We start from the raw sequence: 107,250 nt of genomic DNA on the forward strand, positions 1-107,250 counted from the left end.
CGATTCCCTAACCGCTTGTAACATATTTTTCCAAGTAATTTATTTGTTGTATCGCCTATTGCTTTTATTTCCTCATTGTAGATATTTGGTATAACTTATTTGTCATTTGTTATTTCAATGGTCGAATTTGGAAAATATTAAAGTGATTGACACTCAAATAGGTACAGTATAACTCACAAACACGCGTTTTAAGCTCAATTTCTTTAATAACAGAAGCACAACGAAGTGATACTATTGCTCCGTCTTCACATTTTGAGGTACGGAACTTAACAAATAACATACAATAGACCATTTAACTAGAGGTAATGTCATTATTACCAATTCATGGTAGAGTCAGATTTGAGGCCATTAACCAAAACATCTATCATCATTTAGACTCATTTAAAACTTAAGCGTCTGTCAACTAAAGAAAGAACCTTTTACGTATCAACTTTTTCCACACGGTTCACCATTTTTAATGGCTGACCTCAGGGTGAACTCGTGACTTGCCATTTTCAAAAGGTTTTAATAATGTTTTAATGTATTGAAAAACTGATTTCATTCTTACACCTACTACGCCATATAGTCACAAATATAATAATATAATATAAATGAAATAACCAAAAGTTTTGAAAATAATAATGGGATAAAAACAGATCAGTTTTTTTATCATTAAATCTTTAATAAATTGGGCGCTTCTTACAAAATGAACAGAACATTATGTAATCTATTCAAAATATTTACTGTTAAGACTTTGAATATTTTAATTAAATGTAAATATGCAGGATGCTTCTCCCCCAAATTCCCTCATTTAACGGTCGTCACGTCCGCTCCTGTCACAGCGTCCCAATAAACATGGCTACCGTCGTTTATCTAACTAGAATAAATAAAGCTTTCAAGGAGAAGTCAAGGTCGCAGAGGTCATTGGTCTCTGAAAAGGCAATTTTTAACAAAATGCCCTTTTTCATAATTAATAGTAATTAGTTTATTTAAAATAACTCTTATCATAGTCGGAAACCTCAAAAATATTAATATGCATCTAAATCTGACGTGAAGTTCAACCCTAATCCGTCTATGTCATACTAGCGACTTAAGTAATTCGCATGTAAAATCACAGCCTTTATCTTCAAAATTATAGGGTTTAATTTTATACTAACCGAATACAACTATTAACTACTTAAGTTATTCTGTAGAGTAAGCCAGCATAAGCATCCAGATTATATACCTAGGTAGGGAAAATTGTTTTGTTATATGAGTCCACCTAAATTACCTCTTCCACCATGACAAAAGGTGGACGGAGTCTTTCACTTGACGGACTTTCCCAAAATGCAGGTTAGACCTTGTGTATCTTATTTGTTGCCGCAGCAGCTGATTAATTTTTATTTATCAGTACATATAATAAAACAGTAGATACATACATATATTAAAACAGTAGAAAATAAATTCCTGTACATTGAATATCATAGTAACAGAGAAAGAATTGATGAGAAGAAAGTCGATCTATATATTTAAAATCTAAAAAAATAATAATATTGATATGATAATAACTTGCGTAATAACTTAAGACAGAAGGTCCCTTAAGTAGGGACTAAATAAATTAATCAACTTGGTAACATGGATCTCACAACTTTTTACGGTAGAAAAACTGAGCTGCGAGACATGGGTTTTTCAATGGGCTGAACAAGGTACAATGATTCATTAACTGCAAATGTAACTTTGTAATTTCCCATATTTATAAGGGTTTACAAAGTTATTAATGCAGTTGGTGTATCTAGAAAACTGGACCGAATTTCCAAAATTTTCAGATTTTCCTTTGATTTAGATACTAAACACTAATTGTATTCTAAATTTGAAGCTTCTATATCTGCTAGAAGTACCTTAGACTTTTGATGATCGGTCAGTCAGTGAGTGAGTTAGTGACAAAATCAAGAAACAAGTTAAAATTCTTAAATTACTGGTTCAAATTGAATAAAATTTGAAATTTACAGTGTTTATACAATACCTGCTTAATTACTGAAAATGGAGGCTTCCTGTTTTATCCACAACGAAGCTATTGGGGTTCGAAGTTGGCCTGAATTGCTTCGAGAAAAGGATGGTACGGCGGTGCCTTTTTTTTGCTCGACTTGCAGGGGCACTGCCGTGCCCCCAGATTTCAGTCGTATGAGCATCTTCTGTATAGGTATCATTACGCTTTGTCTGTACAGTTAAATTTCTCTAGTAATTTTGACTCCTTACCAAAAATTGTTCGGTCACGCGAACGAAGTCGCGGGCATCAGCTAGTTTATTGAATAAAAGACATGCATCTTCTGCAGTTCTATAGTCAATTCATCTTATAAAGTCACTTCACTGATATTAATTTATCAATTTATTTAAACTCAGACTTTCAGACAGACAACAATTGTTCATTTCTATCCACTTGTCAAGTTTATTTTTAAACTAGTTTACTGATGGTGCAGAAACAACTTCATCAGGTAATCTATTCCAATAACGGACCACCAGATTGCTGAGGAAGTGGTGCGATGTGTTGGTTTTAGATAAAGTGCATGACGTCGCATCATGCAATAGTGCCGCCTCTTTGATGTTTTTTTTCTGGACGGCCCGTCCCGGCTTCGCTCAGGTCAAACATAAATATATAGGTGAAAACCGTACAAAAATGCGCCCGGTAGTTTTTGAGTTTCTCGCGAGAAGACAGACACATGCAGCAGTGTACAGTGACTTATATATATATATATATATATATATATATATATATATATATATATATATATATATATATATATATATATATATATATATATATATATATATATATATAATTTTAATTTGTTATAGGTTGTAAGGTTATTTCTGTAAGCTACACTATCGAATTGGGTTAGCCTGTAATGATAGATGTAAGTTGTAAACAAATAAATAAATAATGTGTATTTCCTCATATCATCTAAATGTCCCTAGTTAGGAACTATTGGCTCGCCGGTTGTGTGGTCGACTGGCTCTGAATGCAAGTCCATGAATCACGGGCCACTTCCTTTGATGTGTACAGAAACGCTTTTCTGTTTTCTTTGCCTCAGGTTCATTGGCCTAATTTTGTAGATATATACTTAGTATATGCGTACAACACTATCTTACCCACATGGGTATTGTCCTACTATTTATCATTGTTACATAGGTAATACAAAAAAATCATGTAATAGTTATTTTGTATTATGTAATAATGATTTGTATTTTGTAGTAATACTTATTTTAAAAAATTAGGAATCTTACCATCAGTAAGTCTATTGGTAAATAATTTTCAAGTAGTTAAAATGATCAGACTACTCAATTGGACCACTGAGAACAGAGAACGTTTCTCTTAACACATAATCCGCCAGTCTGCATGACCCACGTGATTACACTAGTATGAATGTCGTCCAAATCCGACCCTTAATGGCGAATGGAAACGACCAAGAAAACACTCAGATGTGATCCAATCACCTTGTTAAAAAACATATTTTCATATAGCCTCAGCAATCGAATTGAACCACTATCAAAAATTAAGAACGAAGCGTATACCCCGATCGAAAGGTCCCAAGTGTGGTAAAATCTGACACCAGTTTTAGCAATTACACAATCGATAAATAATAATAAGTATAAAAATAAAAAAGTTCAAAGGTTTCATGATCTCGAAATTTGTTTTGCCTGAAGGAAGGTCTATATTAGACTATTTTGGGTTATCTTTTACATAACAGAGCATTCACCTTCGGACGCCCTGAGCCTGAGCGGAGATAATCTAAAAACGATTAACCTTACAAACTCCTAGGATACGTTACACCCACAAACAATCAGGTACTTTTGTTACGAAAAGAGAAATTAATCATTTTGTCACCTTTATAAACAAAAATGCTTATTGATAAGCTAAATATTTTACAAAATTACATGTAGGTAATATTTGATTTGTTTTCTTGATGATCTGATGAAAACTAGCAACTACTACCTGTTCCAAATATCCAAGGAAAGAAGATTGAATAAGTACCTATATGAAAAAGTATCATATAACAACATACGATTTTGGATACTCATTGATGTCGTATAATTATTTGTAAATTTTGAGTTTAATGATAATTATATCTCATCTGGTGGGTGTTGTAATGTATGCAATACTTACTTTGTATAATATAATTAGTACTTATACAAAGTAATGTAGGTACATACCTATGTTCCGGTTGATAAGCATGTAAGTATTTTATTTGTTTAAGTGTTCAAACGCTACTTGTCACTTAGCCATAAATAACTCTATAAATACAAAGGTTTACTTAAATCGCACGACTTCTTCCTTTCCTCGAACCTGTACAGAATATTAGATAAGAAACGATCAATGACATTGGGACAAATATTGTTATTTCCAGTGATATCAAAGTATTTATATTAAACCGCAATCTTCAAAAGATGCTGACGAGTGTTATTGGTTAAACTTGTCACAGGGGGATTTTTCTTATATCTCACAATACAATCAGAATACAATAATGTAGGAAATGAAAGTGTAATAACCTCTATTTGGGACGTCGATACATAACTAAACAGTTTTTATTTGCTTGTTTGCTTTAGAACTAAGTACTTGAAAAATCTGGAAGAATACGTACAGTCGACAAGTCAGGTGCCCCCCTTGGATGTATAAGTAAAGCGGCGTATTGACTGTATGTTTGTTGTGTGAATTTGTTGTCTAAATATTTATTACTGATTTATTAAATATTTACACAACAAAAAATGTCAGATATTTCTGTTAATATGAGCATGAAAGAACGTCATCATATTATCTGTATCGCATTTCCTATTTCCTCCTCTGTCATAGAACGTTGTCGAAAACCAGGCCCATGTATAGAAAGGAATATTTCCACACAAGTTTTAGTATTTTACATTTAGTATTAATACTAAAAATGTGAAAGAAATATTGTTTTGTATGTAAAACATTTATTTGCAAAAAACATGAGTACAAATATACAAATTGATGTCAAAATTTGTGTTGTTCATGTTTTACCGAATATAGGCATGCAAATATAAAGAAATAAAGAGGAGCATGCCATACACTACAAATCCAAAACAAAAAAAGAATTATAATATATACTAGCACTAAATTAAGTGAAAGTGTATTTGTAGTTGAATGTTTGAAAAGCGACATAGGCTACTTTAACAATAACAACTACAGATAGTTCTTTTTTCATACTCGGATGTTAGTGTATGTTTGATCCGCTGCATAAAATTTGACGAGTGCCTTCAAAACAGTGCAAATTCCCACACATACTACGGTCGGAAAAAATCAAAATTACTCGAAGATAATTTTAAAAATAGAATTCCTTGGTTAGGCGACCTGCAACGACAACTCGCGTGTTCCGTATTTAAAATTTTGTTCATTTTTAAATTTGCTAGATACGAAATTATACAACACTCGTGTGATTGGTTAAACTTGTCAAAGAGGGATTTTTCTTATATCTCTAAAATATAAATTTTATAACAATAAAAGGCAATTGTTTTTTAACTTATTCGAAATTAAAAGTAATTAATTCCAACTCGCATGGGAATTTATTCTTGCGAACCTTGGCTAGCGGAAATATTTAAATAGTATTAAATATTTATTCCATATCCTTAATATGAAAGCATAATATTTACCACGGCTAGGGAATGACAAAAAGCTATAATGAAATAGCGTTTTTATAATTAACCAAGTGGGTGATTCGGCTATTCACCTGCTTTCAAATCGTTTAGTCGTAAATGGGAAAACTTTCGAATCCCAGGACATTCGCACAGGTAGATTTGCGGTCTATGATCCATACCAGGTATGCACAAAATAACAAAAGCAGAGAGATAAATCCGGCAGCTAGGTAGATGGGTCGACGATGTAAAGGAAATTTGGCGTAGAGGACGGGATACAGGTATAGGATTCCTTCCGTCTACGCCGTGTAGCAATGAGTCACGTATGAAAGATAGTAGATGATTATAATAAAGACAAAAAGACCTTGCTTAACGTATCCGGCTGAATAAGGAGACACGTCGCCTTTCCAAAATTCCGCTTGTTCTAATAAGATTCCGGTAGAATGAGTCACACACTACTTCCTGAGCAACGTTAACGGACTGAGTTGCCATTGCCTTCTCCATTTCATACACTTGCTGATAAATCGTCATTTAGAGGTAGGTTTCTTCAAGATTTTTCTGGACCTTGAGACCTTTTGGTTCACAGGCAAGCGTCCTAATCACACACACCACTGCTAAGTCCCCTTCGCCCTCAATTTTCATTGCTCAAAATCATCCGAATCTTTAGAGTAAATAAAAAAGGTTTGAGAATGTTAAATCTATATTATCTTTATTCTATGCTCGATGCCAACAACCGCTGAATAATATCCTGGCGATTATTTTACAATTTAACTTTTCCCATCAGCATCCGGCACTACGCCGCAATTCTACTTGTGTAGTATTCACATCATTTGATTTGTTTACATCTGTAGCCGATAAAATGTTTATGAAATCTCTAAATATTCAGGGACAGAATACTCAAACGAATATTCAGCGAACGTGTAGGCTTTCTTACTTCAAGAATTGTGTTGAGATCGCTACGCGAACGTCTTAGCTAGTCGTTTCTAGCTACCACCGTAGCACCGCTACGATGATATCTCGCGCTACAACTTTCGTACCAACCTGAAATAATTTCTTTTTCAACTATAGATTTAGAAGCGGGCATATTATTTGCTTGAATGTGCATTATTTTCATTATTATCAATGCACTAACATGTAATTTAATTATGAGAATATATATAATGACAAATAAAATTAACAATAGTAAAATTTTAACAAAAATTTATTCTTAATGATGACGAATAAAAACGAATCAGTAAACACTATCGAGTTTCTACTACACTTTTCAAAATATCATGCAATTTGTGGACAATTTGTACGTCGTATTGCGGCTTTTAGAAGCTTTCAATTCAATTGTATTTTCCCGGAACTTTTCCGAAGCACGTGCAACCTCTCCATGTCGATTTGAAAACCAAATTGTAGTAAAATAATAACTATGGAGTAGGTAAAAGATTTATGATTATATAGTGAAGTTTTTTGTGAAATAAACGTATTTAATAAATTGTTCACAGGTCATTTCTGAATACAAATATAAGTATAACCTTGCTTTAATTTAGCCCTATGTAAATAGATAAGGATGTATCCTTATGATTATATAGGACACGTGATACGTATAGGATTAGTAGGTGCACAATTTAAAGGGCTAAATGGCGTTCCATAATGAAGGCTTAAAATAGATAAATTTACGAAAACTTGGATGGATGAGGGTTCCGCCGTCTTACTGTTAACTGAATTTACATCGAAGAATTTGCGTTCAATTTCAACTGTACTTTCGACGAGTGCTAACATTTTTTTTCATTTAGACAATATTACGTTCTTTGCGTTTATCTACGCATCTTAAAATAAATTTCTAAATTAACTGCCGCGGTACTATATTTCCATGTCCTTCCCTGTATGTCCCATTTTCTAGACTATTCTCGATATCGGCATCTCGCGAGAAAAAAATTTTCGCCGAAAGCTAGTAATTTCAATTGTCGAAACCAAATCTAACATCACAAAACACCTCGAATATTTTATAAATAAAAAAAGCACTGCGCAAAAATTCTCGGGTACATATTACAGTGGGCTGTTTAATTCAGACCGGGCGAACCGCGCGGCGTCCCGCTGGCACTCAGAGCTGTCTCAGAGGCATTCAAACCCAGCCACTGACCCGGTTATTACTGGATATTTCCCGTGAATCATTTTCTATATCGGTCCAATTAACTAATATCGGTAAGTTAACTAATATCGCCATTCTCTCGGTTGAATTTTGTTTGATACATATTTATTCTCAGCATATGCAAAAAATCAATTGTGAACAAAACTTAATTAAAAGGGAACTTAATAAAAATACACGCACTACTATCCGTAAGTTTCCATAACCTCTCTTTTACTAGGAACTCTACTTAGCAGGACAATGCAAACCATTTCTTTACCACTAATAGGAAAAAAAGTCGGAGAAATATCTTTTTATGACTTCCAGAAGAACGTATTAAGAAAAAACACATTAGTTTACGTAATAGTATACTATAAATAGTAAACTATTAGCTTATATTTCCACAACTTATGCTGTGGTTCCTCTCGGTTCGAATAAGTAACACTGATGATACGCGCTTCCTAATACTCCGGTGAATTTGGGCTCGTAATTGTAGATGACATAGTCGTTTTCCTCGGCGGCGCTCACGAAGGAATGCGTATTTTTCCTGCACTCCCTCACAAAGAAATCCATGAAATATCTGTTCGACTTGACTGCGTTTATCGAGCTCGGATAGTTCTTAGAAAGTTTCCACTCGTATGCGCTCTTTTCTGGATGGAATTGCACGCCATAGAATGGATATCTGTAAATTTAAACGATTCGTTATATATCGAATACTCCTAAGCCTTATAAAACCCTTTAGCTGGCATTTAAAAAAGAAATACTTAGGTATTAAATTACATTTTACAATATTCAAATGATGATTATTATATTCTGTATAATATTATCAATATTGTAATATTCCGTCTTCAAATATTGAAAACCACTTTAGATTGAATATACAAATTACTTAAGTTTGTAACAAAATTAATAACACGAATAGTTAATTGATAACAAAATGTGAAACCTTAGATACTAGACAACTATAACATGAGATAGATCACAGATCGAATATCATAAATGCATGAAAAGATAGTCTGAAAACGTCCGAGCCACAAACCTTGTGTGTTCAATAGAAGCAATAAACTTCACACCGTTGTCATCATCAGAGTAGGATGTTACACGCCAGTTCTCAGTCAAACCATGGGAGATCAAGTTCTATAACAAAGGGTTACTTTAATTACCAATTTGAACACATGAATGCCCAAAATGAGTGCTATAATTTCAGGGTTCATATTCAAAAAATGTATGTGAACGTTGAACGTTGCTTTTTATTTTAATGAATTTTCTCCGTTAGAAACTTTACTTATCTAAGACTTATCAACTATGTCGAAAGTGCAGTCAGCCAATAAATCAAGTTTATATTCAATAAAAAAAGTTAATCCCAGACGTATTCTTGTGTCTTTTTAGTAAAAGAGTTCGTAAAATATAACTTGTTTTAGGGGTCAGTGGACTAAAATAGGTTGAGAAATACTTATCTAATACAATAAAATCATACGAACGTCGTCTACAATGCAGAACTGATGAGCGTTCACTGTGACATGTTCTGTGGCCAGCAGCTTGATTATCTCCACCGGAGCGTCCTTAAACATCTTACTGGTACGGAAGTCTAAAGGAAAAATTCATCATATTTTTAGGGTTCCGTACAAAAATGAAAAATCGGATTCGTGCAACTGTCTGTATGTACGTCCGTCTTTCACAGACAATTTACTCCGAAACTATGGTACTAAATCAGGTGAAATTTAGTAAGATGGTGTAATCCTAGAGCCCAAATACGGATGTGTAGAGTAAATAAATATTTTTATCAAAAAGGGGTAATTCTCGAGGGGTAAATTAGATTACATTGCGAATTTTATTGTGTAATATATAAAATGAAAAGGCTCGTTATGAGAATCACAATTATAATTTTTGTTATTACTGTTATAACATATATAGTTTCAGGGTGGTTCTCAGAGCGATTCAATCGCTGCAGCCGCGCTGTTATTACAATTTTTAAAATTTAACAAAGATTAGTTATATTACAAGATTTTAAAATTTATGAATGATATGATTTTGGAAATGATTCCTTCTTCGAGAATCGCACTATGATTTTATTCAAGTATATAAACTCTAAATTATACGAAACCCCCCTCACACGAATTCAACTCGAGCTTGACCTGTATTATTTAAAGAAAGCATAATCAAATTTTATTATTATACTGAAAATCATTCCTCAATTTAATTGAGGCTTTTATTTCAAGTATAAAAATATATTATTTTCTTACCATCAGTGAAATCCAAAGGAATATTGCTGTAGGAGTAGCAACGGATCCTGTTCTCCTCCTCCCCTCGCCCAGAATCTATGATGATGAGGAGCTCGAAGCCAAGACACGTGCCAAAAATCGGAAAGTAGTCGCCATTGTCATTCAGCTCCTGGGCTATCTCGTAAATGTGCTGGCCCGCGTCGGCGTAACCATCTGATTGGTTGAAGTACGTCGCTCCTCCAGGGAATAACACGCTAGGGCATAGATATACTTATCATGCATGACTTGTCCTACATGCAAATATTTGTGACAAAATATGAATGTACATAAAATTTGCAACTTGTACAACATCAAATAGGAAAAATGTCCGAAAATTATGACGGACCAGAGATTGGAAAGTTACACAGTATATCCCCGGGCAGAAAACTAGTTCAGTATCGTTCTTTGATAGTTTGGATATGCTTCGCTATACTAACTATGAACAATAAATTTGTTTTTTATTTTCTACCCAACTAAGCCATTCGCAGCCAAGTAAGCCAATACTTTACTTACCCATTTATTTTGCTTAAGATGTCTTCATAATAAGCACGGTCTTTCCCAATCCTGAAATTTAGAACAAAATCTGGTTCACACCAATAATTCAAAAATAAATAAAATCGAGTCATAAATATGAATATTAGTTTTTATTTTTTCGTCAATCGGCAATATTATTTCCTAGAATATTAGTAGCCCAGTAACTCAAAACTTTTCGTTTTTATGATTGAGTTAGCGATAAGTAGGTATATTTTTATCTAAGCACTCCATTCAAAACTGAAGTGATTGTATAATCTCTGAATGATACCTATCTAAGATAAGAAATCGTCATAATTATTTTTTTAAACTTTACTTACATTATAGGCACCACCCTCGCTCCGGCCGCCTCTACATCTTTCACGTAAGACGCAGCAATGTAGCTTGTGTAATTCTCGTCAGGGTATTTCCCGTGTAAGTAATATGATTGCTCCTGTGATAGTACCCCAATGATCGGCCGGTTATTCACTAACGGCAGATCTTCAGAAAGTATAACGGCAGCATAGTTGCCATGGAAAATACAAAGAACGGAAAATATTGGCAAGAGCATCGTGACCCGGCCTAACTCGCTAATGCCCAATTTTTTCATTATCCCGCCAATATGTATCCGATATTATCATTGCAATTAAAATGATATACATCTGAGCAATTAGTTTCGGTTAGATTTAAAGAAAATTAATCATGTTTTTTTACTTTGCCGACGTTTTATCACAAGCGGAATCTTTTAGCTTTTTTTTTTCTATTAGCTTTATAAAATATATTATGTAAAGCAGGAAAAAGAAAATATGTTGCAAGAGTTATGTTAGTAAGTAGGTACATGAAATGAAAAAAAAAGGTTTTGTAAAAGAAAAATAACATAACAATTGTTCTGTTTTATGGATTTTTGCTATCAAAGAACGATCCTTAGTCATGCGTCTCGCATTCGAGTCTATAGATATACAAAAAAATATGTCTAGTGAATATACCTAATATCACATATGCCTAGTGAATATACGTAAATTCTAAAGGTTTCTCAATGGTGTTGGTTTTTGGCGAGTAGCGAAATGTAAAAACAAAAAGGTTCTAAACTGTTGCTAACATATTCTCATATATATTAATAGTAACAAAGTGTTATGAAAAAGAAAAATTTGGCCATTTTTCACCTTGATCTGGTAATTCCACTAATATCCCATATCCCACTTCCTACTAATATTATAAAGGCGGTTTGTTTGTTACTTCTGCCCACTCAAACGGCTGGGCCAATTTTATGAAATTTGGTTTTGGTGTAGCGCATAGTTAACTAGTAGAACTAGTAGTAATATTACTTTTTATTACTAAAGTACGCTATTCCCATAGGAATTGTTTAAAAAGTCTGACAGTCAATGGCGCTTTATAAAGTAGATGAATAAAAAGTTTTATTCCATAAAAACGTAAGTATTTTTTTAATAATTACACGGATAATACTGCGGTGTGCAACTAGTAATTGATATATTCATTTAGGAGCAAACATGCTGATATATGAAAGCAGAAACGTACTCATAACACGAGCTCACACAATAAAAAATTATCACTAGATCACCGTAAATGTTCGTAAAGACCCTTGGATCTTCCCCTATTCGGAGTAGTGATGCTCAAATTTTACAAAAATTATTCTACTATACTACAAATTGCAGGCATGAATAGTCTATTAAATTTAAACAGTTTTAGTAAAAAAACACGTCAGAAATCTCCATTCCAAGAGAAAAAGAAAAGTATTTTTTTAAAAACATTTATTGTACTAAGTATAAATAAAGATTTTCGAATTCATTAGACATATTCGAGTGTTTAAAACTAAAATTAAAGTTACAATTAAAGTTAAAGATATATTTTATTTAGGCAAATTTCCTATACACTACACGTACAAGTTGAATTTGTTTGTATATCACAGTCGAAAATTCTTCAACCGTCAGCCGACCTTGGTTCGAAGAAGTAGCATTGTTCATAAGAGCTGACCAACCCTGTGAATCTGGGTTGGTAGTTATAGATCAAATGTTGGTTTTCTTCAGTTTTAGTAGCAAAGGCATGAAGATTCTTTCGGCATTCTGATACGAAGAAATCCATGAAGTGGCGATTCGCCTTCAACGCTTTGTAGGAGTGAGGATACTGGTTATTCCACTCGAACGGAATTTTCTCAGGATGGAACTGGACTCCGTAAATTGGATACCTGAAATTAATAAGCAGATACCTAGTTCATACTTTATTTTTTTATAATATACGTTTATTTTCATATATATAGTCTATATATATGAAAATAAACGTATATTTATTTGCATAGAACACTTGCATAGAACTAGAAACCTCGCAGGTATAGGTAGCTGGCATCATAAGCAACAACGTTTGTTCTACGACTTTTGATAATTCGTTAGATTTTAATTTCATACAGAAAATATATTAATTTCATTTTGCGATAGCGACTCTTCCTTCGCGCATCGTAAAAAATAGGTAAACAAACTAGCGTATTACAGGGTTGGGGGCGGGGCTAGCGGCGGCGGGGCGCTAGCGCCTTTGAACTCTCTTTGACCTGCCGCCCGGCGCATCGCTTCGCCAGTCGGTACGAGCCTGCGCGCGCGTCATGTGTTGTTGTTATTATTGCGTAGTTACGCAAATGTTTTCGTTGCCGCGTACTTATCATGTCGATTTGTTTTCACCATGCCTTATGCGTATTCCAATGTGGAATACACGGAAATGGTGAGGATGGTCGCAAGGTGTAATGATAATGTGTCGGAAGCTTGCCGCCAATGTGCATTAACGTTCCTGGATGTACGTACACCGAGTTGGGCAAATGTGGATAATAACTACCATGGACCAAAATAATACCTAACTGCCAATGGAACAATGACGTTATTGTAGTCGTTATTTCGATATTAGAAACCTATCTAAAGCACGTAGGTAGGTATTTGTTAATATGCTATTTTATTTGTAATGTAGCCAGTTCTAAGCCTGGTAAAGTACGAAAGGATTGTAGAGCTAGTGCAAATACCTAGCAATACATCAAATAATTATCTAGTGAAGAAATTTAGTATACCTACTAGAGTGCGCGTCGCGTCGTCGGCCTGCTTTTATAAATGAAACGTAAACATAGACTTATAAATGTCGCGATAGAACGATGAAAGCTAAAAAAATCATTATTAATTAAAATATTGATTTTTATCAAAAGTCGTAGAACAAACGTTGTTGCTTATGATGCAGCTATACCTGCGAGGTTTCTAGTTAATTACAAATAACCCTGTAGATATGGCTATGAGAAAAATATACTATATATAATTAGCTACGTTTCTAAGAACACGCTACATCACACTTCACTTTAACATAATATCAAAATAGAGAAAAAAGTCATTGTTTGATACAGAGAGATTAATAAATTCTAATTCTGTGAAATAAAAAAGCAAAATCCAGCGTGGGCCGTTTTTTATGATTTTGGTACAGTCAATGCCCCGGGCTCAAGCATACATATACTAGATACCCCGGGAGGAGCTGTACAGGCATATAATATTGTTTGTGATTGAATCTTCTTACCTCCTGTGCTCAACGGAGGCGATAAATTCCAGGCCATTATCATCATCCGAATGAGAAGTAATGCGCCAGTCTTTAGTCAGGTTGTACGCCTCCATATTCTGAAACATAATTATAATGGATGACATAATACATACATGAATCAATCTATTACGTTATGATATCCTAGGACAGTAAACGAGAGATATCACGTATGAAAAATCATTCAAATAAGTTTTCTGTGGGTATACTCAGTTGGGTTTCCTAAATGTTGGAGGTTGCTTAGTAACTACTTAACATTAGACAATTGTTGCTAGATTTAATTGTTTTTCGGTTGGAATTATAATCATATCTATACCATCCATTTTATTATTAATCATCATCAACCTACCCATCATACTACTACTACCATGGGTAAAATATTGTAATTAAATATAAAATATATATTATATGGACAACACTCAATTAAGCTGAAATTTTGCATGTACTTATACTTATTATAAATTTATTATTTTGTTATATTGTTATTAAACAAAATATTTAAGTTGCGAATACATTATATGCCAAAAAATATTATGAATAAAGAAATGGTAAAGTCAATTGTTCAATGTCAGTCAACGTTTACATCTTTCTACAAAATTTTAAAGTAAACCGGTTTTTATAGTAATCGTGGATTGTTATTTTAATTTAAATCCTACAGTACCCTCTTCATTTTCCAGGATGAAATGTCTATAAGATGTAAACCCGGGATTCGAAGACATTTTTGATTCATAGTTTTTCAATTATCATACGGGAACCTGACCATTTACCGGGATGAAATGTATCTAAGATGTTAACCCGGTATATAAGGTACCTACATACCAAATTTCAAGCAAATCGGTCCAGTAGATTTCGAGTGATGCGCTTTCATACAGACAGACAAAAATTTCCAAAACTATATTTTCGTCATCTATATCAGTAACTAAGTATATTCCATGAAGAACTTTTTTAAATATAAAAAAAAAACAAATTTGGCCTCTCTTCAATTTTATTATATGTATTGATGACAAGCAAATATACCTACTACTTTTCATTCCAACTCTGGTATAGCCGGCTACGGCTCTGAAAACGTTAACGTTAAGCGTCTAAATACCTAGTATTAGGTATGGTTTTGCTAATTCACGTGAAATAGTAGACTGTTTGCCAATGTTCGAAAGAATCAATATTAACTAAATTATAATAACAATATTTCGCACTAATGTACTTAATAGAAAGAATATGTGATCTGAGAATCGAACTTGAGATTGAACCTGAGGCCTCCAAATAGAGGACTGACGTGGTGAATAACGCTAAGAAAAACCACGTGAAACGCTACGCGAAAACATTTTAATACGAACCTTGTCCAATATACAAAATTGATGATAGTTAACTGTAATGTTCTCGTTGGCCAACCACGTGATCACGTCTTCCTCTGCCTTCCTATACATTTTGCTGTCGCGGAAATCTGAAAAATTAAAAGTTATCAAAGTCACAGGTTTGTACGAATACTTCTAACCACGCAGTTTTATGCGTTTAATTCCACATAATATCCACGATCTTTAGCCATTAGGCATAAGACTAAGATTATTGTTATATCATATTCATACGAGACTGGCGGAGATTAGCGTTGAAATAAGCGGTCAAGTGCATAGATAAGAAATGATGGTCAAGTGCATGTGTCTGCTAGTATTTTCCGAAACTGATCCGATAAAGTTGGAATTGAATAACTCACGTAGGTATAAGTAAGTCTGTAACTAAAAACGGACAAGTAACTTAATAAATGTTTTTTTTTTTGATACTTTTAGAGGTAGATTAGAAAATTAAAATTATATCTTGTGAAATCAACTGAAAAGGCTTGTTAAGGATCCCACATTGACATTATGGTACCCACACACATATAGTCAATGTTAATTAATTTTCATATCAATTCATATTCGTATTCATAGCGTCTGTATATATCCGACATTGGGTTCATTTTTTCATTATGCGAAAAATTCCAGATCCAACAAACTAACCCGCAAGGTAAATTGATATTTCTGAACTTTTCCTTTTTTTCAAGAAAGATTCTTAACTAAAATAAGTGGGTAGTCCTTAGCGTTCGACCTCGTTAAAAAGGCGAGATACTATTTATTTACATAGTTTCTAATATATTATACTGCTACGCTAGGTACAGTATTTTACAATGCTTACCAAACATTCATCTTACCATGCGTAAAATGCAGAGGCATATTCCTTTTGGAACTGCAATTCGCCCTGTTCTCCACCTCGCTTCTGCCAGAAGCGAGGATCATAAGCAGCTCGTACCCAAGACACGTGCCGAACACTGGGAAGTAGTCGCCATTGTCATTCAGCTCCTGGGCTATCTCGTAAATGTGCTGGCCCGCGTCGGCGTAACCATCTGATTGGTTGAAGTACGTCGCTCCTCCAGGGAATAACACTCTATTGAAAAAAAAACAGGTGGAAATAAGGGTTTTCGCCAGTATTCGAATTTCGAATCTATAGGGAACTTCACATTTATCCCGCCACAGTTCAGAACTGTATGTTAGGTAGGTACACAAAAGTTTTGCCGCCTTTTGCTATGTCTATTAAAACGTTTATTTTAGAGTACTTTATTAATCCTTTCATTATGTAAGTAACAATGTAGCATATTCACGTGCCAAAAATTGGGTTATAAAATTGTGTTCCATAAGATAAAAAAACATCGAAAACTATGGGATACGCCTCACGCTGTAAAATTTTCGAGCCAGTAAACGGTCGAAAGAAGCTCGGAACACTTCACACGTGAAGACTTATTAAAATATGGACTTCATACAGGTAAGATCTTCAGTCAAAATTAAGTTCATATCAGTTTATGACCCCAATTGACCAAATAATGCAGAACATAACCTAAATAGTGTTATTATTTTCAGGATAATCCAGTTGAAAAGAAGGAAATATTGCTATATTACTGATAAAATTTAAACAAATTGCGTATTCTTTTTAAAGCTATGTACTTACCCATTGATTTTACTCATCAGCTCAGCATAGTAACTTCTATCTTTTCCGATCCTGCAAGTATATTATTACGCAAATACATAAACATAACATTAAATAATGCAATAATTGAGAAATACAATAAAAATAAAATAAAACTTAAGAATTAATTATATAAGTACAATAAAAATTAAAAAACTTAATAAAATGAAATATTTGAAATTTTAATTATTTAAATAATAACAAAGAATTCAAACGATATAAACTTACATTATTGGCACCACCCTTGCTCCCGACGCCTCTACATCTTTCACATACGAAGCAGCAATGTAACTCGTAAAATTCTCAGGATATTTATCCTTCAGTTGATAAGACTGTTCCTGAGCTAGTATACCAACGATAGGACGACTGTTGAGCTCCATCTGTTGCTCAGTTTGGACCAGCGAAGTTGCATGGCAGTGTAAAAAGCACATCACTGTGAACACCAACAGAATCTTCATGGTCACTAATATTAACCAACTTCCCACCAGTCCACCCGATAGCCTACAACAACAATAACTTCAGATATATACACAACTAGTTAGATGTTATCACCGATATTGTCTTATAGATATGCCTGATCTACATTTTTATCTAGTACAGAGACGTTACCCCACTCATAGATAATGATGATAGAGATAAGTATTATGCAAAAAGATGTAGGTATCTAATTTAAAAATGATATTCACTTTTTATACACTGACCAAAGAAGCAGCATATTCACAACATCGTTCACGACAATACAACAGGCCACAAATACTATTTTTGATATTTTAAAAATAGAACTCGCTTTCATGGCAGTGCGATTACGCTAAAACACCTAGAGTGTTCAAAAATAACTAAAAAGAAATATTATTTTTAAAGCCAAACAATTTTGAACTTTATTTTAGTTTATTTTTGAAATGTATTGAGTTTTGTGTTGCATTGATACTTAACTGTTCTAAAAATTCAATTCAGTTTTAAGATAAGATTAAGGCTAAGATAGATGAGTTCGCTTACTTTCATGATCCTACCTATGTATGATCTCAAATGTTTGTATAACTCTCTTAAAATCTTGTATTCAGATATTTTTGTTTGTTATTTGCTACAGGTATACACGGTATCACAACATAACTGCAACTGCAATGAATCACACGCATAACTTATTTTAAAAAAGATTTATCATATTTAGTGCGTAATTAATTTAGTTTAATAAGTACTTGGTAATCATTAGTAAATAGGGCTGATATGGCCTAATAATATAATTGCTAGTTAGTTATAGTTAATACTGGCTAAATAATATAACAAATAAAGCAGGGGGAGGGTTTTGGGGTTTAAAAAAAGTTAAGATACAATTTTAGACATTCGTAAATCTATTATTCGTAAATTCGTACGGCACATCTCATTCATTATTATTTCTACACCAAAAAATTTGGTTTGGATTACCTCACCCCGCATACCCCACGCCGCCGCCGTACTGTCTTTTACACCCCGTAATTAACAGAAAGTTACTTTAACCCTTCCAAAGGTGGGGGGGGAATGTTGTATGGGACTTAATACAATTTTCAAGATAAAAAGCTGAAAATTGGTAAACATGCTCTTCATCATTTTTCTTAAATGACCGAGATTTTACAAAGAAATTCAGGCGGGCAAAAGCTAGTATGTAATATACTTAAATAAAATAACATGCTCTTGCCAGACGTATTCGAAGATTACTTTTATAAAGAAAGAAATTGATTATATAATAATGATGTATAACTTAGTTTATTTATTAAGTTATTAGTAGTTAGGTACATTAAACTTACAATCATCCAAGTAAGACTAAGAAAAAGGTTTTTATTTACAGTCACTACCGGTCGGATTTTATTTAGAACTAACTGCTGTTTCCAGGTTGACCGCGATTTCTAGGTTGACCCTATGTCCTTCTCCATACTTCAAACTACATATAGGTATGCAAGATTTCAAGAAGATTTGTTAAGTAGATAGACCTCTTGGTAAAAATGAAACAAACTTACTTTCGCATTTCTAAAATTAGGTAGGATTAGGATAGTTAGGATAAGTAAGTAGTAAAACAGTGACATTGCGCTCGTGATGTTTGATAATGCAGTGACTAGTAAGTACCTACCTACCTATCTGTCATTGTCCCAGGACCAAGACCAAGACCAAAATTGTAGGTACCTATGTACCTGACTGTAGACATATAATTAAAATTTAGAAGATAAACTTACCACGTGTCTTCTTATTTAACATAGTCAACAATATTTTATAACTTAATACAATGAAAATAGGCAAATTCAAGATAAACATATTCACTTTTGAAAAAAATCGACTAAATGGTTATTGCAGATTGTATCTACATAATGCAGTCAATTGACATACTTGAATAGCGCATGCGCTTTTCGTACAAAATTTGACTTGACGTTGCTAGTTTCAAGATGAAGTTTCAGTAAACAAACGCAAAGACCTAATATAATACCACCACAAACATCGATATAGAATAAAAATACCTATACAAAGTTTTTATTCTTTATATTTGTATTCCATACAAATAATACATACATAATATGAGCCGCGACCCGTTCAACCACTGCATAATGGCGGGAAAATGTAGATATCAATTCAAATATCGAAGTAGTTAGGTAACCATGAAAGAATAAAATGGGGGTATTATTTATCTGCGATGTAATCAAGGTTATCCCTTGAAAAAGCTACTAAATGCACCTATTATATCTGGGCAACCAAGGTGTACCTACTTGTCTTCCGGGAGGTGGCTTAACTGTACGATTCTATGTTTACCCAGAGACGGTCCCATAAGTACCTATAACAAAATTTGTGACATGTAAATATAAGTAACAAAATTTATAATTATTTTTCTTGAATCACATATATTATATATAGATATATATATATATATATATATATGAGTCAAAAAATGCTTATCAAGCTAAACAACTATATATATATATATATATATATATATATATATATACGCCGTATACTCATACAGATGAGTCAAAAAATGCTTATCAAGCTAAACAACTTATGCTAAATGCGTCATTTTCTCATGTCTTAGCCAGCTTCACTAAGTCGCCGAACTCAGACTCATGACGACGCGAATACGTGAACATTGCGTAGTCAATATGAGTGCTTTTATTTACCGCAATGAAATCCATCAATGTATACCGAACCGCCAAAGTTTGGCAAACTGTTCGACGCGACGACGCTGGCACTCAAAAAGCTGAACAACGCGGCGGCGGCATGCAGGACAACCATTCACTCACCCGGTCGATTCGGTCTAGCTAAGAATCCGAGCAGACCTTCAATGTACCTAATGTAATATCTGTGGAGCAGACCTAATCCTAGCTATGGCCCTATGGCATAGGTTTAGAAAAGGCCCCGCGCAGATCCATCCATGCATCCATGGAAGAATAAAGAGTGGTCCTATTTTCTATGGCATGATAATATCTAATACACACAGATTTTTGACTGGCTCATATCTGTGCTAATACCATAATATACCCATGACCTGAAATACGTACCTACCGTAATCCATTTGGTGCGTTTTTTTTACACATTATTTTTTTAGAGAAAGCTTTTATATCCATATTTTTTTTTTGCTAACAAAAAGCCAAAAAAGGTTTAGCTCGTGCTCGTGGCTCATCCGCCATATAGTTAGCGAGCCCAACTGTGTTCGGATTAAAAATAAGCAACCATGACCAGCCGCCGCGAACCGAGTTCGCTGTTCAAAAAGATAGCGGGCTTTGCAATGATAATATACTGGCGAACTTTGTCAAACGAACAACAAAGCTCACCCATAGCCTATTAGGCTCATCAGAGGAATGGACTGTACCTAAGTAGTAGAAATTCTTGTTTATCAAATAACACCAAGCTTGACCATTCTATTTAGTACAGCTACTGCAGTGGCAAATAAATGTAATAGGGAGTATTACTGCACATTTATCCCGCCAGAGTACAACACTGTATGTTAGGTACACATACAAAAGCTTTGCCGCCTTTTTCTATGTCGATTAAAACGTTTATTTTAGAGTACTTTATTAATCCTTTCATTATGTAAGCATTTGTTTATGAAAATATACAACAATGTTGCATATTATTCATAAAATCAGTAGATACTCCGTCAACGAAGTATAAGTACTTCGTTGTACGGAGTACCTACCTAAATCCATGGCACCATTATATTTTTTTTATCTATGGTAGCATGGTAGGTAGGTACACAGATATAAGAACTTCAATGTATTTGGGGGTTACTAATTTATCTTTGTTGTATGAGTGAAACAAAGATAATGATGTAAGTAATAGATCAAAGTTTATATTTTGAAACACTAAAATATGTTTTGTCTCTTACTGTCAATTTCAAATAAGGTGCGATAACCGGTTAAATACCGGTTAAAGGAATAACAAGGTTTATGATGATTGAACCCGGAAAAAATAGCTAAAGATAAGTTTATAAAAATATGTATACTTAGTTTCAAAAAGCGATGAGTAAAAAATTATAATTTATATTTTTTATTATTCCCTCTTAATATACTGTATTTTTTAATACGTACTATATTATAAAATTTTTTTAAAATGTTGGCAACCCTAATACAATATAAAGTTTTGTTTGACTTGTTGAAAGTTTACATATTTTAGCATTATCGCCAAAATATAATTAAAATTTAAATAGGTAGTAAACTATATAGTACATTACATACATACATAAAATAATATTTTATTGGACTTGAAGGTACATGGTAATATTGAATAGATAGAAAATTACTGAAAAATAAAACGCAAAGCCTTAAAAATTTGCTTCCTTTCCCAGTAAAAGAAAAGACATGTAATAAAAAAAAAACTCGTCAAAAGAAAAATGCCGCTGCCAAAAAGAAACGTAGTGATAAAGGTATTTTCTTATTAAATAGTGCTTTTACTCCCATCGAATCATTTATTTTAAATGTGTGAGTGTATATTAAAGTTCAAGAAATTGTAAGATTGAAATAGTTCCTTGGAAGGTATAGATAATGATTTACTTTGTTTTAGGTTGGTTTCTTGCGTTGACAGTGGATTTCGCATATTCTCGTTTTTAAGTCAAATAAACGGTGTAAAATGTTCGAAATGGTGAGTATTTTAATATGTTCTTTTGCCTTTAAATTAACAATGATAGGTATTACAGTATAAGTATATAAGTAATAAGAGAACAATGTCAAAAGTCGTGTCATTGTTTTTCAGAATACAGCAGAACCCATGCAGGTGGACGTTCCATTGGAGGATAATGAGAACAATGAGACAGAATGCTACGTCGTTGAGAATCCTACATTGGATTTGGAGACATACGCGGCGTCATATACTGGCTTTGCCAAACTGTACAGGCTAATGTTTGTGGCAGACCACTGCCCTCCATTAAGGTTGGAAGCTTTGAAAATGGCTATCTCATACGTCATGACAACATACAATGTAAGCCTGTACCAAAGCCTTCATAAGAAACTAGCAGAAGCTGTAGCATCTTCGGGTTTGCCTGATGTAGCAGTTCAAATGGGATCACAAGATATCCCTGTGCTTGACACCATGTGGGTAGAATCTAAAACTAAGAAGGCTGCCATTAAGTTGGAAAAGTTAGATACAGACCTTAAAAATTACAAAACAAATTCAATAAAGGAGAGCATTAGAAGAGGTCATGATGACTTAGGAGATCATTACCTGGATTGTGGAGATCTTACAAGCGCTCTCAAATGCTACTCTCGGGCCAGAGATTACTGCACAAGTGGTAAACATATTATCATGATGTGCCTCAATGTAGTTAAGGTGTCAGTGTATTTGCAAAATTGGGCACATGTTCTTAATTATGTGTCTAAGGCAGAAGGCACACCAGACTTTAATGAAGTACCTGGTAAGGACTCAAACCAGTCAATCTTAACCCGCTTAAAATGTGCTGCGGGTTTGGCTGAACTAGCCACAAAGAAGTATAAATCTGCTGCCAAGCACTTCCTAGCGGCAAGTATTGATCATTGTGATTATTCAGAGCTATTGAGCAGCAACAATGTTGCTATCTATGGTGGCCTCTGTGCACTGGCAACTTTTGACCGTTCAGAATTACAAAAACAAGTCATAGTTAGCAGTTCTTTTAAATTATTTCTAGAACTAGAGCCACAGTTACGTGACATAATTTTTAAGTTCTATGAATCTAAGTATGCTTCCTGCCTAAGGTTACTGGATGAAATAAGGGATAATCTCCTATTAGATATGTATTTAGCACCTCATTTAAATTCTCTTTATATGCAAATTCGCAACAGAGCATTGATTCAGTACTTCAGTCCATATCTATCAGCCGACATGCGTCTGATGGCTGCGGCATTTAATCGCACTGTAAATGCTCTAGAAGATGAGCTGATGCAATTAATACTTGATGGTCAGATTCAAGCACGGATTGATTCCCACAACAAAATATTGTATGCTAAAGATGTGGATCAGAGAAGCACCACATTCGAAAGAAGCCTTGCCATGGGCAAGGAATACCAGCGACGAACATCCATGCTGATCTTGCGTGCTGCAATGCTCAAAAATCAAATTCATGTTAAGGTAGGTTCTACAATATAAAAATACTATCTATCCATGCTATCTATAAATAGTCATAACAAAACTCAAAGTTTTTTTTATATATACACTATTACTAATACATTGTAAACATTTACAATATATATGTGAAACTATTCTAAGTAGTTATAATGCCAATTTTATAAAATTCCTTTTTTTATTTCATATTAAACTCTAATGAGTCCACAATATCTTCATCAAGAAAATGAAATAATAGAACAAGTTTACCAATTTTTTCAGAATGCCGGTGGGCGCGATACTGGCCCTCAGAGTGGCGAAGCCCCTGGATCCAGCACCAGCCTAACCCCTCGAACCTTCGATAATTTACCTTTGTGATGACTTTACATTTTAAGATAGCCCATACTCTTTTGCATGACAATTTAATGTATTTGACTGTCACCATATTTAATATGCACACATGAAATTATCACAATTTTGAAAACGACTAGCAATAAAATAGCATATTGCTTATCCACTGTATATTAGTATGGTGTCAGTTGTTTGTATTCCGTGGTTGATGCTTAGTAAATACATAAAATCTGAATGTCGAACAACTTTATCTATTATTTAACTTTATCGATTATTTTGTAATTAGCTCTGTTAAATCAAATTTATCAATTTGATGGTATATACCTAAATTGTCATGTGAAATTGCTGTCAGGTTTGAAGACACTGTGTACCAATCTACCCGCTTTTCTTTTTTGTTTTGAGAGAATGCTGAAAGTAATCCCAATTCCCAAGTGGGTTGAATGTTAGGTATTCAATTGTCAATGTACACTGGTGACATTGTTTAAGAGAAATGTTTAACAGCAATCACAGACATTTGAACAGCTGGTGCAAGCATTACTTCTTAAAATTGTTTATACTGAATTATTCTATGTAACCACAAAATATTATGTCTACGTAATTTTTAATTAAAAAGTAAAGGCATAATTATTTGTTTTTATTATTACCTTTGAATTTATTATGGCCATTTTTAATTCTAAATGAGCGCCTAAATAAGACAGAAATCTATATTTATATATTACAGCTAAACGTCGAAGTGCGGCTAAACCTAGGTTTAGCTTTTATCATTTCGGGTGCAGCTGTATCTGTACTTCGAGGTTTAGCCGTAACATATACATCTAATATAGTCAAGTATATAGTCAAGAATAAATTGACGGGGTATAAAAACAAAATGTATTGTGTCTATTCTAATAAACACAACGGTCACTTGTCTATTTCATTGCATTGTATGACTGTATTTTTAATTATCTAATGTTTATATTTGGATCGGGTTTTTACTCCAAAGAAATGAGAAATGTGCCTTCACCTGTTTCTCATCATTACTGTACATACAAAGTATCTAACCTCTTCTCTAGTAAGTCCTTGTATGTATATGTTAATGTGTTAGCTAACACAAAAACATTGTATACTAACAGAATAGGGCGTGGCCAAAAGTGATTAATTATAAAATTGTTAATAATGCTCGGACATTTTGAATATGGACAAGCTATTCCGGGCCAAATAAATGATTACAGATATATCAATTACAAATATACAACCTACGAATTGTCGTGTTAGGCAATAATTTGAGATATTTGTTATAATAAGAAGTACCTATGTTAATTTGGGTTTTTAGGGTTTGTTTTGTTTTTAATAACACGTTTTTATGATATAGTAATAAAGACCTAGGTAAGTAACAGGCAAAGCTTATGTTACGGCTCCGATGCAGCGGGGCTCTGGCGGCGGCCCAACGCAAGCTTATTCGTGGTAGTTGCGATTGCGACAAGACTACGTGGAGTCGGTTTTACAGCAATACGTTTCTGTCACCTAAAAGTAATTAGATAAGTTCCCGAATATGGGACATTGTTTTATCATAAAACAATGTCTCATATTCTGCCCAACAGATGACGAGCATAATCATAATACCCAGTCAATTTGATTATTATTTGTCAATTTGTTTTTAGTTACATGGATAAATGTCTTGGTGCAAAATGTCCTTTTCTCGTAATGTCCTTTCTCGAAATGTCCTTTTTCGAAATGTCCTTTCTCAAAATGTCCTTTCTCAAAATGTCCTTTATACGACGATAGCTTTTGCCCGCGGGTTCACCCGCGTAGATTTCCCTCCTTTAATTCACAAAAACATTATTTAGGTACTGGAAACAGGTTTAAATAACACTAATGCAGTTATTTTAATTTTATTTATTTGTATAAAATTTTATAAATTCATTATTCATTAATTTATAACATTCTTAAACTTAATAAATAACTTGCCTGTGTTTTTGATGATAATTTAGATAAGCGACAGACTAAAATAGTTTTTTTTTTAAAAGGACATTTCGAGAAAAACACATGAGAAAGGACATTGTGAGGAAAGGACATTTTGCGCCATGACGCTAAGGAGAAGACTTGTATTTTTGTCGGTAATTAATCTCGAAAACTACTAGGCCGATTTTGATGAAATTTGGCACATTTGTAGACAAAACCTTCAGGAGTAACATACTTTTTTATTACGGTTTTACCCGAGCGAAGCCGAAGAAAGGGCCGTATTAAGTAGACATACCACTCCAAGATGTATGGCCGGTTTCATGGCCCATGTTCATGAGATATTGAAATAGTTGAAAACAAATTCACAAAATAATATAAATATAAAAAAAGATAAAACTTTAGAAAGTTTTATTTTTCACTACAGGAGATAGAATGAAGACAACTCGGGCAGCTACCAGTAACCACACCAAATGCTGGAGCTCGACCACCAGAAGAAGCCACCAACCACTGAAATTAAAATATAATAATTTATATATGTATATAATATTTTATAATATTAATAAAACTCAAATGTGTCCTCTTTTGTTCTAGACACTGATGGGGGCTTTGGCTTCATTCCAAAAGGATGGATAATCTAATCAAAAACTGTTCAGAAGATCCATTTGTCCATGTAAAACATTAGTAAGAATATACAAATTTAACATAAAAAAGAATATAATACCTGAAATAAACAATTTCTATGAAAGTATATACCACATAGGATATTTTGGCAGAGAGGCTGTGGTATTCCTGACATGTCAGGTAGTTCCACACAGAGGCATATATTGCAAACTTTGATATCTGCAACAGGTTCATCTGCCTTTTTGGGTACTACTGGTGTTATGCTAACAATTTTGTTTAGAGTTGAGGCAGGAAAGTTCATTATATCTGAAAAATACAACAAGAACAATTACAATCGCAATTCTTTTTTTATCATTGGAGTAAGTTTGAGCTCAATCTATACTAATGGGAAGTGAGGAAGATGAAGACTTAGGACTATGGTAGTACAAAATAATTTCTATTCACAATTCAAAGTTTTCTTGTCAGGTAATTATTAATTTGCGAGTTGTACTATTGGTCAATTTAGTTCAACTCAGAAATTCATTTGGTGTAAATTATTCAATACACTCAATGGACAGAAGAATATGTCCGCTTGTTCATGCACCATATTAATGTGACTAACGTTTTTCCTAGAGATCTTAGTAGGTACATAATGATATGAAATATACATTACCAAAAACAGCCATAATATTATCTACTATATCCTTGTCATGATCCCAAGCCAACAATCCTTGTTGTAACTTCTCATTCCACTGCTTGCCTTGTCCAACAAGATGAATATTGGTTCCAAGGCCTTCAGGTGTCACCTCTATATGCAGCCAGGTTCTCTCATCTACAAAAAAAAGTATACTTTTTAGATGGGTTTAATACATGACCTTCTCTAGATGAAATAGAAATTTTAAGGGCTTGCATTAGAGGCACATACTTTAGTTTTCATTGTATAAAGTTTGTAACACTAACTTTGTGTAGGTCACCAACCATGTGATCCTAAAACACCTGACCTACCAACAGGTTAGCTTTTGATTAAAGCAGGCAAGGATTCTGTTTTCTGAAACCAACCCAAATTAAATTACACTAGCAAAACATTAACATAGGTACCTACCAAGTAATATTCTCCTATGGTCATGTTTGAAACTCAATTCTTTAGGTTCCATTATAGTACAAAATCGATCTATGCGATCTAATTGATAAAAATAGTTGAGCAAAGTATTCAAATGTTTCTTAAATGTGACAATAATGTCTTTTATGGAACTAAATACTTGGTCTTGAAGTGGCGAATAAGGAATTGATATCTTACTAACTGATAACTTTTTAGGTCCATTATAACGAAAATAAAGTTCATGTTCTCGGAAGGTATCATCTTGAATAATGCACTTTAAATCCCTTATGGTTTTACCAAAATACAACGGCAGTAAATCATTCAGGTTATTTCTGACCTCATCCAAAAAATCAGTGTCAACGACGCCTAACAACACAGATTCCATGTTGTCGACTTTATATTGTAACAATGCATTTATATCTTTTAATAATGCTGGTAAAGATACCTCTGCGGGTAGAGATTTATATTTCTCACTTTCAAATATTTCTTGGATCATTTTTTCTTGATCCATGATAGGTAGATATTAATTGCACTTATTGCACGTATTGTGATGAATGTGACTGAATGTTTTTGTTTCTTTTTTGTGTTCGTGATTTGTATAAAAATAAACAAGGGTAGGTACTAGTAGGTACTATCTTTTCTCAAAAAAATATTTCTACTTTCCCGCCAGCCCGCCACTAGGTACATCGCAAGCAATCGCAAGTCACTTCACTTTAGTTTCAGATATTTATGTTGCCTGCCTGCCACTCCTGCCAACCAGACAGCCGAGTTCCGTACTTATGTCATGGAATTAGTAGGTTGTACCTACCTACGTAGTACCTACTAATTCCATGACCTAGGTACCTACCACAGACTGATATAAAAAATGAGGCGCACGGGACTCTTAAAAATCTATGTGAAAAGTAGTACTTCGTCTCCCACGACGGAGTATACCTACTAATTCCATGTTGTACCTAAAAATGTAATAAAAGTAATATTTTTGTGGAAACAGAGGTCTGTAATTTATACGTAGTTCTAATATTAATTTAATGGAACGTTTAAATAGTTACATAAATGTTGGTTAAAATAAATAAATAAACATACACAGTATGCATATGTAGAAAATCTTACCCGGTTATTCATTAAAAAGTTAAAACATACTAAGCTAAAATTTAATTTTGGCTCTTGTCAATACCAAATATAAGTGTTGTTGCTTTTTATAAATAAATGTTGACTGTTTATTAATATTTGCTTGTTTTTAATATCAAAACAGGCGCGCGCGATCACTGTCCTACTCTGCACGACTTACGACTGCACTGCACTGCTCTTGCTAGTGTTGCCGCTCTGTAGTCCACTATCTATCGATAATTGTGTAAAAGCAATAGTGTCGATAGATTTATCGATAGTATCAATAGTGTCGATAGTATTGATCGTATCGATAGCATCGTTTCCGTAAATAATGTCGACACGCAATAATACAATCGATACTATTGTAGTATATTGTACCAAACTAAGCTATTGATACTATCAATATAGGCATATCGATATTATAGATGATTTCCGAGGTCAACTATCGATAGTCAAACTAACCCTTGCGTTCACGGGTGAATTTCACGAGCGTACAATTCATTTTAATTATCCTATTTTATAAATAAGTAAAGTACTAGTACAATGTTAATTTTATAAATGTTTAATTTAAAAAATATATTTTTTATTCAAAAAAATATGCGATGAAACGCTACACGTTCAAACAGTCGAAATTCACCCTCACACGAGTCCAACCACAATACAGACGAACAAAGGTGGTGGGGGAATCAAACAGCACCGAAAAAATAGACGGGGTATTAACACACAGTACTGTTCTATAATTTACGTTCAAATAGAAGCAGACTGTACTGCCCCTGTGTGAAATAGGCATTCCTTCTGGTTAAGAATAAATTGACGTCGTCTTTGTCATCAAAGTTGCCAATAGGTAGGTAGGTACCTAGTAGTATCTAGGTAGGTACCTACCTATTTCTTTGGTTATTGTTCCTATCTATGTACTTCGTAAAGTACATGTATTTCCGTGCTACCTACCTACCTATTGTCATTTGTTGTATTTGCCTGCGATGCGAAATAGTCATGCCAAAAATCGATAGTCTATCGATAGTTGACCTAGATATTCAGCTATTCATATGCGTGTGGTAACATTCTGAAAATCTGTTATATAAATAAAACCATTTTTTTTTCATTTACGCATTTATTCGCCATTGGGGCATACTTTGATTGAGCTCTTGACCTTATACTATTTATGTCAGTATGTTTTATTACTGGTCGATATTCCACTACGTACACAAACAATGGTGCAATGTATAAAATATGCACATCACAAAATGAACCTAATTCTCAAACATTTTATTACAATCACATCAGATAACTAATAACAATTTTAAGTCAAACAATAAATAAAAATACGTCTTTTGTACAAAATTCATCATTTTTAAAATATTGAAAACATATTTTTATTACAGTAAAGTTAATTATAAAATATATAAGTATAAATTACAACAATTATGTATAACATTATGTTTTCAATATTGTAAAAAATCGTCACTAAAATGCTCCTTTGTTGCTTAATGTAAAGAAACAAATCAATTCATTGAATATTGTATGAGTAAATTACTATGTCATTATGACCAATAACAACAAAAATAGTGTCCTATTAAAATTGTCTACAAAATCTATTCATACAATCTGGCAAGTAAATGCAAGGAACAAATCCTATTACAATTAAAACAAATTTTCACTCAATTACCTTACATAGCTTAAAAGAACACAAAACATAATATTATGCTTCATTCTATGTAGATTTGTTAAATGCAAGATTTATATACATTCATGTCACGTCGAGAATGGGCCTACCAAATATAAACTTCAGTATAAAAATAGCATGCATGAAATTAGTTTTATTGAGGCCGGACAAGTTTGATTTCTACTTTAACCATGTCATCATCTCTATATAATTCAACATGTAAAATAGAAAATACTTCTATGAGCTGTTTTATTTCAGGTGAACTTTCTGTAGCTTTCCATGTCAGTTGCATTTTTGACAATTTTGACCCAGCATCGTTTTTAATACACTCATAAACACCAGGGAAATCCTGAAATATAAAAAATAATGTAAATCTATATCTATTTCTTTATGGTCGAATATAGAATCAAGTTTATTTTAGAAAATTTTATTCTATAATACTTTACATTGTCACAGTTGAATTAATGGATTTTGGTAGCCACCATTTTCGATTTAATCAACTATGACTATAATATTTTATAATAAAGCTTTTTTAGTAGCAAAATCTTTTTTATATTTCCTTAAGAAATAAAAATAAATAAATAAAAATGTGACGGCGGCGCTAATGTGCAGAGAGATTTTATTAAGTGAGTGATACTTACATTATTAAAGAAAAGTCTTCTGTTCAAACCCATTGCGACAATAATAACATCAATATATTTATCCCTAATCTCCACTACCACAGCCTCAGTCGTATAAGGGGAATTCATTTCAATATACTTCAAAGTGTACAACTCTGTAGACATTTCACCAGCTTTTTTGGCATTATATTTTTGCTTGTTACATTGTGCTGCCACCATGCGCACTTTATCCACTTCCCACGCAGGCACTGCCCTATAGTTCAAACTAGCTGCCAATAATCTGAAACATTAATTATATATGTAATCAAATCAAATAAATTATTGCTTCCTTATCAATACATATATATGAATTGTACATATGTACATTATCTGTACATTGAATATATTTACATAAAAACAAAATTAGGCGATAGAGACATAATAATAGAGTAAGAATTTTAAAAAAAAATGTAAATAAAATTTTCTACTGAAAAACAAAACAATAAAGTTATAACAGACCTAATATTTTTTTGAAAAGAAAATATTATACTCATATTCTGATTTAGGCATAGCAAGGATGTGTAATTATGTTCTGAATGACATGATAGTATGTCGAGTAGGTATACAAAGAAAAACACATAGATTACCTGTGAACCATTATATCAGCATATCTTCTTATAGGACTTGTGAAATGAGTATACAATGGAACATTGAGGGCATAATGATGAAAATCATCATCGTCACAGCCATGTGCACAAAAATACTTTGCTCTTGTCATAGGCTTTGCACACAACATATTCAAAACCATGGCCCTGCCTTTATCTGAGCTATCTGGGCCAACATATGGCAACAATGATCTATGTAGGTCTCCAGCTGAAGTGATATCCAAATTAATTCCCATAGGTTTCAGAGCTTTAGCCAACTGTTTCATCATGTAAAGGCTAGGTGGTGGATGACATCTCAGGAAAGCTAAGTCAGGATGATCATCCTTTATTCGTTTAGCAACAGTCATATTTGCAAGCAACATGAATTCTTCTATAAGCTGATGACTTTCTTTACTGTCATAAATCCAAAAGTTCTCTGGCAGTCCATTAACAGCATTTAGATGAAATGTAACCTTTGGCTGATCAATCCTTAAAGCTCCACTATTAAATCTATTTCTTCGCAAAATTGAAGAAATTTTACCTAAAATCTTGATTGATTTATAGATATCATCATATTTATATCCATTATATGTTTCAGGAAATGTATCCTCTGAATCTTGTCTATCTTCCAAAATAGCTTGTGCATGATCATATGCCAACTGACAGCATGAATGAATGACTGTCTTAGAAAATCTATGCCTTAAGACTTCAGCATTTTCAGTTATCTCCCAAAACACAGAAAATGCTAACTTGTCAACACCAGGAAACAGAGAACACAACATGCATAGCTCATCTGGCAACATGTGGTAAGCCTTTTCTACCAAGTAAATTGTTGTAGCTTTCATGGCCACTTTTTCATCTAAAATCGTATTTTCTGTTAAAAAATGGGCTACATCAGAAATGTGGACCCCTATCTCATAATTACCATTTTCAAGTTTGCAACATGAAACTGCATCATCAATGTCACGACAGTTTGATGGATCGATGCTAAATATACAAAGAGATCGGCAATCTTCTCTGATCTTTAATTCTTCTTCTGGAATCACATAGTCAAGGCGAGGAAATAAGTGTCTAATTTCCGGCCCAAAAGGTGTTATATCTAAATCATTTTGAGCAAGTATTGCTTTTGTTTCAGATACCATATCACCTGATTGTCCAATGTTACATATAATTTTTCCTAAAGCAAATCTAGTGTCTGACCAATCAATAATTTTGGCTAAAAAAAGTGTATTTTCATAACTTCTATGTTCTTTATAAAAGTTGTCAGGCCAGCTGGTAAATGGTATATTGAGCCTGGGCATCCGATGATCTCGAGGCACAAACAAAGCTTTTTGCCTATTTCGATCTGCCATTAATTTCAAATGACCTATACAAGTCCTTCTGTGTACTTTTTCCTTGATGTAAACAACTTTCCCCCTTTTCTGCATATCCTGCCCATTGTTAGAAGGTACATCATCTAGTATCTGAACCACAACAAGGTCACCCTCCAATGCACGATTACGATGCTTTAATCCATCTATTAGGACATCTTGTTCACTGCGGTCAGTACTGGAAACATATGCATGTTGGAACTGCTTTGGATTAATTCTTATAAACCCTTCCACAAAACTTGCCTTTTTTAAACCAAATTCAACTTCATTAATAGATAAATAAGAGTCAAACTTTTTATCTTCCTCCTTAGATTGTTCCTTCTTCTTGTTCTTATGTTTTGGAGATTTTTTGGTTCCTCCTTCTGTTTGTATATTTTTCAGATTAACATTTTGCATTGGTAATACATTTCTTAAAACATTCTGCTTTGCTAAGTCATACTGGAAAGAATTATCACGACTTTCAGAAAAAGACTGACTCAACAAAGGATGTTGTAAAGCATTTTGGATGTACCTAGGTGTAATAGGTTCTCTTGCAACATATGGAGAATTTGGAACACTCCCAGATGCTGATATCTGGGCCCAATGAGACAATGGTGTAGTAGGCACACTTCCTGCTAACTGTACTGGACTATTTGTGTACTTATATTGAGGGTGATGACACATATTTTCTAAATAACGACTACAGGTAGGAGCATATAATGGAGAAACTTGGCTCTTAAAAAATTCTTGAACAGCACTTGTCAGGAACTCAACCTGTTGATGTTGTGTATTCTGTGTAGGAGGCATTTGTAACTGTTTCAATTTTTCTTTTTTCTTTGCATTTTTCTTTTTTGGTCCGGGAATTTTACCTGGACTGTTCGATTCATTAACTTCGTTTAAGCTTAATCTTTTACACTGCGCTGAGATATCAGTTGCTGTGGAATTTGTAAGTCCTTGAGTAGGTGTATGGTTATTCGTAACATCGTCCACCTCGTGCGAAGATAACTCTGAGCTCGAAAGGTGTTTAGATGCATTAGTAACTGCTTGTTGGTTGTCGTTAAACACAGAACTCGTTAATGGCAAAACTTGCGACGTGGATGTAGAAGGTCCTGTGACTGCAACATTACTATCCGATAAAACTTCGGGCACAGTAGACATGGTAGCAATTCATTTATAAAATAATTAATAACTGAAAATTTAGAGACTGGGAATGTAATTAATTATAACTTGAGTTAATCCATGGGGTTAAGAAGGGACAGCACAGTCAGTCAAAATATGCAGTCAAATCAAAATGAATTGAATCCTGCAAAAAATATTCTCCCAGCTGTCAATATGCCATGCCACATCCCCTCAGTGCGAAATATGCCAATACCTAATTCATGCAAATGTGTTCTGGCTGTATGGGCGAGTACCCTTTGCCTCCTAAATGAAACGAGGGAATAAACCAAAAAAAGTCATGCAAAAGTCAATGTCGTATCGTATAAATTGAAATGTCAATAAAATAAAAGTAGGTAGGTAAAGAAAGAAAGGTATAAGTATGCCTAGGTAGGTAAGTGTGCCTAACGTCGAATCTCTCCACCAGGGGGGTGACACTTCTTCGTGGGCGCCTGTCATTCGACATAGAAACAGACGCATTCTGTATTTCCTAACTTGAAGACTTCTATGCATTGCCAGCTATTTACCAAAAAATATATCTGTTGGAATAAATAATATAATACAAATTAATACGTAGAAAAAATCCCAAATTATAATAAATAGGGTCTCGTTTTTTTTATTAATAAATATAGATGTTTTACGTCTATATTAAGACACTGTACCGTTATTCGAGGCCTAACAATAAAATAATTGAGATGTGTTTGTTATCGCGCCAATTACCCTTGGATAATATAGCATCAATAGGTAAATTATCTAACCAGTTTCGAGAAGCCATAGCTGGTCTGAGGCTGCCAGGGCTGGCATCGATATCAGCATCTTTAAGTACAGACTTGATCCAAGTACCAATAATTGTACGAGAAGCGCCTTTTATTTGTCCACGTAACGTTACAAATAAATTGTTACACAAATCACTGCGCCTTTGTTTATCCTCCATCCTTATTGTCGGTAATTTGCCGAATCGGTTTTAGAACCAAATTCCGGCCAAAGGTCGACATGATCATGTTGAATTAGGCAATGATCATGGTCTATGCGGAGCAATGTTAAGTCATGAACTCTCCTCCCTGAATAAAGTAACAATAGTGTGGCAGTGTGTCGAAACATATCGTACACACTGTTTTGATTGAGTTCTTTGACTGCTAAAAAATTAATCAAAATATTTACATCCCAAATGGGTATTTTATTGCTTTTTGGGTTAGCCAAAGAAATAGCCTTAAGCACTTGTCTGACCAAACTGTGTCAGCTTAGAGCACCTGATATATCTGGGTCACATAAGGTTGAAATAGCAGACTTGTGTACCAAAATTGTACTATATGCTAAACCTTCTTTTAGGTGAAGATCCGACAAAAACTTAGCTAAATCCGAGCCAGTAGGTTGATTAAATGGGCTACTGAACATAATGTATGGGACATTATGTTCAGTAGCTCATTTACACCAACGGATCCAGGCTGGTTTATAGTGTTTCTTAGTAGATTCTCTCCAACTTGAACTTAAAAGTTGCCTTTGATCCATGATGTCAGGGAGTCTGTCCAGCCCCACATTTCCAGATCTCGAATACCATCTCGGACACTTTCGGTAGCCTGTAGTCATATCTATTAGCACTTCTGCTAAGTTTCGTATTTGAATTGGATACTGCCCGTTGAGTCGAGCACCTCAACCTAGGTTCGAAGCATCTGTTGTTAGGTAGAGCGTCGGTTGAGGTTGGTGGATGACAGAAGAGGTTTGGTAATTGTCAACCAACCACCATCTCAGCTCGTTTAGGGCGTTCTCGGGTAGTTGAAATGATCTGATGTGGGGCTTTCAGTGCTAAATTCGTGGTTTCTTGTACGTACCGATAATGCAACTTCCTCCTTGAGACTGCGAAGCTCGCAAAAGTTTAGGAGTCCTAACAGACTTTGGAGTTCTTTCAAACTCGCTTTCCTGCGGTGAAGCAGTGAGGTCAGTTTATTGCTTACTGCTTGGCATTTGGGTTCCGGAAGCATTTTGCAGTTTTGCCAGGGGTTCCATAGAATACCCCTGGGTATTCTACTCGATTTCTTTCTGGGGGATCAGGATCGATTTCTTGAAATTGATTTACCATCCCAAATATTGCAACAGATCTACCACCTTCGGAATATCTGCTATTAACATTCTGGGGTTCTGATTGACGATTAGAAAGTCGTCCAAGTAAACTAGGAGTCTCACTCCTTGTTCCCTCAGGATTTGGGCAATCCAGTTGGTTATTGTCGCAAAAATTTGGGGTGCAGAGCTCAGTCCGAAAGGCAGGCAAGTCATCTGATAGATTTGACCTTTGTGTATTAGCCGGAGGAAGCATCTGTGAGTCTTGGCTATGGATATGTGAAAATAGGCCTGGGATAAGTCTATTTTCACCAGCCAGTCGTTTTCTTGTAGAAAATCGCAAATATGGAACATGTTGATCAGGTGAAATTTGCTTACACACACGTACTGACTTAGTCCCTTCAGATTGAAAATCGGTCTGAGAGAGCCGTCTCCTTTTGGTGTCAGAAACATGGACGATACGAAACCCGGAGTCATTTCGGTTCTAGAACTCCTTCGTTTTTCATTTGAATTATCGCTTGGGTCATGTCTGGTGAGGTCTGATTTGGGTCGCCTCTCAACCGAATAGGCACTAACGGTGGTTTGGTTATGAAAGGTATGCGATACCCTAAAATTATTTTTAAAATATGCTCTGGTGCATTTAATTTCTTCCAACGCCAATAATAATGCCTTAGTTGACCGGCATGGAATTGTCTGTGCGAGTCAGAAACGTCGCCGCTTATTTCCAGATCCTCTGCCTCGTGCTGGTGATGCAGATCGTTTATTTGAGGTTCTTGTTGACTTACCCTCGTAGCGAGGCATGGGACTCTCTTTATTTCTTCGAAAGGGACGATAGCGGGTATGCGGGAGCTCGTCTTTGTAAGAGGTGTCCCATTTATTGTGTTCTTGCGTAGAACAACAAGGGGCAGTATAAGAATGATCCGTAAACAAATGGCAACAGCCTTGCGCAGGCTTGTTCGCTTTACGGCTTGACGGTACACCTTGCGCAGGTGTCCTTGCACTACCCCGTCCCTGCGCGGGACGGTTGGATGATTTACTAGATCCTGCTTGCGCAGCAGATTCATTTCCCCGTTTTGCGTTTGGCCAAAAGGACTTTTTGACACCACCAGCTTTTTCTAAAGTTGCGTTAAACGACACTGGTTCAAATAAATTCTGGCATTTGGGAGGTACTTTCCTTAAGGCACTTTTCGTTAAGGGTTCTTTAACCGATGACAATATTGACTCACAACGTTGTTGAACAATGTCTGCCCTATGGCCGCAGACCATTTATAAAATATCATTCGAAATGGTGTGAAATTCGCCGTTGATAAACATGTTGTTTATTTTGTCATTTATTTCGTCACAATTTGGGCTAGCTGTGCTGTGACCATGCCAGAAATTTCCGTAATTCGTCTTGCAAAATCTCTCGCTGCTTAAGAACTGCAAAGGTCAGAGCTGAAAAGGCTTTTTCGACATAGGGTAACATGCCATTATTATCGTTGGACATAATTTCTTCGTTGGTTTCAAGTTCAACGAAGCCAGGTGAAAGATTATATTTCTTCTGTACTTCAGCAAAGCGTACATTTGACCATTCTGTACTATTAAATCGTTGCAAATTATTTAACATTTCAATGTACTCTGAAGGAGCCTTTGGAATAGAGGGTTCCTTCAGGTTAGTCACTAAATCAATATTAAATTCAGGATTTTGGGGGATGTCACTACTTGGTTCTGTATCGAGATATAGCTCTCTGTTAACATTATCATTAATTTCGTTATCTGATACAGGTCCGTGGGAACTATAAATATGGGTGTTATCACGTACAATATTACGTAATTCTCTCACCTGCTTGGTTAATTTCTCCAGCAGACGACCCGTTCGACGGCGTTTGTTTTTCTTGCGTCGGTTGCGTTTGCGCCCATCTGAACTACTGGAGGACGAACTGGAACTGGAAGAACTATCCGAAGGATCACTTTTATTTGCCCTTCGTATATTATTTTCGTTTTCCTGCTGGTTATCCAACACTATTTGCTCTTCCATTATTTGTAGCCGTTATATAAAATTAATAATTTCTAAACCGGAAGGTGACTTGGAAATTGACGTTCTAGTTCGACTAGGACGCCCGCGCGTGTCGGGAAATAAGACGCCAATGACGAATATTTCGTTCAAATTCACAAACGAAACCTACCTGTTATGGTGGTGGGAATGTGCGAAAGAGACAGATATATGGCCGTTTTAGCACCGGAAGTAGGGAAATAGACAAGCCACTCTCAATTATTTTATTGTTAGGCCTCGAATAATGGTACAGTGCCTTAATTTTTTATTCTTTCAAACGTCTGACAAGTTGCAACATTACATGCAAATCCCCCTACCTTTAAAAACTTGTTTGCCACACGAAAATCTACCGCTGGCATCTATTTTAGATATTTTCACTTCAAAATTCGAGTTGAGGAATCTATACCTACGTTTTTGTATTAATTATCTAGAATTCTGGCGTGTTTGTGCGATAAAGACGCTTTTTATTGGTATTTTGCTGTGCTGTTGTGTGAATTTTCGAAATTATTTCGAATTTGCACCAACTATGCCTCATCGATGTGCATTAGGGTGCAAAAATATTATAATAAACATAAAATTTATAAAAACAGAAAATAAATGAAATATTATAATCAGTTTTTTTATTTTAATAAGGAGGTCACTGAAGAAGGCTGATAATGATGAAAACCCTAAAAGAAAGAATCGTGTTTGTAGTAGATAGAATAGATAAGATAGAATTATCTCTCTTCTCGAAAATACAGATGGCGTTGGCGCCATCTGTATGCCACGCATCAAAACTGTCATGCTTATATCTCGCAACATGTCTCTCTTTCCCCCTTATATTAATTTACTCTTTGCGGTCCACAATCGGTCGATTCTAGGACCAAGTATCAATACTTGTGTGAAAGGTACTTCGATTTGCTGCCCAGGCCACCGTACCGTTGTTGGTACCGTGATCCACCGTATTGTCTTGGTCAAGTTTGGTTGGGTTGGGTAGGTACAAACATATACATATGTGAGTCTAGCCAAGGTCTTGCCGGTTATTAAAACAATATGTGATGTCATTTAAACGTCAAAGATACCTACAAGTTAAAGTGTTATTTTCCCTTTTACAAGAAAGAAGCATGAATTAAATGTTTTAATCGAAAGTTCAATCAATCTACGTTCTTTTTTCCGTGGTTATAATTTAATTTCCATTTTAGAATATTATCAGTAGTACCTACCTATTAAATTATATCTCTGTTATAAGATTTATACTTTTACTTTATTGCAGATATAATACCGTGCTGACAACATTCAGCTCAACCATGTTATAATCACTTCCGATTTTGTGGTTATCGAAATAAGTTTATCAATAATGAAGCTTATAACTCATAATATGCTAACTTCTAAATGTCTGAAAGGGGTTATGACTGGTTATCCTCTTTCTATTAACGCCACTAATGTAAAAGTAACTGAAGTCGATTTTAATCCAGAGTTTATAACCAGAATTATACCCAAGTTAGACTGGAATGTTGTGTGGGGTGCTGCAAATAGTATAGGTCACAGTGAAGGCCTCCCTAAAACAATAGAACCTAAATATGAAGAAGATGAAGACTTTTTGAAGAAAGCTCACAGAGTCCTTTTAGAACTTGAAATAGAAGAAGGCTACCTTACTTGCCCAGAATCAGGACGACAGTTCCCTATTTCAAAAGGAATCCCGAACATGTTATTAACAGAAGCTGAAGTTCAATAAATTGTTATAGAACATATTTTTTCTTTACATTTTGTATTATTTACATCATCCAGGTAGTTGAATATTCTTGTTGAAAAGTTTAAGATTAAGAACCCATATTTCAATTGATGAGATAAACTTGCATCTATGCAAGATAGGTATAATATTGTAGTCATGATTTGAGTTCTAAAAATAAATTGTTCCACCTCAACCTCCACATCAGTTGTTATAGACCTTTGATATTTGTCACACAGAAAACGCTTCTTTTCACAGAAAACAGCTTGATAATGAGGCTGGTCAACTGCAATATCATTTTCTATGTTTTAGTTTAGCTGTCTTAGAATATGAACCAATAGAATTGCTTCATTTACCTAGCCTCTCTTAGCACATCCTCATTTGCGGCACTCCGCTAGGTAAATGAAGCGATTCTATTGGTTCTTTAAAACACATCCCTCACTATGCATCCTCACACATCTCTGGTGGAAACACAGCCTTATCTTTATGGTGTATCACATCAATAAAAGAAATGTGGATCAGGTGTTCCAGTTATCAAAATGGATTTTATCCTTTTGCCGCCTGGGCTTAATAGCTACGCAATAAAAAAAGCATTATCAAACTCTGTCTAGTAGTTCTTTTCTACGCCACCCTCAAGACATTTCTCAATAAAAAAAACAGTACTCCATCCAGTTAGTTGGGGCAGTTAGTTATTTTGAAATTTTTCAAGTTTTTTCAACCTTGGGGAATGAATGGGATAGAATTAAGTGACATGAATATTAAAACAAAGAATGACCTTTTATTTGATTACAACAATAAATAAAAATCTGCATAATGTTAACTACATTACAGCAGCTGATTTCTAAGTGATAAAATTATTCTAAAAGTAACTCAATGATTTAAATTTCGTCTGCGTATGGTACAAATGCAAGGTTACCGGCGGCGCCCATGGACAGCTTGGTTTGTGCTGCTGAGGCCATCACCTGAAAATACGAATATATGCATTGTTACGATATTTTCATTTTAAACATTCGCATCAAACGATACAAAAATTATGCGAATCTGTGCAAGTCAGTGGATGCTGTGGGCGGGGTCTCAAATTACTTATTATTAAATATAATTTGCCACTATTAAAATTTGAATACTAAACTTGAGTACTATATTGCAATAGGGCATATTACGCAAAGCTCACCACAGATGGCGCTACAGGTACAACTAAGGTACACAAACATTGCCAACATTCGCATTCGCGAATGTCGAAAATATGACATTCGTAACATCCTTGATCTAGACAAGTGTTACTGTAAGCTGCCGAATGGAGCTAGATTTATATAGCAATTTTATTTGTCAGATTACAATATACGTTTTTTATATACTTTTTACCATGTACTTTGTTATTTTATTAGAAAAAAAAATATGTAAAAAAACAACAATAGTAAGCCCTAATTCTAGAAAAAAATATGTAATAACCTCCTCCTTTTTTGGAAGTCGGTTAAAAAACTTCTGGAATGACAGGGACGAACGCTGTTTAAATGAGTTTCTTTCGGCATTTCTTCTTAGTAGTGGTCGTTCTGAAATGCCAGTTTCTAGTAGCATTTTAAAAATACTATATAGTTAAAAATTAGACACGATAAATTGGCTTTGATCTGAGTTAATTAGGAAGTGTTGAAACAGGCACATAGGCTGCGGTTTGTACATAATGAGCCGACCTTGTTGACGGTGGCGTCGTCGATGGTGTCGATTTGCGCGGCGAGCACTGCAGGCGGCAGCACCGTGCCGGTGTAGAGCGCCTGCGCGGCGAAGCCCTCGGCCAGCGAGGCGCCGGCCTCGGCCTCGCTCAGCAGCTGCAGCTTGAGCTGGTTGCGGCCCGCGCGCACCGCCTCCGACGGCAGGCAGCCCTTCTTCAGCACGTTCGCTACTGCTTTCACGGCCTGTAGCATACCAAGATGTTTGATACAATCAATTAAAGTGTTTTAAAATAATCATTTAATCCAAAAACCCGATAATTTAATGTTACTTTCAAATCAAATTGGGCAATCAGATTGTATCGTGTGGAAGGGGTTTTACTCCTTCACTTCCATGGCCTTCGACATCACTAGTTATCAACACATCCCTGACGACAAAAACGCCAAAACACAACGCAGAGAATACCTGGCCGTTCACTGCGTTGTGTTTTGGCGTTTTTCTAATACTATGTGTCATAGTTGGATAGATGGAAAAGATCAGAGACAGGGATACATGGAGAGTGGGGAGGCTTTTGCCCAGCAGTGAGACACTTGTAGCTATTTAAGAAAATGTGTCATAGAAACCTAATAACTTACACAGTTGGCTTCATCCTTGGGCACGGTGAGCACAGCGCCGAAGAGGCCGGTGTCGCTGTACGACACGTTGAAGCCGGCGGCGGCGAACGGGCCGATGTTGCCGATACATTTCGCCAATGCAGAGTTGTCTGCCCCCCACTTCGTCACCGGACCATTGCCGAGAGCTGGGAAACAAAAAAAAAAAATAGAAAGTGAATTTTTTGCGGATGTGGTTTAGTTAGACAGTTAATAGTTAGACGCCGCAGAAACGCGAATATCGCGGGCAGAGCTGCGAGCAACAACTAGTTATTCAATAGTAACCTTTAGCTGCAACCGCCAAAGCCAGCGACTGCGGCGAACCGGCCGGCGCCCCCTGTAGCGCTATCGCAACGTGAGCCAGGTCGCCCCCCATCTCCTTCCTAAAATTATCATATCAATATTATGATTGTAACTGTTTATGAGAAAATATATTTTTTACTTTTGACTTAGGCAGCTGAAAAGATTTTAATATACTAGTTTGGGATTGAAAGAAAGAGTTCAGAAATGGGAAACTTCTTCTCCCTCCTGCCTACATTGTTAAAGTCTTATTTTTCTTAAGTCTTCTTCTTTTTTTATTATATAAGGATAATATTTGGGCAACTATATGACAAAAAAAAACAGACCTCAATTCCCCACCATAGTACTTGCTGGGCTCTTTAGGCGCCTCTTCTCCAGAGCCAGTGAGTTGAAGGCATTGAGCAATCAAAGATGCTCTATCCTGAAAAAAAGAAAATGCCAATTATGCCAGATGCACTTCTCATGGTTTCTAAAATAAAAAATCTGTTATTTTTATGGTTAAGAATGAATATAATAAGGAACTTGATAATTATTAGTTTTCTAAATTTGCACCATACAACTTATTTGTTTATAAATTATCACCAAATTATACACAATCGTTTATTATCATAAAATATTTTCCAGTATATTAATTTTTGTTTTTCAGTAAATGCCATGACATTTACCTGATTATCTCCGACAACAACCACAGCACAACGGGTGGGGGTCAGATTAGATCCGGCATAGTGAAGGAGAGACTCTGATGATATCTTGCCAATCCTGTTTGGTGATATGAACAAGGAGTTTCCAAGTCCATGGCGATAGGCAGCTTTGTGTAGGAGGTCAACTGCACGAACCTGTGAAATAAATTAAATGTTTGTTGCAAATAGAATCAAATGTTTTTAATTTACATAATATTGTGTTAGTTCATCAATAACCACCACACTCACAGTTGGTATAATAGCAAATTGATATAGAAAAAGAGTTGTATTAATAATATAAGAGTTATTTCCAGTTGTTATTTGTTGGTCAGCTCAATGATAAAATCATTTATTGAAGTTAATGCTTATTTTGTATTTAAAACCTAACTTTAGAAGACTTGTCAAAAAATACATAGGCTTCCAAAGTCCTCCAACATTTAAGTAATAAGGATTACATGTATAGAAAATACATACTTGAGGGTACAGTGCAGCCAGTTCATATTTAAGGCGAGGTACATTGTCACTTAGCTCCCAGGGCCTGAACTCCTGCAGGGAGACCAGATTAGCAAGAACCTCCACTGCTTCCTGAAGGTTGTCTTGTGTTGCCTGAAACATTAGAAGAATGTTAACAAAATATGTTTAAATCAAAGGGTCTCTTTACAGCAGGGTCTGTAGTTTTTTATATCATGTTTTCATATAGATTGCAGCCTTGATGACTTTCAAGTTAATGATGTTGCTAATTTTCTATTTATTATTAAATTGTACACAATTAAAATTTTTGTGATAATTAAATTCTAACTAGTAAGTAATAATTACACATTTATATTTTTTAACTAGCAGCCCATCCCAGCTTCGCTCAGGTAAAACGAGTCACACCATACAAATTTGTTATATTGTATTTTTATGTAAGAATAAGCTTTAAATGCTTACTAACCTCAAGGGTATAGTAAATAAATTCACGGTCTCCTGATGCATTGACCGAGGCGCCAATTTGTGCTAGTTTGCGAGCAATAATGAAGCTGCTTGCACATCCAGTAGTGAGACCGGCAGCCGAGCGGAGGACATGGGAAATTCCCAAATCTGTTTGTGGCTCATAACGTGAACCAGCCCTGAAAAAATTTGTTGTTTTTATTAATATACCATTTAGGCTGTTCACAACGATGACGGCGGCAAGCCTAATAGGAAATGATGAAATTAATTTATGCTACAAAAAAGAAAAAGAATAACTTACTTGAATGCTATAGTGACTCTGGCCACAGGAGAGTTGGTGTCAACTGCCGCTATATACGTCTTGTTCGGCAAAACACTGGTTTGAATAGTATCGCTCTTTGCTGAAGGCGCTGCCTGAGCGTAACTCCTTCTCTAAAAACATATTAAGCATTTGAAATATGAAAATATTAAAGTTTTACATAACAGGGGTTTGACAGAAAAAAAGGTTAGGTTTATCTACGACTTTGCCTTAGTTTAACAGGTTGCTGTAATAGTTATGACTAAATTATTTACCACAACATGTCGAATAAAGGAATTTGTAAGTGATTTCGTTGCCATTTTTTTAATTTTCAATATTTTTCTCAAAATTCTTCGGAAATCCAATAAACATAGACTAGACAAGACAGGAGCCCGAGCATAGACAAACTAAATCTTTCATTCCACCTACTAAGTACCTCTACTCTATCACAGGCTTTTTTTTTGTTCAGTTTATACGTATGTAATGGCAAAGGGATCTAAGCTCATACAGCCATCGTCTGGAGTTTCATCTTTTACATTGATGATGTAATAAAAAGCACATAATCTAAGTTTTTTGTATCTTTTAGTTATGGAATTAGTAGGTACTCGGAGTACCAACTAATTTCATGCTTTTAGTCCATACCACGGACTTCTTCTTCTTCTTCTTGACATTATCCCACTCATGTGGGGTCGGCACAGTATGTAAGTTCCTTCCATTTTGTTCTGTCATTTGCCATATCCATTAATACTCCTTTCCTGTTCATACTATCCTTGACACACTCCATTCATTTCTTCTTAGGTCTTCCTCTTTTCCTGGAACCCTTTACTTCCATCTTTAATGCCCTTTGAGTGACGTGATTTTCATCTCTTCTTAAAATATGTCCGTACCAGCCTAACCATAACTATGTAATTTCTCTTTAACTGGTGCTACTTTCATACTTCCTATTACATACTCATTCCTTATTTTGTCTAATCTAGTTACCCCGCACTTCCATCTCAGCATTCGCATCTCTGTCGCATGAAGTTTCCTTTCGTCCGTCACTTTCGTCGCCCAACATTCAGATCCATACATTATGACATGTTTGATAACTGCCTTTTTCCTCTCAATTTAAAGGGAATATAAAAAAAAACAAACTTTTTAATGTTGGTGTTCCAACAATACCTGTTTTCCTACCATGTACTATGCTACCCATGGAATTAGTAGGTATTGAAGTACTTATTAAATCCATGAAGCTACCGGTACCATGGAATTAGTAGGTACTCTACGCCGTAAGTACTTACCAAATCCATGACCGGTACCTAAAGCGCGGATATATTTTTTTTTACATTCGTTTCTGTCAATGTCATAAACTGGCATGACATTGACAACACACATTGTATGGCTGGTCGAATTAGTTTAGAGAAAATGCCGCCAATTTATATTTTCATGGTTTTAACGCTATTTATTACAATATCGTAGATCATGTTTTAAAACCATTAATATCATAGAAATACTTTTTACTTAGATGGGTTATTTCTTGTGATGCTTAATTAATAAGTAGTAAATTTGGAAAGAAGTCATAAAGTATTTGTGCTGTGACTGTGAGGCTCTCTGTTTACAGACATTGATTGGTATTGGTTGGTACTGGTTTCATTTTGAAATAAGAATTTACCCCTAGTTTCCAGCTCAGCTGCCAATCGGACATAGGTAAGGTACCTTCATAATAAACTATGCCTAAGTAACAATATTGTAATCAATCATCACAACAATACTGGGTATTTTTTCTTTAGTTTAGTACTACATGGTTTCTGTAAGTCTTCATTTCTTTTAACGGTGCAGATTATACTACCCATGATTATACTTTATTTGTCCAATGCTCTTTCACTTAATATATATTTTATATTACTTCTCTGAGTGTGTACCTACATGTAAAAATTACATTTTCTTGATGATGCAGTGCCCTTGTTATTCTTCAAACATCTAAATAAATCATTCTTATTGAAACAGCCATAATGCATACTTGATTTTTTAATTACATTTTATTTTTACATATATTTTTTTAATAGGACATCCTTTGCTTAAGTCTATCAAGCAAAAAACAAGTAGGAACATGGAACTAAGTTTTATGACTAGGAATTTCTAACAAATTTCCTATAAAATATGTTTTCAGCCAGTTAAAATCATAGACTATACCTGTAAATCTAATACACAGAAATCCAGTTTCTATAAGTAGATTGAATGTAATATTTAGTCACTCTTGTAATATTTTGAGGAAAAACTTTGTCTTTGAACTAATACTTAAATAGAGACTCAACCTGGAAAAGATATCAATAGATCTGATAATAAAGAAGTCATTGACTGTTAGTGCTTCCTTCACTGCCTGAAGTGGAGCTCTGATTTAAAAGAAAAATACTCCCATACTCTTTATAACTGCCATTGAAATATATTTTATACATATCCTAGCCTAAATATAAGATTAGATGTAGAAATAATGGATATTTCTACATCTAATCTTATATTTATATTTTTAACTATGTCTATTTTATTACAGGTGATGTCCTTACTGCTATCACCAGTAACTAATCAGAAGGATTTTTCTATATCAAGTTTAAATGTTATAAGTAATAAAAAACACCATAGGAATATTCTTAAAGCTAAAGAAAATACATATAAACATAGGTGCGTTAGAGCACTGAAAGAAAAATTAAAAAAATATAAACTGAGGCATAATGGAAATGAGGATCGAGAAGTATTGGATGTGTCTCAAAAATTGACTAATTTCCTCAATATTAAATCACCTAAAAGCCGAATCATTCAAAATAACAATTGTATAATAGATGAAAATTATCCTAAAAATTATCTATTTAAGATGGGTAGAAAAAAACAACTCATTAAAAGTAAAGAAAGTTCAGATTTAAATGGTCCATTTACAAATCAAACTGATGACAAAAACACGGTAACATTTACTGAAGACAAAGAAAAACAACAAACCAATGCATTTAAATTACTAATGGATTCAAGGAATAAAAGTATCGGAAGCAATTCTCCAGGGAAGGAGAGACCTATAGACAAACATGAAGTACAAGAAATTGCAGAGAAAAAGAATCTTAAAGCCAGAAGAAGTTTAGCTCTCCAAAAACTGGCAGAAGATAAGGGTTCATTAAAGAAGAAAGAAATGGAAGAGTATCAAGAGTACTGTATTAAGAAAAAAATGGAAAATAGGGCTGAGAGGTTGAAGAATATGGTAACAAGTAATAAAGTTAACAAAACAGAAAAGCTAACTAACAAGGTCCTTAAAACAAAACCATCCAAAGAAATTGCATCTGATTTGTTGGTAAATAAAGAAGTACCAAAACAAAAAACATTGACGCTAATAAGCCTATTCAATGATTCTGTAATTCAAACCGATATGAGCCCAACAAAAAAGTTGTCAAAGGCTGATAGCGAATTTTTAGAAAAGTTATCCCCATCTTTAAAAAAGAAAGAAAACATGTTGTGCTACTTTAAAAAGGTAGATAAAGTAATTCCTTTATCTACTGACATGGATAATGATAGTTGTAGCAGTAATGAAGATGTTGTTATCAAAGTAAAACTGTCATCCAAGTTAAAGAAAAAGGCCAAGAAAAACAAATTGTCTGTCTCGAATGTTAACAGAGAAAACTTAGAATCTAAGGGTGTATCAGTTGATTGTATTGAAATTAGTTCTGAAGTAGCAGTTGACAATCAGCAATCAGAGTCAAACAAAAGTAAAGACAGACGGAAGAGAAAAAGAAATTATTACTTAGATAACATTTTAATTAATAGTAATAGCAAATATATTGAATCACCAGCTAAAGAATGTAGACCTAAGCGAAATATAAAAAAACCCATTAAATATAATGACGATGTTGATTTATTTAGTTCTGATGATGATTTGCATATTTTTACACCAAAAAAGAAAAGAAATGGTGATCATGTAACTTCTGCCAAAATAACAACTAAAATAGAAGATAAAAGTAAATCAACTTCAGATGTAGACAAATCTGATATTCCTCTTAAAAGTAAGTCTGCTAACAAAACAAATAAGATACTCCATGCTGCATCTACAGTCTCAGTTCAGAAAAAGAATGTGAAATTAGCACCAATATTTGCTGTCAAACCACAACTTGATCCTGCAGCTATTGAAGCTAAACAAAAATTTCTGCACAGTGGAGTTCCTGATAAATTAAAAAAATATATATCTGATCAAAAAAATAAAACTAAAGATCAACATATATTTCCGATTACTGTCCACATACAGCAACATAAAAATAATAAATGTGTCATTCCTACAAAAAGATTATGTGATCAACTGAAAGATGTGTCTGATAGTGAGCTTAATTTGCCATTAGAACACAGTTTATTTTCAAGGTTTTTTGATACCTTATTATACAATAATGAGACAGAGAATAGTATCATATCAAAATGTGACAAGTCTACAGTTTTACAACTTATTAAGAAAACTTATCCTAAATTTCCCACATATAGGACTTATCACTTATTGAAAGATAAAAAAAGTGGAGAAATTAAAGACTGTAGCTATCAAGATTTGGACAATTGTCTAGAAGTTATACAGGATTCTACTGATTGCATCAATGAAAGCCCTGATACATTAAATTGGTGTGATAAATATAAAGCAACATCTTCAAAACACATAATTGGTAATTTTGAAAGTATTCGAGAGCTGAGGAAATGGTTAGTCACATGGACTGAAAATGAAGTAAAATCGAAAAATAAAGTGAACTTTGAGTCTGATTCTTCAGACTTCTGTCATTCTGATTCAGATAGTAAAAATAGTACTAAAACAACTAATAATTTACTTTTGATTACTGGTCCCGTTGGAAGTGGTAAAACATCAAGTGTATATGCTGTGGCAGCAGAATTAGCTATCAAAGTTATTGAAGTTAATGCAAGCAGTAAAAGAACTGGAAAAATAATGCTTCAAGACTTACAAGAGGCTACACAATCTCACAAAGTTAATAGAGGAAAAAGTAGCACAGAAAATTCCCAAAAATCACAAGAAATCTTTGAAACTAATAAAAAATTACTCAATAAGCGAGGTAGACCAAAGAAAAATATAGAAAAATCATCTAATAAGGATATATTGCCTGCTTCTAAAAATGTAAATTTGAGTCAAACTGCAAGCAGTCAAGAATGTGTTAGGACAGGAATGTCCCTTATTCTTATAGATGATGCAGATATTGTTTTTGAACAAGATGATGGATTTTGCTCTGCTATTGTGCAGTTAGTTCAAAGCTCAAAACGACCAGTCATTTTAATATCATCCACTACATCTTGTTTACATCTACAAAGATTTTCACAGATTGCAAAGAATATTGACATGCATCCTTTTCAGCCCAGGATTCTTGGTACTTGGTTAGACATCATGTGTTTGGTAGATTGTGGAATTTGTGTGCCTGGTACAGGAGCAACAATTTTAGATTTTTGCAATGGTGATATAAGAAAAGCAATAAATTCTTTACAATTTTATGTTTCTTCTCAAATGCAATCAGAATGTGAAAATGAAAATAATACACCATATTCGGATATTGTGCCTATTATGGATGATGAAAATTCTGGTATGTCTTGGACAGAGAATTTTAATACTGATGGTAAAAAGCTTTCTTCAGTTAATAGTTTCGATAACAGATTATGTAAATATATAATTGGCAAGCAACTTACATTATCTCCAGGTCTTCCACTGGACTTGTTCAATATATGGTGGAGTATACCGAAACTACTTATTAGTACAAGTAATTTTCAGCATTTGAAACAGCAAAATATCGATATTTTAGATTCAGAAAATATCCATAAAACAGTTGTTAAAATGGAGGCTGTAGCAAATGCTTTGGATTCTATATCAATAGCTGAATATTTTAGACCTAATTCTGCCATATGGAATGATATCACAAATAACCCTTGGTTTTCTGAAGAAAGTGACAGTGTATCAGAGAATGAAGTTTTGTATGGCTATAATAGCAATCAAGAATTAACTGAAGAAATTACACATAAACTGGTTGTAGGCTCAATTTTTGAAGCCCAACATGTACTGAAAATAAAGAAAAACACTGATGTGCAATTTCCTAGCATGGATTCTCGAAGGTTAGTATATCATAATTCATGAAAACTTACAAAATTAAGAAAATATTTAGAATTTCAAGTATATCTGTCACTGAAAGTGCATTCGGTATTGGTAAATTTAAGATACCTTAATCTCATGTTGGTGACATCTACTTTCTTGTTGTTTTCTTGAGTTTGAGGCCAACTCTTGCATTGACTTTTAGACGATTGTGCGCTGTCAAATAGTAATAAATAAAAAGCCACAGTTTATTTTAATACTTTATTGAACAAATATACAAAAATTATGTATAGAAGATGGACTGAACGCCATACGGTATTTTTTACTAGTCAACCATTACAACAAGCAGAGAAAGCAAGGTGGTGCCATAAAGTACATCTAAAATAAAAAAAATTTGTTAAGTCGTAATTTCTATATTTCCTATAGTTTAGCTGCACCATTATAGGTGCACAATTATCAGGTGTTCCAGTTTTCAAAATCATTTGTATCTTATATATTGCTCAGGCTTAATAGCTCTATAACAAAAAAAGTTTCATTCAAATCGTCCAGTAGATCCGGAGATTAGCGTGTACAAACAGACATACAGACTTTTTTTTTCAAAATTATTATTATATTACTTATTCTACTACTTTTCTACATCGCCCTAAATTATTTATTTGGAATTATATTAAATGTACAGACACAACTTTTTTACTGTTTTATTTTATATATTAATATATGTTGCTTATTTTTCAGGGAAAGAGATCGAGTCGTGACGCGGCATCACAGCTTGAGCAACAGTTTTAACCCATCTGCCGTTCTGGACAGGAGAGCTCTGGCATTGGACTATTGGCCATACTGTCGAACAATTTGCAGGGTAGAGAAATCCAAAACTGACAATAATTTGAAGAGAAACAACCGCTTCTGTCACTATCTCAAATCTTTGAATGTCATGTGTAAAACTGATTACTTTGACAAGTTAGCAGATAGTCTTCATCCATATGGGCCTAAAGAGGAAGGACCTCTTGAAATTGAATAAAGTTAGTATAATATTATAATTTATTTTCATCTATTATTATTAACCAACTATTTTCTTTAAATCGACTGATATTGATTACTTGAAAAGTTACTTATTAATTTGTGAAAATATAAGGAATTTTATTATTTCTTCTTCCTTTAATCTTTTTGTCTCTCATATTTTCTAAGCAGATATTCTATATATTTCTGAATTATTCATAAGTAGGCATTATTGTAAATATTTTTAAATAGTATGTAGTTTTATGATTCACATCATATTTAAGGGATAGTGACGTATATTAGGAATGTTTTCTTAAGAATTTATTAAACATAATTAATCATATATATATTTTATTGTCGAAATTGCCTCAAATGTGCCTTTTAATGTCGGATGTTTTTTAGTCTTTTTTGTTGATCTATGGTGTCCTCACTTCTTTTTATACCTCTAAAGTATTGTTATTTTAGGAATAATAAATATTAGAATTACGTAATAAACGTATTTTTAAAGGCTTGAGCGCACATAGAAATAGTAAATCAATTAAAATTTTTGGTGATATTTCATTATTCGTACACGATATTAAAAATAATTCAAAATTCTTTATTTAATTTAGGATGATATACATTACTTATTGACAAAAAAAACCGCCGATATCCAAAGCGCGGGTGAAGGATTGGCTAAACAAAATGTATTTAATTTATATCGGGAATTAAAGTACTTTCTTCTGTACTTTCCTGAATTAAATTGAATATGGCGTTTATATTTATTTTCCAGGAATTAAAGACAAAAACAAAAATATTCCACGTTGATGACGACAATGAATGACTTTCCGTATATTATATAACTTGATATCTCATAGTAACAAGCTTCCCCAGTTTGACTACCATGAAGTTACAAAAATAAGCGCGAACTTCTGTTATCTAAATGATAATAGAAGTTAAAAGTATCCAATTAATTTTCAAGTCAACAAAAATGCTATTTTTAAGTTTGTGATTAATTGCCCAGCAACAGACGTCATTCTTGGTTACTTTTTGCTGATTATATGAAGTAGACAGTCAGTTGTTTGGGTTTCATGGTAATTAGATTATTTTGAGACCATGCGTTACGTGAATATTAAAAAATACAATAAAACCGAAACGCACCGAACGCCGGGCAAACCAAAGAAATGCTGGCCATTTTTATCCTAAACAGGTAAGTACTTTATTATAAAGTAAAATTTGAGAACCTCCTCTTTTTTGTAGTCGGCAAAAAAACAGACAGTAAAGGAGTCGAAAACTATTCCAAATATAGTGAGAAGTAATTACCTATATAAATAGTAAATACGTACATATATAACAATTAAAGTGTGACCTATAAATAGTAATCATGATATTAAAACCATAAAAAAATATTTTGTGTATTAACTTATTAAGTTATAGAAGTGTTCTTTTTGCGTACCATCGATTTGGTGTCCTTTCGATTTGGATACCAGCGATACGGAGAACTGACGACGCAGCCACCTTCGATTTGGTGCACTGTCAGTGGTACATACCTACGATATGGTGCCTATCGATGCACTATACCATCGATATGGAGACATGATCGACATGGCGCGCTATCGGTACAGGTACCTGTCGATGTAACGACATTCGATGTACTGATTGGCGATATTATGAACTAGACCGGTTCAAGGATTGTTGTATGAATGATTTAATAACATGGGATGATGACCGTGCGAAGTGGAAAATGAAAAAGTAGAAAAGAACCCTGGGCACCGACTGTCAACAGCTCAGGAACGAACCAGGAAAACGCTCAGATTATCATCATCATATCGAGTATGTTATTGCTAACACTGGTGTCAGATTTTATTCAAGTCGCCTAAAGGCATCTGACATGACTTTTACGACTACTTATCGCCATTTAGTGGCAGGTAGTCGCATACGCACTAGTGAACTAAATTGTCCACTAGTGTGCAGGTTTCCTCACGATGTTTTCCTTCACCGGAAGCAAGTGATGGTCTACAAAAACTACTATTATATGAGTCAGATTGGTGTACAAACTCATATGGCACGAGTAGGATACGAACCTGAGACCTTTCGATCCACAGGCAGGTCTTAATCATTACACCACCACCGCTTCGCTCAAGAGAGAAGGCCGAAGATGCCAAAACCGCGTAAGTGAGAGCACGAAGATCCGGGAATATGGAAATACTTTCCATAAAGATTTGAAACGACATTCACGGGATGAAGCTGCAGGAAATATCTGTTGTGTGTATGTATAGTATTTCTGTTATTCATAAAATAGTTAAAACATATTTTAGCTTAAAACTTTTTACTACACACAATAGATATTTCCTGGTGTACCTTCTAATAAAGCACGATCACTACGCACTATTTTCTCCAAAAAAGTGTGTAACTATATACCTATAATTCTCCTTGACCTATACTATTACGCAGTCGTTATATGTGGCACTACCATAGTTTCACGCACCACGGTTGAATTGAAATTAGTTGTAGTAGTAGAAAGTACTTATGTACTCATTACAATGCTCATTTATGGCAGTAGTGTCACGGATAATAATATGATTAGTGCTAAATTAATGGGTTAGTGTTTGTGTACGGACTAACGATAACGACTGCGTAGTTATTTTATCCAATCAGGTAAATTTCTCTTCAAGGTAGGTACCTACCTATACCAAGTCCAATGGAGCGGTATTTGGTTTTTATAAAATTCGAATAGGATTCCTGGGTAGCTACATCATCGGTCCAAGTTTGTAAACTAACTATATGATTTTATTTACTAAATACTCGTACCTATTTGTTTCTAAATATAAACAAAACACGCACTGGGTCGTCTGGTGAACTGAGCAGCAAGATATCCTTTTCAAAATAAACGATAGGCCTGGATAGATAAGTTATTTGTATCTTGATATTAATAGCCTGCTTGTTTACACCATGTCTGTTTTGTGATAAGAGCGAGCTTCCTCAAGTTCGATTTTCTTCGAGAAAATACGCTACGAAGCCCTTGATTTCTAAGTACAATCAGGGCCAAGTATAAATTGTATAAACCTATTTGTATGAGACTACAGATTACTTAACCGAATGGGATGAAATGTATTACTTGATCAACTAAAGAAGTTGCCATTTTCGAACAGTAAAACTTTGTAACATGTGGACAAATCTTCTGCACCGCTGTTTTCTACCTATTTTAATTGGGGTCGGGTCGATTTACCTAGTACCTATGTACCTCTTATAATAAATCGACCCGACCCCAAGTAAGTGTGAGTGAGAGTACCTACTTAGTCTGGGATGGTATGTGCTTACAATTAAGTATCACACTATAATAATAATGACTTTGTTTACATGCGTCTACTACTAGATGCAATTACAAATGAGGTTGTTGAGCTGGTAATAACTGGTTTCGATTTGGAGCAGTCCGGTCCGGTGGACCTTATCTAGAAATTACCAGAATTATCTGAAACTACGCATACTTAATCAGTTTTTGATAAATTTTATACGCTTTAGTGAATGCCATGAAGGAAGGCTTAAAACCTACGTAAACCCATGTATAAATTAAAATACTGATATAAACTATAGGATGAATTCAAATATAGGTAGCTCTAAAACCTAAACCTGCAACTCAGCCGGTCTGGGTTATAAAGCGACCGAGATGCAAAGATTACTAGGTAGGTATAGTTATGTACTTATATAAAATTATGATAAATAAATTAACAGCAGCGTCTCGGTTGCGGACCTAGACCGGCTGTTACATTTCAGGATTTGCTCAACACAGACCATTTAGCCGATTTTAGCCATATGGTCTGTGTTGCTCAAGCGCTGACCTCATAAATAAAAGGTACCTAGAGGTATTAACCTTTAGGTACCTTTTATTTATTCTCATTTGCTAGGTATACCTGTGCAAACATTAGTAGCTACACGATACACCTATTATATAACGTAACTTTCGAGTAGGTACTTAATATGACTTTCAATAATGAACGAGAATAATCGTCCAACTTTCCTGCTGATAACACGATCGTGTGCGTGATGTTTGACCTTTGGTATTCCGTACTGAGAGCTCGAGTTATAGTAACAAGACAAAACAAGACGATCTATTTTTTGCTCAGCTTAAACAGGCGGTGGGTAACTGTACTGGCGCCGGACCTGAGGTTATCAGGAGGCGCGTGCGCGACGCCAACTTTGTGTGACCATAAATAACGCGGGCGGACATCAACCGCGTTTATTGCTCATAAAATTGCCGACCGATACAGACAGTTTCATAAAACAATACAAAATGGTTAAGAGTATTCTTCGTGGTGAAACCTGCGGGTATTGCAACGCTTGTTTGCGCATACGACTGTGCGCGGCTAGAGGAAGGAACCCTGAAGCTTTAGAGTGCGCGTATAAACATATCTTGAAGTCCTACGGGGAAGGTGTTCCGGAGAATCCAGCGAAGGTTCTTGATTCGCCGAGGTCCATATGTGCTTCATGTCGGTGGACATCCGACGCGCAGTTCCCCGAGACGCCAACCTCTGTCAGCGATCTCAGTTTGGAGTGGAGTTCCCGCTCTTCGGAGCGCTCTCGGCGCAAACGCAAGAGATAGAAATTTGCCTTTTTGCACTGAGGAATCCTGAACTCGAAACGCGATCGCCATATCGATGCCACAGAAAAAGTGAAGAAAGTGTCGATGGGAATATGTGGAATATTCATCAATCCTGCAATAAACAGCCTAGGATTGTCAAACAATGTCAAAGGTGTTACTTTTGTAAATATGTATAGGTTAATAAATGTAGTACTTAATTAGTATTAAATAATTGTCTTTAATTTTAATATCTAACTATCTACAGTCATAATTGGCTTGTTCTAAATTTAATTAAGTAGGGGTACTCTATTTCAAATAATTTTGGATGACGAAACACTAACACAGATTTCTCATTCACGAAAATGGCCGATGCACAGCCGCCGCGCGCCGCCGCTGCGGTGACTTGATTGAGCTTTCAATAGTGATGTGCTATTTAACACAGGTTGTTATAAAATTATCTATTTACTCCGATAATGTTAGCTAGTTTTGTAACAAAGCATAACTATTTAGGTATTTTTAAAACTAAGTATACATTTTTCACAACGTTCACTGTCTTTCGTGGTGTGATAACCGTACAGACAGAGCGTTGCGTTGCACGTGAGTGAGTAAAACAAATTCACTTTGGCGTTTATTAGACAGAGAACGAAATAGGTGACACAGACCAATAAGTACGTAAATATATTGCATAATAATTTCTTTTGACAATCCTAATCCTGTAAAAACTGCGAAGATTTCATTGTAGGTAAAATAATTATTATTAGTATAACGAAAAATTAATGTAGCTTTGGTAATTATACGAAAATAGCTCTAAATCCTATGGAATAAGAGATTAACGTAATAGAAATAGATCGTTTTTATAAATATAAAGTTTTTACAACGCGAAAGCAAAAAGCGGCTACGAATCGTTATTTGAAAAACCCATAACGACACGTAACTTTTACTTACTCTTTGTAGGTCTGACCCTTTACGAATATGCAGTGAGAAACTTAGGGGCAACGATACTTTCAGATAGAGAAAAATGTAAGTATATGTTACAAAAATACAAAATATAAAACCTTTTTCTTTTTATATGATTAGTTATTTGTAAAGCTGGGATGCGCCACTAGTTATTGATATAAGTATCGTTTTTCAGAGTTTGATAAATTAAAAAAAAACCTTAGCCAAAAAATATCGATTGCACGTACGTACTTAATTAAAATTTATCATTGAATGAATAATAACACATACCATACCTGCCAGTGTAGGTTCATGAAAATAGTTTAAAACATAAGTAATTATTTTTTTATGTGAAATATAAATCAGACAACAGAGAGGAGATTGCATGTGTCACCAATTGGAACTTTAAATCAATTTTTCAAAATATTCTAAATCATGGATTAAGGTGGACATAAATTTTTGTGGACGTAGGGGCATTATTTCACAAAGTGGTGATTTACCGACAAAACAAACAAAATCTTCTAGGTACAGACATAGCCTTACTTACTGTTTTATTATATGTATCTAACAATCTATATGTATAATATTAATATTAATGTTGATAATATACCTATTATCAACATTAATATGCCAAAGTTCATTGGCCAGAATTTTCAATATTGTGTAGCGTCATTGTTCAGTATTGGGATGCCTCGGCAATAGACAATGAGAGATTAGTAATTCAATTCAATATTTTTATTCTATATTCATTTTAAGTAAGTACTGTAAATGTACAGATTTGATACAGACACATTGTGCTAAATTGTAAAACTATGCGGAGAATGCTAGGCGTAAATGTAACATACTTTATATATTATAATATGATGAACTACACATATATTAAAATGTATAAATGTAGTAAATATACGTTGACGCGACAAAGGTTGAAATAAATTTTAGGAAAGTTACATTTTTGTATTGAAAAACAAGTTGAAGTCATGAAATGTTGTTTATATAAGTTATATGTTAATTAGTTATTTGTTTTGGATCTAAAATTCAAGTTAAAATAGGTATTCAAGTTACCGCAGTTCAAAGCCTTACATATATTTGTAACATTGTAATTTTTCCACTGATTAATAAAAATCGATATGTTTAAGGAATGAATATTTACATTGAATTATGTACAAAATATTACAAAACGTATCTACCACAATTTGTCAGCGATTAAATAAATTATTCCCCAATGGGCCACTGGCAGTCTCTTAACATATGTGATACCTAATTAGTGAAGAACTTTTGCCTTCAAGAATTTTGCTACCTTGCAAACACGGCCGCGCAAATAATGAATTTTGTGAGGTGAGCGTTCAACGAGTTCCGCTGAGTATAAACTCAATAAATAAATAAATATGTTTTTCGAGTAATTTAGCAGTCAGTAGCAACATTCTTGTTTTATAGATGGACAACTATCAAATACGTGTACCACATAATATAACATCACATTCATCGTATTTTCTAACTTTCAGTCTCCCTATCACGATTCAACTGTCTTTTTAATTTCCACTGGTTCGAGTTGTCCAAAGGCGTTTTCGACGTTTTCTTACAAACGACATAACATATTATTAATTTTATTAGTAAAACCGTCGAACCCAAAATACTTTAGTAGGAACAAAATTAGTATTTTCATAAAAAATACGAGACAACATTGGAGTACGTATGGAATTATTTGTTGCTCCCTGTAAGCTCAGATATCATGCAAATCCTAATTGTAAATTTTTTACTTGCCTAAATATTGATATCATAAATTAGGTACGTTTAGTACGTCTATTATAGCTGAATTAATTATATACGATTTTACGTTAGGATAATGTTAAATAAATAAGTTCTTTTAAAGTTAAAATATGTTAAGCTATTCTTTATACTTACAAATAAAAATTAAGTGGCATAAAGGAACAGGCAAACACCAAACACGATAGGACAGGATAGATAAATATGATAGGACAAAATTATGTATAGATTCAACAGAACAAGAACACTATCATGAAATGGGGGAGCTATAAAAGACTAATGGTCACCAGCCCCGGTAGGTATCGGATTTGGCTTATGGCCTGTATACATGCACCAAGTATATATAATACATATCCCTCGATTCGTGTATTTTTTTGGAAGGAGGGAGACGGAGGAACCGGAGCAGCGATCAGACAGCTGCCCTACCAGCAACAATCTACAAGGTGTGCGGAGCGCGGGAGAGACCGGCGGGACACAGCACGGCCGCGCGCGGGCCCAGCATGCTCAGCAGCAGGTACGACACCAGCGACCCCGACAGCAGTCCGCCGTTGTACGACAGCGTCATCATGTTTCCTGCAACCAAACAAACAAACATATATACATGACTACTCAGCTAATCCATTACTAATTAATATTATAAAAAGCGACAGTAAAAGTTTGTTACCTCTTCCATCTTTATCTACTCTACGAAAAAATAAATATAATTCACAATGAAATAAAAATCATATAATCGATCAATCAGTTAGAGACGAAAAGAAATGATATCCACTCCGAAAATATAGAAGATAAATATTATTAATTTTATTTTTCTTTTAAATGTTCTTCGTACAAATATCATATCGATAATTATTTCTGACATAGAAAAGTATCCATTTGAAAATATATTATTATTTTATTGTTATAAGTTAAAACTGAAAAATAAATACCTGCTATTTCTCGATTTTCTCTCCCAACGCGCGATGGCGCCATAATCATAGGAACTGAACCAAACAATCCATTTGTGAATCCCATCACAATGACGAACATGATAGGATACATCTGGAATGAAAAAACATCATTGGAAAAAACAGAAATTAAACGCTTATTGGTACGCGCTTGGTGTCGCCAACTATGCAGACATGTCGGACACTCCTTTGGACCTCAGTGCCCAGCGTCATGTCTCGACGAACACAGTGGAAGGTCTTCTTCATATCCAAAAACAAGAAATGGAGACGCGTATTCTTCCTCCTGTACTTCTTCATGACAATCCTAAGGGGAAAATAGGGTCCGCTGTGCCAAATCCTGGGCGAAACACATAATCATACTCCGAGACAATGCTCTCCTGTCAGATCGGAGAAAGAGCCATGGTGTGAGAAAACCTTTAAACCGCGATAGTTGCTATATTCTTGCACCGATCCCTTCCCCTTGAAGACTGGCGTTATAATGCTCAATCTCCACAAGGCTTAAAGCAGGCAGCGGCTGCTGTAATAACAAAAACATAATAAAGTATATATCTAAACCTGCATGAAAATCCATGCATCAGTTTTTGAGACGCGACAGTGGACTTTGTTATGTAGTACGTAAGGACAGTGTAACATATAGTGTGTACTGACGTCGGGCACGATGTGCGGCTGGTGGCGAGGCGCGCAGCACAGCAACATGAGCGGCACCAGCAGCAGCCGCACGCCGCTCGCCATCAGCAGCTGGCTGCGGCTCCACTCGTACGGCCACGCCGCTGCTATCTGAAAAGAAAAACATAATTTTAATGAAAATGCAGATCACTCACGTGTGATTATCGATTTTCAACTTTAGACTGAAATTGTAGTCGACTTTGTGTCGACCGTGAATATTCACACGTGAGTGATCCGTATTTTCAATAAAAATGTCTATTACTCCTGTTAGTTTTAGTCAAAATTTTAACAGTTTATAAAATACTAAAGGCGCTACATGCTATAAAAGTCATTAATCCACTCCATAAGGAATATCATTAAATAACTAAAATCCCAGTGAGTACTCGAATACGTAAAACGATGTCGGAAGGTGAAAAAATACGCTTAAAAATAAAATAAAATTCATTCAATTCAGACACTCGATGCATAACTTAACACACGTTCGAATTGGGTTAGTGATAATGCAATAGAAAGGGTGTAGTAAAAACAGAATAATAGAAAAGGAAACACTGACCTTCCCGAACAAGTCGAACAAGTTGAAGGCGCACATGAGCACGATGGGCATCCAGTCGCGCAGACGACATGAGGGCACCTCGGCTGCGATGCCGGGGTACAGGCTCAGCGTGGTGAAGTACACCAGTCCTATGCTCACCATGTACGGGTAGATGGCGCGCGCCACCGCCCAGCGCGCCACCACTCCGCCTTCAATTGTACACAAGTTACTTTAGGCATTTCTCCTCAGCTGTGGTTGTTCCGACATGCTAGTAGTTTGTAGGTTTTTTGTAATACTATATAATTTAATGATCTGTGAAGTTCTAATTTCGGAATAAATTCAGTTTGGCCATACGTCTTAATAGTATACAGAGGCAAGAGTTACGAAACTCGAAGACCAAATTTAGCTGTACAGCCTTAATTGATGGTGACCTAGGTATTTGAATAACCAAATACAATAGGTAACTAAATGTCTGTTAAATTGATCAGTTTTATTCATTACGTGAATCACATTTTTTTTGTTCTCAGTTTATATATTTATAAATATATTCATATTGAACAAAAGAATAAGCAAAAAAAAACATATATTTACGCTTAAACGCCCGCCAAGACGTGGGTCTCTCTGGAGACTCGAATACCACATCCTCCACCTTATAGGAAGGTCTGGGAGTCCGCAGCGCCGCCGAGGCCGCGGGGGACTCCGAGGCGCTGGGCGGGGACGCGAGCGGAGCCGCGGCCTCAGGCGAGTACACTGGGTTCGCGAAACTGAATGCAGTTGATTCAGTCTCCGCTAAAAATTTTTAAATGAAATTTTCATGATATTCAATACAATAATTCCTTATTTCACATTTGAGTTACATATAGTACAAAATGTATCCCACATAGGTAGCATAAAATGTGACGTTCCACGAGAAAAGGTATCTCATGGAGAGAAGGTTCGTTTTTAATATCAATGCGCATAATACGTCGTATGTGTAACTTCAGTAAAGTACTTTTTCTCGCGGAACGTCACAATAAAAATAATGAATGAAATTGGCCGAAATGCGGCGTTGTTGCTGTCGCTAATATAATAATTCCTATTATATTGTGTTCTAATAATCCATGGGAGAGATTTTACTATAAAGAAAGGAAGTGTGTGACAGAAAACCCGATGTGCTAGTTATTTAATTGACCAGTAAGAGCATGCCGTGATGTTTCACATGACATCCATATAAGATGTTTCTCATTACAAAATGTCTCGTTAATTTTTAATTAGACAGTACATTTAAAAAAATATTAGTGGGTGTTAACAAAAACATGTGAGTTACTTAGTATTAGGTACTGGATATAGCATGTACATAGCTGAAGCTTTTGCTTCGTGTTGTATGATAATACATTGATTATAGCATAAAGATGTAGTGTTAGCAAGGTGCTTGAATAAACTGACTACATATTTGATTTGTTATAGTACTCACAATCGAAAATAGTCATTACGGAAATAAAATAGATGGTGCAAATTACCTTGGCTAGTGGATAAAGCTGGGCTTTGCAATTTCAACACGCCGAAATTGCCCTCACCTGTTTCACTCTCCATCTGGAATCGAAAAGTTTTTACATTATCATTTTGAAACAACAGTTGTATATAAATTTAAATAAACTATATGTATGTCAAGCGGTGCTCCGATAAATGTAAAATATATAATGTATCAATCTACGCGAATAAAGTTGATGAATTTTGTTTGAACGCGCTGATTTTTTGAACTACCAGTGAGATTTGAAAAATATTAACGAGTACGTGAACCACATTAACGAAAAAGGTTATAAGGCTCACCAGACCCTAAAATTTGCATGTCGCAGGGCGCCGTTCGCCATTTTCACCGACAACTTGCTTTCTGTGAAGAAACTCTGACAATCATTTTAGAAGAGAGAACTCACTCACCAATGTCACATCGTCATTAGGATTCAAATGGAGCTGAATCCGTCGCCTATGCCGCGACTCAATAGTCAGTCTCAAGTAATGTAGCACTAACGGGTGCTTCATCATCACGTGGTGAAGAACGGAGTGCAGCAGCAGGATCACGATGCAGACGATGAAGAACATGAACGTGCTGCGTTGTGGCTGCGGGAACTCGTACTTCGTGATGATGCGGTCTAGGGATACCCAGAAACCGGCGGCGCCTGGAAAATAAGTGAGCGGTTTTTTTTGAGACTAATCAATTTCAACTTCTACTTTCCAAATTCATAAAAAAAATCTTTAAAAAATTAAATTATTTGTTTTTAAAAATTACAATTAATTCCAACGAATACAATATTTTTCGCAGTTATGTGTTCTATTTGAATAAATACGGCCACTTTCAAGGTTCAATTACCAGCCCTGAATGGATTGCGAAAGCGCAAGGAGAGAGAGAGAGACAGAGATAGTGAAAATGAAGTAAATAAAACAGAGACAAGACTCACTTTCCCCAGCCATAACAGCTTGCGTGTACCGCGGCGGCAGGCAGCCAGCGAAGCCGTAGTACGAGGCTTGTTGTACAGTGCACCCAAAAGCGACCACAGCGATCGCCACTAAGTTCACGCTATATGACACCTTGTTCGAGAACTGGTCCCAGCCGATGTTGCACACCGTCACGAATAGCATCGTCCCGAGCGATAACAAGATACCTGCATTTATTAATTGCAATAATTAAAAATTGCCTTTATTAATTATTAAAATAATAGGTAAAGACGTTAACGTCTTTGGACAAAACGCTGATTCTATCGTAGCTTTTTCTCTAGGACGACGACAACTTTTGACAAAGTTTGTAAGACATAAAATTTTGGATATTGCCTTAATCAATATCAATCAATCAAATATATGTTGACTTGGTTTCGAATATTCTAGGCATTTTAAGAATATTTGCTGCAAACACACTATTTTAGTAGGAAATGAAACTACAGTTAGTTAGTAGTTGCCTTCTCCTTTATCAGATCAATGTGCTCTTAACAAGACATAGCAAAACATACCGAAGGTGATCCTGGCGTTGTAAGTGAAGAAGTCGAGAAGCATGTTGTTGATGACCACAGCGACGCACGCTGAGGCAATGTACACCGTCGACATGTCGAACATTATTGTGGAGTTGGGGTAGTGTGCCTGGAAGTAGTCCACGGCACACACGAAACTGGAATTCATAATTTATCTACTAAGAAGTGACGCCTCCTAGTTCTTCACTCAGTACTTCTTTAGTGCCTACATTAGCGTTTAGGACGTGCGAGGGGATTAAACATGTAAATGCCATTAATTCATAGCACAAAATAAATAACTATACAGTTGTTCCATAATTTAAACATACCAAGCCATACTGCAGGAATTTAATGAAATTTAGTCCACGTAAACTGAAGTAACGTGGAGGTATGTCATACTTTTTATTTTAAAATGGGAACAGGAGCCCCGAAGCGTAGCAAGTAATAAGTGTTATAAATGATTGGCAGGATTGACAGATCTTGAATTGATGTTTGTTACACTTGTACGTAAAAATTACTGGATGGATTTTGATGAAATTTAGCAAGAATGGAATATTCTCTCTCTCACATCTGGCGCTGTCCTGTTTCTTCCTTATCTGTTGAGAGAGCCTAGGGAACGCTTTGCTACTTTTTCGTGTACACTTTGCATGGTCGTCGGCACCACTTGTCAAACCACTGGCACGCATATCATCCTTAATCACCAGCCAGCACTTTTTGGGTTTGCCCCGTCTGCCAAGGCCAGATGGAACATCGTCCTTTTTATCCCAAAATTCCAACGGAAGCCTCGGGAACCAACTAATAAAACAGTAATTGCCTACCAAGATACTTTTAAAAATAACGGAATGATTACCTGTTATACGGGAGGAGGAACGCCGCACCGGCAATAAAAAGGGTCATGTAGACATAGTCATATTTGTCAGCTGGCGGCATCGGCGGCGGCGGATGCTCAGGAACTGTAGGCAGCGGCTCCCCGCGCGCCGCACGGATCGCCTCGATGCGGGCGTAACCTCGCCCCAACGTCTCGTTCATTATGATGATGTATTTACCACATTTCAATTACGTTTAAAGAAAAACTCGTCTAATCTCCGCCTCATGATGCTTTCAGTTCGATGATCATAAGAGTACGATTACTTAACAATATCAATTACTTTGTTTTGTGAAGTTATTTTATGTTTTAGCCTACTTACTAAGCTGTTACAAAACTTAATTAAAAATAAAAGTTTGAGTTGATATTTAAGGTACCGAATGTCTTTGTTTTCGATTTAATAACAAATTTTGGCCGGCCGACTTGACAGCGAGACGTGCCAGTAGGTCGCGCATGCGTGGTTTCGCATTGATTTTCAGTGACGTTCTTCGCTTATTCGAAGAAATAATTATACTTTTATAAGTTACAATAAATTATATAACTACCTAAATGTGGTTAAGTTTTATTGAATCGCTTAACATTGATTAATCAATTTACGTTTAATTGTCTATGAATGACTTGTTTTATATTGATACTAGCAGCCCGCCCCAGCTTCGTTTGGGTAAAACCTTAATAAAAGTTTCACAGTAATCACCCTATAGATCAGGTTTAATTCAAAATAATTGAATTCAGGTTTCGAACCATCAATGGTGTTGTCTACAGCTGAGTTGTCTACTCATATCTTTAGTTGACGAAATTTTGAATGGGTTATATTTCTTTTCACCCTCATTTAACTACCATCAAGATCAAATTTTTAAAAATCCTGAAACACGAGTTTTATTATTTTTGTTGCATAGCATTTGTGCCAAGTTTCAAGTAAACAGTAAAGATTTTCGTTATTTTTCATACAAATTTTACCCACAATTTTTACCTCTTTTTGTGGTCGAATTTTGAAAATTCCTTTCTTATCTGAGCACTACGTAATAACCTAAAGCTACTGCCCAAATTTCGCGTTTGTAGCTTCTATGGTTTAGGCTGGACGTTGATTAGTAAAAAACGCTTGTTCTTTTATATATATATATATATATATATAGATTAGTTAAATATCGTTTACAATCGGAATCACAGTCGGTCGATCCATATGTGTAGTTGTTTTCAAATTGTAGTTACAAATAATAACGTAAATAATTTTTTGTTTGTATATTTTTCTTTAAAAAACAATTCCTTCTTTTATGTAGATACGTATATCGTAATTACACATATGGCAATACAAGATAAGACTTTTTGAGCTAATTGTGAAGCGAAGATTCAGGCTCATGGGATATTAGATAGTTTATTAAATATATTTGGATAGATTTTAATCATAAACCTATATACTTATTTTATTATATTTTAAATGAAAGAAAAAGTATATTAATAATAATAAAAAATCTAATCTAGCAAGTTTAACAAAGTTAAACATCTATGAAGATCTTTGTTCAAAAATAACACTAAAAGGATTAGCAGAAAGGGTGAGTCCATCAACGGGCTCTAAAGATGGCAGTGAGTCTCCATGGGGAATTCGAAGATTAAATTTCTGCAGGATGTGAGTCAAGAACATAAAGAGTTCCGATTTGGCCAGTCCTTCCCCAATACATCGTCTACGACCTACAACAATAGATTCAAAGATTCACATGTTTATTTGCCAACTACATATGTGGCATTACCCACTATATATTATTGGATATTAAATAGGATTTATAGCTTTTGAGATTTTTTGTTAGATTTCAACGGCCATATCTTATGGACTAATAACAATAGTACACAGTACACCAAAAAAGACATATTCCAACGAGGGTGTATGTTAGGCCCGAAATGTAGTTCTGGGGCTTTAAACATGGGAGTTGTGAATCGTGCTTTCATAAGTGATAGATAGTGCTTTAACGACACATGCTTATGTGCTTTCCATGCTTTATATATTTAACCATAGTTAGGACGTAAAAGGAGATAAGCTTCATCCCGGAAAATAGGTTTCCTACATAATATATAAATCTACATAAAATATAGTTCATTATAAATCAAAAATTACCTAAGCCAAACGGAATGAGTCGTTCGTCTTGAACCAGTTTTCCTTCATTCAAAAACCGTTCTGGTTTGAAAGTGTCTGCTTCTTCCCAGAGGTCGCCGTTGTGCAGATCGTGTATTGCCATCAAGAGGAAAGTGCCCTAAAGGAAAAGTTAATTAAAAAATATGTTACCAAATTAAATGTTTCTAGCAATAAATTATGTATTTTCACAAAGTGTTGTGAAAATACATAATTTATATAGTGATATATAATTATTTATTATTTCCTAATCGTCACACTATGTAAAATGGGTCCCCCATAACATTTTTTGACTTTCACACTAGTGTGAAGACCAAGAAATTTATTTCCCCACCTGTGGAGGAGACTAAGTCGTGGATTTTGCAAGTGTTTTACCTTTGGAATGAGGTATTCCCCCAGATGAGCATCTTCAAGGGCCATATGAGGAATCCCCATTGCAGCAACACTTGACAATCTCAGTGTTTCCAGTAAAACTGCTTCAGTGTAGACCATTCTAGGAAAAAATAAGTCCTATATAAAAATATGATATGTTTCTAACTGATAAAAAGTGTTTAAATGAGTTATTCCAGATTAATAGTTTAAAGATCATCAGCTCTTTTTCTTATTTTAATACCAGACAATGTTGGAAAATATTAAATACTAGGTGATGTTAATATTACGTGATTCATTATGCTATTACCACGTCCCTCACCTAGAAGCGGGACTGCGTATACAACCCTTGGTAGAATAAATCATAGATAAATATCGTATTGTGTAACTGTTCTATTTCTAGACAGTGGGTTAGGTTGGGATCAAGTTCACGGATATAGAAGTATGTATAGTATCTTTTATTATTTATGTATGCAACGGTCTATGCTATTGCAAAGACGGTCATAACTTAAACAATAATATGATGGTAAATCGTCGCATAAACACAATGAAGCTTCCTCTTTTCTGGTGACTTGGAGGATATAATACATATGTCTTCGAAAGGTCCCAGGTTCGAATTCTATTCATGTATTAGGCTCAAACCAATTCCAATCTGACATTTATGTATCAGTTTTCATAGTTCCCGTAAAAGATAAACTTTACAGTTTTGAAGATTCTGTGATTTTACAAGCGGAAACTTAAGAGTAACACAGAAGACCGTAAAAATTAAAAATTGCTATTTTAATTGCGTGCAAATCTCTTGCCACCCACTTTTAACATACCTGGATCTGTCGCTTAAAGAAGGCTGTCTGATACCAATGACATCGTCAATCTCCTTTTGCACTTTCCTTTGAATATTTTCATCTCGCACTAAGTAAAGGAGCATGAAAACCGCTGTGTTGGCCACGGTTTCCATGCCGGCTTCAAGCATATCTAAGCTCACGACATATAGCTCTTCTTCTGTGACTATAATATAAAGAAGAGTATAGTACACCCAAATATATTTAACAAAGATTTGTATTTTTATTAGTAAGGTAATAAGTAAAAAAGCGGTGCGAGGCGTTCAATGTTTAAGACCTATCACGTGGGTTTGTATAAAATTTTACTCATGTATAGTAATTTTCATAGACCACCACTTGTTTCCAGTGAAAGAAAAATATCGTGAGGAAACCTGCACACTGGTTGACAGTTTAGTTCACTAATGCGTTATGCGACTACTTACTACTAGTCATTTAGGCGACTTGAATAAAATCTGACGCCAGTATTAGCAAAAACATATGTACAACATAAGAAGAATTAAAAAATATGTACTGGATAAAATATAATACAGACTATTCGTTAATGGCTTTTTTTGAAAGTAACTATTTGTTACTGATATATTACGTACAAGCATTTTCCTTGTTCGACAGCATTTCAATGAGAAAGGCGTCGATAACATCGCGGGGATTTTCAATGTCGATGCTGGCTTTGTGCTCTTCTATAGTTTCCTATGTAAGACGCATACAAATTTAAAGCATGGTAATATAATGACAGACACTGGTATATAGTAATGATATGGAACTTTGTCAAAAACTATATAAATATTTCGTTCCTTAAAAACGTATTCCAAAACTTTTCAATTAGGCATATGTTGTTAAACAATTGTATTTAAAGAATGAAAAATGAAAGAATCTACAATTGAATTTTTTGGAACAAAAAAGCAATATCTAAAGATAATATTATAAACTAGTGAGTATGACGGAAGTATTTCCTACTTTAACAAAAGTTTGCAGACTGGCGTGTATAGCCTTCATCTCAGTGAACCCGATTAGTTTCGGGACCAGGTGCCTGAGGAACGGCATGAAGCTGATGATGCCTCCGCTCATGTCGACCAACCGGAATAGCCGCATCACAAGGCCACAGAGGTGCTTCACTCGGTCATCATTTAAATCGTATCTATATGAATAAATGGACAACACTCAACAGCCAATACTAAGCGATGGATACTCAACAGAAATGAGCACAACAGACCCAGAATTGCAGACAAATATTATGTGATTATAGGTACAAATATTTTTCCGCGCTGGGAATCGAACCCAGGACCTTCAGATAGCGGGCGGGCCTTACATTAGTTTGATTGATGAGCTTAAGGGGGCGGTTTTCTTAATAAATGACACAACTATATGAAACATACTGAAAGTAATTTCATGAATGATGATTTGTAAATCGATTTATATTTCTGGACATAAATTTATAGGATGATGATAGCCTATTTGCTTTTTTGACACGTTTATTGAAATTTAAATGAATAGGTAATTAAAAAGTAAATAAGGCAACGAATGCATGGCGTGTAAATAGAATGGGATTTCAAAATATTTTGAATCGGACAATAAAATTAAATTTCAAGAAAATCTATTCTCACCTACGTCCTGCTACGACGCGCCACAGTATATTGATAACGGAAATATTAAACATTTGGTTTACAAGTACTGGCTGGCCAGAGTCACTGGCGCGCAATTTTACTAGTTCCGAGCATTCCTCCGCAATGATAACTTCCATGGATCGAGTACCATATCCAAAACTTCGAAGGTACTTCAAAGCAACTCGCCTAGTGTTGCTCCAAGGGCGGCCATCACCAAACACAATTCCTATAAGTAATAATAATATATTATGTAGATAATTCTGACGTGTGTGTAAAATGATGATATCTCAGCCATAATTACAGCTTGTTATCGCCTTATTTAATAACATAAGTATTGGTAGAACTCAAATTACATAATTATTGAATTATCATCAATTGTTTGTGGTTTTTCTTGAAATTTGTAATCATTCTTTTTGGTAGGTTTTTCTTTCTTTCTAGTTATCATGATAATAGTATTACTTATACTAATATTATTATCATGATAACTAGAAAGAAAGAAAAACCTGTTAATTTGTGCGACAGTGAAATTACAAATGCAATATTATAGCATAAAAACTTACCAAGTTTCTTTCCAAAGGACCTCATGGTATACATGAATCCATCAGGCCGGCCCTCAAACACCTCTCTAGATGAAACTTCTTTAATCATATCTCTCCCGGAAACGACCACAACGTTTATCAAGCCCAGCCTCAAACCAAGAATGTTACCATAAATCTTCGACCACGATTGCCACAACTTATGGTGGTATTTGTGATTCTTCAATCCCATCCATACTGATAAAAGATTTCCTATGATGGGTAAAGAGTAAGGACCTGTAATTGAAATCTTTTCTTTGAAAATTTTTGGATAAGAATGTATTTATTCCACAGATATAAAAACATTACATTGAAAAGTTCTTATATCTGTGATTTATTCAAATACTTATTGAATTATTATAAAGAAAATATATAATTTTACAAGAAATAAAACAATAAAGCTTCACCTGGCGGATATAATAAATATTTGGAATTTCTCCTATTAATTAAATAATAAATCAACAACAAAAAAACAGCAAAGTGCCACATTTCACTGCAGTGAATGAAAATGAACTAAACATTTTTCCTCATGAGTTATTCTAAATCTAAATATTCATATTGTAAGTCGCAACATAATTTAAATAAGAATAAAAGAAACTAATAATACTTACAGACTTAAAAGTTCGGATACAATAGGAACTGTTCGTAAATTATATTTAGATATATTTGTACTTAAGCTATGGGTCCCTAACTATTACCGAAGAATTAGAAAGATAAGAAAATTATATCAGAATGTTAGAAAAAAGTTTGGACGTTCCTGTATATTTTTATTATGCGAAAAATTAGCTGCTATTAAAAAAAATACAAAAAACTTACTTACAGGTATGGTATGTGTTGTTGAATGTAAAACTGCACGTTTTAAACTCTGCTTTAAACTCTGAACTACTAACCTCACTACTAACTAGTAAATTGATTTATATACCTAATATCCTTATAAGTAGGTAACAACTTACTTATCATAATATACAGATTACAAATTAATTCACAGGACACTAGCCGAATGTGTGAACAGGCAGGTTTTTTTCAATAAAATTGCGGTTTCCTTAAAATTAAAATTTTGTTTATAATTGAATGTTTTTTGCTAAATGATTTTTGCAGTCATTAATTAGAAAGTAAGCTGGTAATGAAAGTATTTGAACTGTAACATTTATAATTGAATTATTTCTTTAAATTTTAAATTACGATTTCAATTTGTGATAAAAGTAACATACAATTTATTGGTGGAATTAAATCATACTACGATAAGGCGCGAATAAAAGAAAAACAATGTTAATAAACGGCAAAAACATTACAGATAAATCATGAGAATTATTTACGTCGTCCGAGTACGCTTATAAAGTCGGCGGAGCAGTGGGGCCGAGGCATTGCATGATTGAGTACCGGACTCTATACACACTGTTCGATTTATCTTAACTATTTACTGACTAGAGAAGTGATGGCGCCAATTAACGTGACTAACATGGCAGTGGGCAAAGCTTTCGTGCCCGCTAAGAAAACGCTGCCCGAAGTCGAGGACACAAATGGAAATGGAAACTCTGCTACGGGGTATGTGAATATTCTGTGCATGTGTGTAGATTGACTACTAGCGAAAGGTTTACAATTTTGAGGATACTTTAGAGTCCTATTAAGTATTTAATATAATAAAATGATCAACCATATTTTTTCTATCGTTTATATAATATTTCGTTTAGAACAAACACTTAAAATATTTACAATGTGTATTTATTATAAAATATACGTAAATATAATGCACCAATTTATTATTTTTTACTTTACTGCAGTCGAACAAAAGTTGTCTTCTTTATTGTTAATACATAGTCTTGTTGAAAAAAATATATAAGCAGGGCAATTTCTTACAGCAAAATTACATACATGATAGAATCTCTACTTGTTTATAAAAACAAGCCCAGTTTTAGTGATATAATAAAATTGAGCTCAAGAAATATCTCGATATAATGCACGATAGAGACTGCACATCGCACAATAACAGATACCCTTGAATTCTGAACTCCATCTGTTAACGACGAACATCTCAATCAATTTATAATACACGACAAATTTTATTGAAGAGACGATTACGCTTCGATATTATCATACTTCTTTTGATATTATCAAGTATCTTCTTTATGAATTACATATGTTGTACATGGGAAGGACGCCACTTTTTATCTCTATAGCAAGCTAAATTATAATTCTTGAAATAGTTTTGTATCATTAAGATGACATGCACAGCACAGCAATGTGTAAGCTTATTTTTTTCACAAAATATTTTGTGATTGTAAAGTGCAGGTGCAAATGGTGACATAAACATGCTGCATGCTACAATGCTCCACCATTACCTATACTTTCAGTTTTCTCAGAGAATTTTCTGTATTTTGAGGTCGTATTAAATGAATCATGTAAATAGGTAGGTATATTAGTCATTGGGCAAATGGAAAACTTTAGTTCAAATGAGCCTTAAATATGATGTACTAATGGGTGGAAAGTTGTAAACTTAATGAGTTCACCCCAATTGTTGTTATTGACGCTTGTCGTTGCGTCAGCCATGTCCCCTTGCACCTGACGTCAATGTCCTAGGACCGGCCTTCTAACTGCATTCTTCTGCACCTCAAACCGGTCAAGTTCCTTTCTGGAAATTGATTTATTTATAAACAATACATTATCATGATCTTCCGACACGTGGTAATGTAACCGATTCTTGGTTTTTGATACATGTATATGTGTCAAATACTTATTTTATATTAATATTCAGTATTAGTCTTTTAAGTATATTATATTATGTTGTGACTAGAGGATTGAAGCATAAAAGTAGGCATTTTTAGAAATATGAGAATTGACATGTGGTCGTTACATAGACCTGTTACACAATGTTCATTAGCAAACTTAACTTAGTGGTATTAGTAAGTAATTGGTCTCTTATACCATGAATATACATCGATTATACATTCGCAATGAAATGTCGGTAAAACAATTTGTATGTACCTTTAAATATTTTATAATTTTTTCTTTATAGATAGGTAGTAGTTACCTGTTTAAACATTTTAACGATAATTTCTTTTATGTTTTTTAATATAAATAGTATTGCTTTCAGATATTCGTACGAAACACTATTGGAGACAGCTAACTTCTTGCTATCACGCACCAGCATACGGCCACGAGTGGGCGTGATTTGCGGCTCTGGGATGGGTTCGTATTGGAAAGAGGGTACTTATTACTTCACTATGTTCATGTATATTAAATAAATATTGTGTACGCGTCCTTGTTCAAGTATCAAAATGTATTATATGTCCCACTGCTGGGCAAATGGGAGGCCTCCTTTTGTCTTCCAAAGTTGTCAAAAAAGTATGTATCTTGAGCCATTGTTGCCAACCACGCCGAAATCTACACATCATTACTACAAGACATAAACTAGCAGTATAATATTCGTATTCGTATCGTTAATTTTAATTAGGCACTCGGATTTTATATCATTTAACATTGACATTTAAATAAACATAAAAAAATTGTTGATAAACAATTTCATATGTAGTTGGATAAGTATTTTTTCTACATTCGTCATATACATATGAAATATTTTTTTTCTTGTAGGTTCCTTAGCGGAGAATATTACTGACGCCGAAAAGATACCCTACGAGGATATCCCAAATTTCCCAGTGAGCACGGTAGAAGGCCACCATGGTCAGCTGGTGTTCGGGAGGCTTGACGGAGTACCAGTCGTCGCCATGCAAGGACGATTCCACTACTACGAGGGCTATCCACTTTGGAAGGTAGTTTTACATAATTATTCTCCATGACTAATCTATTATTTTCAAATAAGGTTTACACCAAATACAATAGAAAAACATTATTTACATTTAACTTCACTAACACTACATAGTATATAACAAAGTCGCTTCCCGCTGTATGCCTCTATGTATGTTTTTTAATAGAGTGTGATTTCTGAGGAAGGTTTAAAGTGTATTGCCCGAGCGATCAAATTGGTTATCCATACTAATAACGTTTGTAAGTTTGTGTGGAGGTGGTAAACACAGAAGTAGTTCTGTGGGGGTGATCTTCAGAACTACGTTCCCAACCGGTTCCCAAAATTCTTTCCCAAGTAGAAAGTTATTATTATTCCGAGTAAAGAGACTGACATGTAGGGACCTATATGGTATTTTTTATTGCGATATTCCCAAGCAATTCCCGGGCGCAGTAATATAAAGATATTGCGATCGGGTTGATTTAATGTATAGGCAAGTGAATTCTTGTTCGCACGTTGTCTTATAAGCGACTGTTGGGCATCGGTTTCAAGTTCTTTTGGTTAAATAACAAAAATGGAACTATCAAACAGTAACCGAATTATGAATATTCAGAATTATGAGTATACAGAAAACGAATTCATCACATCACATCATCATAATTAAATCAAAACGATATCCATTATTGCAATTAATTTATCATTATTGTAAATAAGATTATCTGACGAAAATGCATGATGCAACATTTCTTTAGTTCTCCATATTTTCGGAACGCATATTGTAAATATTATTTCTTGTTATCTCGCGTTATCGTCGTCTGTTCATGGACCAAGAACCAGGAATTATCATAGATAATGGTATGGAAACTTGGAAGTTGACAGAAATATCTCGATTCGACAATCGGCTCTCGCCCCCAACGGAGAGGTTATCGTTGTGTTGATACAAGTACGAGTGTGAGGGAAAACCTGAGGTCGATTCATTAAAGCTAAGTCACAGCGCATTGTTAGAGTTTTTTTTCATCTATTGTGAAAACTGATGTACAAGTAATGCCAAAATGCACTTTCTGGCATATATTTTTTAATTATATCAATTACATCAAATATAAAAAGTATTTTTTATTTATTTTGACCAACAGTCGTGCCCACGTGTGAAATAAAAAAATTGAAAGAAAGAAAGCTATAATAACATTTATCAGTTTATAAACACTTTTGTTGTCCATTTTCGGTGCCAAACATATTACCAAGTATTTAAATCAGTTTTTGATGAGTGCATACATAATCTATAAATATCTCGATGATTCCTCACTACAACATCAGCTAGACGAGGGAATAAATGAGCTTTGGTTTTCACAAATGTTGCTACCTCAACTATGTAAAGTGACGGAAGTGTAAGAATTTTGTGTTATTTAAAAAGCTGCTGACAACTAGTATACATTACGCGCCAAATCCACTAATCAAAGCAAATAAAATAAATATGACGAAGCAGCATGATTGCGTAGGTTAATATACACATTATGTCTGTATATTGTCTTTCTATTTATCAAATCTTAACTTAGTGATATGACTTGTGTAAGAAATATAATTAAGTCACAAATTTATTTAAATAAGGTTTTCTGAAATTCGCCATCAATTCAAAGCGCAATAAGCCATTTAATAAATTCCGATTTTTGATAGACAGATGAAATGAATCCAAGATAAATCTATTGAAGATTATTTCATCAAATAAAACATAAATTTTGTACTTTCAGTGCTGTCTGCCGGTTCGTGTAATGAAGCTGCTTGGAGTAAAGACCCTCATAGCCACAAATGCTGCAGGAGGCCTGAACTCCAACTTTAGAATTGGAGATTTAATGGTTGTAAAGGACCACATCAACATGATGGGATTCGCAGGAAACAATCCTCTACAAGGTCCCAATGATGAGCGGTTTGGACCTCGCTTCCCGCCTATGAACAAGGCATATCACTACCAATACAGAAAAGTTGCAAAAGAAGTGAGTTTCTTTTAATGGATGTCCATTTATTGTATTGCTAAATAAATTCTAACATTAATCAATTTCCGAGATCCATGATGAGATTGCCATTTATAGGATCCTGTATTGCGTGTGCTTATTCAACCAAATAATAAACAAGAGGTTATCAAAGGTCTAAATTTATCTGTAAGTATTGATAAAATAGCTTTGACGTCTTAAGAATCGAATTAGAGGAGGAAAGGAGTATTTTATTAAAATATAATATTTGTTTTTATTTAAAGGTGGCCAAGGAGCTGCAAATCGAGAACATTGTTAAAGAAGGAGTGTACACGTGTTTAGGAGGCCCTAATTTCGAGACAGTGGCAGAACTCAACATGTTGAAGATGGTTGGGGTAGACGCTGTAGGAATGTCCACAGTTCATGAGGTGAGATTATAAAAGCGTATAAAAAAACCTTGGACATTAACAGGTCTAAAACTAAACTAACAATAATTGTTTGACCTACAGGTAATAACTGCGAGGCATTGCGACATGAATGTATTCGCTTTATCCCTAATCACAAACGAATGTGTGACACGATACGACACGAACGACGAAGCGAATCACGAAGAGGTGCTCGACGTGGGACGCATGCGCCAGGATATACTCCGCCAGTTTGTATCCAGACTCGTCACAGAATTCAATAAAATCGAATCTTCTACTAAATAAGCATAAGCATATCACTGGTCCACGACCTCGACTTTGCGCGTGTCAACACAATAAGATTACAGATAGAGGGAATAAATAATATCAAAACCCCTCTGTCCGGATCCAGAATTTTCTAACTAGCAATGTCGCAGGCCTGGACTGTTTATCAGGTTCATACTAGTTATTGAGTTTAACTCGTCGACCCACCTCAACATCTATATTATAAAGTATGGTGCCTATTAGTACAGTTACGATAAATTCATTTGTGTGGAAATGATTGTACTCAGCATTATGTATAACGTACGTAGAAATTATACAATCAGAGGCTCTACTGACATATCCTATCCTTATTGGTCCAAACTAACACCAACGACCAACGAATGCGTTTTTATTTCTTTTTAGCTGTAATGATAAAAAGAGATAGCAATACATTAGATTGCCTAAGTGGAACGTGCAAGTAGCTGGCTTTTGTATTTGCAAGCTTAACTTACAAGCGTTTCCCGTCCTTATTGGCTGTTGTTCTGCCGTTTCGTGTCCCTCTCATAAGGTTTTGCATCATTCATTTTCAGTATGCATGCCTTGCAATATTAATTCATACAATACCAGTAGTTGGCACGAGCTGGCATGAAAGTATGCAAGCTAAGCTACTAAGGCATGTATAAGCCTTTAGTTGGTCAAGTGAGGACTAGCATAATACAAGCATAAGGGGATTGTTCGCAGAGCGTTTCAACCGCTGCAGCTGCGCGGTCATTACAATCCGTCAATTTTCTTGAGGAAGGAATCATTTCCAAAATTAATCATTTATAAAATTGACATTACTACAGTACAGAGTAATTAATGTAGTCGTATAGTAAAATTCATTCTTGTCTTTTGTTTGTCTTCTCTCACTCACTCTTCTTTGATTTGAAAAATACTAAGGACAGCGCGACCGCAGCGGTCGAAACACTCTGCGAACCACCCAAGGTTGCATTTTGACTGAACTTTGATATTTTAATTTATATTCAATTCCAAATAGGATAAGTTACGTAATCTGTTTATAATATCCAAATTTTGAAAATCTTTAGTTCCTAATATAAATATATAGATAAATTACATATTCATGGGTATTTCATTTATTGTGATTGAAGCATTTAAGTAAATAGTTGAGCAATATCAATTTTTTAATTTGGAACTCTAAAAATAGCCAAGTATTGAAATTTCCGATTAGACAAAGAGTGTGATATTAGCACTTGACTACGTGTAAAATTGATTTTTGCTAAACATAGACAAACTTCGGAAACTTATAACTTCTTTCTTTTCCATCCAATCATAAATTCGATTTCAAATGTTGTTGTAATATTAAAACTATTTTTCTAGTTTACATAATTATGATAAATTAAGTGCCAGTGGAATACCCTATTGAGTTAATATCAAATATGTAAACACATAAGTTTCAAAAAGCCTCAATATATATTTTTAATATAAACCTTTACTATAAAAAAGTTAAATACTTCTGTAAAATATGTTAAGTAGAAGTGACTCAACAATTTTTGAATGATAATAATATAATATGTTAGTATTTAAAGTTGAATACAAGTAGATATAATATTACTTGTAGTATGAATGTATTAATTTAAGTTATACAACAAAATGATTATACTTAAATATCGCAGATATTATATACACTATGCATGATTTTTTTTAATAGAGCAAATCCGTTGTCTTAAATTGTATAGGTTATTTTTTTATGATGATACTTTTTTAAACAAATAAAAAGAAGTTTAAATTAATAGTATTTTTTTCTATTATAATGTACCTATCCACCAGCTCCAATAATACAACTAAACCTCAGAACCAAAGTATGTGTAAGCACCACAGACCATTTAACCTAAAGACCACGCTTGCATACATTTTAGTATGAAAACGCAATCGCCAAATTGTGGTGGGGTGCGGGGGAAGGTCCCTTAGCATTGGAGCATTCAAAAATACGTCAAAATTGACAACGTTTTGACAACTTACTAGTGTTGGCTAAAACAATGACTTCAATTAGTGAGAAAAAAAAATCTTGTCTCGAACAGATATAGCAGATATATATTTGCATGACAAACAATACCTGGGTTAATGTTGCAACAGAAAAATAATATAAAGAAAAGATAATATATTATTTATTTAATCTTTATTACTATAGTTCATTATAGTAAATATTGTGGAGATAAATGATATGACAATTAGTTTTATTTAATTATTCTTAAACAGGATTGACGTTTGGCCGTCGCCGGTAATAAAAAAGGATCGAATCGCACGCACAGTCTTGCGTGAGCGGTTGACAGGTGCACAGATGGATTTAGCCGCAGCCGCGATCGCTTCATTGTCGTGATTGTTATCAATCTACCTTCATTATGGATGACGATAATTCTTTAGATAGGAGCGACAAAAGTGATTCGGAAATTATTAAGAAACGTGAAATGGAGTTAAACCAAATCATGGAGAAGAGAATAGACCAGATTTCGGAGTTGGGAAAGGATTGTATGGAGTTGACGTTTGAAAATGAGGAAAGTAGGTTAGACAAAAGAAAAGATCGCGAAGATGATTCGAATAACTTATATATGATACTTCGACAAATCCTTCTCCACTAAGAAGGATTTTAGAAGTACGAAGAAAGAAAAAACGCCTGATTAAAAGTGAATCCAACAACACAATAGGAGAAAATTTAAACAGATCCGAAGAGATGCCAACATTTGAGGTATGCGTTACCTCCAACAAAGAATTGCCAAAACAAATGTCTTCGGAAAAATTGTTGCGAAATGAAAATATATTATTAGAATTAAATATAAATCCCCTTTTAAAGTTTTCATATGTTTCGAGAAAGATGCTGATGCCATGAAATTGATTGAAAATGGAAAGTTTAAGAAACTCGATTATAATTGCCGGAAAACTTTAGAATCAAGTACAACCTACGGGTTGATAAGAGGTGTAGACTTGGAATTTACTGAAGAAGAAATTTTAGGAGTTTTAGAAAGCGAAACTAAGATATTAGCGGTTAAAAGACTTAAACGTTTGGATTACAGCGGAAAGTGTTATAATTTGTTTCGATGGTAAATTAATACCCACCTATGTAACTGCGTATGAGTGCAAATTCAATGTAGAAAATTATACGTTTCCTGTAACGCAATGCTCGGGGTGCTGGAAATTCGGCTATATGATCAAAGTATGTCCGACAAAGAAGATCTTATGTCCTAAATGCGGAAGCACAGACCATGATAATTGTGATTTAAAAACTGCAACTGCAAAGGTTTACATCTAGTTTTAGACAGATCCTGCATGCATAATCGCGAAGAAAAAGAAATTCGCCATGTCATGAGTAGAGAAAATATTCAATATAAAGTTGCACTTCAATCAATCATAGGAACAATCCGAAGGGAAATTCGCTAAAAACTACTGAGCCTTCAGAAATGAGAACCCAAGAAAGCGATATTGTTTATCGGCCGACTTATACAAGTGTGGACATTCACAGGGAAGAAAATTCAGTTAAGACGATAGAAAACAGAGAAAAGAGTCAGAAAAAGAAACAAAAAAGAAAATTATTTTGAGAATTCCGAAGAAAATATTATGGAATGTGACCAGGTAGAAAAAGAACATAGTTCATCTGATAGCGAAGAATATAAACAGAGAAGATTTGATCTTAAGAAACTGTTGGCAAAGGTGTACGATATTTGGTTGTCAAAAAATCGACGGAGGAAAAAATAAGTTCCGTGATTGTAGCAATTTTTGAAGAAATGAAAGTGTTTGTGAGTAGTTTATTTTCGGGAAGAAAAATGTTTGATACAATTTTAGAACTTTTTGATATTAATAATGGTTAATACAGTTACAAACAATATTCACATAAATATTTTGCAATGGAATGCGCAAAGTTTGAAGCCTAAGTTGGAAAGCTTTCAAGAACTTCTCTTAAAAGAAAAAAATCATATAGCTATATTGAGTGAAACTTGGTTGGATTCAAAAGATAGTATACGTATAAGTGATTATAATATATATAGAAAAGACATAAACGATTCTTATGGCGGGGTAGCAATAATAGACATAAGTCTATTAGAAGTGAATTAAAAATGCTACAATTACAAAATTTAGACATATTGTCTTAAAATTATTCATGTTGTCTTACATAACTGTCAATATGTACAAAACATTATTGCCGTATATTGTCCATCTTCCGTTAAAACACAGCCATCAAACTGGGATGAATTTTTCGAACTGTATCAAAAAAATACTTTAATATGTGGTGATTTTAATGGCCACTGTAGAAACTGGTCATCTCGATTGGATTCTAGAGGAGGTCAACTCTCACTCTCTTAGTCAACGGAATCATACAACATACATCACCTGATATATCATTTGCGTCCAATGACATTGCATTAAGTTTTGATTGGCAAGTCACAAAAGAAAATTTTGGTAGTGATCATTTGATGATTAAACTAAACACTAGTAAACATCATTCCCAAAAATCAATTATGATTTAAGATACAAAGACGTAATTATAAGAAAATTGATTGGCAGTCTTTTATTAGTTGTCTAGAGAATTCATTTAGTCAGGATAACCTACATAATGTTGATACACTGGACGAGTCACATATACAGGAAATGTATGATTTTTTGCTAGTTCAACTTAAAGCCGCGGCGGATGCAAGTATACCGGTAATTAAAATATGTACTTACCCAGAGTCCAACTTTAAACCCCAGAGCTATTGGAACTAGTCCTTGTCAAAGGCAGTGGCTGGAGAAAGATTAGCACTCAGTTAATTTCGGCGCAATCCCACTCCCTACAATCTCACTGTGTTGGAATCGAAAACCCAAGAAGCGTACAAACTTATAAGAGAAGCTAAATCAATACACTGGCAGAACTTTTGCAATTCAATAGATGAAAACACTACAGCATCTGAAATGTGGCGAAGCATGAGATGGATGAAAGGCATTAAAAGAGGAAGACACTTTATTCCACTAGATAAACAAGAGAATCTATTAACATCTCTTACACCAGATTCAGCAACTAATGAATCACATAATTATATATCACGGAATGATACTCTTGAATCAGATTTCACTATTGCTGAGTTGGAGAGCTGTTTGATAAAGAAGGATACTTCACCGGGTGAAGATGAAATTTCATACACAATGATTTACAATCTACCTTTAGAAGCTAAGAGATATTTATTAAAGGTGTACAATTTTTCGTTACGGTAAAATTCCAGTTCATTGGCGTAATATCCTAATTCAACCCATACCAAAAACCTCTGAGCAAGGACTGGCTGATCCCAAACTACCTATATCGTTGATGTCGTGTATTTGCAAAATTTTACACAATATGATGCTGAAACGGTTAGAGTGGTATGTAGAAAATAACGAAATATTCTCTCCCAACACAGTTGGTTTTAGGAAATCATAGTCATGTATGGATTGCCTCACTCGTTTGGTCACCTATATCCAAATAGGATAATGAGCCAACATTGGCGTGCTTCCTAGATATTGAAAATGCCTACAATAATGTTGATGTCGATCGATGTATGTTAGATGAACTGAAGGTGGGTATTGCAAATATCTATGGTCATTCTTAAGCGAAAGATATTTAATAGTAAGATCGGAAGATAGGAAGGAAATATGTAGAAGGGCAAATAAAGGACTTGCACAAGGGGATCCAATGTCACCATTTCTCTTCAATATAGCTACTTACAAAATTTGCCGTTATCTAACTAAAGATATATGTATTGCGCTGTACGCCGACGACTTTGTTGTGTATGTAAAAAATAAAAACATTAATATATTAGAATCTAATGTCCAGGCTGCATTCAGTTGTATTATCAAAATATTAGACGAATTGGGCTTAAAATTATCCAGTAATAAAACGAAACTTTGTTTGTTTAGCCGAGGGAAGAGAAGAATTTTGCCTGTTGTCAAGATTGATGGATCAGCATTGGTTTATTCAGATTACGCAAAATATCTAGGCTTCTGGTTAGATAGGAGTCTCTCATGGTGGAAACACATTAATGAGGTAACGCAAAATTGTTCTAAATATTTGAATATAATGAAGATTTTGTCTGGATCATCTTGGGGGATTCATACACAACATATGCGTCGTTTCGAAGCAGGTTAGATTACGGAAATTTCCTTCTTGACAATTCAAAGTTAGACAAAATACAAAATCAAGCTTTGCGCATAGTGGGTAGCTTTATTAGAACTACTCCCATTCACGTAATGGAAGCTGAACTGTGTATACCATCTTTGACTATACGACGATTATATTTATGCTATAAATATATATAAAAAACTTTTTCGTGGAAGAATAACATTACAATTCAGTTAATAAAACATTTATTGGTAGTCTCACCAAATACTGGCTAAATAAAAAGAAACCATTGACAATAGAGGTATACAATAAAATTAAAGATATTAATGTTTATTCTTCCACGGTTTTGGGTATGTTTACAGCAAATATATGGCTGTCTCGATTACATATTAATAATATAGCTATAAGCGAATTGGACTGCCTTAAAGGTTCCAAACATTCCTACTCAGAGGATACATTAAGATGTTGTGTCAGTGACGAACTTCAGACAAAATACTGCATTTGGCATGTGATCTTTACAGACGGATCAAAGAGTAAAGATAAGCAAGGAGCAGCATACTTACTATGATCCATCTTTAAATAATAACGGGAGTTTTAATATAAAAATACATTATGTATTATGACGCTGGAACTCATGGCAATTTCTAACGCACTAACTTATGCTGAAAGCTTTAGCTTTGATAAAGTGCTCATTTGCTCAGACAGTAAAAGTGCGATACAACACGTGGCTCGCTGCGCCTCTGATTACAGGCGTCTCGATAGCCTTCGACATACTCACACAAATACTATAATTTGAGTCACGTAACATAAAGGTTAAATTGCAATGGGTTCCTGCTCATGTGGGAATCCGCGGTAACAAGGAGGCTGATAAACTAGCAAATGCTGCAAATCTAAACGGAATAGAGTATAATATTTATCCATGTCACTCAGAGGCTTTAGGAGAATTCAAACGAGTTTGCCAAATGCAATGAAAGAATATTTTAACGAAAGATCGAGAACAAAAGGTATATGGTATAAGACTATACAGGAGTGAGCCTCGTATAGCATGGTTCATAAACAAGAAATTACCTAGAAGGATAGTCAAACTAGTTATAAGAGTAAGATCTGGTAATATTCCATCAAGAAAATTCGCTAACATAATAAAAACATCAAACACGCCTAACTCTGAAATTTGTGGTCTGATTGAGGATATTTTTCATCTCTTGATGGAATGTGAAAGGAACAAAGGCGCAGGAGAAACATTTCTGGATAAATATAAAATTAACAAGCTGGATGTAGGTTTCATCCAAACCATTCTGAGGGAGCCATATTTCCATCTTCCATCCAAACTTGCCTCCTTGTGCTTGTGTGGCTTATTGGAGTGCCTCCAGTGAGTCGCGCGATCACGGACACTAAACTTTTGATTCGATGAGACTGACATGTCTTAAAGACAAAAGCCCCAAAATAAATAAAGATAAAAAAACATACCCGCACACTAGCGCCATCATCACATTTTTTAAAATATGATGGTAATCGGCGAAATCTAAGACACTTGTATTCCAAAAATAATATTTCCAATTGGTAATATATATATAAAACGAAAAAACGTTCTTAACTGGCATTGCTTTTAATTTGCGTAGGTAAAGCGTTCGTCGTAGTACGAAGTCTTTGCCAAACACATCGCAAAGTAACAACAGGAATACACACCTGTGGGTGCACCACAGTGACATTCATCGATTATCATCAGTTCATCGATCGATTATCATATCTTATATGTCCCGTCACTACCCTACACGTGCCAAGGCAGAGCGAGATAATTATATGTTTGTGCCATAGTGATTTAAGGGCGAAAGAAAAGAGCTAGATATATTTGGTTCTTATATTATTGTTTCTAATACAACATGGTTTGGAAAATTAACAAATTAAATTATAATAAAAAAAATGACTTATCGGTGAAAAGTGATTCCATCTTTTGTTACACTGGAGCTACTTTCTACACCATTTCACAGCACAATACGGCAACATTGTTTTGATATTGTTTTTATTTCCGAGCAAACTGAGACAGCTTTCGCTTCGATGCTCGCCGGCGGTATAACCAAAGAAAAGGGGCGGGGCCTGATCTTATGTAGTGTCACGACATAAGCTTGGCGAATGGATACGCCGGTGATGCGCGGTCTTAAGGTTAAATGGTTTGTGGTAAGTACCCTGACTCAGGGTTGGTTCAGGCCCTGAACCAACGAGCGCCAACAAATAGTCTATAAAGTCTATAACTTTTAAACGAGAAAAAAATATCCTTATTTTCTTTAGTAGGCTTTCATAAAAAAGATAAATCATACTTTAATCTAAAATATGTTTTGTCACTAACACACTTTACAATATTTGACATTGACAGAGAGTGACACAACAATGCTTTAACTTTTTTATGAATAACAGGGCTAGTGTGGACAATGTTGTAATAAAATTATAACCCGTTTTGTCTAGTTGTACACTCAATAGATTGATATTGAATTAATTTACATATCTGTACGTTAATATCAATAACGGTTTTAATCAAACATAATGCTGATCAGGTAGTTTGATCATTTATTAATTGATAAAAGAAAATAGTAACATTTAGGTTGTCATAGACTTATTTATTAGAAACTTACAGTAGATGTGCAAGAGTCTACACAGACATATAATAAATACTATCTATACAGAGACATATAATAAATACTATCTATACATGTGTGATAATGTAAACAATTATAACAAAAAAATACAGAAATTTACCTTAATCATATCGAATAAATTACGCGTTCAACAATAATAATATAAATTAACAACAAATAACTTTAAATTTTAACATAAATAGCTACTTACCTGTATAGAAGATCTTCCAAGTACAAAAAATTCCAAGAACATTTTAATTGAGAGGGTGTTTCTTTGGGAGAAGATGTGCAACTTCTTGGCATGCACTGTCAATATCTTCATAATGATATTTAAAGCCATATTCTATCACCCTTTTTGGAGTTACATGCTGTCCCTTTGTCATTATCATAGCTCTTTCAGGGTGCAGTAGATAGTCCAGCATTGCTTCTGGCACGGGTATTACGGCAGGGCGACGTAGTGCTTTGGCGAAAGACTGAAATAGATAAACAAACATCAATAATTGTTTCTGGAGTAGAAAATATTGAACTGCCATCTAGTTATTGGGTCAACTTCAACTTATAATATGATATGGTACTGTGGCCATAGATCCTAGAGGCCACAAAGTAGGCAACGCGCATGTGAGACACATGATGTTGCAAGTGTTGATAGGCTGTGGTTACCAAATACCATGTTTATCTGCTTGCCAGCTTGGTGAAAAAAAATATTGCAGGAGCATTTTATAAAAAAGTTTCCTTGATTTTAGATAAATATAATGAGAATTAAAAATGTTAATTTAGAATTTTTGTTATGGATGAAGTTAGTATCACACAAGTCCAATAAATACAAACATTTTAGAAATGTAACTTGTACAAAAATAAAAAAAGAAAAATATTCGGGGTAACATTTTCAGCTCCTTAGTTAGGTAATTTGCGAAGCCTTTAATTGATTGAACAATTGGCATGCATTTGTATTACTGTAACATTGTATCAGTCAGTAGTTATGTATCAGTAGGTAAATAAAAAATAGAAAAGTAATAATTGAGGCGGGGGCACATTAGGTATATACCGCATGCTATTTTTCTGCCACCATAATATACAAGTATTTTTAATGTTGTTCGGGAAACGTACTTGTGTAAATTCTTCATTTGTTATAACCTGAGGAGCAACGCCATTTAGTACTCCACTAACATTATCATTCTCAATGGCAAAGATAATGAGACGTGTGAGATCTTTTATATGAATCCAAGGAAGGTATTGTTTGCCAGTTCCAATGCGGCCACCGACCCCAAGGAAAAATGGCAAAAACATATTTTTGATCATTCCTCCCCATCGACCTAGGACGGCACCAGACCTAATAATGACCTAAAAATAAAGGCAAATCAGAATTTTTATGCAATAAGTTATATAATTATGTAGAAATAGACCATAACCACAACTGAGTGTCTGAAAAAAAGACTAAAAAATCTGCAATGTTATCTTCAAATTTTTAACACACTCAAAAGGAAATAAAGAAGCATGTGACACGGCTGTAGTTGTCAAAATCTGTTGGACTATTTTGATGAAAATTGGTACCTATGTAATATTTTTTGGCATATTTATTAGTCAATGAATAAAAAATATCTTTGCTTTTTTGGAAATAATACTCACAAGTCTCACAGGCGGGTCAACATTAGCTGCTTTTTCCCACTCAACAACAAGTCTAGAAAAAAAATCAATGCCAGTTGTGGGGCTGCTTTCATCATATTGGTTACAGTCTGATGGTTCATATGCTCCAACCCCAGTAACTAGTACGTAGACTTTAGGTTTGTCCTGACTTAGATTTATGGCTTTAGCCAGGGCCCGCGTAGTGAACACCCTAGAGTTTTGGACATTTTGTTTGAACCTGCACAGAAAAATAATGTTGGTTAATGGATGTTAACACCTGAATAGCTGATTAGATAAAATAGACGCTGGTGAACCAACCAACATATGATTTTGAAAGCTGGAACACCTGATGGAGAACAATGATAGTACAGATAAACTATAGGAAATATAGAAAAAATGTCTTAACAAATGTTGACATTTCTTGAACTGCAGAAAGTAGCTAGTATTATAAAGCAAGACAAGTTAATATTTACTTAACATCACAAAATCAATAAATTTTAGACCAATTTAGTTAATTATAAAATCTGTAACTTACCCAGGGGTCCATGTCTTAGTAAAGTCCATAAATTGTTGTCCAGCACAATTAACTACAGCATAAGTTTTCTTTGGCAAGCCGGTAACCTCTAACTGAGACCAAGATATGTTATTAGCGCCTGGCATGCGTGTCACATTAATAAAATTGTATCCATTGGCCAACAGTAGCTCTCCTAAATTTCTTCCTATAAATCCAGTGCCCCCACCTAGATCACATTACAATATTTTAAAATAGATGCCATCCTAAATAATTCAATGTTAACAATGTCTGAACTCAATGGATTTAGCTCTAGAAATGCTTCAATTATAGGAACTGATCTTAGTTAGGTGCTTGTTTAAAAAGGTTTTTAATTTTTAAGTTCTTAAAGATATCTGTATTTATTCTGCATAATTTTTAATGTCCTTTAACTATTTCCAAATCAAAGAAAGATATCATCACAGAGTCTGAAACTCTTATGTTCAGACCTCTGAAACCAGACCTAGAATATTGTTTGCACCTGGCATTCATGTCATATTAATATTCATTAGCCAACAGTAGCTCTCCTAAATTTTGTCCTATAAATCCAGTGCCTTCACCTACATCATAGTACATTATTTAAAAACTTAAATTCGATTACATTTAAATAACATGTGAGGATAATTATCTAAAACTGAAAACTTACGACATACCAATTACAATTTTCCTGCAAGCTGCCATTACTTTAGTTATATAACACTTAGCAATATTTGTAATTCAAAGACTTATTTAATACCCAATTACTATATCTATATTGTTTTCTCTGTCTATTTTATAAATGTGTAAATTTAACTTAAACTGAAAATATTTCACTGACTGCCGGCAAAAATAAACAGCAAGATTTTGTTTTTGTAATTTTTAAAATGTCAATTGGTAAGTCAAAGGACATGACAGTGACAGCTCAGCTGTTTTTTTATTTCTAGTGCAAAAATATATATATATATATATATTTAGACAAAATTTTCGTTAGGTCCAAGATAAAAAATATCTTATCTGTCAATGTCAAATCAAAACGTCAATTTGAATTATAATTTAATTTGATCAGTGGATCAGATCAATGCTTATTTTCGTTTATTTATACCTATTACCTACCTAACTACAAAAACCTGTTCTGTCTATAATATTAGTTTTGTAATCATCTTATTTTGATCCGTGCATGTGGCGATAAATATGACAATTCCACTCTATGTTGAAAATGGAGTAGCTTACGTATGGAATTGCAACGGTAGGTACTTAAATCAAATGAAATAAAAAATCTACTAGTTAGTTGCATCATGATACTATATACAGTCAACAGCACATCAACCTTTACAAATTCATTGCAAACTCGCCGCTATTAAACTATATGACGTGTCATAGAGTTTCATGGAGAGTAACTTGGTGCTGTTGACTATACGTACATCTTCTGTGTTTCAGTTTTAGCCGTGGTCGTGTTCGGACTTGAAGTACCCTCTTGGGGAAGCACGTATGGCTACTCAGTTTTGTGTCAGTCTACCAGTTCGGACACCCAAATGGACTAGCCTTGGGTGTTTCACCCCGAGGCTGCCTGGGTTTAGTTTAGATAGAACACAGAAAACTAGTCTGAAAGAGGAACTTCAACCAATATTTTTGTGAAAGAGTTGTTAGGTTAGGTTTTTTCTCAGTTACCTAAACAAAGGAAGTGAGCATTTCAAAATATGTATTTTTGTTTAGACTGGGTTTCTGTGTTCAAATGTAACTCTGTCATAACTGCCTCACAGTCATTTAATACAACTGATGATATGTGTGTATACTCTATTCAAATTTCAGATTGGCATCTTCTTCGTACAAAACATAGAATATGTGGAACATTGATTGGTTCTATTACCTCTTACCCCAGACAAAACGACTTTCTAGGTTTGTGAAGTAACTACAATATACATACATATATATTCTTATATATATATATTAAAAATTGACTAAGGATAATACTTTTACCCATTATTACCATACAATATTTGGACACTCATCCAATGACCAACCTATTGTGAGAGTAACTTATCACCTCTATTACTCTCTTAGTGCACTGCACCATTTAGCTCCTCATGTTAAGTTCATTAATGTGTACTCAATTACTGCCCCTAGATGATGGTATTTATAAAGATCACATCTGATGGCTTTAGACTACTTGAATTAAATCTGACCAGCATGAGTAAAAAAATGTTAGGACTTTTAATGTTCTTGACAATCCTGACCTTGGTTCTTATTAACATTGTAGTAAATTTAGAGTCTGTTGATGACATTTACTTTTTGCCTCATTGATTCTCAATTTTTGTTAATTTTAACAGGCTTACCAATGGCTCTTATGTCTGAGGAAGCAGCACTTCTTGTAGATATTGGTACATGTAAGTTATATGCCATAGAAAACATTGTATACAAGCCAAGTGACAAGCAAAAAGAAGATTTCAAGACACATCTAAATAGGTAAATACCTTGTTAACATTAGGAACCAACATAAGTTTTCATTTTCCAAATTCAACCATGTTCATGTGTGCATATGTTATTATGTTAATCACATCAAGATATGGCTACATAGAAACTTTTTATTTAAGATTTGACAGATAGGTTTTTTCTGATGTGGGTCATAGTTACTCTTATAATAAAAAGCTCTCTCTTTCATCCTTACATATTTCCAATTGTATACTTGGCTGTGACGCCTAATGCTTGGGCCTGGGGTCCATTAAAGTCAGTGTTTATAATAATAAATTGATGCTAGTATTTTTTTTCTTTCAGAGCATTAGAAGAACAAAGGCAAGTTCTGAGAAAGAAGAAAATTGAACAGTTGTCACAAAAAATAGATGTAATTATAGCTGGAAAAAGACAAAAATTATTATCTAAGGGAATAACAGGTATATACAATAGTGCTAGTGTGCGTTTGACATTGTAATAATCTTATATGAAATCTCTTATACTGATTGTTTATTTCAGATGTTTACTTAGATAAGCAGACTTTGCTACAGGAAGAAATTAATAAACTTCCAATTCTTCCCCCAGTTCATCTTTTAGAACATTTGCCAACAGAATTTAACCTAGATGCAGGTACCTATGTAATAAGTTCTCATTCTAATGTTTAACTACAAGTTTTTTAGCTTTTGCTTTATTTAATATGTGGCCGTCCAAATCAAAAGGGACTTTATGGCGCCCGGCACTTACGCCTTACGCGTTTTGTATTCGAATAAAGACAATAAATACCTAAGTGCCACCCGCCATAAGGTCCCTTTTGATTTGGATGGATACTACATATTAAGATCAAGCTAAAACAGACACTTTTCTTTTAGAAACAAATGAAATTTGCTCTGATATATTATTACCTTCAATTAAAGATCCCTTGGGCTCTCTAAAATGTGCCGTTTATAGAGACCTTTGGCAAAGGGGTCACTACATCACGGATGGTGCAAAATTTGGTTCAGATTATCTTGTATATCCAGGTATGAGTATTTATAATACCTTGATTCTTTCTCAACCTTGATAGTTCCTGGTGTCATTGGCACCTGTGATACCCTAAAACCCAGAGATAGCATAAATAGAAATTTTACAGTTTTGAAGATTTGGCTGTGATTTTACAACTGTCTATGTTAAACCTCTTTGGAAGTGCTATTGTTGGCTATTGGTATCTAAGGTCACTGGAGGATATAGAGGGGAACACACGCTGATTTAATACACTGGGATTATTTAAAATGTTCATAATATTCATATGTATTCATTCACATCTAAAGTTTAATATTTATAATTAATTTAATTTTAAAATCCTATGGTAAAAAATACTTAATAAATCTGTTCCAGGAGATCCTGTGAGATTTCATGCTATGTACATGGTAAGATGCATCTCTGATCGAGCGAAAAGTTTCCAACCTGCATATCTTGTTTCATATGGAAGAATGTCAGTTGCAGTAAATAAGTTAGCAGTCCTGGCATTTCGAAATAATTATGGAAGAATTGAATATCAGACTCTGCAGTGGCATGACAGTATCAGTTAACAGAATAAAAGAAAATCAACTTATTTAGGTACTTTACTAGTTTTATTTTGAAGTAGTAAGGACCTCCCTTTCCATCACATACCTGCGTAGCTACGCAGGTATGTGATGGAAAGGAAGGTACCAAGGTACCTTTCTGTTGCGACGTGCGTATATTGTTTTACACGCTGTACACTGTTATGTATTGTATGATCTTTGTGGCTCAACGATATCGTTTTATATACGGGAATAGGGTATATTACGCAAAGCTCAGCGCAGATGGCGCTACTGGTACAACTAAGGTAAGGCAAAAAACGCCAATTTTCAATATTGTTGCAGATTTACGACCAGAAATACCTTCTACGCAATCGTGGTGCAAGTTTAAAGGAAAAATTATTATTACTATTATAATTATTTTTATTTTAGGTTATGTTCTGCATTATTTGGTCAAACTGGTCATAAACTGATATAAACTTGATTTTGACTGAAGATCTTACCTGTATGAAGTCCAAGCGATTTTTCCCAATATTTCGGCACCCGAATATGCTATATTGTTGTATATTTTCACTAACGAATGCTTATATAATGAAAGGATTAATAAAGTACTCTAAAATAAACGTTTTAATCGACATAGCAAAAGGCGGCAAAGCTTTTGTGTACCTAACATACGGTGTTGTACTCTGGCGGGATAAATTTGCTGTAATACTCCCTATTTCGATGCATGGATGCGTGTGATTAAAAACACCCCGTCTGAACCGACGGGCGGCAAAAAGGCCGTGTTGTGTGATTTCCTATGAGCGAGTTACCTAGGTGCATACAACTGTCAATGTCATTACGTTATTTTCATTACAGACAAAATATAATTCCTCCCATGAATGATTTTTTTAAGCTTTGTTGAGTTGAGCTTCAGAAGAAAGAAAATTATAATACATACGTGCATCTAGTTCTGTAAAATCTGAAATATGGATGATCCAGATCTAGAGAAAATAAGGCAGCAACGTATTGCTCAGTTACAGGCACAACATGGCGTAAGTATATGTATCTGAGGAAAAGATTTTTGTTTGGTTAGGATCTTGACAATCTTCATTTTTTATACATCGAAATTATAATGTAGGTATAATATTTCAAACTGTATTGTATACAGATGTACTATAAATTATTTCAGAGTACCTAGATATTATAATGTGAATTTTTGTTTTGTTTTTAGAAGCTTATTTTTATATACACTTGCCACAGCAAGGATGGACCACAGCATACAGACAGATACATCCATAACCTTCAAATATGTTTCTGTTTTTGCACTCTACATCCCAGTTATTTATTTTGTTCATTTTAACTTTAAATGCAGCATTTCCTTTGGTTAATGTTATACTTGTCTGTAAGACTTCTTATGATAGATCTAATCTACTATTAGGTATATGAATATTTTCCTCGTGATCAGTAGTAGTTCCTAATTTTATACATAATGATTTATCTTTTTAGGGTGGTGACCCTAATCAAGTCAAGGCACAGGAGGAACGCATGCAGGCAATGGAAGAAGCAAAACACACCATACTTGCACAAGCACTAGATCAAAATGCAAGAGCCAGACGTAAATATATTTAATTTTGACAAATTTACAACATTACAACTGAAATAACAACTGAAAATACCTATTTCCTGAAAATATCTATTTCCTGAAAATACCTATTTCCTGAAAATACCTCTCAAAAATTTATTTGTACTTATTTTCTTAAAACACAATTAGCCTAAATAATGTACAATTTCAATTTTACGTTGTTTATGACACAAAAGAACTTTCTTTTTGATAAAATTGACAATGCATATTTTATTTACAGTAAACACAATCAAAATCAGCAAGCCAGAGAAAGCAGGTATGGTGGAAAATATGATCTGCAGAATGGCCCAAATGGGACAAGTTCAGAGTAAAATCTCTGAACAAGAACTCATACAACTTTTGGAATCTATCAACCAGCAGATGCCCAAAACAAACAGCTCAGTGAAATTTGATCGAAGAAGGGCAGCTATTGATTCAGATGATGATGACATTTAGCAGACTTCTACATGTAGGCAAACCAAATGATGGTGTACTCTGACATCATTTTAATGGCACTACTGTCTGGATGGAAAAGGCATCAGGAAAAATAATTCCTCTCTCAACAGCCTCTTGATTTCCAGTTGGAGTTTAGCATTTGGTTTCATAATAGCTTTATTTAAGTTTATACAATTACCTAATGCCTTAATTAAAACACTAATATTTTATTATTAAATAGTTTGTTTTAAATACAACTCATAAGCTTTGACAGTGGCTGGTGGTAAAAACCTTGATCTTTGGCTTTTCCAAGTATTATCATAACATTTTTTAAATTAATATTGTATGTTGAACTGATTATGTAGGTATATTTTTAAAATCATACCTGTAAGAAATAGTTCGAGTTGTTGACACCACTGACTGGTTTTATTACTTTTTTTTGTCTATACCTCTTCAAGCTTAGTTACATCACTGGGAAATTACTTCAACAAAAACTAAAACATAAAATATCTGTTTAATAAAAATCATGAAACTAAGATTATTTTCTTTCATTTAAATTGTTATATACATGGAATTAGTATGTATTTCGGAGCACCTAAGTACTCATATTACTGGAAGTATTGTCTAATCTATGACCATATACACAACAAACATTATTAGGTTTTATCTGTAAAGGTATGTATCTATCACGGTACAATCTATAATTTCCATAACGAATTTTTAACGAACTTTTTTCTTTAATAACACATTTAGCATTCATATTGTTATTTTTGACTTCTCAACTTTCAAGGTGTCGAAATAATGTGTAGACATTTATCGGTAGGAATCATTAATTGCACCTTTGTAACGTGATGTCATACAATGATTAGATAATTAAAAAACGGCGTGTTGTTCCGCCCTATAATAGGACCACTCCATAATATCCTCCCGTGGATGTCGTACGAGGCAACTAAGGGACACACAGCCTAAGCAGCTGATAGGTAACGAAAACATTCACAAGGATGGTTGATGGCAGGCAGGCAGCCGGTTGTATAATCACAGCTGAATCAAGTTTATTGTTCTTTTTTCTTCATGTTTACCCAGGGCTTCGCGGCTTCACAACTCCGAACGTAACCGGGAACATGCAGAGATGAAAGAGAGATAGGTACTTTCAAAGATATGATAAAAATAATATCGCACATTTTTGGACTGTTCCAAACGCTCCATACTAAATGATACCCTAACTTGACGTCACGTCACGACTGAGTAATAAAAGCTATGTTTATTCGACAGGTATGTAGGTACAATCCTCGGTACATAGTTGAACCTACAGACCATTTAACCAAAATGGTGGCCGTCAGCACAAGTTTAATTAGAGATGAAAGTATTAGAAAGGATTTTTAGTGGTATTATTTATAAAGAAATAAATGACTATTTTGAATTTCGCGGGTAACCACGAAAAATCCCATGAATAACATTTTTATCTCTAATTAAACCTGCGCTGACCTATGGTTCAACTTATGTATTATATGTTATACCTTAAATATTGCGTTCGTGCTGTGATGAATGTTTTACAATTTTCGGTAGGCAGGTACAGGTCCTTATCTCTAGACATCACAAGTAGACATCTAGGTATTCTGTGTATAAATGTGCTATAGAGTAACCTACCTACTAAGTTAATTAAAGTTATCTATAGGTAAATGGTCGTCACATCATTACACACAGGTGCAAAATTAAATCTGTTGTCTAAATCATAATTATCACGCTATATAGGTACTTACGTAGTTAATCATTAATCAAACAGATTTATATCGATTAGGTAGTCATATAGGAAGATATAAAAGGGTTTAAAATAATATATTTTTCAATCGTTTTAAAATGGCGTTTCATAAGAGCCTCTTTCTTTTGTGCGTGGGCGTATCGGTGGTGGTTGCCGGGAGGTCTCCTCAAGCAGACAAGATCGAGGCTTTGTATAAGACCCTTGGTGGCGTTGGGAGAATATCTGATAATGTTCTTGAGGACGCTAGCTTAGATGTTGTAAGTAGATTGAAATTAAATCAGTGTTTCTGAAATGGTTAGTTACCTAAACATTTCATAAATTTGGTTAAATTCTGTTAAGCAATCTGGCCGTGAACGTTTCTATTTTCATGGCTTCCACATGTTAGCAAATATTCTATAAGTACCTACATTCAATCTTAGGTACATGTCATGAAAGTATAGAAGTTTTATGTCCGTGCTTAAACTCTTATGATATTAAAAATACCAGGTTATAAAACGTAAAAAGATGCAAGATATTAAACTTATTTAACTTATTTTTTAGCCCGAACTGGTTAGGAAATACAACTATCCTTTAGAAGAGCATACCGTGTCGACTGGGGATGGCTACATCCTGCGCATGCACCGCATCCCGCACGGCCGAGACAGTCACAGCACCCCAGGAGGCCGGTCAGTCGTGTTCCTCATGCATGGATTGCTGTCTTCTTCCGCTGACTACGTCCTCATGGGTCCAGGTTGCGGACTGGGTAAGTGATCGTTTAGAAGTCTTCAAAAAGTTTGCCTCATATTATCGAGTGGAAACTTGATTTGGAACGATAAACATAATAATTTTTCATAATGATATGAATGAAATAAAATACGAGCTAACGTACCGGCGAAATGCAGTTTAAAATAAAAGTTCATGAGGAATTGAGAACCTCCTTTGTTTTGTAGTAGGTTAATAAATCTCCAAACTTTCTTACAAAATATTATCTTCCTGCGTTTGATTGCTAGGTATTAATTTTGTACAGGCGCTTATAAAGTAACAAAGAAAGAAAGTAATAATTTATTGCAAACAAAACGAAACGTATACAGCGTAAAGTAAACGTACCTGTATCGTTTAACATTGTTTATGTTGCAGCATACATCCTGGCTGAAGAGGGTTTTGACGTGTGGATGGGTAACGCACGTGGGAACTACTACTCTCGCCGTCACACCAACTTGAACCCCGACAGCCTTTTGAGTACGGCCTTCTGGAGTTTCTCGTGGGATGAAATCGGGAATATAGATCTGCCTGCAATGATAGACTACACCCTCAGAGTGTCCGGTCGAGACCGACTCCACTACGTGGGTCATTCCCAGGGAACCACATCGTTCTTCGTGATGGGCTCGCTTCGCCCGGATTATAATGCAAAGATCATTTCTATGCACGCTCTAGCCCCAGTCGCGTATATGGCAAACAACCAAAACCTTTTATTGAGATTTATATCTCAATACGCCAATAATATTGAAGTAAGTGTGTTGACATTATATTTTATTTTCAGTCTTTTCAAGTTTTACTACCAACTAAAGTGTCAAGAAGATTAGTTGATACCTTTACATTAATCATAGTTTCAATAATGAGTACAATTAGCCCGCAGGGCAGCTTGTGGCGAGCTGTTGGGGAGTAGCGACCCCACGGACCTGAGTGCTCCCAGGGGAGGCCCCTGTTCCTCAAGGTCGGAGTGGAAACCGAGAGGTAACAGGACCCCTACCTCTGGCTTGCCTTCATCGGCCGGCCAGAGTGGAGTCGCGAGAGCTATATGCTCGAAGGGTGGTAGTGTAAAATGTCATAACGCCGGGGGCGTCTGACTGGATCACCACGATTTCGCGCCCCACAGACTCACCTCTCTACACCCTTAGCCGCCCACGTCAATGTTGCCCCTTCGTCGCCAATCACGGCGACTGATTTGAGGGGCCCATCTAGTGTGCAGCAAGTCACCACCTGCCACTGAATAGTCGGTTATCATGATTATGGCAGATGACCGAACTCTTTGCAATAGCCCGTTCTCAGTCCATCCAAATTTCATTCTATAGAGCAGTACTTCTATCCATTATTCTGCAATAGTTCACACTCCCGCCGAGACCTGCTCCGGCCGACCGGCATATCATTTCATTGGTATATAGTATATATTAGTTGATTTATATAGGTACAGCATTACCTAGGGAATGTATCATCTCTAATAATACCACTACAATCAATTTGTAATTCAGCCTTTATAGTAAGATAAATAAGTGAGGTATTCATTTCCCTAGTATGCAATGATTATTTTCAGTTCGCATTATCTCTGATTGGCGTTGGAGAGTTCCTGCCTAACAACAATGTGATGACCTGGGCTGGCCAGGCTTTGTGCATGGACGAGGCGCTGTTCCAACCTGTCTGCAGTAATATACTCTTCCTGGTCGCCGGGTGGAGCCAAGATCAACACAATGCTGTGAGTGCCTTGGATTTCGAACAACTTGTACTTTAAAAATAAACTAATTACAGAATATACTTACATCAAATGAAGGCGGTTTAATATAGGAAATAATTGAATATTAACCATTTTCAGACTATGCTCCCGGTGAAGCTGGGCCACACCCCAGCCGGAGCCTCTGCGAGACAGTTCGTGCACTACGGGCAAGGTATAGCCGGGAAAGAATTCCGGCGGTATGACCACGGAACCCTGCTGAAGAACCGCAGAGCGTACGGATCCTGGAGTCCCCCTCGATATGACCTTTCCAGGGTTACCACCCCTGTCTTCTTGCATTACTCCGATAATGATCCGTTGGCGCATGTTAATGACGTCGATAGATTGTTTAGAGAACTCGGAAGACCCATTGGAAAATTCAGGATTCCGTTAGCGACTTTCAGCCATTTGGACTTCATTTGGGCTAAAGATGCAAAGTCGCTTCTATTCGACCGCGTTATCAGCCTCATCAAGTCAATGGACCTAAATAATTTTGATAAATCTACCCAAACCTAAATCTTGGAATAAATAGATAAAGGTGATATGATGGACTATCAATACACACTTATACCACTAGTGTGAGACTGATTTATATGACAACAAACAAATAAGCAATATTGTGTAGGTACGCCAATAATACATTATTGGCTAAATTCAAGTTCTCCCGGTAAATTTTCGAGTATTTTGACCGCCTGCCGTCATTACCGTCCTTCAAAATAAAGAGCCACAGGTTTATTATTCATAAATTAGGGTACTTACCTAGCAAAAAGATTCTTGTTTTTGTAGAAATTTGAATGTGGGTAATTAAGTACGGTGATCGAAATGCTCAAAAACTCACCCTCCCACACCACTTATATGCACACACCACAGGCACACCGTTACAAAGTGTTATATATATAATATAGATAATATCGATGTTGTTTCAGTCAAACTACTTTTACCAACCTCTTCAGTCAAAAGTAGTTTTGACTGATTTCGTTATTATCTGGCGATATTTGTTGGAGAAATTATTGTTGGGGATAACCACGGGATAAGAGAAGCTAAGACATTCCTTTATCACCTCTTATTACAAAGTGTATCTCTTAAACTAAAATAAATATTATAATAAGTATCTTTGGCAATAAAGTGATTTTTATTATTTATTATTATTTTATTGTTGCCTAAGACTCGCTATGGGAAAAAGAGACAGCACGTGGACGTTAAAAATACTACGAGTTTGTATGTTATGGTAGGCCTTCAGAACTTTCGGCCTAGCTCTCGGCTCGCTTCCTTAAACATGTTTATATTTTCTATTGAGTAATGAAATCTAGTATATTTGTTTTTTTTTTGTTCACATTTATTTGCGTATTTATATTCATTTATTTTCAAACTAAGTATAAAAGGTGTATTTATATAGACAATTAAATGCCACTCATATAAAATAAATGAAACACAGTTTAAAAACAAAAACAAATACTTTCTACCAAATCACGTAAGTGCAAAACATACTCGTCAACTCAATGCGACTCTTACGGCGATGATAGGTGGCGAGTGGGCGCTCGGGCGAGCGATTGAGCCGCGAAGTACGTTGAGTTCGGCCATTTTCTGGCCGAAACCGAAACTAACACCGGAACTAGGTTTCTTGGCCGAAACTGCCCGAAACCAACAACAAGTATCCAAAATATTGTAACATGCTGTGGTGTCACATCTTCACCTCGCCCACAGATATAGGTACGTAGCAATTGCCATGCCCACAAACCGGGCGTCCTAGCTAAGCAAAACTTGCGACAAGGCAGAGTGAGGCGGTGTGATGTGACGATATCTAATCGTATGAATGTACCGTACCTATTTAGTACTTACTTTAGTAATAATAATCATTTGGCCAGAAAATAAAAATTTGGAGGGGAGTAATAAAATTCAGCCGGCAATTCTTGTTCCACAATCTTACTTACTATTCGGGCTCAGTGGCTCAAAATGAATCTTGGTCTCCAACACAAGAGCGTCACCGGTCGCGCGCCAGCTTCTGCCAGTCGTCACTATATAGCTAGCAGCTCGCGCAGGTAATATCCAGCACGCCACTTCAGCGGTATCTGGTATGATCGATCGATGATAAACTCTCTTCACTGGACGGATTTCTACATCCTCACAAAATGGTCGAGTCAGCGAAGTCGCTGTGCCTTGTACTCGCCCGTAATATTAGGCTCGCCGACTTGCTCTAATAATCATAATATTTATTTGGACAGCAAGAACTGATCAGTAATATTTCAATTATTTACTCACCATAAGTTGCTGACTAATTAGCTTTTTTAATTAACTAACTTTTTAGTTTTTGCTTGTAAAATATATTTAACAAGCAAAAACTAAAAAAAACAAAAATCCCGCCTACGACATAATAACAAAATACGAATACTTCGCTGACCGTTTGAATAACGCCAACAATATTTACGTGTACGTATACGCATAGCATCGCATCGCATTGTACTCTGCGTTGGACGCTGAGTTTATGTGACGTAATTTTTTTATGCGCGAAGTGCATTGATTTGAGTTGCGTGGTCTGGGCGTTAGTGGGAGGTCCTACTCAGTCAACTATATTATTGTATTGTAACATTTGATGAACCATGTGCTCTAATTAATATATGTTTGCCTTCATTTATTTTTTCATGGTGCCAACTCAAAATATCACTTAAAATGTTTAAATAGTAGTAGTATTGACCAAATCAATTGAGAGTTTAGGCTGTGGTATAGTTGTGAAAAGAAACACATCAGCAGTATATAATTATCGAAGCGTTGATAGAATGAGTATAGCACTTACCTCACGCAAATCTTTAAATATGATTAATTACACTGAAAATGCACTTATCTGTTTGACAGTACGTAAGTGAATATAACATAACAACATATTTATGGGGTGCCTGATTATTTTTATCAGCGATCCGATCTCATACCGTTTGTGATTATGCCAATAATTTGTCATATTTAAATCTTGATATTTTTAATCTTAATGTTTTGAATTTTTAAAAAAGAAAACAGAATATGAATTCTAAATAGTAGTTATTTTCTTGCCAAATTGAAGCATAGTTACAGTAAGTAATTGAAGCATGCCGCTTCGAGATTTTCGTTTTTTACCTCGCCCCATGCTGCTACCATTGATGTGATGTATCTTCTCACAAGCGGCATGATATCAGACAACATCATTTAAGATGCTAGATTAGAGGTGGTAAGTATTTTATGTACTTAAACATCAAGGTTTTACCCGAGCGAAGCCGGCAGGGGTCGCTAGTAGTTATACTAGTAGTATAAGTATGGGATATTTTTAACTATCGTAATTAAGGCATTGAAATCTTAAGTTGTTTTTGTTTTTAATTCCTGTGAAATAATAGATGCTTAATCTGTTATAGGTACAGTAAGTACTATAAAAATAAGTACTATAAAAACAATATTTGTTGGGGTGCCTGATTATATTAATCAGCGATGCGATCTCCTACCGTTTGAGATTGTATTTATTTTATCTTAAGCGGTTGAATTTATAAAAAGGTGTAAATATCTTGTTTTATACAGTATTTTTTTACTAGACTGAAGCATGGCGCTTCGAGAGAGTATTTTTGTTTTTTGCTTTGCCATATCTATGGCAGCAGCTGGAAAGTCACCCCATGCTGCTACCATTGAGGTGTTGTATAAGACGCTTCTCACAAGCGGCAGGATATCAGACAACATCATTGAAGACGCTTCTTTAGATGTTGTAAGTGTTCAAATTTTAGTATCTAAGTTGGCCCTCAAAATCAGCAGCGATGCTGTAGAATAAAATAGTACTAATTGAGATAATTCAATCAGAAGCACAAAATAATATTAATTTGTTGAAATGCAAAAAAAAACAATATCGGTAGGTAATATCTATGTACATAACTATGGTACAGAACGCGTAATATACCTATGTAGTATGAGAAAGGGTAGTTTAAAATAATAAGTACGTATGATTGTAGAAATTATGATTGATCGACTTGTCATTTCTTGTAGCCTGAACTAGTAAGAAAATACAATTATCCGTTGGAAGAGCACACGGTGACGACTCCGGACGGCTACATCTTGGGCATGCACCGCATCCCGCACGGCCGCGACAAGAACAACGTGCCCAGGGACAGGCCCATCGTTTTCCTCATGCACGGACTCGTGTCGTCCTCAGCTGATTTCATTCTTCTAGGTCCCGGATGTTCTCTTGGTGAGTGAAGGTGACAATTATTAACTAAAAAATTAGGATGGGTATAGATTTCTAATGCGAATCTTAAAATTTAGCATGCCATCATACATCATATTTTTAAAAAGTTCAGTATACTTTTTCACTTTAACCAGCTTATTGTTTATGGTTTTTTGCGAAATTAATGCGTTGGTGTAACTTAGCTTAATTTGATTAAAAGTAGATTAGACCTAATAGTTCAAATAATTTTCAGCATACATATTGGCCGAAGAAGGATTCGACGTGTGGCTAGGCAACGCTCGCGGTAACTACTACTCACGTAGACACACGCGCCTGAACCCTGACAGTTGGTTCAGCACAGCATTTTGGCAATTCTCTTGGGACGAGATAGGAAACATTGACTTGCCTGCGATGATCGACTATGCTCTGGCCGTGACTGGCCGTCAAAGACTCCACTATATTGGACATTCTCAAGGAACTACCACTTTCTTCGTTTTGGGTTCTCTCCGACCAGAATACAATGCAAAGATTATTTCCATGCACGCTCTTGCACCTTCGGCATACATGGAACACAGTCCAAATCTCTTATTAAGGTTCATATCTCAATTTGCGAATAATATGGAAGTACGTATATTTAAACTTGGTAGTTTACTTTGAAATAATAATTATAATCGAACAAAATAAAGTACTTATGGAAATTAAGTTATTCAAATGAAGTTGTTTTTCAGTTTGCTCTGTCACTTCTTGGGGTTGGCGAATTCTTCCCTAACAACAATGTGATGACTTGGGCAGGTCAAGCTCTTTGCATGGACGAAGTGGTGACTCAAATCCTATGTAGTAATATAATTTTCCTGATGGGCGGCTGGAACGAAAGTCAACATAATGCAGTGAGTAATTTTTAAAATTATATTTCAAACAGTATAACTTGTTTATCACTTTGATAACATGTTATAGTTTAAGTAATTTGATTTTCCTTTCTCATTTGAAATAAGATTGCTTTGTACCATACTACCCAGAGCAGCTCATTCTAATTAAATTTAATTCTAAATTCGGAACAACTCTTTCAAACTCGAATGGTTTGATGTGGAGCAATTGTGAAACAAATTTTCATCGTGTAAACAAAGACTAAGTAGATTACATTGACTGAAAGTTCTAATTTGATTACAGACGATGATCCCAGTGATAATGGGACATTCTCCAGCGGGTGCGTCCGCGAGACAGTTTGTGCATTACGCCCAAAGTATCGCTGGCAGGCAGTTCCAGCGGTACGACCACGGTACCCTGCTGGCTAATCGCAGAGCCTACGGAACCTGGAGTCCTCCTCGATATAACCTCTCCAAGATTACGACTCCCGTGTTCTTGCACTACTCCGACACCGATCCCATGGCTCATGTTCGCGACGTGGACAGGTTGTTCCGGGAGCTTGGCAGACCTATTGGTAAATTCAGGGTTTCGGAGCCAAAATTCAGCCATTTTGACTTCATATGGGCCATCGACGGCAAGGAACTCCTGTACGATCGCATTATTAATCTTCTCTGGTCCATGGACGCCAATGGTCTTTACGGCGACATTAAAGTATAGTAATACAATTAACAGATATGTGTTTTATTTTAAGTTCACATTTATTTTTATTTACTTTATTCTTAGGTAAGTAAGTAAATTAAATACCGGTCTCAACGGGCTAAGCAAGCAAGAGATGGCTTTTATTTTAGGTACAAATTAAAAAAGTTATAGTGAATAAAAGTTTTGAGATTGTTCAGGTGATTGTATCGCGTATTAACATTTATATGGAAAAAATCCAATAGTCATCTAATACGAAGTGTATAGGTATAGGTACATATGTTTTATTTAGTAAAACGTTTTATTTGAATTGTCTATATAGACCTAAGTCATTTCAATAATCACATAGGAAATCAAGGACCCAGTTTCATGAATTTTATATTAGCTTCACTACTTTCGGTCCATATCTTCTTAGATGTTTTTAATAAAATTATACCTACCAACTTAGAAAAATTGTGCCTAAGTGGTAAAAAGTAATTTATATTGCTGGAGAAACCATGCCGCGTCGACAGTAAATACGAAAAAACAACGCAAATGAAAATAAATGAATCTTGCCATCAGAAAATTCAAGAAGTTATCTTAATAGAACAAACTGTGGGCGGCCTGTATCAAAAATAATGACTTTCTGTTTGTTATTGTTATGCTTACCCATTAAGGTGCCAGTAAGTAACAAGTGAGTGGGATTAGCATGATAATTATGAAATCAAAAAAGGGAGAGTGACTGGTATAAATTAATATTATTTGTGTGCTATTTCGACTTATACATATTAAAAAAATCCTCTACATTGAATAAATTTACATAAAAAAAATTAGGTGATAAAGTCACAGCAACAGAGTAAGAATTTGAAAAAAAAATCTGTCTGTCTGTATGTCTGTCTGTTTGCACACGCTAATCTTCGGAACTACTGGACGTATTTGAATGAAACTTTTTTGTTATATAGCTATTAAGCCTGGGCAACAAATAGGATATAAATGATTTTGAAAATTGGAACACATGATGGAGAACAATGATGATACAGCTAAACTATAGGAAATATTGAAATGACGCCTTAACAAAAATTATTCAGACTGATGAGCATTTTCTGTTGAAATATAAAAATCGAAGATCTGGAACACCTAACGCAGACCCATAATGGTACAGCTAAACTATAGGAAATATAGAAATGACGCCCTAACAAAAGTTGTTCAGTCTGATGAGCATTTTTTGTCTAGGTATAAAAATTTAATATCTAAAACACCTGATGCAGACACATGATGGTACAGCTAAACTATAAAAAATATACTTTTTCAGTCTGATTAGCATCTTTTGTATGTACAGGTATCGTTACATTTATCTGTACAATTTCTTTAATAATTTTGACTCCTTATCAAAAATTGTTAGGCCACGCGAACGAAGTCGCGGGCACCAGCTAGTATATAAATATGAATATATTTCTAGTATGATGCACGCCACCCACTCATTACACTGTCTATATTGACCGGTAGGTACCTACAATGATTGATTATAATTTGATTATTAACTACACTACCAGCCACCAGTGTTATTTGATAAAGATAAAGATAATTTTTTTAAGTTAAAAAATATGATTTAAAAAACAAACCGAAAGATCAGCAATCTGAAATCGAAATGACGCTCTGGTATTTTAAAATAATTAATGAGTTTTTTAGTACATTACATACATATACATATATTACATACATATGTCAAAAATCGAAAATATCATGAATTGAACGTATATTAGACCGTACGTTCTCATATAGAATGTTGTAATTTAACACGAAGCTTTTCTGTTCTTATTTTTTGTGTTTATGACATGGCGAGACTGATTTGAAATTCAGGGCGAGCCGTGGGAGTTGAGAGGCTGTTCTTGCTGACCGCTTCGGACGGGACCGTGTCGAGAAACTCTGGCGTGCTTGGACATTTTCAAACAAAACGATCAAATCTACCTCCTTTTTTTAGATACTATATAGATATATCTCGGCATGGTGCAGAAGTGACTTTGTCGAGCACCCCAGTTTCTATGAAGTTATATCGTTACGGGAGGATGACACTGACACCGGACTACGTATAATGCTCTCAAGTTCGGTAATATCGTCAAAGTCACTGTTTATCACTATTCGCTCTTATTACTTCGTAAAAGTATAATTATAAATCCATATAACCTATTCCTAGACAGGTAAGCACTATGGCTGTAGTCGTATTCCTGTTACTGTCTCGTCTAAACTCTAAGCAAGCGTTGGATTACGGGAAAATAATGTGATATCTTCGAGATGCCAAAAAAGACTAATGTTTTAAGTTGTTTAACGAATAAGGTCGAGTTACAAAATATTTAATTCATAGTGATAAAATACTGTTCATACCTACTTGTTACCTAATTCTTTTTTTAATTTTGTACGGGAATCGTAAATACCTACATAATGGTATTTATCATGACTCCAAGAAAAGGACTTGTGTAAAGGTATTTATTCTGCGGTAGGCAACTATGGATTATATGATATCTAAGGAATATGCACAGAATGCTTTATATTCCAGCCAGAGAAGTATGATAATAGGATTAATCTGAGCGGAGTAGATTCTATAACGTAAGTACGCCTTCCATTCTGAGGACAAGCTTTGTGTGAAAAAGACAGACTATATTTTTATCTTCTATTCAACGTTTCTCTACTGAAAAAGAACGAGGATGAGTTAAACTTAAAAAGTAACCATTAAAAAATATATGTATCTAGGATGCATATATTCGTGGTGTATTATCATAACCCGTACTGCACAGCTACAGTCAACAGCACATCAACCTACCCTAATTCATTGTAAACTCGTCGTTATTACCACCGTAGGTGCACGCGGTTCACGTTGAGTAACTTATAACTGTACTTATAGACTGTACAATGATTTATCATACATATATTGCTCAACTATCCATATCAATGGCCGTATGGCCATTGGCCAAGTATAATATAAAACGGACTTATGTATCACCCCATAGTATAAGTCGTCCTGCAAGTCTGTCTCTAAGCCTGCTAAAACACGGAACAGATTTTTATGCAGATTTCACTGTTATTTAGACAATTTATACCTGAAGGTATATAGATCATGCCAAGCCGGGCCGGGTCGCTAATAATAGATATTTCATCATAAAATATTGAATGTAAAGGAACGAATGAATTGTAGAAATTAACAAACAGATGTCATTAACGCTTGCAAACTGTAGCACTCGCTAGGACTCTCGACTGACGCCCCTTGGCCGCCACTCAGCTTGTGCAATTTAGATAATGCTCTCGACGTTCTGAGGTTTGCGCGAACACTGCAAACCCGCTGCTTCAGATGTAAGCCCAGCTGTGCTGTCAACAGCACACCAATAGGCCATTCATAATAAACTCGCCCCTATTACCGCCACACAGTGCAACTACTTTTTTCTTGCGACAACATAAGTGTTGTCAACATGTGTGTTGAACCTACAGCAAAGTTTGAAACAATTTAACATATTACCTAGTAGCAATTTTAACATTATTTGTAAGTTCGAAGCCGCGGGCAAATGCTTTAAGTTATAAGTCTCCTGAACTCGAGACTCTATAAAGTACAGATCATGAGTGACTTCCAACTGCGTCCTTTGTACCTTGCCTTTTTCAAGATCCAATCTCAGAGATCTTCAAATAAGCTATTTTAATTTTTAGAAATATTTCTACATAAGCTAGGTTAAATATTTAAAATCTTATTTGACTGTGGCCTTAACAGCGGATAATCGAGAATTAATATCTAATTTACCTAATAGACTATTACCC

The 107,250-nt window shown here is 34.8% G+C and overlaps 15 protein-coding genes and 1 long non-coding RNA gene across 31 annotated transcripts; 8 read left to right on the forward strand and 8 right to left on the reverse strand.

Moving 5' to 3' along the window:
• Window positions 1-6,784: 6,784 nt before the first annotated feature.
• Window positions 6,785-11,092, reverse strand: LOC128673183 (gamma-glutamyl hydrolase-like). The gene is made up of 6 exons (XM_053750854.2): window positions 10,827-11,092; window positions 10,489-10,539; window positions 9,958-10,190; window positions 9,196-9,302; window positions 8,754-8,851; window positions 6,785-8,396 (listed from the first exon to the last, which is right to left on the reverse strand). Exons 1-6 carry the CDS (start codon window positions 11,054-11,056, stop codon window positions 8,123-8,125), a joined length of 993 nt encoding a protein of 330 aa, XP_053606829.1. The 5' UTR covers window positions 11,057-11,092; the 3' UTR covers window positions 6,785-8,122.
• A 1,146-nt stretch (window positions 11,093-12,238) lies between these two features.
• On the reverse strand, window positions 12,239-19,392 carry LOC128673165 (gamma-glutamyl hydrolase A-like). 5 transcript variants are annotated; one of them, XM_053750818.2, is made up of 8 exons: window positions 19,254-19,392; window positions 18,046-18,165; window positions 17,278-17,550; window positions 17,032-17,082; window positions 16,241-16,473; window positions 15,393-15,499; window positions 14,041-14,138; window positions 12,239-12,688 (listed from the first exon to the last, which is right to left on the reverse strand). In XM_053750818.2, exons 3-8 carry the CDS (start codon window positions 17,505-17,507, stop codon window positions 12,424-12,426), a joined length of 984 nt encoding a protein of 327 aa, XP_053606793.1. In that variant the 5' UTR covers window positions 17,508-17,550; window positions 18,046-18,165; window positions 19,254-19,392; the 3' UTR covers window positions 12,239-12,423. The 5 variants fall into 5 exon arrangements, with proteins under 5 accessions (XP_053606793.1, XP_053606791.1, XP_053606790.1 ...); XM_053750816.2 differs by lacking the exons at window positions 18,046-18,165; window positions 19,254-19,392 and adding an exon at window positions 17,751-17,880; XM_053750815.2 differs by lacking the exons at window positions 18,046-18,165; window positions 19,254-19,392 and adding an exon at window positions 17,736-17,826.
• A 2,381-nt stretch (window positions 19,393-21,773) lies between these two features.
• On the forward strand, window positions 21,774-24,549 carry LOC128673030 (COP9 signalosome complex subunit 1-like). Of its 2 annotated transcripts, none has more exons than XM_053750614.1 (4): window positions 21,774-21,928; window positions 22,066-22,143; window positions 22,255-23,601; window positions 23,857-24,549. In XM_053750614.1, the coding sequence occupies exons 2-4, from the start codon at window positions 22,132-22,134 to the stop codon at window positions 23,950-23,952; spliced, it is 1,455 nt and encodes a 484-aa protein (XP_053606589.1). In that variant the 5' UTR covers window positions 21,774-21,928; window positions 22,066-22,131; the 3' UTR covers window positions 23,953-24,549. The 2 variants fall into 2 exon arrangements, with proteins under 2 accessions (XP_053606589.1, XP_053606588.1); XM_053750613.2 differs by having other exon boundaries at window positions 21,854-21,983.
• A 1,710-nt stretch (window positions 24,550-26,259) lies between these two features.
• LOC128673032 (E3 ubiquitin-protein ligase FANCL-like) lies at window positions 26,260-28,492 on the reverse strand. Its single transcript, XM_053750615.2, has 4 exons — window positions 27,569-28,492; window positions 27,140-27,298; window positions 26,588-26,793; window positions 26,260-26,373 (listed from the first exon to the last, which is right to left on the reverse strand). The coding sequence occupies exons 1-4, from the start codon at window positions 28,074-28,076 to the stop codon at window positions 26,275-26,277; spliced, it is 972 nt and encodes a 323-aa protein (XP_053606590.1). The 5' UTR covers window positions 28,077-28,492; the 3' UTR covers window positions 26,260-26,274.
• A 1,271-nt stretch (window positions 28,493-29,763) lies between these two features.
• LOC128673033 (DIS3-like exonuclease 2) lies at window positions 29,764-34,277 on the reverse strand. The gene is made up of 3 exons (XM_053750616.1): window positions 31,582-34,277; window positions 30,977-31,235; window positions 29,764-30,684 (listed from the first exon to the last, which is right to left on the reverse strand). The coding sequence occupies exons 1-3, from the start codon at window positions 34,083-34,085 to the stop codon at window positions 30,490-30,492; spliced, it is 2,958 nt and encodes a 985-aa protein (XP_053606591.1). The 5' UTR covers window positions 34,086-34,277; the 3' UTR covers window positions 29,764-30,489.
• Window positions 34,278-38,995: 4,718 nt separating this feature from the next.
• Window positions 38,996-39,910, forward strand: Trmt112 (tRNA methyltransferase subunit 11-2). Of its 2 annotated transcripts, none has more exons than XM_053750397.1 (2): window positions 38,996-39,141; window positions 39,422-39,910. In XM_053750397.1, exon 2 carries the CDS (start codon window positions 39,506-39,508, stop codon window positions 39,881-39,883), a length of 378 nt encoding a protein of 125 aa, XP_053606372.1. In that variant the 5' UTR covers window positions 38,996-39,141; window positions 39,422-39,505; the 3' UTR covers window positions 39,884-39,910. The 2 variants fall into 2 exon arrangements, with proteins under 2 accessions (XP_053606372.1, XP_053606371.1); XM_053750396.1 differs by lacking the exon at window positions 38,996-39,141 and adding an exon at window positions 39,203-39,326.
• Window positions 39,911-40,633: 723 nt separating this feature from the next.
• On the reverse strand, window positions 40,634-44,836 carry LOC128673141 (cytochrome b-c1 complex subunit 2, mitochondrial). Its single transcript, XM_053750779.1, has 10 exons — window positions 44,676-44,836; window positions 44,404-44,534; window positions 44,107-44,281; window positions 43,647-43,778; window positions 43,158-43,328; window positions 42,819-42,913; window positions 42,478-42,575; window positions 42,178-42,341; window positions 41,566-41,787; window positions 40,634-40,839 (listed from the first exon to the last, which is right to left on the reverse strand). The coding sequence occupies exons 1-10, from the start codon at window positions 44,718-44,720 to the stop codon at window positions 40,756-40,758; spliced, it is 1,317 nt and encodes a 438-aa protein (XP_053606754.1). The 5' UTR covers window positions 44,721-44,836; the 3' UTR covers window positions 40,634-40,755.
• A 931-nt stretch (window positions 44,837-45,767) lies between these two features.
• elg1 (enhanced level of genomic instability 1) lies at window positions 45,768-51,621 on the forward strand. Its single transcript, XM_053750384.1, has 3 exons — window positions 45,768-46,086; window positions 46,931-50,499; window positions 51,212-51,621. Exons 2-3 carry the CDS (start codon window positions 46,934-46,936, stop codon window positions 51,492-51,494), a joined length of 3,849 nt encoding a protein of 1,282 aa, XP_053606359.1. The 5' UTR covers window positions 45,768-46,086; window positions 46,931-46,933; the 3' UTR covers window positions 51,495-51,621.
• Window positions 51,622-57,686: 6,065 nt separating this feature from the next.
• On the reverse strand, window positions 57,687-65,828 carry Ent3 (Equilibrative nucleoside transporter 3). Of its 2 annotated transcripts, none has more exons than XM_053750386.2 (10): window positions 64,701-65,828; window positions 63,854-64,008; window positions 63,308-63,511; window positions 62,790-63,028; window positions 62,429-62,444; window positions 61,464-61,661; window positions 60,894-61,081; window positions 60,323-60,451; window positions 59,657-59,768; window positions 57,687-59,303 (listed from the first exon to the last, which is right to left on the reverse strand). In XM_053750386.2, exons 1-10 carry the CDS (start codon window positions 64,877-64,879, stop codon window positions 59,167-59,169), a joined length of 1,557 nt encoding a protein of 518 aa, XP_053606361.1. In that variant the 5' UTR covers window positions 64,880-65,828; the 3' UTR covers window positions 57,687-59,166. The 2 variants fall into 2 exon arrangements, with proteins under 2 accessions (XP_053606361.1, XP_053606360.1); XM_053750385.2 differs by having other exon boundaries at window positions 62,372-62,444; window positions 64,701-65,827.
• On the reverse strand, window positions 65,829-71,238 carry LOC128672887 (farnesoate epoxidase-like). Of its 2 annotated transcripts, none has more exons than XM_053750389.1 (9): window positions 71,042-71,238; window positions 70,207-70,458; window positions 69,647-69,872; window positions 69,000-69,180; window positions 68,633-68,732; window positions 68,028-68,211; window positions 67,213-67,330; window positions 66,823-66,958; window positions 65,829-66,401 (listed from the first exon to the last, which is right to left on the reverse strand). In XM_053750389.1, the coding sequence occupies exons 2-9, from the start codon at window positions 70,412-70,414 to the stop codon at window positions 66,217-66,219; spliced, it is 1,338 nt and encodes a 445-aa protein (XP_053606364.1). In that variant the 5' UTR covers window positions 70,415-70,458; window positions 71,042-71,238; the 3' UTR covers window positions 65,829-66,216. The 2 variants fall into 2 exon arrangements, with proteins under 2 accessions (XP_053606364.1, XP_053606362.1); XM_053750387.1 differs by having other exon boundaries at window positions 70,629-71,238.
• A 335-nt stretch (window positions 71,239-71,573) lies between these two features.
• On the forward strand, window positions 71,574-78,384 carry LOC128673231 (purine nucleoside phosphorylase-like). Of its 2 annotated transcripts, none has more exons than XM_053750937.2 (6): window positions 71,574-71,766; window positions 73,313-73,425; window positions 73,810-73,988; window positions 75,706-75,948; window positions 76,209-76,352; window positions 76,434-78,384. In XM_053750937.2, the coding sequence occupies exons 1-6, from the start codon at window positions 71,657-71,659 to the stop codon at window positions 76,632-76,634; spliced, it is 990 nt and encodes a 329-aa protein (XP_053606912.1). In that variant the 5' UTR covers window positions 71,574-71,656; the 3' UTR covers window positions 76,635-78,384. The 2 variants fall into 2 exon arrangements, with proteins under 2 accessions (XP_053606912.1, XP_053606913.1); XM_053750938.2 differs by having other exon boundaries at window positions 73,313-73,407.
• LOC128673232 (uncharacterized protein) lies at window positions 72,058-88,392 on the reverse strand. Of its 3 annotated transcripts, none has more exons than XM_053750940.1 (6): window positions 88,167-88,392; window positions 87,499-87,703; window positions 86,967-87,201; window positions 86,448-86,681; window positions 85,552-85,813; window positions 72,058-72,850 (listed from the first exon to the last, which is right to left on the reverse strand). In XM_053750940.1, the coding sequence occupies exons 1-5, from the start codon at window positions 88,192-88,194 to the stop codon at window positions 85,595-85,597; spliced, it is 921 nt and encodes a 306-aa protein (XP_053606915.1). In that variant the 5' UTR covers window positions 88,195-88,392; the 3' UTR covers window positions 72,058-72,850; window positions 85,552-85,594. The 3 variants fall into 3 exon arrangements, with proteins under 3 accessions (XP_053606915.1, XP_053606916.1, XP_053606914.1); XM_053750941.1 differs by having other exon boundaries at window positions 88,160-88,392; XM_053750939.1 differs by lacking the exon at window positions 72,058-72,850 and having other exon boundaries at window positions 85,302-85,813.
• Tsen34 (tRNA splicing endonuclease subunit 34) lies at window positions 84,575-91,539 on the forward strand. Of its 5 annotated transcripts, none has more exons than XM_053750944.1 (7): window positions 84,575-84,885; window positions 89,302-89,388; window positions 89,820-89,955; window positions 90,265-90,380; window positions 90,460-90,570; window positions 90,810-90,959; window positions 91,315-91,531. In XM_053750944.1, exons 1-7 carry the CDS (start codon window positions 84,876-84,878, stop codon window positions 91,506-91,508), a joined length of 804 nt encoding a protein of 267 aa, XP_053606919.1. In that variant the 5' UTR covers window positions 84,575-84,875; the 3' UTR covers window positions 91,509-91,531. The 5 variants fall into 5 exon arrangements, with proteins under 5 accessions (XP_053606919.1, XP_053606922.1, XP_053606918.1 ...); XM_053750943.2 differs by lacking the exon at window positions 84,575-84,885 and adding an exon at window positions 88,522-88,738 and having other exon boundaries at window positions 91,315-91,539; XM_053750946.2 differs by lacking the exon at window positions 84,575-84,885 and adding an exon at window positions 88,779-88,998.
• Window positions 91,540-91,550: 11 nt separating this feature from the next.
• On the forward strand, window positions 91,551-92,101 carry LOC135309803 (uncharacterized). Its single transcript, XR_010370017.1, has 2 exons — window positions 91,551-91,786; window positions 91,824-92,101. It is a non-coding gene; the product is annotated as an uncharacterized LOC135309803 (long non-coding RNA).
• A 235-nt stretch (window positions 92,102-92,336) lies between these two features.
• PDCD-5 (Programmed Cell Death 5) lies at window positions 92,337-94,052 on the forward strand. Its single transcript, XM_053750948.1, has 3 exons — window positions 92,337-92,512; window positions 92,967-93,075; window positions 93,323-94,052. The coding sequence occupies exons 1-3, from the start codon at window positions 92,447-92,449 to the stop codon at window positions 93,535-93,537; spliced, it is 390 nt and encodes a 129-aa protein (XP_053606923.1). The 5' UTR covers window positions 92,337-92,446; the 3' UTR covers window positions 93,538-94,052.
• A 1,288-nt stretch (window positions 94,053-95,340) lies between these two features.
• LOC128673230 (lipase 3-like) lies at window positions 95,341-103,503 on the forward strand. Its single transcript, XM_053750936.2, has 8 exons — window positions 95,341-95,532; window positions 95,816-96,017; window positions 96,392-96,762; window positions 97,566-97,724; window positions 101,733-101,934; window positions 102,164-102,534; window positions 102,639-102,797; window positions 103,078-103,503. Exons 1-8 carry the CDS (start codon window positions 95,374-95,376, stop codon window positions 103,489-103,491), a joined length of 2,037 nt encoding a protein of 678 aa, XP_053606911.1. The 5' UTR covers window positions 95,341-95,373; the 3' UTR covers window positions 103,492-103,503.
• The last annotated feature ends 3,747 nt before the right edge of the window (window positions 103,504-107,250 follow it).

Source organism: Plodia interpunctella, chromosome 10 (genome assembly GCF_027563975.2).
Source record: "Plodia interpunctella isolate USDA-ARS_2022_Savannah chromosome 10, ilPloInte3.2, whole genome shotgun sequence".
Lineage (NCBI taxonomy): Eukaryota > Metazoa > Arthropoda > Insecta > Lepidoptera > Pyralidae > Plodia > Plodia interpunctella.

Bases quoted from the DNA above. Each gene is read 5' to 3' on its own strand.
- LOC128673183 (XM_053750854.2), bottom strand. From the start codon at position 11,056: ATGCTCTTGCCAATATTTTCCGTTCTTTGTATTTTCCATGGCAACTAT. The intron at 10,191-10,488 runs GTAAGTAAAGTA...TCTATGCCCTAG, and splicing joins ATCTTAAGCAAAATAAATGG to CGTGTTATTCCCTGGAGGAG. The intron at 9,303-9,957 runs GTAAGAAAATAA...TTTTTCCTTTAG, and splicing joins TCCTTTGGATTTCACTGATG to ACTTCCGTACCAGTAAGATG.
- LOC128673165 (XM_053750816.2), bottom strand. From the start codon at position 17,842: ATGAAAGCGAGTTCTATTTTTAAAATATCAAAAATAGTATTTGTGGCC. The intron at 17,083-17,277 runs GTAAGTTTATAT...ATATACTTGCAG, and splicing joins GCAAGGGTGGTGCCAATAAT to GATCGGAAAAGATAGAAGTT. The intron at 12,689-14,040 runs GTAAGAAGATTC...TATTAATTTCAG, and splicing joins GCCTCCGTTGAGCACAGGAG to GTATCCAATTTACGGAGTCC.
- LOC128673030 (XM_053750614.1), top strand. The intron at 23,602-23,856 runs GTAGGTTCTACA...CAATTTTTTCAG, and splicing joins AAAATCAAATTCATGTTAAG to AATGCCGGTGGGCGCGATAC.
- LOC128673032 (XM_053750615.2), bottom strand. From the start codon at position 28,076: ATGGATCAAGAAAAAATGATCCAAGAAATATTTGAAAGTGAGAAATAT. The intron at 26,794-27,139 runs GTAATGTATATT...TGTATTTTTCAG, and splicing joins TAATATTATGGCTGTTTTTG to ATATAATGAACTTTCCTGCC. The intron at 26,374-26,587 runs GTATTATATTCT...TTTTAATTTCAG, and splicing joins ATAGAAATTGTTTATTTCAG to TGGTTGGTGGCTTCTTCTGG.
- LOC128673033 (XM_053750616.1), bottom strand. From the start codon at position 34,085: ATGTCTACTGTGCCCGAAGTTTTATCGGATAGTAATGTTGCAGTCACA. The intron at 31,236-31,581 runs GTAATCTATGTG...TTAATGTTTCAG, and splicing joins GCTGATATAATGGTTCACAG to ATTATTGGCAGCTAGTTTGA. The intron at 30,685-30,976 runs GTAAGTATCACT...TTTATATTTCAG, and splicing joins GAAGACTTTTCTTTAATAAT to GATTTCCCTGGTGTTTATGA.
- Trmt112 (XM_053750397.1), top strand. From the start codon at position 39,506: ATGAAGCTTATAACTCATAATATGCTAACTTCTAAATGTCTGAAAGGG.
- LOC128673141 (XM_053750779.1), bottom strand. From the start codon at position 44,720: ATGGCAACGAAATCACTTACAAATTCCTTTATTCGACATGTTGTG. The intron at 42,914-43,157 runs GTAAATGTCATG...TCTTTTTTTCAG, and splicing joins TTGTTGTCGGAGATAATCAG to GATAGAGCATCTTTGATTGC. The intron at 42,342-42,477 runs GTTACTATTGAA...TTTGTTTCCCAG, and splicing joins TTTGGCGGTTGCAGCTAAAG to CTCTCGGCAATGGTCCGGTG.
- elg1 (XM_053750384.1), top strand. From the start codon at position 46,934: ATGTCCTTACTGCTATCACCAGTAACTAATCAGAAGGATTTTTCTATA. The intron at 50,500-51,211 runs GTTAGTATATCA...CTTATTTTTCAG, and splicing joins CCTAGCATGGATTCTCGAAG to GGAAAGAGATCGAGTCGTGA.
- Ent3 (XM_053750385.2), bottom strand. From the start codon at position 64,879: ATGAACGAGACGTTGGGGCGAGGTTACGCCCGCATCGAGGCGATCCGT. The intron at 64,009-64,700 runs GTAATCATTCCG...TATGAATTCCAG, and splicing joins TTCCTCCTCCCGTATAACAG to TTTCGTGTGTGCCGTGGACT. The intron at 59,769-60,322 runs GTCAGTACACAC...TTTTCATTCCAG, and splicing joins AGCCGCACATCGTGCCCGAC to ATGTATCCTATCATGTTCGT.
- LOC128672887 (XM_053750387.1), bottom strand. From the start codon at position 70,710: ATGTGGCACTTTGCTGTTTTTTTGTTGTTGATTTATTATTTAATTAAT. The intron at 67,331-68,027 runs GTATGTTAAAAG...ATTTTTTCCTAG, and splicing joins TCTTTAAGCGACAGATCCAG to AATGGTCTACACTGAAGCAG. The intron at 66,402-66,822 runs GTAATTTTTGAT...CTATTGTTGTAG, and splicing joins ACTCATTCCGTTTGGCTTAG to GTCGTAGACGATGTATTGGG.
- LOC128673231 (XM_053750937.2), top strand. From the start codon at position 71,657: ATGGCGCCAATTAACGTGACTAACATGGCAGTGGGCAAAGCTTTCGTG. The intron at 71,767-73,312 runs GTATGTGAATAT...TATTGCTTTCAG, and splicing joins AATGGAAACTCTGCTACGGG to ATATTCGTACGAAACACTAT. The intron at 73,426-73,809 runs GTACTTATTACT...TTTTTCTTGTAG, and splicing joins GGGTTCGTATTGGAAAGAGG to GTTCCTTAGCGGAGAATATT.
- LOC128673232 (XM_053750940.1), bottom strand. From the start codon at position 88,194: ATGGCAGCTTGCAGGAAAATTGTAATTG. The intron at 86,682-86,966 runs GTGAGTATTATT...CTTTATTTTTAG, and splicing joins TTGACCCGCCTGTGAGACTT to GTCATTATTAGGTCTGGTGC. The intron at 85,814-86,447 runs GTACGTTTCCCG...TATCTATTTCAG, and splicing joins CAAATGAAGAATTTACACAA to TCTTTCGCCAAAGCACTACG.
- Tsen34 (XM_053750943.2), top strand. From the start codon at position 88,684: ATGACAATTCCACTCTATGTTGAAAATGGAGTAGCTTACGTATGGAAT. The intron at 89,389-89,819 runs GTTTGTGAAGTA...TAATTTTAACAG, and splicing joins CAGACAAAACGACTTTCTAG to GCTTACCAATGGCTCTTATG. The intron at 90,381-90,459 runs GTATATACAATA...TGTTTATTTCAG, and splicing joins ATTATCTAAGGGAATAACAG to ATGTTTACTTAGATAAGCAG.
- PDCD-5 (XM_053750948.1), top strand. From the start codon at position 92,447: ATGGATGATCCAGATCTAGAGAAAATAAGGCAGCAACGTATTGCTCAG. The intron at 92,513-92,966 runs GTAAGTATATGT...TTATCTTTTTAG, and splicing joins AGTTACAGGCACAACATGGC to GGTGGTGACCCTAATCAAGT. The intron at 93,076-93,322 runs GTAAATATATTT...TTTTATTTACAG, and splicing joins TCAAAATGCAAGAGCCAGAC to TAAACACAATCAAAATCAGC.
- LOC128673230 (XM_053750936.2), top strand. From the start codon at position 95,374: ATGGCGTTTCATAAGAGCCTCTTTCTTTTGTGCGTGGGCGTATCGGTG. The intron at 95,533-95,815 runs GTAAGTAGATTG...CTTATTTTTTAG, and splicing joins AGGACGCTAGCTTAGATGTT to CCCGAACTGGTTAGGAAATA. The intron at 102,798-103,077 runs GTGAGTAATTTT...ATTTGATTACAG, and splicing joins ACGAAAGTCAACATAATGCA to ACGATGATCCCAGTGATAAT.